Source organism: Cheilinus undulatus, linkage group 13 (assembly GCF_018320785.1).
Source record: "Cheilinus undulatus linkage group 13, ASM1832078v1, whole genome shotgun sequence".
NCBI classification, from domain to species: Eukaryota; Metazoa; Chordata; class Actinopteri; order Labriformes; family Labridae; genus Cheilinus; species Cheilinus undulatus.
The window spans coordinates 32,830,710-32,941,543 of record NC_054877.1 but is presented as its reverse complement, the minus strand read 5'-3'; the positions used below and the strand labels follow the sequence as shown (position 1 = coordinate 32,941,543).

The 110,834-nt window shown below is 38.8% G+C and overlaps 7 protein-coding genes across 10 annotated transcripts; 4 read left to right on the top strand and 3 right to left on the bottom strand.

Annotated features, from left to right (window-relative positions):
- The first annotated feature begins 2,329 nt into the window (after positions 1-2,329).
- On the top strand, positions 2,330-18,900 carry LOC121519744. The gene is made up of 12 exons (XM_041802612.1): positions 2,330-2,521; positions 4,279-4,382; positions 4,659-4,805; positions 5,721-5,814; positions 8,425-8,893; positions 9,017-9,089; positions 9,539-9,605; positions 12,539-12,686; positions 14,853-14,913; positions 15,044-15,174; positions 15,271-15,360; positions 18,553-18,900. The coding sequence occupies exons 1-12, from the start codon at positions 2,430-2,432 to the stop codon at positions 18,571-18,573; spliced, it is 1,497 nt and encodes a 498-aa protein (XP_041658546.1). The 5' UTR covers positions 2,330-2,429; the 3' UTR covers positions 18,574-18,900.
- Positions 18,901-20,697: 1,797 nt separating this feature from the next.
- Positions 20,698-40,892, bottom strand: znf644a (zinc finger protein 644a). Its single transcript, XM_041803209.1, has 6 exons — positions 40,694-40,892; positions 30,847-33,325; positions 29,686-30,273; positions 25,808-25,933; positions 24,828-24,930; positions 20,698-21,678 (listed from the first exon to the last, which is right to left on the bottom strand). Exons 2-6 carry the CDS (start codon positions 33,320-33,322, stop codon positions 21,492-21,494), a joined length of 3,480 nt encoding a protein of 1,159 aa, XP_041659143.1. The 5' UTR covers positions 33,323-33,325; positions 40,694-40,892; the 3' UTR covers positions 20,698-21,491.
- Positions 40,893-44,864: 3,972 nt separating this feature from the next.
- Positions 44,865-64,740, top strand: hfm1 (helicase for meiosis 1). The gene is made up of 39 exons (XM_041803208.1): positions 44,865-44,935; positions 45,027-45,136; positions 45,487-45,784; positions 46,049-46,389; positions 46,802-46,843; positions 46,940-47,010; positions 47,103-47,235; positions 47,338-47,489; positions 47,577-47,654; positions 49,537-49,692; positions 49,894-50,094; positions 50,201-50,289; positions 50,421-50,464; positions 50,581-50,682; positions 51,240-51,385; positions 52,881-52,975; positions 53,105-53,238; positions 53,341-53,388; positions 53,493-53,573; positions 53,713-53,804; positions 55,466-55,572; positions 55,651-55,698; positions 55,829-55,926; positions 56,005-56,139; positions 57,640-57,725; positions 58,822-58,905; positions 59,010-59,167; positions 59,310-59,413; positions 59,554-59,739; positions 59,852-59,911; positions 60,058-60,182; positions 61,823-61,905; positions 62,001-62,116; positions 62,215-62,295; positions 62,945-63,241; positions 63,392-63,476; positions 63,583-63,685; positions 64,443-64,588; positions 64,686-64,740. The coding sequence occupies exons 1-39, from the start codon at positions 44,865-44,867 to the stop codon at positions 64,738-64,740; spliced, it is 4,641 nt and encodes a 1,546-aa protein (XP_041659142.1).
- Positions 64,741-65,832: 1,092 nt separating this feature from the next.
- cdc7 (cell division cycle 7 homolog (S. cerevisiae)) lies at positions 65,833-75,911 on the top strand. Of its 3 annotated transcripts, none has more exons than XM_041802556.1 (12): positions 65,833-66,007; positions 66,297-66,384; positions 68,471-68,557; positions 68,702-68,837; positions 69,943-70,036; positions 70,129-70,271; positions 70,374-70,719; positions 70,911-71,018; positions 71,365-71,540; positions 72,347-72,429; positions 72,559-72,708; positions 74,127-75,911. In XM_041802556.1, exons 2-12 carry the CDS (start codon positions 66,297-66,299, stop codon positions 74,564-74,566), a joined length of 1,851 nt encoding a protein of 616 aa, XP_041658490.1. In that variant the 5' UTR covers positions 65,833-66,007; the 3' UTR covers positions 74,567-75,911. The 3 variants fall into 3 exon arrangements, with proteins under 3 accessions (XP_041658490.1, XP_041658491.1, XP_041658488.1); XM_041802557.1 differs by having other exon boundaries at positions 68,471-68,596; positions 70,374-70,437; XM_041802554.1 differs by having other exon boundaries at positions 68,471-68,596.
- Positions 75,912-76,688: 777 nt separating this feature from the next.
- Positions 76,689-86,665, bottom strand: glmna (glomulin, FKBP associated protein a). The gene is made up of 19 exons (XM_041802506.1): positions 86,575-86,665; positions 86,127-86,205; positions 83,801-83,926; positions 83,588-83,701; positions 83,307-83,415; positions 82,923-83,202; positions 82,739-82,838; positions 82,369-82,550; positions 82,175-82,228; positions 81,753-81,783; positions 80,092-80,181; positions 79,951-79,992; positions 79,680-79,753; positions 79,504-79,588; positions 79,257-79,366; positions 77,794-77,857; positions 77,545-77,680; positions 77,188-77,258; positions 76,689-77,103 (listed from the first exon to the last, which is right to left on the bottom strand). Exons 2-19 carry the CDS (start codon positions 86,163-86,165, stop codon positions 77,014-77,016), a joined length of 1,797 nt encoding a protein of 598 aa, XP_041658440.1. The 5' UTR covers positions 86,166-86,205; positions 86,575-86,665; the 3' UTR covers positions 76,689-77,013.
- A 34-nt stretch (positions 86,666-86,699) lies between these two features.
- Positions 86,700-105,105, top strand: rpap2 (RNA polymerase II associated protein 2). The gene is made up of 12 exons (XM_041804203.1): positions 86,700-86,785; positions 87,008-87,053; positions 87,191-87,305; positions 89,301-89,399; positions 89,498-89,563; positions 89,660-89,748; positions 89,851-89,886; positions 90,009-91,077; positions 91,182-91,276; positions 93,973-94,053; positions 96,216-96,284; positions 104,843-105,105. The coding sequence occupies exons 1-12, from the start codon at positions 86,731-86,733 to the stop codon at positions 104,985-104,987; spliced, it is 1,965 nt and encodes a 654-aa protein (XP_041660137.1). The 5' UTR covers positions 86,700-86,730; the 3' UTR covers positions 104,988-105,105.
- Positions 105,106-105,937: 832 nt separating this feature from the next.
- gfi1aa (growth factor independent 1A transcription repressor a) lies at positions 105,938-109,672 on the bottom strand. Of its 2 annotated transcripts, XM_041803919.1 has the most exons (7): positions 109,521-109,672; positions 108,171-108,356; positions 107,850-108,041; positions 107,006-107,412; positions 106,636-106,773; positions 106,348-106,513; positions 105,938-106,236 (listed from the first exon to the last, which is right to left on the bottom strand). In XM_041803919.1, the coding sequence occupies exons 2-7, from the start codon at positions 108,280-108,282 to the stop codon at positions 106,058-106,060; spliced, it is 1,194 nt and encodes a 397-aa protein (XP_041659853.1). In that variant the 5' UTR covers positions 108,283-108,356; positions 109,521-109,672; the 3' UTR covers positions 105,938-106,057. The 2 variants fall into 2 exon arrangements, with proteins under 2 accessions (XP_041659853.1, XP_041659854.1); XM_041803920.1 differs by lacking the exon at positions 109,521-109,672 and having other exon boundaries at positions 108,171-109,155.
- Positions 109,673-110,834: the final 1,162 nt, after the last annotated feature.

Below are 110,834 nucleotides of genomic sequence, written 5' to 3'. Positions count from 1 at the left end.
TCACCAGACGTCTAAGGGTAATATGATAAAGATAAATGTCTTGTGTTCTTCCCAGCGTGTAATCCTATGGAAGATATTTTTACTTATTCCATCCCTACAGTACAGGGGTTGGGAACTTGGCGATCCTATAAACCTCTAATATTGCTTATGTGAGGGAGTCCTGTTGATTTGGGAACAATACATTTACTGTTTCTGTGTGGATCTCTGCTATGTCATAGAGGTCATGTGTGTCATGCATGTGTATAGCCTTGTGTTCGGAGGTCTAATTGAAAACCTCACAGTACTTTTCTGAGTAATGAAACTTGTCTGAGAATGTACAAAATTATATCCCATCCTGGTTTTAAAGGGAAAGGTTCAAACTGCAGCTTATTGGTCAATCTTTAATTTGAAGAAACTCTTTTAATACAACCAAGCATGTATTTATTGTTATTTACCCAGGTTTCAAAAGCTGTAAATAGGAGCTTTTTATCAAAGTTAAACACATATTCTATACTGTTTATCATACTTGTACAAAGACAGGTAGTAATGTAGGAATACAATATCTGAGATAGCACAGATTAAATATGTTTTATCTCACAAACGAGCATGTTCAGCTAAGATTTAGATATGAGAGAACTGTGCACAGAAAACATTCACAAAGTGGAACGTTTTGGCACTTTTGGCTCACCATAAAGTCTCCTTTTAAAACATCAAAAACTGGCGTTTCTGAATAAGACACTGTGGAAATTTACATGTCAAAACAAAACACCATTTTGGACAGCGTTTAAAAATAAGACAGCCTTTCTTGTTTTACAAAGCCAGTGAATTCAAAGTTTCCACAACCAAATTAATGCATCCATAAAACAAATTAGTAATTAATCAACTGCAGAGCTGTATGGTTTCATGAATTGTACTATACCAGTGGTTCCCAACCTTTTTTTCTTAGGCCCCTCCCTACTTGCATCTAAGAAAGCTATGCCCCCTTTGACCCACTCAGAAAAAGTACACATCATTTGTAACTGTTTTCATTGACAAAATCCCAACATAACAGGCCTATATAGACTAAAGATCTATATCTAATCTAAGCTACATTACGACTGTTTATTAGGACCTCTCTAGGAAAAAAGAAATGCTAATTTCTTGAAAAAAAAAACTTGAAATTTTCAAGTTTTAAAAGTTAATTTAAGAGGAAAAAAAAACATTTTAATGACTTTATAAGCACAAATGTACCTGAACCCTGGATTTGAATTTTTGAGTTTATAAAGCGCAAAAGTCAAAATCTTACTATGGTTTTTCAGTTTGGTTTCTTGATTTGATTTTTAACTTTACACTGTAAAATTATGGTTTAAAAAACTTGAAATTTTGAAGTTCCTATGCCAAAATTAAAGATTTAATAAACTCAGGAGACATTTTTCCCCCTTGTTAATTACTGACTTTTGAAATCCTGTAATCTTTTAAATATAAGACATTATAATCTCAAATATTTGGATTTTTTCCCACCCAAATTTTGACCTTTTTGATCAGAGATCAACAGATTTTCCTCATATTTTAATCTTTTAGTTTGGTTTTACACCATGGTACATTATGTTTCAAATCATGATTTCTAAAAAAATAAAATAAATAATAACATCAACTGTTGACTATGTCAGAGCACCCCCCCCCCCCAGCTGTTTGGCGCCCCACTCAGGGGTCTCTGGAACCCAGGTTGGGAACCACTGTACTTTACGATGTATGATACTATGTTTGTTCATCTGGTATAACTACAATATTTGACAGAGGATATAACGTTTTAACATTGCAAATGAGCATGCATGTCTAAGATTTTGTATCAGAAATGTTTCCAAATGGAGACTGTATGGCCAGGTGTAGGTGCTTGCTTTTATTCATTCATTCATTTTATTCACCTGTGGCAAGAGGCAGATTGAAACACTGGAATTTAATAATTATCAGATGTGGACAAATATTTTTATCCGTCTATCAACCTACCGTCCTACCAAAGGAAAAACACAACTCTTGTCGACACCCCAACGTAGTAGATGGTGGTAATATTGAATGCGAACCAATGTAAAATGCAAAGAAGAAGAAAATCTTATCTTGTCACATACTGCCACCTGTCGGTTGAAGTACGGTTGATGGCCGTTCTACTACCTTATTGAGACAGGTTTAATGCGTAGAATTTAGGGTTGTTTTGTTCTATTTATTTATGTATTTTTATTGTTATTTTTAAATGTATTTATCATTATTTGAAGACGGGTAATTACTCTGGTCCACACTCCAACACAGTAGGTGGCGATAACGCACCTTTACGCTAGTTAGCACCCGCCAAAAAACAAAAGAAGAAGAAGTTGTTTGCATGTATTAGCATGCTGTACTGTATGTTGGTGGACTAGCTTCATTTATCGGAGCTCTTGCACGGGCTAACCTGTCTGTATCGATGAAACAACCTCATAATGAACCCGCGGGACCATAATCCCCCTTTCAAACGTCATGAAACACTTAAGGATTCGTCGAAAAACAGCGAGAAACCGCTGCAGATGAAAAGGTAACTTAAATCTCCCAGTCTTAACGATCTGTGTGATGTCAACTTGCATTATATAAAACGTTTTTCAACTTGGTTGTAGTGTTAATTCTTGACACCGATTTTAAATGAGTTGTATTTGGAGGATGGGTGTGATTACACTAACTGCTAGCTCAAATAATGTCAACAATGAACAGCTATTGGGTTAGCACAAGCAGAGCAGATAGCAGTAGCATTCATGTTTACGGGGTTCATAACTTGTCAAAAGAAACTTCTCCGTACAACGACAATACAGTAAACAAATAACACATCAGACATCAGATATCAGATACGATACTGTTAGATACAGGTTACCTTTAAGGAAAACATTTGAACAGATGCCTCTTTTAAATGTTAAAGAGCCTGTAAAGTAAAAATAAATCTGTATTTACGTTTGACATATGATAAATCACTGTGTTATGAACCCCCAGGTCAAATTTCAGTCAAATAAAGCATCTTCAAGTTTATAAAATTAAGCTTCAAATCATGAAAAATGAGGCAGTAAAATCTGCTCCAGGATGGTGTGGGCGTGTCTGTTGAATGAGCTGAAGCCACGCCCACTCAGGAAGAACACGATCCTCTCAGGTTTTAAGAATGGTACAATGTGAATGGAGGAAAGCACTCACGCCATTAGCCTGTCTCTTGACCTTTTGTCGACCTTAGAAGAAAAGACAAAGTCTGTTCAAATCTCTGCTATGATGCTTTGAATGATCCATAGAGCACTGTGACAACAGACAGTACTGAGATGGACTGCTCTGTGATTTTAGATTGTGACAAACTGTGATGAAGAGTGGCTCATAGTTAAGTTGGATGAGTTAAACAAGCCCTCACACAGTAAGCATGAGCAGCTATCTTGTAATTAGAGCTGTAAATAAAGACACATACAGGCAGCGTAGTCTGCAGCATTAACCCCCTCACTCATGGTGTCATACTTGGAAAAATACTTTCCCCTGAAAACATGAACCAATAAACAAAAAATGCATAACTGTAACTTTCCAATGAAACATGAACATAACATTACATTAGAACGGTACAAGAGTGAATTCCTTTGCACAAAATGAACCCAGAAGTCCCTGCTCCAGGTGACTGCTTCCTTCCACAATATTGTAGTGTTAGAGGGGCGGGGTCATTCCCAACTGTGAGCTCATGACATCGTGAGCCCACATATTGGCCCTGCCCACATGAAACCAAGCCAGGAAAGAGGTGAAATGGCCTAAATCCAGAATTCAGTCATATGTAGATCTCAGTGTTTTCACATGTTTACAGCAACCATATTCCATCATATCTAGGGTGTTAAGACAAAAACGTTGGATTTCACTTTACAGGGTCTTTAACTAAACACTTTTATAGGTTTTTGGACATTTACATAATTTGAATTATGAACTTCTATTGTTTCTTCATAAAAACATGTATGTATTGTGCTGTCCTTTATGTTGTATTGTCTTTTGTCTGCACCTCAAGTCCGTGGCAAAGTTTGAATTGAATTAAAGACATCAGAACAATACAACAACAAAGTCAAACAATACATGAGTATGGATACAACAATGGATGACCACACCTGAAGATGACAGAGAGCACATTAAAAAAAGCACAATACAGATGTTACACATGTATTTATTGGCAATCATATATCTGTGGGTGTTAACAGTCAGTAAACACCATTATGCTCACTTTCATGTCAAACAGCTGTTCACTTCCATTGCGATAAAGTTTTTTATTTATTTATTTTATTTGTCTTAAAGGGTACCATTTGGCTATAAAGAAGCAATGAATTTCATCCCAAGAAAGCTAGAAGGTTACACAAAGGGCTCAGCTGGTTACGTTCCTCGGTCCCAGAAAACTGAAGGTAAGTTTTATGGACTTCTAACCACATCTAACACCATAACATACTCTACACATAAAGGCATGCCATGTATTATTTATGTTGCACCTCATTTATTTTATTTATTATTTCATAGCCTGACCGATTGATCGGCCCACCGATCAATCGGTCAGGCTATAGTGTATCACAGATTAATCAACATCGGCCAATATGTAGCCAATATATTAACTTTTTTGCTGCGTGGGGATTCTGTCACTCTGCTCCTGTCACTCTGCTCCTGTGTGTCCCTGCTGAACTCAGCCCGAGTGCCTGGCCGCTCCACCTCACACACAAGCGAGCACAGCAGCAGCAGCAGCAGCTCTCCCCCACTCACTCACTCAGCTGCAGCAGAGAAGAGGACTAAGACCAGAGAAACGGCGAGAGAAACTGCATTGTTTTTACTTCATGGTAAGCTCTGACTTTATAAAAAAAATATAACACTACACTTTAGTGACCCATGACAATAATGTCCTCACGAAAACATGCTGTTAGGGCACATCAAGGAGAGCATGCTAGCTTTTTCACTTCAATTTTAGAGAGCGTAGTACGACGTTTTAACATCGTCCAAGTTGCATTATTGTAAAATAAACAATGATAAATGCAACTGTTAATTCCCATGTCCACCATTATCTAATATAAGACTATTTTACAGCATTTTAACGTTGTCTAAGTTCTTATCTCATATATCAGCCGATATATCTGTTATCGGCCAATATATTGGATATTGGCTGATATTTGGATATCGGCTTTTTTTTTAGCCCCAATATCAGTATCGGTTGGGCTCTAGTTCGTATGTTTCACCTGCTGCAATCTGAAAATTGCAATAGGACATATTTCTTAATTTCAGTTAATTGCCCAGCCTTTGTAGGAACACAGAACTGGCCCACACTTGGCTGCTTTACTCCTCACTAGTTTCAGCCCAAAGCCCGGAAGCTCTTCTTCCACACTTTTACACCTTTTAGGATTAAAAAAACATGATGGAAATTGTGGCTTTTGTATTTTTTGAAGCACAAAACACAATGCGGTAGTGTCAATTTATCAATTGACCACAAGATTATCTATGTGAAATGTTTAGGGAAAAACACATGTCGACATTGTGCAGCCTGCTGTTGAAATCATGTTCCTGTACCAAATCACAACTGTTTGTGTTGAATTGATTTCTTGATCCCCTAACAAAATGAAAAACAAACAGACACTGACCGAACACAACTTGCTACAGTTTTGTTACAGTTGTTGCGCAGGGTTATATTTACAACTATATTTGTGCATTAACTCTCTCAAAACTAATGTTTATTAATGTTATTTACCTTTTGTTTTATACAGGACCCACTGAGTTAAAATGGAAGTCTTCATTTAAACCGTTAGATGAAGCAGAAGAAAGCCCCTCTGAGGAAAAGAAAATAAGCACTCCGAAGAAGTAAACAACTAAGGGATTTTACATCCCACATCAGAACTTTTAACTTTGTCTTTTGGTGACTTAAATTGTTTAAATACTATGAAGATAAAGTCCTTTCATATTGTTCTATCTAGATGTTCTGTGGTCTAAGTGCAGGATTGAAGACAAAAGTACTGAGTCTCTCAGCCAGTTACATACTTTTAGAAAAAGTTGGATTTGTTTTGATCCGGCTGGACTTTTAAAATCCATGTAAACATGTCAATCTGACCAAAATTGTACGACTAGACTATGCAGTTCATGCCAATCCAGTCTGGACCAGCTATGGCACTGATCATCAACTGGCGCCCCGGGGGCCAAATCAGGCCCCCCAAAGCTTCCTGTCTGCCTCACAGAAGATCATTAAATTCATGAACAGGAAAAGAAAATGTTAGGGTTTTAAGAGTATCTTTTGGCTTTAAATGTCGGCAGCTGTTAAATCCACCCCAAAAGCATTTGGTAGTCAAATAGTTTTAGAATGGCTTAACATTTGATCTATTTTTACAGAAATTCACTTGTAAATATTTAAAAAATGTGTTAAAACTGGCAAAAATGGGCAGATAAAGTGGTGAAAAGGAAGAGTGGCAAAAATGGCTGATAAGTGGCCAAATGGGTTGTGGAGTGGCACAAAGGGACAAAAACTCAGGAAAAGTGGTGAAAGGAGGTTAAAATGTGGCAAACCATCAGATTAATAGGAAAACAGTGTCAAAAAGTATATCAAAAATGGGGTGAAAGTAGCAAAAATGGTGAAAAAAGTGATGAAAATTGGCAAAAATAGACAAAAAGTGGCAACAATGGATAATTGCATGACACAAATGGTAAGAAAAGCAAGAAAAGTGGTTTAAAGGAGTTAAAGAAAGGCAAACAATGGGTTAAAAAGACAAAAAAGGGCAAAAAGTATCAAAAATGGGTTAAAAGTGGCAAAATATTGCAAAAATAGCCAATAGCAAAGTAGTGAAAAGGCCCACAAAATTGGCTGGGCTCCTGCCTGTCTCCTTGTGGTCTATGGCATTGTAGATTGGGATAGATCTCACAGGTAATGCCTAAAAATGCCCTGCATTTTAAAGGAAAATACAAATACTAATAAAATAATGTGTTAATCAGAAAAAAATATTGATCGTATTTTTCTTTATTTGGAAGTCCGGCCCCCAAAGACTCTGCCAAGACTAAATCTGGCCCTTGTGCAATTGCAGTTGATGACCCCGAATTATGGGTTTTACCAGCTGTATTTAAGTTGTAATTTGAATATTCCACCTACTTCCTACAGGCGTAAAGTTCTGTGTGAAATACTGCTGTTGTGGTGATAGTTTTGGGATAACTCAGTGGATTTTACCGGCTATTTGGTGACAGTAGTGCATGCATTCCCCTGAGCAGTAACACCGTTTGTTTTCCATCTAAAAGTTGATTTCCACCATCCACAGTTGAATTATCTCGTTACTGATTATCAGTGTTAAGATTGTTATTTTTTACTTGCTCTAGGCTTTGGTAATCACCCATGCAAAATGCGTTATCATATTTTTCATACAATTTCAACGCTGTTGGATGATTAATGGCAGTTTGCAGGAGCTTTTTTCAGCCGTTAGTCTGTTTAGAGACAATAAGAATCAAGACATGGCACCCTGAAAAACACTTGGTTATGCATTTCATTGACTGGTTAAATCAAGTGAAAACGTCGAATCTTTTTAAAATTTTCAGTTAGTTTGGATGTGGTGCTCTACTAGTTAAGATCAGCCCAACCAAACAATGCTATGCTATGCTGTTAGGTTTGTCCATGTTTTTGTCATTTGAAATACAGCTGGTTAGCTTCTTGCTAACTTGTTGACAAGATCAACCTGAAGTAGGTCCAAAGTAACTAGCTGAAAGGGGCCATACTGCCACCTGCCATAGCAAAGTCCGACATGCTCCTGTCAATAAATTGTTTCTCCTGTTGTGCATGCATGCTGGGGAGTATTCAGGTTCTATATCCAAATCAAGCAATAGTCTGTAGCTCAACATTACTCCCCATGTAAATGTATTGACTTAGTGCCAGTCAGAGATGTACTGACTAATAACTTCACTTGCACATTTCAGAAATATGTGAACATTAAGCTTGAAACAAGGTTGTTAAAGTTAACTAAAACTAACTGAATAACTAAAACTAAAATTCAAAAATCATTTTAGTTATCTGAAACTAAATAAAAACTAAGCTTTACCAAAAAAAACTGAATCTGATTGGTTAAGACTACACATAGTGGTAGTTTTACATCTGGAGTTGTATTCAAACATAATTAGAACATAAAATGATAAGTGAAGAGTAGCCTGTTTTAATATGTTTTTAAAAATGTATGACACTCACTCAGCCCTGGCGTCTATCCGTAAAAAACTAAAACTAATACTAAAACTAATAAAAACTGAACTAAAACAAAGCATTTTTGCAAAATCTAAACTAAACTAACAAAACCAGCAGTGAAAACTAATAAAAACTAAACTGAAATCGAACACAGAAAGTGAAAAACTATTCAAAACTATAATAACCTTGATTTGAAATGCATGCTCACAGCTGATCTGTAAAAATCATTTCACAGACACACTAAAAGCCTCCTCTGTCTCCCTCAGGGATGAGCTCTACAATCCTTACGAGCCTGGTTCATCAGACTCTGAGCATGAGATGCCGGAGAGTCAAGACAACGCCGACAATGAACCAGTTCAGCAACAGGGAAGTCAGAGTCTGTCCCCACAAAGTAGCAGCAGTCAAAGCCGCTGGGACTCATCTGTACTGAGGCCAGGAAGCCGACCCCTCAGCAGGCTGGACTTTGGCTCGGTGACAATACCAAACAAGAGCCAGAGTCTCAGTCCAGTGCACAGACCTCCTGAAAAGCAGGCTTATAGTCCAGACACAGAATCCCTTGACCCACCGAGTTATGACCCTGGAAACAGACCTCTGGCCCACCGAGCCTGCAGCCCTGACAGGCTTATCCCTGCTTCCTCCACCCAAGTTTTCCCTGCTTACGGAGCACAGAGGACCAACGGGGAGGAGAGGATACCAATCCAAGAGTTCAGGAGAGATGTATCACCTGTGAGACAGGTAAAAGAGAAGAGGCAGAGAGCCTCTGTTTGTTGTAATGTTTATACTTATTGAACAGCCATTAGAGCTTGTATGTACATTGATGACTGTTATTTAGAGTTGATAATATTCTCTTCTCTGTAGATAACCACTGTTAGATTATCACCACCCAGGTTAAAGCGGGACTACCCCCAACAGTTGGCACCTGTTGAAACAGGTAAGTTAACATCTTAAAAAGAAGTAGTAGAGACATCATGGCATAAGATTGTATGGTTTGATTACTATCTAACTGGACTAACAGAATTGTAAAGGTTGATACAATTTTTGTTCAAATTAAACTACATTGCTAATGTGTCCACCATTATGTGACAAAAACAAGTCATAATATCCCAATATTGGACAGTTGCTTGCTTTTCTCACTAACAGATGTCCCAAAACATTGCAAAAATATTTGTGCAAAATAGAAAAAAGTATCTTGGGTACTTTAAATGCTATTAGTCATCAAAATAAGAGCCTATATTGTTTTAAAATGTGGTCGATTAAAGTATATATTTTGACACCACACAACTGTGAACTTGATATAAAGCAGTGGTTCCCATCCTTTGTCCAGACCCCAGGTTGGGAACCGATGATGTAAAGAATATTGTGTTTGTGTATTTTAAACAGATCTGGACCAAATCCCGCCCTCCAACAAGGTGACAAGACTTGGAAGCAAAAATGTTTTAATGGACAAGTAAGAACTAAAGCTTTTTATACACTTATATATGTTATATAATGAAGTCATATTGTTGATAGTTTAGTATAATATCTAAAGAAATTATGCTCTTTTAACATATCTGCTTGTGCACACAAAGCCAAACCAAAGTTAGGTATCTGTAAATAAAAATCCTGAGTTTATTTAATTATCAACTACAATATATAGCAAAGAAAGAGATTCAAATAATTTTAGTGAAATGAAACCGGTAAAGATGACGAGCTAGATGCTCAGACTGATAGCTGAGAACTCATTCAAATCCTTTTTGAGTAAATTAGTCTACATTTCTTTTTCCTCACTGTGGGAACTGTAAATCTATGTGAATTTTCTTTTTCCTGCTGTTACACATTATAAGTCAAACTAGACAGATTAGCAAATTTAGACATGTAGTCGGACATTGTTATTTATAAAGGCTAAAACAACATATTTGATAAATCAGTGCTGCTGTCCTAGCGTAGTACGTAATGCTTTCAGGCAGCAGGATGTGGAAGAATGTCTGGAGTTGTTTTGCCACTGACATCCTTCTTCTGACTTCTTTTGTCTTTTTAGTTGCAAATAAATCAAGAAGCTGTAAAATCATGACAATTTCTCTTTTCTGTAACTAACCACCTGAAATGCAGTTATCCAACACTGAATTGACCTTAGTAGATTAACATTATTGCCTTTTATTTGTAGAGAAAAGAATGAAATTATTAGCCTTTTTATTATTATTAGATTTTTTCACACAGCTTTTCCAAACATCCTAGTTTTATTATGGATACTTACATGATTTTACTTTGCACACAGAAACAAAATTATTGCACAACAACTACCAGGCTCTAAATTATTAGCTCCCCTGATGCTACTAGTCAGTTGTGTCTCCTTTTTGCTGGATAACAGCCTGCAGTCATTTCTTGTGGTTTTCAGCAAGTCTCAGTGTCTTCCTAGGAATCCCAGCCCATTCTTCTTTGGCCAAACTATCAAGCTCCTTTAGCCAGGGCTTTAAGCTGGCTGTCAATAACGTTCACTTTGTTCCTCTGGAGGTAGTTCTTCACCAGGAGTGACAGATGTCTTTGGTCGTTGTCGTGTTGGAAGACAAAGTCACAACCCAGACCCAGTTTTTCTGCAGACTGTTTTAGGTTTTCCTAGAAAATCTCCAGGTCCTTCTTTCTGCATGAGTCCTTCCACCTCTGTGAGATTCCCAGTTCCAGATCACAGAAGCATCCCCACAGCATAATACTCCCACTGCCGTGTTTCACTGTGGGGGTTATTTGCCTTTCCCTTTCAAACATAAGCAATGTCTCTATGGCCAAAGAGCTCTAGTTTGGTCTCATTTGACCAAAGGACACCCTTCCAGTATTCATAATCCCTCTCCGGGTTGTCCTTAGCATACTTATGTCTGATTTGAAGGTGTCTGCTGCCTTTGACTAAAAAACGTTATCACTTTTCAAATTTTCTATTTTCGCTCGAACTCTGCAACGTAACTTTGGAGTTACAGTAGCTGTAGCTTGGAGCTCAGATAAGTATCTGGTATTGGCCAGAAACGTGAAACTGTTTGGGACAGAATCCGGTCTCCGGACCAAGGTTGTTTCTGGCATCTGGGATCGGACAGAAACGAGAAACTGTCTGGGACAGAATCCGGTCTCCGGACCAAGGTTGTTTCTGGCATCTGGGATCGGACAGAAACGAGAAACTGTCTGGGACAGAATCCGGTCTTCAACCAAGGTTGTTTCTGGCATATATATAAAGGGATTGGCCAGAAACGTGCAACTTTCTGGGAAAGAAACCAGTCTATGGACCAAGGTTGTTTCTGACATATTAAAAACAAAAACAGAGAGGAACCCCGGTTTTAAACTTGCCTTGCTTTGCCTTGTCTCTTCTGCAGAAGTGGAGTTTTTCTTGATCTGATACTTTTCAGTCCATTCCTGTGCAAGGCTCTGGTGATCGTCTTCTTTGAGACTACACTTCCAGACTTGTCTAAGTCATTCACTAGTTTCTTAACAGTTGTTCAGGAGTCTTTAGACACATCTCTCACTAGTTTTCTTTCCAGAATCTGTGGAGTCTTTCTCTTCCTCCCAGGCTTGTTCTGGACTGTGTGGCTCTCTTGACTTTCTTGATAATACTTCTCACTCCAGTTCTTGACTCTTGGAAACTTTGTGATAACTTTGTATATCCTTCTACTGATTTGTAAGCATCAGCAATCTTTTTCTCAAATGTAACTGATTTTTTTTTTGGCATGATGCTAATCCAGTGACAGCTTAACCCTTACTAAAGTTTTTATACTGTTTGCAAATGGTAGATATTCCTCAGTTTTAACTTGATTTTACAAGCTTTGAGCATTACAACGGTAAATCAAATCCTTGCACAACAGTGGTTTCTGCTATGGCTCAACAAAAAAGGTTTTTTGTGAAATAATTTTGTTTCCATGTGCAAAGTAAAATAATGTAAGCATCTAAAACAGAACTTTGATGTTTTGTATGAAAAAAATCCTTGCTATGTTTAGCAGCACTTGGGAAAGGCTTTATAAAAATTAATTTTCATGGGGGGGGCTAATAACTTAATTCTCATCGGTATGTTGTACAAGGAAACACTAGAGTTCAACATTGTGGAAATGTAAGAAACAGATTCACATGTAAACTGCCTTTGTTTTGCAATGCACTCTAGGTAGTGATGTTAAATGTTTGCACCTGGTATAGTCAACACACATTGAAATGTAAGGTTCCCTTTCACCGCTTTTTAGCTTTCCACCTTGAATGTGGCACCATAGATATACCTTTAACCCAATTTTTTTTTTTGTTTTACTTCTCTATCATTTCTGAGTATTATGGTTGTAAGTTGGGTCTCAATATTAGTTTTGCTTGTATGAGAACTGTAGGCTGTCAGCAGTAAATATCAATATTTTGCACCTCTGATTGTCTTCACATTTATTTTAGGAACCCCATTGTCTGTGACCTCTGTGATGTGGAGTTGGGGAATGGTCTGGAGCTGGAGGATCACTTAGAGAGCAAGAGTCACTGGGACACCTTGGAGTACATCCAGCAGCACAATAATTATGATGATATTATAATAGCATTCTTACAGGTAAGATAATACACAGCATGGACCTCTTAAAGAGGGTTTTCTGAATCCCTGGTCTATAATGATCTTCTGATGGACTTCTTCACAACATTTTTTCAACTTGATGTGAGAATATTAGATGAGTAACAATGGAAGCCCAAAGCAGACATGCATTCATAAGATTTATTTTACACTGTATTCTGTAATTATGAGTAATTTCCATATTTTTCTCAAAATCTCAACTTATGTATGTTGATATCTTAAGATAATAGTGCTGTTTTTGGAGTGTTAGTGAATTAATTTCTGAAAACCTCAAGAAGGGATGCACAATATTATTGGTATGATATCAATACCTGCAGATATTTGCCTAAAAAGGCAATTATCGGTAGTAACAATTTTGAAACTTCTGCTGATAATTACAGCAGATAAATAGGATGTTAATATTGGCCTATATCTGCCCTATGTATGACTAAATGTTTGGAGTTTTAGGCAGGAGCAATGGACTTACGTCAACTATGGTTGTTTTCTTTTTATCCTCATTCCTTAAACTTTAGTGTGGGTTCAAAGGACTTAAATTTGTTTCATTTTCACTCTTAAGCTTCAAAGTATGTTTCAGGGGCTAAAGTTTTAGGTTTGGAGTACACATTTAAATATCGGTATTGATATTGGTATTGGCTAAAATGAATCTCTAAATATCAGCATATATGATACCAGCAAAAGCATGATATCGGGGGCACTGGTGTAGCTCAGTTGGAAGAGATAACCAGGCACCCACAAACAGAAGCTATAGTGTGCATGCTGTCCCCAATATGCACCCCTAAATTAAGTCATTATCAATGGAAAACAAGGGTTTTTTAAAACCTTGAGTTAAAAACTTAAACAAGTACAGATATAAATAAATAATTAATAAAATAAGTAATAAATAAGTAGTAAATTACTTATGGCAATTACAGAATAAAATAAAACTTTTAAACATCTTTTTTTGTTATGCCTAATTTTCATATGCATTTCAGCAAAAAAAAAAAAATCTTAATGATCTGTAACAGTGGTTTTCAACTTCTTTTGCCAAAGGCACACCTTAGATCAAGTGTCTAAAAAACATGTTAGACTAACTTTTGTTGTAGTTATTATGCATAGTTGTACAGATTCCCACGGCACACCTAAGTTTGCCTCAAGGCACACCAGAGTGCCTCACCACACCATTTGAGAACCACTGATTTAGAATCTCCTCCTAGGATTTCTGTAAATGGCATAGAGCTCTGTGAATCCAAAGAGAAACTCTGGTGCAATATAGCTCAGAAATTACAGTATTAAAGTATAAAAATGAAGAGAAGTTCAAACTTGAATTTTAAGTGTTTGAGATCTAAATGCAAAGATAACATGGATTTAAAAAAGACATGATGAAAAAAACAAAAGAGATCAGTAGTGTTGTACTCAAGACCACACTATCCGAGACCAAGACTTGTCCGAGACCAGGGTGCAACAAGACCGAGACTTTTGGGGGTCGAGACTGAGACAAGCCAAGACTGAGACAAGACCAAGACCATAAAAATCAGTTTTTAAAAAACATGACAAGGTTGAACAGTTAAAGGGCAGTCTCTCTTTAATTTTAGTTTTCTTTTTAAGAAATTTTGACAGATAAAAACAAAGTGACTCTTTCAAAGAACTACATGCAAAAATCTCAAATCTTAACAAATTTGCTCAACTAACTTCTTTTAAAAAATAAATCCTTGTATGTATTTATAAGCCACTGACAAGTAATTATTTTAAACAGATCTGAAAATGTGATGTCTATCTAGATTTGTCAGGTGAATGAGGCCTGAAGTAAGTCTTCAGAGGTATTTCTGACTAGAAATAAGATGGACTGATGTCCATGTTTTTGCAGGTGTAGCTATTTTTTGTTCTAGCAAGTGCTTCGCCATATTATCACATTAATGAAGTCGAAGAATAGCAGATCAGTGCTGGTCTCAACTGGTCTTGATGGACAATCCTGAGTCTTGCCAGCTCGAGACGGAGACAAGACAGAGTAAAAATGTTCTCGAGTCCTAGACAAGACCAAGACGTTCAAAATGTGGTCTCAAGACCAAGACCATTCTTAAGTACTACAACACTAGAGATCAGATCATGGAACATTAATGAATGTTAAGACTTTATGTGCAAGACTGGCGGTTAAGGATTTTCTTTCTACAGGACACAATGCTGTATAAAAGCCGTCAGTGCAGTCGAGCCATAGAGGGCTGTGCACTCCAAGGTAAATAAGCTTTAAGTTAAAAAAAAAAAAAAAAAGAAAAAGTTACAGACATCCACTGTTGTATCAGAGTCCCAGTATCTTCTCCTCCAGTCAGTGATAGCTTAGATTTACTGATTGTTTTCTCTGTCAGCTCTTCAGGAAAACAATCACATGACAAAGATGGAAGTCTTCCACTGTGCTGCCTGCAAAGTCTTTGTCTCCACATCGGCATCCTCAGTGCAGACTCACATCACCTCTAAGGAACACCTCAGTAACACACAGGTAATGCTGCTTTCACGTAACACAACATCAAACAGCAACAACACTGACCAGACGAGAAACAAGCTGTTGACCAGTTTATTGATTGATTTCTTGAAGGAGTTTGAAGCACGACAGAGACACGTTTGCCTGAGCAAAGCAGAATCCATGATGAAGGAGCTGGAACCTCAGTTTGAACTCTTCCTTCAGGTATGTAGAAAGAGTGAATATTTGAAACAGCTTCATGGTAGTTGAACTTTCCTGATCAGTACTTCACTGCATTACTGTTTACCCACTGTACCTATTTCTTTCTCGTCTTTGTATCGTATCCCAAATTATGTAATCAACATTGTTAAGAGGAAATGCAGCTGCTGCTGCTCTAACATGCAGAAAAATCAGCATTTCATATTGAGGCAACAGAATTGATTAATTTATCATTTGACTTTATTTGTACAAACAGAAAAGCAGGAGACTAGGCATGCCCTGACATCTTCGTTTCAGAAAGTATAAGACTGTAATTACACAGATGTTTAAATCAAAATTTTAGACATACAAGTTACAAAGAATTTGCTTTTGAAAAGACCAAAGCAATTTGCTCTACTCAAGAGGCTCTTTTTGTCTTGTTTGAGGATGTTTTTTCACCTTATAACGGAAACATTAAAACCATATGCTCTTATTTGTGTGTTAGGTACATCTCACAAAAGTAGAAAATTATGTAAAAGTTAGTGTTTTTCCCAGGATGTACATCAGAAAGTTAAACTTCCATGGATTTTAAGATTTATCTCAAACAAATTGAAATATTTCAAGACTTTTTGTGGTTTTCAATCTTGATGATTGTGGCACACAGCTCATGAAAATCAAAAATCCACTATCTTAATATATTAGAATATTGTGGTAAAGTCCAGTTTGCAAAGGTTTCCTAAACCTTCATTCTCTCACTCTGGTTCAGTCCACACAACCACAATCATGCAGAAGACTGCCGAGTTAACAAATGTACAGAAGACAATCACTGACATCCTCCACAAAGAGGGTTAGCCACAGTAGGTCACTGCTGAAAGAGCAGGCTGTTCTCAGGTTCTGTATCAAAACATATTCATGGAAAGTTGACTGGAGGAGGGAATTGTGGTAAGAAAAGGTGCACAAGCAACAGGGATGACCTCAGCCTTCAGAGGATTGTCAAACAAAGCAGATTCAGGAACTTATGGGAGCTTCACAAGGAGTGGACTGAGGCTGGAGTCTATGTGTGGTGGCTCCTGATCCACTGGCCGGTCCAGGAAATGTGCTACAAGTTTCGTGTTCTTGGTGTTGAGCCCCTCCTGTACTGCAAACAACGTTAAAGGCTCCTCATTTTGGCTAAGAACAAAAAGAACTGGACCATTGCTCAGTGTTCTCAAGTCCTGTTTTCAGATCAAAGTTAATTTTTTATTTAATTAAGGAATCAAGATCCAGGAGGCACAGAATCTAAGGTACTTGAAGTCCAGCTTGAAGCTCTCACAGTCAGTGATGATTTGGGATGTCATGTCATCTGCTGGTGTTGGTCCGCTGTGCTTTATCAAGTCCAGAGTCAGCCATCTACAAGGAGATTTTAATGCATTTCATGCTTCCATCTGCAGAGAAGCTTTATGGAGTTACTGATTTCCTTTTCCACTAGGACTTGGCACCTGCCCACAGTGAAGCCAAAATGAACAGAAATGGGTTAACTGACCGTGGTATTACAGTGCTTGATCGGCCTGACCTGAACCCCATAGAGAATCTCTGGAGAATGTCAAGAGGAAGATGAGAGACATCAGACTCAACAAAACAGACAAGCTGAAGGCTGCTATCAGAGCAACCTGGGCTTCATAACAACATAGCAGTGCCACGGACTGATTGGCTCCATGTCAATCGCATAGCTTAAGTAATTTGTGCGAAACGTGCTCTAACCAATTACTGAGTGCATAAATGAAAATATTTTCCAGAAGATAAACATTTCTGTTTTCAAAATATTTTTTTGGACTGATGTTATGTGATATTGTAATATTGTAAGATAGTAGGTTTTTTTTGTGAGCTGTAAGCTTTACCCATCAAAGATGTAAAAAAGTCTTGAGATATTTCACTTTGTAGGAGATGAATCTAGGATATATGGACATTTCACTTTTTGAATTAAATCATGTTATTTTAACTTTTTGAGATGCACCTGTAATTACCATTACAGCAGATGGTCTTGTCTTTATTAATCAAACTGGTACCTGAGAATCACACTGTCCACTAAAGCAACTGTCTATCTCTGGTTTCATCACAAACAGAAACATACAGATACATGTGCCAAAAAAATTGAATCTATTTTGCAGAAAATAAAAATTTACAGCAAAAATGAAAGAAAAAATTCATGTTGCTTGTTTAGCTGTGATACTAGTTTTTCCCTAAATAACATATTTACCACCGCCAAGGAGGTTATGTGATCCGCAGGGTTAGTTAGTTAGTTTGTTAGCAACACAACTCAAAAAGTTATGGACGGATTTTCATGAAATTTCCAGGAAAAGTCAGAAATGGCATAAGGAAGAACTGATTAGATTTTGGGACTGATCCGGATCACCGGATCCAGGAATTTTTTAAAGATTCTTTACTATTGGGAGATAGGGCTAATGGAGGAGGTCTGCGCTCTCTGAGTGCTTTTCTAGTTATCTGTTGTGTCCTAAGTTTTATTGCTATATTAATAATAGTAATAATACATTTTATTCATAAGCACCTTTCTGAACACTCAAGGTCACTTTACAGATGAAACCAAGCACAATAAAAACAATACATAAAAGCAAATAGTATAAAATATTCTTCTTTTTGATATATTGATATAAGGTGGTGCATGTGCACTGGATGTTAGCATGACTGATAATCTCTGGCATTCAGCCATTGTTTTGCTAACCTGCACGTCAAGCTCCAAACTGGAAGGACTTGGACCGAGAGCCACAACACCATCGTGCCTCTCTGGGATACACTTTTTATAAACAATCAAATTACTTACCTTTTGTCAACTAACATAATCTGTATCCCTAATTCAAAGTGCCATCTTAAGTTCAATAGTCAAGTCCCTTTGACATTTTGCCTTCACTATTGCTGTCATGGAGGTTTTATGGGGGAAGAAATAACCTTCTGCATTGGAAATGTAACAGGCGTAGACAAGACAGGATCAGTGTCCAACTTTTTGAGGTGTTACTGTGTTCAATCATACATAAAGTCTCAATGTTTTCAGACATCATGCATAAGACACGTGCTTGTTTTAATTTCTATTTTTCTGATATTATGTCCAAATGTGAAATAAGGTTGTAAGGCTGTTACCAAGTACTTGTAATTTCCTTTAAGTGGATGTAGATTGCTCTCTACAGATTTAGCTATCAGACGGCTTAACTGAATGTTTTCTTTCAGGGTGCCAGCCCGTTCGAATGACAGAAATCCGACTCTTGAAAGATTGTTACACTGAGATCCTGCTCTGCTTCTGATGAAGATCCACAGATCTGAACTGCTGACTTCAGTCAAAACTTCACATTAATGGGACCTTTTGTGTGCAGACAACCAACTGTGCCATACGTGATTTTTCTGTATTATTATGGAGCTCCATACATTAGCAGAGAAAGGTTTGGATTCCTTGGTCATTTTTTCCCAAATTCTACTTATAAAAACTAAAATTAAGCTAAAAAATCATGAAAGTTAAAGGTGCAATGTGTAAAACTGAATGTCAACATCTAGAAGTGGGTTCTAGATTGCATTTCTCTGCTGGAAACTGTGGCAACCAGTTGAATTTAATGTGTATCTGTAATGTGAATAGAATTCAATACAATACAGTAACTTTATTTATGCTTTTTCCTTTTTTCCTCTCTGTTACCATGGACATATGTAAAAATCCAAGATGGCAGCATCCATGGAGGGGACCCTCCCTATGTATGAATTAAAGGTTTATTCTGAGTTGTTTTTTCAAAATAGCTATTTTTGAATTTAGATGACTAAACACTTATTTAGACCATCTTAGAAATGTTTTTCTTTATTTTACCAAGTTTGTTCAGCTAAATGCTACTAGGCTAAATATTACACACTGCACCTTTAAGGCAATAAAATCTGCTCTAGGATTGTGTGGGTGTGGCTTCAGATGAATGAGCTGAAACCACGCCCACTCATGAAAAACACAATCCTCTCATTTTAAACAGAGGCAGTTGCCCGGCTCTGTGCCAAAGCAAAGAGACGGAATTTGGGGATTAAATGTACTGTTTTCTGGCACAAATCTCTCCATTTTTATACTTTTAATGACCTTGGCTGATAGATTTGGGAAGTTTGCCTCACAATGAACAAAAGATCAGCTAACAACAGACTAGTTAGATAAACTGTTGGTGATTTCATATCGCAGTATTGTGGGGGGGGGTGTTTCCCCATCAAGACTGGTGATGGCCTGCTCAAATAAAACCAAGCCAGGAAAGAGGTGAACAACTTTCTAAGGGTCTTAATCACAAATTCAATCACACTTAGATCTTAGTGTTTTCACGTTAACAGCGGCCTTATTTCAACAGATCTAGTGTGTTAAGACACAAAGTTTGCATTTCATTTTACTGGAACTTGAAATAAAAACACTACGCATAATTTTAAGAAACAGAAGCCCTGTTTGATATGATCATAAAATACTTGTTTACTAATTAGAAATTCCCAGAATTAAAAACTGAACAAACAAAAAAGCACAGATTTAGGTTAAATGCCACCCTTTTGTTACAGAATCAGTGTCATGGTTTTACTGGTGTTATACTTCATCAGGCCTTCTGCAGACATTAACCTTGCTAGGATAGAGTTTGCCTAGTCACAAACTACAGAGATGAATCTTATAAAGGAAAATGTAGGCAACTTTGCAGATACCTGATGCTAATTTTACTTTGACTCCTCAAATTCCTCCTATCAATGTTTACGTTTCTTGAGGCACTGCTTATTTTAGTTGGAAAGCAGGCAGCAAAGAAATGTTAGACAAAACAGTTTTCACAAGAAAATTCATTTCTCAGGTAAACTTGTGGAGGTAAGCACTTTGAGTCTTATGGATGTCTGAGGTTGTTTGTGGGCTCCGGGAGAATTTCAGGGTTAAAACTGGGCTGCAGTACTCTGAATTTTGGGAAAGGCTGGGCTAAGTAATGTGACCCATGCAGTAGCCCATGTGTTCATGTAGTTGCATGTTACATTTATATCTGAGACATTATGAAGGAAATATTACAATTCCAAAAAAGTTTTCCTTTAACTGAAGATCTGATATCCAGAGACTCTCAGGTATTAAAAAACAGCGATGGCACTTTACAGCCAGTTAAATGCCGTGACTGTCCTGGTACCGATCAGGTTAGAAGTTTGGAGTTAGTTAATATGATCTGTCAAGGTTCAAATAGAGCATCAGAAGACTGACTTGAAGCTCAAAGGACTAATCTTGCTTTGTGGTGCACCCCTCTGGTCGTCAGCCGTTATTGCCCTAGGAAGAAAGTTTTCAGTATGTTTTGTTTACTGATCAAATGTAAGTTTTTAAAATTGTGGGAAAAAAAAACATCACAAATGTCCACTTGTTTCTTTTTTATTTAGAACAACACAAATGTTTTAAGCATTGTATCTGTGTGATATAGTACATTTAAAATTAAATTATCTCAAAACAGTATATTTAAACATTAAATATAGGTGACATGTTGTATGAAGGGCATCCTCAGCACTGGTTGTGCCTGTTAGGTCTCTTTTTAAACCCCCTTTCAGTTCAGATTTTGTATTTGTATTAGAAACAATGCATTAAATGAAAAACTATAAAAACACTTTCTATGCATAACAAGTCTGAAGACATTTTTCTTTTTTGTTCTCGTATAGTAGCTCACTCTTTTCTCGTGATTCCTGTTGTTGTTACGAGCCGTCACTCAGAAACATTTGCCTCACTATGTGGCCTAAAAAAAGACTGTAGGTCTGGGTTTAAACATGATGCAGTACAAAAGAAAATTATTTTGTTTCATGTAAATGGGAAAATTGGTAAAGAAGAGAGGTGCTCCCGAATTATGACAGAAACTTACTTAAACCATGAGAAATCTGAGGTAAAAGTTGTCTTCATTAGAAATGGATTCCACACTACATTACTGCATAAAACAAGAATAAACAGTCCGTCCATTTGGAACCATGTAAAAACAGAAAAAGGTAACAATATCCAAAATAATTAATCTTATCCCCTTTCCAAACGTCTAATGTTACCTTCATCATTGAGCAATATTGTACTTTTGGCCAGTATTTCATTGACTTAAAAAAAAAGAAGTGAAACAACATCCAATGTACATACACATACAGTCTAGTGAAATCTAAAAAGGTCCCCGTTGGCTTCATGAGGCAGCGTTTGTGGCCGTCAGAGAGCTGTCTTGGTCAGTCTTGAAGGTCCTGGGCAGCGGGGTGACCTCTACCATGCTAAGCCCAGTGTGAGGGACACTAGTGTTCATTATGTGTCTCTGTAAATGTTTAATCCAGTCCTCCTGCACAGAGAGGGGGCCCTGGAAGACGAGGTCACAGAACCTGTAAACACAAGAAGAAGTTCATGAAAATATGTAAAAATTGATGATTTGGGTCACGCTAGTATTATGTCTAAAGGGCTGAAAGTAGGGTCAGTAGTCTCTATGGCAGGTTGGCATTTCTTATAGCCTTAGCTTGTAGGCACTTAAATGGGAACCAGATGGTTGCTAACCCCTACTGCTTGGGGCACCAGTCCCTGAGCAAACAAAGTGAAATATTTCTGCCCTTTTTTCTTCTAAACTTGATGTTTACAGCTCATGGAAATCAAAAATCTAGCATCTCAAAATATTAGAATATTACATAAGAGCAATCAATAAAAGGTTTATAATAGAGAAACCTAAATGCTCTGAAAAGTATGTCCATTCATGCGCTCAATACTCTGGCTCCTCTTGCATGAATGACTGCATCACACACTGTGGCATAGAGGCAATCAGCCTGTGGCACTGCTGAGCTGTTATGAAGCCCAGGTGTCTTTGATGGCAGCCTTCAGCTCTTCTCTCCTGTTGGCTCTGGTGTCTCTTATCTTCCTCTTGACGAATGGGTTCACAAAAATTGGCAATTCTAAATTAAAAATCATTTTATTGATTTGTCTTATATAATATTCTTGTATTTTGAGTTTCTGGATTTTTGATTTCCACTTTTCACTCTGAGTATAACAGGGTGGGCAACTAGCACCTGCCAGCAGCCAAATGCAGGTATTTTTGATCAGTGTCGGGTGTATTTGCTCAGCATACCAGCCACTGGGGCAGGTAACTAGATGAGTGATTTTGTGACGCTAAACAGCGCAAATTAAGTCAAAGTTTTCTGCTTGTTCCTCCCAACTTTATGATCAGAACTGAGCAGACCTACACGCTCACTGACCAGAGCCTCGCCGCCTCCTCTACATGTCAGAGCTGCTCTCAAATGTTTACAGCCAACTGTGTGCTGACTATATGAGTAGCACAGCAGCGAGGTGTATCTGCGAAAGGTGTCCAATGTTTCTTTCATCTTAAGTCCATGATAGTTAAACAAGACCTGAATTCTGACGTGAGACTGCACAAATCATAAACAAAAATCTAAATTTTTGCAAGCTGGGCATTCATAATCCAGGAAAATGCCACTGAAACATTTTACTTCACTGAATGTATATAATATATATATATATATATATATAATATATATTGTTTATTTTGAAAAAATGGTAGACCAAAAAAAAGTGAGTGGCAGGTAAATATTTGATTCTACGAGCCACAGGTAAGCAAAAGGTTGATTTTCACAATTATAGGAAAGTTTCTCTTTGTAAATTATAAAACTTTTTTAACATTCTGTATTCTACTTTTTTGAGATACAGAGAAGGAGGGGCCACGATGGTCTTTTCCCACCGTTTTGTCAAATTTTTTGCAATTTCTATCCCAGAAAGTAAATCCTGTTAATGATGTGTTTTAATGATTCATTAACCAGCCTGAATAAACTACTCTGCTGATTACTCTGCTGGTTAAGAAGATCCCAGTCCCACTCAAAAGTTTCAATAACAAAAACTACAGTGGTTTCATTCAAATTTAAACAAGGACTGTATTACCTGATCTTTCGATAAAAGGGTTTCTTAATTCTTTCAATGTTAACAACCTATTTTCAAGATTTGATCCTATAAAAATAGTATAAATAGTGTAGTGGTACCAGTATATCCGGTTCTGCCAGTTTGGGCCCCCCCAAAAAATAAAGCCAGGGCCAAATTTTCTTTACAGTGCAGCACTGATTGAGAAAGTGTCACCCAACACCATGCGTAGTGTTTTGGGGCTAAGAAGAGGGATACGCTATTATTTTTCCTTGAAACATGACACTGGCACACGCTATATGATATCTGAGCCGATTTTGTTCCCCCCTGCCAAACAAACTCAGTAAAGGCCTGTTTACAAGATGGTTCCAAAGATCATCTTTCATCTTCCTTTGGTGTTAAAGAATAACACCCCCCCCCAATCTGCTCGAAAGACGATCTGTGCCGCTCCAACCCAGGAATGTAAACATTAAACTTGTTCAATATTTACGAACAGAAATCCTCTTGTGTTGGGGGAACACTGAAGACAGCCGAAGAGGCAAGGCACAACTTTTTCATGGAACAGAGTAACAGCTAATCAGGAAGCAAGGTGATCAGACCAAAGCAAAAAGAAAAATAAACACAGCTATAGCAATGAAAGTAAACATTAAATATAAAGTTTAGATGGATGTAAAAAATGAAGGACTAGCTTTGTGATTTGTGCCAGCAACAAAAGTGTTTGGATGTGTCCTGCAAAACGTAACACAATTAAACTGATCAGACCAAAAATGCCACTGCTATGGATGTAGCAGGTAGCTAACAACTCATCATTAGTGTTAATTTCGACAGCTATTTTACTCAGTCTTAAGTCTTCAGATTAAATGTCTTTTAGTATTAGTCACATTTTAGTTACCTTTAATATTTTTAGTCAACAAAAACTCCAAAAATATTTTAGTCTAGTTTTGGTCTCTAAAAAGTCCTTACATTTTAGTCTTAACTTTTAGTCCAAACATTTATTCAGTTGCATTTAGGTCTTGTTTTAGTCATCTAAACAGAAAAAAAAATTACTAAGGCATTAAAGTCAAATTTTTGCTAGTCTTTCTAATGGAAAAAATGCTGTTGATGAACATTTCAGTCATAGTTTTAGTCCATGAAATTAACACAGCACATCACATTAACTAATTTACTCTAAAGCCACATTGACTGAATAAGATTCTGAGTTTTGAAAGTCGAGATTCCAGTAGTTGGTGTACAGAATCTGTTAGTGTGTAGTGTGACGTGTGGGTCATCTTGTTCAACACCACACGCCATCAGAGCAAAGCATTTAAATCTTACATTATGTGGTGCCATGTGTTGGCTCTCTCACATTAAAAATGGTTGAGAATAGGAACCATTGTGTGAGGCAGGCTTTATTTGAGTGTCTGTTGTGTAACATGAGAGTTATGAATCCATGCTACTTTTTTTAAACATTTTGACACTCATCATTAAATACAGTTTTCCAGTGTCTCTTAAAGTTTACGAAAAACAGCAGCCAACAGAAACATCTGGGCTATCTTTTTTTACTTTATGTGCTATTTTATGTGTACTGGGTTAACAGGGAGAATAATAACTTATACTCCTCAAGAATAAATAACAGTACCTGCAGGTGAGTCTGTACATTTCCTCTGGAGATTGTGGCAAGGGCTGCGTCTTCTTTTTTGGGCCTGGCCTTGAGCGTTGTCTTCTAATTTTGCATTCGAATGCTGAAAGACAGAAAACACCTTGTTAAAGCCAGACTTTTAAATTTAAATGGGTGACAAGTCTCAGAAAATTAAAATACTTGCTGTGATTCAGTAATGTTTCAAACTAAAAATAATTAAGTTACACAAAATTATTATTATTATTTTTTTAAAGATTTATTTTTGGGCATTTTTGTGCCTTTATTTGATAGAGGAGGACAGTGGATAGAGTCGAATACAGGGACAAGAGTGGGGGAGAGACATGTGGTAAAGGGCCTCAGGCCGGATTCGAACCCGGGCTGCATGGGATGCTGGTACATGCTACTGTTTCAGCTACAGATGTTGAACAACATAAGCTGAAAGCTCATAGTGCCCTATACTGGTTAAAGAAAAAAAAATACAGTATATATTTCTGCCAAATTAATTTAAATTGTACATATCTTTAATCAATTCTTGATTGTACTGCAAAGTATTGTTACGTCCAGACTACAGTAAGAATTAGAAGGGTTTTGATGCTGCAGCTTTCATGAGCCGCATGTACACAAAACTATAGAGTAAGTGAAACTTGCAAATATGATGTGCTCAATTGCTGTTGAAGCAGTTCTATCAAGCCAAATATTTAAAGCACTTTAATGAATCTTTTAAATCCATACACAAAGATTACCATGTGATACTTTTATATTTGCCCTTTTTGATTTTTGATTCAATGTAGAATCCAGAAGATAATTACTGCAGAATAAATGCTAACATGCTTTCACACACAAATGTGACTTTTTTTAAAGTGTCAATTGTTGATTTAAATTACTGCTTCTATGAAAATGTATACACTCGACAAATACTATAGACAGTGAAGTGGGTCCTTTCTGTGTGTCTATGTGAAGTGGTAGGTGACAGCACTTACTTGCACCCTCCCCTAAGGCATTCCTTTTTCGTTTTGCATATGCCCGCAGGTGATTAGACAAGCTAACACCGCTGTGGAAAGTTGCATTGCAATGGACACACACCTTTGTGTTGAATTCACCTTTCTCTGTAAAAAGACAAAAACAAACAAAAAGGTGAAAACTTGAATATGTTGACTGATATTTTTATGTGGTGCTGAGCCATTGTGGGATTTTTGATCTTTAAAAGTTAAAATTAAAGGACTGGGTTCAACATAAGCCTTTCTCATACATGTACTAGCATTCTAAATTGAAGTGTTAGCGGTTAATAGAAAGTGCAACAGAAGTGAGTAAAAGTGAGTCACTAAACTGACAACAACAAATATATTTTACACTATGAAAAGTAGCTTTGGTACTCTGAAATCATTCCTAAGTCTCAATACTACAGTCATAATAAACCATATCTTCTCTTAAGTGGTCACCTTTATACAAAACCGCCATTATCAGAGAACACACACATTGGTAGTATTTGGAACATGCTCCGTTGTGTGTTTATGGATATTTTTTTGCAACTCAGCACTTCAAAGCAATTTTGATTATGAATGAAGACAAAAAATAATTACCATCCACATTATTATGCACCTCTGTTTTTTGGCAATAAGTGATTATTCCTCGACAATGTCATCATACACCTTTATGCAGACGACACTTCAATCTGATGATTTGTGCTCTGATAAATCCTTAAGTAACATGTTTGTATACTTCTAGAACATGGTGTATTTACTGAAATGAGCATTTTGAGATCTAGTTATTATGCTCAACCTGACATGCCAGATAGACTGTATCATATTTCCAGCATATAAACTTAGCATGAAAAGTAAGGAAATTTGCATCAGTTCGATTTTGTCTTTCTTGTAACAATGCTTCATGGCCCTTTTAAACTGTGCCACATTGGAAAGGAACATGCATTTGTAGATGAACAGCAGAGCTGAGATGTGGGGTGCACCCATGAAAAATTCGACCAATTTTCTCTTCCAAAGCCAAACAGCTTATTTTGCTGTGATATTGACTGTTGTTTTGAGCTTCTGGTGCCCCCAGGTAATGACAATCTGGCACCTGACTGTGCTACAGTGGTCAGTAGGTTCTGCTCCAAGAATTGCAGTTGGATCACAGGGTCAAAGTGTGGAGAAGATGCTGAGAACGCTTTGCCCATTGCTGCACCGATGGATTAACATCCTTTAGTTGAGGCAGTGTGATCGTGTGGGGCAGCATTTCCCTCACTGGAAAAACGAGGCTTGTCATCATTGTAGGCAAATTCAATGCCGAGAGATATCAAGATAAGATTCATCCCATATCTCAGCCTGGGACTGAACTCTACCCTCCCAGATAACAACACTCAACACTACTGACCAGGGTTTATCAGAGACTACCTTGAGAATTTTGAAGTGGAGAGGATGGAATGGTCAGCCAGCAGTCCTGACCTCAACCCCATTGAATACTTGTGGGATCAGCTTGGGCGTGCTGTTTGTGCCAGTGACCAACATAACACCATTGGCTGAGCTATGACAAATGCTGGTTGAAGAATGGGTTGCCAGCCCACGACAGTGTGTGACCATGCTGAGGAGGAGGTGTCAGGCTGTTGAGGCTGTGTGTGGTTCTTCCACATATTACAGAGGCTCCTGTCTATTAAATGAATGAATTGTTAAATTGCCAATATGTCTTGTGTCTTCAGACTTCAATCATCCAATCCACCAAACAAGAGTCAATGGCAGGATAAGGTGTTTGGCAGTGGCAGAGAAGATATGGCCTATTTTTCATGGGCTGCTCATCCCAATGCATGTTCCTTACAAATGTGACAACATTTAAAGGGAAATAAACAGGCTCTGCAGCAGTATAAGATTCGTTGCCACAAAGCATTGTTACACTAAAGAAATAATCTACCAAACACAAATTTCCTTACTTTCTAAGTTCTGTCACAATCATTACAGGCCAATCAGAGTGACAAGACAAAATGAGGTAGTAGGCATGAGCAGCTCAAATTGTAAAATGACCTTGACAGGCAGGCACTGCTGTACTTAATGACAGGGGACATTTGGTGGTGGATAAAACTCATGCCAAGGCTGGTCAGGAGAAGTGTAAAAACATCTTCTATGCCAAGAGAACATTTCAGTGATGCCCTTTGCTCTGATTTAAAAAAAAAAGTCCAGCTCTGATGAAGCTGCCACTATACTACCGAGCTAAACCGACAGTAGCCGTTGCTACAGGTTTCTATTACAAATAAACCCCACCTGTAGCTACTGCCTCGCTCTCCTCAAATAATGCTGATTGGTCTGGTTGTTCTCAGACCTGGCATTATCGTTTTAGATTGGAGCTTTGCAAGATGGATGTGCCTGATGACAGACATGGAATCTGGCCAATCCATCTGCTTAGAAAGGTTATGTTAACATTTAGCTAGTACCCTCTTGGCACAAGTCAAATATCCATCCATTCATTATTTACACCACATAGGTTGTTTCCACCGAGCGGTCCGGCTCAGTTCGGTGCGGTATGGCACGCTTTTTTTGGCTTTTCCATAGAGAAAGGGTCCTAAAAAACCAACCCGTACCGTCCCACTTTTCGGCACCCTTCTGTAGGGGTGCCAATCTTACCTAACCATACCAAAAAGGTGGAGCTAGACACACAACAATAGGGGCTGCACTGACGTCAAGTCAGCGCGCGACTCAGCTGCTCGCCTCCGGGCTTCAAACACGGAAGTCTACGCTGTGAGAAGCGGGCGAAAACGGGAGAAAAATTGACTAATATCTGCCTAAATGGAAAATATTTGGATATTTAGATGGAGATCCAAACTGTTTCCTAGTCTGTGGATATTGGTATCTGGCCACAAATCAAGTTTCCTGATGTTTATCTGGATGATTTAAAGAACACAAAGCAGAGCCCAAAGGCTCACATCAGCCTGATCCATCCGCGATGGATGAAAAACTACATTAATGCAGAAGTTTTGTGAATACGAAACCTTAGAACAGTTCATTCTCATCTGTAACTAGTTATTAATCAACTGCTTACGTTAAATAACCTGTGAAAACATCGCTCTGCGGTTGTTGAATGGGCTCATAAAACTTAAGGCTGCAGACTATTTTACAACGAGATCAGCACACCCCGGATTCCTGACTTAATCTAGCTTGATTTTAACACCAGCTGAACTTTAACTTTATTTTTAATGCGGCGAGTTCTCATAGTACAGCTCTAAACTTTCATATTTTGTCGTATAAACTGTTCTAGACTAGATATATTCACATATTAACATAGTGTTACAACTCAATCCATCTCTGTACACGTATTCCATCAGCTGAGGATCTTTACTGACAGCGGTTAACATCATGAAGATGTAGTTATTTTTTAAAAAGCACTTTCAGCTGAAATAAAGCTGTTTACTGCTTATTCCCTACTGACTTCTGTCACTCATCCTTTCTATAACTCTGCTGCTGCAACAGCTGACTCGTGCTGTCTGTGATGTCACATTCATGCTATTACAGCCCTGCCCACCCAAGTGAGAGCATGGGTGTCTGTGGAAACGCAAACTATTTGGCGGTTTAGCGTACCAAACCATACCAAACCGAACTGAATCAAACAGGACCCCCTGATGGAAACACAGCTTTATACAGTTCCAGGTCTGGAGCCAATCCCAGTTGTGACTGGACATAAGGCGGGGTACACCCTGGACTGATCTCCAGCCAAACACAGGGCTGACATACAAAAGCAAACAACCAGGTACGCTCACACCTTTGTTGTATTAAGAGATCACAGGGTCTCTATAGTCTGAACCAATTTTATAAATACCTTTTAGTAGGCTTTAACTTCTACCCTCACCTATCTAAATAAAAAGGATAGGGAAGAAACCTACCGCATGTTGACTTTGGCAGTGATGATGCAACTCTTGACCCTGGACAGTGCTCACCATTTGAAGGAACTGCGCAACTGGTTTTTGACATCTGAGAGGACCCCTTTAGTCTACCGTCTTCCTGACACTTCCTCTTCTTCAGAATTCCTATCAAGGCAGTAGTGCCAGAGAGAGCATTTTTAACGTCCAGCTTAGTCTCTAGTTGTCCTTCATCAGAGTCCATTTCCTCTAAGGAAAATGTGTGGGTCCGTGGTCCAGTTTCAGTGCAAACACTGTGAATAGAATTTCTTTTTGGGAATCCAATGGGCCTATAACAATCAACACTGGACAGCTTTGGTGAGGCACCATATTGGAAATGGTTCCGTCTCTTTCCGAGAATTTGAAGTGCCCGCTGGAACTCCTTCTTGTCTCGCATCAGTTCCCGGAGTAAAAATAAGGGTGACTTGTTCTTTTTGGAAAAGGTTTTACCAAGCTTCTTGAGGTGGCCTCGTATGTGGTTGGATTGTCCAGTCCTGTTATCAAATGAGTCCCCACATAATGGACAAGAGTGAATGCTCTTGACAGCATCAGGATCCGATTCCATCTGTAATGCTGTAAAAAAAAAAAAAAAAAAAAGAGAGAGTTAAAGTCACAAAGTCATTATGAAGCATCAACATTGTATAGTGCGATTACAATATCATAAACTTTGTGTCATTGAAGAACAGTTACAGGGCATGTGCTAAAATCAGTGTTTGCATATGAAAGGCTTTGGTGAGACATCTGGTTTTGAGGTAGTTCATCAGTCTTGTGGCTACCTTATCAGCATATCAAAGTACTAAAAAGCTTCATAAAAACATGTTTCTAAGATGATGCAAACAGTAAGATCTCAGCAATGACAACCAATGACTAGTAATAAGCAGCCCTGGTGAGCCAATAGCCACTAAAATCGAAGTTGTTAAAATATTTGTTTAGGGGGCAACTGGACTTGGTTGAGGTTCTTGAAGAACTTGGTTGATCTTCAATAACCTCAACCATGTCCAGTTGCCCCCTTGCTGAAGATTAGGACAACCATGACCTGGAGAAAGGAGAACCTAGACACATTAAAAAAAAAAAAAAAAAAAAAAAAACGCTCTTATAAAACAGAGATTTCTTACAGTAAAGGGTGTTTAGTAAGCATATAAATACCTTTTTTCAACTTCCGTATTGCAGACATCTTCCGACGAATTCTTGGCCTTCTATCATGAGTAGCTACCTGCTCAGGAGACACTACATGGCGTGCATTGTAGCTCAGTCCAACCCTATGCAGATGCCCTCGGACATGGTTGGACAATGAAACGCCTGACTCAAAGACTGCTGGACAGTATGGACAGCTCTTCCGTTCCAAATCCAAGTCTGACACATCTTCTGAGAAAGATTCACTCAGCGGTATTTGGTGTTCCTCGAAGTTTTCTTGAAATACATCAGTTTCTATGCATTCTTCTTTGACTTCAAAGTCATCTTTGTCTTGCTCTTCTGTCTTTATTTTCTCAAACAGCTTTTTCGATGCTTGCAGGGCACCCCTCATAGACATTCTTCTGCTATATGTATAAATGATGTGTTTTTCTTTCTTGATATCTTTGTCGAAACGGTTGGAGACGACATCTGTGTCCCTAAATTTGAAAACGTCTTTGTCGTCAAAGTCTGACTCGTCATCTTCTTGGTTTGTTTTCTTGGGGCTTGGTTTTGGTAAGATGAAGCATGAGTCTTGGTCAGAGGTGTTTCGATATGGGGTTGACATTTTCCGTTTGGATGGCGACTTCTTGACTGTTGACTGATCTTCGTTCAAGTTGGGTACACTACTGCAGTTAAGATCATTTTTTGTCGGACTTGATGGCACTCTATTGCAGACTTGGGTTGAAGCTGGTTCTTCAACTTTTACAGCCAATGTTCCTGCACTCTCTTTGTCACTACTGGAGTTCTGAACAGATGTGGTGCAATTACTGCTTTCCTTCTTCTGTTCTGCGTTCTTCTTTCCGTTCCTTTGTCGGGACAGAAGAACACTGATAGACTTGTCAAGCTTTGACTCTGTTTGTTGGGACTTGAGACCTCTCTTTATCTTGCTATTTTTGAACAGGTCTGAAATGTCACTAGACTCGCTAGGAGAAGAAGTTCTTTTAGGGGAGATCTGATCTTTGATCAAGATTTTAGATGTAAACTCTGCATCTTCAACTGGAGTTTTACAAGTAGGCACATGCTGTTCCTTAGATGAGGATGCAGTTTTCTCACTACGTAGCACAGCTTCGTATTCCTCAAAAGTCTGTTGATGGCGCCGCAGAAGGTGATTCTTAAAAACTGTTTTGCTAGGTGCTCTATAAGAACAAACATTACAGGAGAACATTTCAGAGTCATCTTTTTCAATCTGCTTCTTAACGGTGATCACGGTGTGCTGCATAATGTTGTGTCTCCTCAGCTCATTCTCACTTAGAGACCTGAAGCTACATTTGTCACATCTAAACTTTCTCTTGTCCTTCTCGTGTGTCTTTGCATGTTGGACAAATGTGTTTGGGCAGTGTGTAACAAATGTGCACTGAGGGCAGAAAAGCTTTTTTCTCTCCTCTTTCTTTTTGTCGTTCATGCCTTTGATCTCTTCAGTGAGTCTCTTTCTCTTCTCCTGGTGGACAGCCATGTGCTCAATGAGCGAACCACTTTGTCTGAAGGACTGTCCACATTCGCGACATATGAAAGGCTTTGGCGAGACATCAGGAGGGTCAACTCGAACATGAGACTTCATGTGACGACGTAAATGATGCTCTTTCTTGAAAATGAGCTTACATTTTGAGCAAGGGTAATGTGTTGGCTTCTCCTCTAAATGGGAATTTATTGTTAGACTTCTTTTCAGTGGTGAAACCCCGTGACTTACACTGTTATTGTGTGAATTTCTTGCAGGTCCATTGTAGAGAATGCCTTTGATAGACTTCACAGTTCCATTGGGATACCTGGAAACCTTTTCTGTTGACAACTGTGACTTTGAGAACTTCCTTGACCTTTGGACTTTGTTGACAGGAATGGAATCTTCTTGGCCAGTGTCAGATTCCTCAGATGACTTGGGGCTCAGATCAGGATAAAGGTCTTCTGAGGGATCCACCATGACAACCATGTCCATTTTCCGTTTCCTTCTTCGTCGGTTATTGGCAGCAGAGACTTCGTCTTTAGACTCCTCACCAGGAGAATCACCATGGCTTTCCCAGAGAAACTGCATGAGCTCTTTGTGAGGGTCCCAATGAAGGTCACTGGCACCACTGAAATTATCCAACGAGTTCTCAGGTGAGTCTTCGTCAAAACCCCAAATCCCTGCAGTGTCAATTTCCTGCACAGTTTTAAGTGGAGTGATGCTTTTTGTCTCTTCTTTCTCTGCGGAGATGCTGTTAAGTTCATGAGCTTGTGTAGCCTGATGGGAAGAAGGCCCATTTCCCAGGCCGACAGGAGACAGCATGTCCGTGTTTGACAGAACATCCAGGACACTGTTTTGTTTCAAAGAAGGCTTGCCGAAAGAATCGATGCAAGAGGCAGCTTCCTGCGCCATTCTCACTGGCTCTTGCAGGAGTGTGAAGGCATTGATCTCAGCTTCTGCATCTTTGTCATCTTCATCAACACCTGTCAGACATGACATTTCAGCTGCCATGACCTGAAAAAAGAAAAGTACAGCCTTCTTAGATATTCCTCAATCAGAAGTGCTTTTACGCAAAATCCACCACTATGTTAGGCAGAAGGTACTATACTTTTGTACAGTAAGACACATCTGATTTTGTAATATTGGCATTTTATCTCTGTGGGATGTTGTTTCAGGATAGCTTGGTAATTTTGAAGTGGGGTTGTATGAGGTATTTATCAATAGATGGTATGCTATCTGCAGGAGATGCAGCAGGAGTGTCAACACAGAAGCTGAGCTTTACTTCACTGCAGAGTGGGCCATCGGTACCACTACATACTTAAATGGACCAAGGGAAAACTTCTTCAGATTTAAACTCAACAGGTCCTAACAAGGAGTAACCCTTTATGGAAACTGGAGCATTTCACGAATGCCTAAGGCTGCATCATCTACCCTTCACAGTTCCCTGCAATGCTGAAAAATATTCTTTCCTGGACCTTCTTCAGAATTTTACAAAAGAGATTTGAAAAGTAGAAGAGCCTCATGGAAAGTGAGTTGTTGGCTCATGTTTGTGTATTGCCTAATGATACACCTGAATGATACAACTGTACGGTATAATCAAATGGACATTGCAAATACTCGATTCAACACTTGCTTGCAAGTATTCAACCATGATTCTAGGAAGAAGAACCAACAGACTCAATTTCTCAGAGCTGCCCTTTTGTTCATGGACAGAACAACTGAAAATGACCCAGTGGTACCCTTGGTAGGGCAACTGAAAACACAAATTTTTGTATCCACCGACCTTGACATTAAACAGCCTTAAGTTGTCAAGTCAGTTAAAAGCATAGACTGCAGGAACTATTGGACAAACCCTGGGTGGTTTCAGCCATTCGGGGCTATGAAGGACAATCTGTGGACATCATATTGAAAATGTCATTTCAAACCAACTTTAGATCAACCAAGGCTTTAAACCTTGATCAACTAAACAGATAAAGATGAGGAACTGAGGCTGCTCTTCAGCCTCCTGACAACAGCAACACTGTGGTAGCTTGCAGTCATATCAGCCATGCCACTGTGGCCCAGTTGGTAGACAGTTGACTTGACCGGATGGTTGGGGGTTTGATCTCCAGCTGCTACAGTCACACGTTGATCTGTTCTCATGCAAGAAACTTATTCCCAGTTTGTACAGCTGATATACAGTAGTACTGTGCAGAAATTTTAGGCATGTTTGAGTCAAAAACTGAGTCTGAAGTAAGGTGTAGATATGGCGAGTAAGCCGGCCTTAGGGCACCACCCCTGTTGTGCTCTGGACGTCCTTGCATATTACCAGGGGCATGGGAAAATAATCTTTTGAACAAATGACAAAGTCCAGGTGTTGGATGTGGTGAGCAAGCTTGGCCTAAGGTACTGCCAAGGCAGGTACACAGATTGCCATGAGCCCCTGATCATCCCTTGGATGTCCCAAGGGCCCGAGAACTGCAGTTGGTCACCAGATATTTTAGCAGAGGTGAAAAACACTGGACAAAAGAGATGCTGTTGAGCTTGACCTTGGCTGCCAAGTGGCACACAGGATTAAGGCATGTTAGTCTGACTAAAACTGGTGTTCTGTGGATGCTCCACAGTTTCTATGTGGAGCTTTGACTTGGAAGTTCATGAGCTATTACTAGAAGCTGCTACTGACCCAAGGTATGGGCACTTTCTGTAGTTTCAATACTTGAATACTCTCTTACCTTATGGACAAATAACTGATTTTTCTCAAGTACACTATATTGCCAAAAATATTCACTCACCCATCTAAATAATTGAATCAGGTGTTCCAATCACTTCCATGGCCACAGGTGTATAAAATCAATCACCTAGGCATGCAGACTGTTTACATTTGTGAAAGAATGGGTCACTCTCAGGAGCTCAGTGAATACCAGCGTGGTACTGTGATAGGATGCCACCTGTGCAACAAGTCCAGTTGTGAAATTTCCACACACCTAAACATTCCACAGTCAACTGTCAGTGGTATTATAACAAAGTGGAACTGATTGGGAATGATGAAGTGGTAGGCCATGTAAAATGACGGAGCTGGGTCAGCAGATGCTGAGGCACATAGTGCACAGAGGTCGCCAACTTTCTGCAGAGTCAATCGCCGCAGACCTCCAAACTTCATGAGGCCTTCAGATTAGCTCAAGAACAGTGCCTAGAGAGCTTCATGAGGCCTTCAGATTAGCTCAAGAACAGTGCCTAGAGAGCTTCATGGAATGGGTTTCCATGGCCAAGCAGCTGCATCCAAGCCATACATCACCAAGTGCAATGCAAAGCGTCAGATGCAGTGGTGTAAAGCACACTGCCACTGGACTCTAGAGCAGTGGAGACACGTTCTCTGGAGTGACAAATCGCGCTTCTTCATCTGGTAATCTGATGGACGAGTCTGGGTTTGGTGGTTGCCAGGAGAACGGTACTTGTCTGACTGCATTGTGCCAAGTGTAAAGTTTGGTGGAGGGGGGATTATGGTGTGGGCTTGTTTTTCAGGAGCTGGGCTTGGCCCCTTAGTTCCAATGAAAGGAACTCTGAATGCTTCAGCATACCAAGAGATTTTGGACAATTCCATGCTCCCAACTTTGTGGGAACAGTTTGGGGATGACCGCTTCCTGTTCCAACATGACTGTGCACCAGTGCACAAAGCAAGGTCCATAAAGACATGGATGAGAGAGTTTGGTGTGGATGAACTTGACTGGCCTGCACAGGGTTCTGACCTCAACCCGCTAGAGCATCTTTGGGATGAATTAGAGCAGAATGAGAGCCAGGCCTTCTTGTCCAAAATCAGTGTGTGACCTCACAAATGGGCTTCTGAAAGAATGGTCAAAAATTCCCACAAACACACTCCTAAACCTTGTGGAAAGCCTTCCCAGAAGAGGTGAAGCTGTTATAGCTGCAAAGGGTGGACAGACGTCATATTAACCCTATGGATTAAGAATGGGATTTTGTTTAAGTTCATATGTGAATCAAGGCAGGTGAGTGAATACTTTGGATAATATAGTGTATGTCAAGGGGACTAATCACTTCAGCAGTCAGTAATAACAACCATAGTCATTACTGTCTTCATTAGCAGACTAATGTTAGTATAACAGCTTAGTTTTCAAACAGGGCTAGCAAATGGTGATCTGTAGGACTGCCTATTTTTTCTGCTAGTTTCTTATTCTTTAGTCACATTTGGTAAAGTGTCAAACTAATATTTCTGATATGCAGGTTTGACACTATCTAACACTGCACATTATCGTTATCTTTATGGTCAGTGCACTTCCAAACAGCCTTTTTCTGGTCACGGCTGCCGTGGTGTATGTAATGCTAACTGAGATGAACTATTGTAACCTAAAGGCTTATTAATACCTTATATCTGAAATGCAAGCAAATAGGTTATGCCCAAAACGTTGTAATACCACCAGTAATCTAGGGCGCAGTGTTGAGCAATGTAGCCAACAGTTCAAGCCAGAGCAGAACAAAACAAAGGAAAAATATTCTTAAAAAGCTGCAGCCTGTTGCACCAGCTATGCGTTAGTTCTGTCTTAAGGTATGGCATAAAGTCCACCCTAAACCCTATGCTTAAACTAGTTAAGATATAACTTAAGTTGTGTCACTGATCGGTTGACAGAAATGTAAGGTTGATCTTAACTAGTAGATTTACGTCCAAACGAAGCAAAATATTGTTGCAGATAAGCCATTTTCTCTTACTTTAAAACCAATCACTGAAAAGCATTTTTTTAACTCAGTGTTTGCTACGGATGCTAACAGGGTAGGGTTAGTAAAAATAATAAATAAATAAATAAATAATAATTTATGCTAACTGACGTTAATCCTAAAACAGCACCCAGAGTGGATGAAAAATATGACAAGGCATTTTGCATATATGCGTTTTGAAGCCTACAGCCTAAAACTAGAGTTAGTATAAACTAGTAACACAGACATCCAGTGGTGAAACCGCTAATAACACAAGATAATTTAACAGTGGACAGCGGAAATGATCACCACTCATAGAAATCAACAATGCCACTTATCAAAGAGAACGCAGTGCTTACACCAAAGTGCCAGTAAAATCCTCAATTCCTCGTCATCCTCCAGGTTATCCCCTCTCTCAGAACTATCACTATGACAACCATATTCCACAGAGGACTTTACACCAAGTAGGTCAGTGTAAGGTTTAAGTTATAACTTATGTCAGTGTTGAAACTATCACAGCTGGTGAAGCACCTTAAATGTTAGGAGAGCGTAAAATACATTTTAAGAACTTGCGTTCAAACTAGGCAACACTGGAACTTGCACACAGCTGGTGCAACCCATAGCAGGACTTTAAATTTCTGAGTCAAATTGATAGATATTGTGTGGGCTGTTAGAATTTACTAATATATATTTGATGTTAGCTCACACCAGCAGAACTGCTAGACGTGGGGCAATTAGAGGAGCAACGAAAAAGCATAAGACAGTGTACTCTAGCGGATAGCAGATGCGTGAGTATGTGGATAGTGACCATTGACTGTAGAAAGAATTGGAAAAACCTGTGTGACGTCAGCTGTCTGCTTACAATAGGCAGACTCAAACAGGTCTTGAAGCCAATCCGCAGAGGCTTCCATATTGAAATCGCGGTCTCACCCGAACCTTGGATCTACCTAACGGCCAGCCCACTAAGTGTGACTTGTCAGCTAGCTAGCTAGCATTCTGGTTGACAGAAACTTAGCCTCTGCCTGTCGAGCTATCTGTCAGTCAAATGAGACGTGCCAATCAGCGCAAAGTGAGGTTTATCCTAAATATAATCTTAAAGGGATACTTCAACATTTTGGCAAATTCGCCCATTGCCATAATTCCTATAGTCTTAGTAATAGGTTTCTTACCGGACCTGCTGTGCCAACTCAATGTAAGCAGACAGTATTCTGGCTTTCCCTCATCAAACTCATCAAATACACAATCCAACAACTCCAAAACGCTCTCGTAGACAAGTTGTGACCTGTAAATTCACCAGGATATGAAATAATCATGGAACATTATGAGACGGAGAGGTTTTAAAGCTAAATGCAAAGCCGGAACTACACTCCAGACATGGCTGCTGCACTGTGTCACTCCGCCCAGTGGTTTACTCAAGAAATAGTTCCGAGTATTTGCTTCATGTGTCGTAATGTTACATAAGTATACGTTATTAATTCATAGCGTGGTGAATGTACAGGTTACAACTTGTCCACGAGAGCATTTTGGAGTTGTTGGATTGTGTATTTGATGAGTTTGATGAGGGAAAGCCGGAATATCGTCTGCTTTCACTGAATTGGCACAGCAGGTCCGAACTCGGCAGTGGCGATCTAAAAATAGCTTGCACCGACAACTGGAGATAAGAAACCTATTACTAAGACTGTAGGAATTATGGCAATGGGCAAATTTGTCAAAATGTTTAAGTATCCCTTTAAGATTACATTTAGGATAAACCTCACTGCGCAATGATTCGCACGTCTCATTTGATTGACAGATGGCTAAGAGGCTAAGTTTCTGTCAACCAGAATGCTAGCTAGCTAGCTGACAAGTTGCGCTTAGTGGGCTGGCCGTTAGGTTGATCCAAAGTTCGGCTGAGACATCTAGACACTAGCTAACTAGACACGTTTGGTATTTTGAACCAGGCTGTAACCCAGTTTATTTCTACTGTAAAAACCGGCTGTTTAACAGGTGTCCAGACGGGACATCCGGTGTTCCTGGAGCCAGCCTCAAGTGGACACTCCCGGTATTGCAATTTTCTGCACTTCCGCATTGGCTTCATTTTTCAGGACCGGAGGTTGCCGCTTGGATCCACCTAACGGCCCGCCCACTGAGCTCAACTTCCTGTCAGCTCAGCTAGCACTACAGCTGTCCTTCTGGAGGTAGCATCTGCCTGTCAAGCTATCTGTCAATCATATTAGACGTGCCAATCAGTGTGCAGTGAGGTTTTTTCTAAATATAATCTTAACGATTGTGGTACAAAGAAAGTCACCTCCCCGTACAGTGAGAGGACATTAGCTAAAGAGACACATTTCATTTTTTGAACCAGGCTGTAAACCAGTTTATTTCTACAGTAAAAAACAGCCTTTAAACATGTGTTCAGATGGGACTTCCGCTGTTCCTGCAGCCAGCCTCAAGTGGACACTCGCCATATCGCAATTTTCTGCACTTCCGCATTGGCTTCATTTTTCAGTACCAAAGGTTGCCGCTTGGTAGGGACAGTTGTGTTGTTTAAAATGCGCTGATCTGTTTTCCTATGTAATGGGAACACAAATTTGCCTTAAGACAATACGTATGCAGGTGTGTGAGTTGTGAAAGTCAAATAAATTTACAACAGTGACAAGCAGTCGAGATCTTGGGTAAAGTAGCTAGCCCTAACGCACGCTGGAAAATTTAGGTTTAGCGTACTACACGGATAGCTCTGAAAAGATATGTAGAGTGACATACAAATTAAGTTATTTTTTACACTTTTTGGACATTGTGTTGACCAAGCTGTTGAGAAAACATTTTGATTTGTCAAATAATTGTTGAAATCATTATGATTTGCAGTCATATTGTAGTTTAAATAAGGCACGGTTTAGATTGCTTTAACCATCTGGTTACAGTGATGATTACTGGCAGTTTTAGCATGTTTTACTAAATGTCAAAAATAGAGCAGGGACATCAGCCAAATACCTGTCTTTCACATGTCTATTATTGAGATTTACCCATGTTTTATTAGCTAGATTTTGACACAGGTAGTTCCTGTTTATCAGAATGAGCTTGCTGGATGTTAAAGTTAGCAGTTTAGTTACTTAGACTGCCACCAGAGTTGCATTCTTGGCTCCATCTACATTAACAGTGTAAGATTAAGTGTAGTTTAACATAATTCATACCTCAGACTTTGCTGAAAAGATTAATTGAAGCTATTTATAACGCTACAAGGTCGCCGGAGTGAGAGGTCCTGGATTTGAAGGGCAATAAAAGTGTCATACCAAGTGAATACTGCTATGGCAGTAAAGGCTGTTTTTACCTTAATATTCAAACACAGAATCTGCTAAGGGATGGACCCCCGTACATGGCTTTTGATGAGCAGTTGTGGATTTGGTGTGAGGCTAAAACTTTCAGCATAGGAGTTCGGTTATCTGCCAACTAACAATAGTTGGAATACGTTTACAAAGATGCGGAAATACAGATAAACTACACCATTTATACTTGGTTTCGTCCGTGTTTAGTTGCTTTCCGATGGCGTTTATATCACGCTGTGTTGTTGGATGCTGCTTGCAGGAGCTGCAGACCATTCCATTAAGGCTGTTCCATACCAAAACCTATTCCTCGGGCTAAACTACAGCTTTTGACGATCGACCCTGGCTGTATACCATTTACACATCAAGAAAATGACCATAAACAAAGAAACGTTACCTCCGAGTTGTGTAGATGGGGCCAGGGCGAAAATTAAACGCTGCATTGAATAATTTCTTACTTTCGTCTTCCATCTATTTCACAGTCGCCATTTTCCGTGGTGGTCTGGTGTGGGACAGATCATTTCTTTTGTACGGGTAAGAGTCCATACATTCGGCTTTGGCGTAAAACACAAAATAAAAACTCCAATATTAACGACACATAATGTAACGTTCTATCAAAATAACTACGTTTCGGCTGTTACTCAAGTCGTGTCTGCTAATATTTCGGCATGTAATGTTTTAGCGCCGGCGCCATGTTCCCCCGAAAGATTTGTAATGGTTCATTCCAGATGGGAGGCATAAAAAACCTGAGTTAATGACCATCTCCTTTGGGTAGCAGATTTTTTTTCAGGGTGATGGCGGTTAATCACCGTATTAATTGATAAAATAAGTGAATACTCCACTTGTCCCTTTTTAATTTTTAATGATAACATTTATTCTAGAAATTTTAAGTTATCACTGAAGTGCGACCCATTAAAGAGCTGTATGCCCACATAGGAGAGATTCAACCACTATCCCCCCATGGTTGCGGTCTCACCGGTCTTTGTTGCCTTTGTATCAGGTGATTAGCCGGTTCATTTATTCTCAGCCAGTGGGTTTAAAGAAAAATTTCACTGTCTAAACACATAATAATAAAGTAAAAAGCATATAAGAGGATAACCATCTTATGTTGCTGGACTTTTTAAAATTTAGATGAGGAAGTATGGCCACAGCTAACATTTTTTTTGACAAAGAATAGCTAGCTTTTAAAGTGTTACTTTGAATGGGTATATGCCAGTTATAAAGTTTAAGCTGTTTGAATCGCGTGCAACCTTTAGAAAGAGGCGCTAGCATAAACCAATGTAAGTAACCCCTAACCTTTCATATATATGTTCAACGTTTAAGGAGAAAATTTGCTGATAGAGAAGGATTGGAAACTTAAAAACCGTAAAATATTACGTAACTATAAAACTGAATGATAGCTAATTAAACTGTGTCACCAATGAAATAGCTTAAAAACGCTTTTTATGTTGCTAGCTCATAGCACAAGCTAAAATTGGCCTCTACTTCGACAAGTAGAAATAGTTCAGAATAGTTCCGTTTTAACCATTACAGTTTTATCTATATTTTGATTTTAAGGCCTTTTCAAGAGCTATGAGTTATTTCCTATAAATTGGTGTCAAACATTAATCTTAATTTGTAGGGATTTTTCTGAGGAATGTTATGAATATTTCGCCATACAATTCAAATGAAATATAAATAAAAGGACCAGTCAAACAACCTTTGTGACAAAGAAAACAAAGCGATACTGATTTATTGTTTATGTAATGTGTTAGATATTATAGCCTAAGTATTTTGATGAGGACAAATGCATGTTTATCAGTAATGTGCTGTCAGTTGATTAAAAAAATAATCAGATTATTGATCGACTCTGTTTTTAATTGCTTATGTCGATAGTTTGAGAAAGATTGCATCACTGGTAGACTTAATAGTAAAAGTGGCAAAACAATGAGAAAAAAGAATATTAATAAGTGGCAATAATACTTTGTATAAGCTCGTGAAACAAGAATGATACCAAGGACAGATTGTCCACTTACTAGTCAATTTAAGATGGTGTTAATCTGTGGTGCCTGGGGTTTATCCACCATTTAATTTAAAAAAAATAGGAGCACAGTTTTTTATGTGTTCATGTTACAAAGGAAGTTACAAAGCTACTTTATGCAGTTGTTTGATGGCATCAGTGAGATTAATAAGCATATATTTTGTTATCACATTTTTCACCCCCTGTGATTAATTCATTGAAATAAATTGAAAATATTCACAGTAATAGTAACTATACAACCTAAATTTAGTTTATATAGAAAACATATATTTCGCCTGCGGTTGTCAGAGATTTTTAAAGATAGTTTTAGTATTTATTCAGAAATTGACCTCAATCTCATTGTATAATAACTAGAAAATATTTAAGCTACATATTGTAATTTAATATCTTTCCATGAGCCCAGTATCATGATATGTGTGGTGCATCATAACATTCCTATTTGTAAGTGGTGCACAATATTATTGGTATGATCAGTATCAGCATATATTGGCCTTTAAAGTGAATTATTGGTATCGGCAGATGTGAAAATTTTTTCCAATATTTAAAACTGATATTTTGACTAAATAAATCTGCCTAAATCAGCTGTAGATATTGGCTGTATGAACAAATAAGTAAATGAGTTTAGGGCTGCTGCACTAAGAGATCTTTGTCAGCTTAAATCTTTTTCTTTATTAGGAGTATTTCAATATCAGTGTTGACCAAAATTAATTTGTAAATATTGGCATATCAAATATTGGCAAATATCCAATATCTTGCATGCCTACTATTTCTAACTGTATTAAAGCAAAATGTTTCATTTTTGTGGCCAAATGGCTTACGATTTTTTTAATTTCACATCTGCAAACAGTTTAAAGGTACAGTGTGTAATATTTAGCCTAGTAGCATTTAGCAAAACAAGCTTGGTTAAAATGAAACATAACATTTATAAGTAGATTGATCTAAATTAGTGTTAACATCCGATAACACATTTTTTAAATTTATGTTTTAAATTAACTCAGAATATGCCTTTTATTCATACATAGGGAGGGTCCCCTCCAAGGACGCTGCCATCTTGGATTTTTGCATTTTGCCTGTTTCTAAGGCACCATAGAAGGAAGCAAATAACAGTTAAGCATGTATTGATTTTTAAACTTCACTGGTTCCCACAGTTATCACCAGAGAAATGAGCATCACACTCCAGAATTGACTGTTAGATGTTGATAGTCCCAATTTTACACACTGCACCTGATTTTTCATAAAACAAAGGTGTACTTTTCCTTTTTTAAGAAATATGTCATGAGACTTAATTGAACTGTTTCTCATAAATGTTTTGTTAGCACACATCAAAACAAGTCCTGTAAAGCAATAGTTCTCAACTAGTCCAACGTGAGGACCCATCACCATCTTCTTAACAACAAATTGTGACTCAGATTTTGTACTGGTCACAATCACAACCAAATGTTTTTTTTTTTTTTATAAAGAAACAATGCGGTTTGACTTTAGATGGAACAAAAGATATTATGGGGTAACGGACTGGAAAACTACAATCAAAACTAAAAAAAAACACTTGGAGAGTGCAGACCTCCGCCATTAGCCCTATCTCCCAATAGTGAAGAATCCTTTAAAAGTCCTGGATCCATCCCCATGTGCTCCCCACCATGGCATTCGCCAATTACTCTCTCCCCGGTTGGGTGGAAATACAGTGAGATAGAGCTTTGGCTTTGCTACGGGTGGACTGTCATGGTGGACGCATTGCCAGCTGGTGCAAACAGATGCACTGACAGACTCACCCATGGTCTCACTGGACGACTGGAAGTCATGGCAGAGGGTTAATATTCCTCTGTTCCCCCCAGCATTGTGAGTGTTCTCGCTACAGTTTGCTGTCTTTCTCTCTGTTACTCTTCCACTCGTCTCCTCGACCAGGTGTGTATTTCAAACTCTATAAACTCCACAACTTTGAATGGAAACACACCTAAAGTGCTGCTGGGATTGAAATTACTCATGTCTGCCATCTCCTGGTGTAAAGTGGTAACAGCACAGAGCTCCGCCATTAGCCCTATCTCCCAATAGTACAGAATCCCTAAAAAAATTCCTGGATCCAGATCCAGATCACTCCCAAAATCTAATCAGTTCTTCCTTATGCCATTTCTGGCATTTCCTGAAAATTTCATCAAAATCCATCCTCAACTTTTTGAGTTATGTTGCTAACCAACTAACAAACAAACTAACTAACAAACGAACAATCCCACCCAATCCCATAACCTCTTTGGCGGGTAATAAAAGCACATTATAGATTTTGTTGCCACATATTTTTTCCAGGCACACGTCTGCGAGCCACTGAAAATGGCTTTACGACCCACTTTTGGGTATAAAGTGTCTTAAGACTTGTAGTGATGTGTCTTTCCTTTAACTAAGCCCCTTTTTTTTGAAGAAAACAAAAACAAAATTGTATACATTTGTTCCTTCTCTGTTTTTCTTTGAGCCGTGAATCCTAAACCAAGACCCACAATGATTGTTTGAAACTACCCCCATTGCTTTTGATGTTTGTGCCCACTCCTGACTTGTCGTGATGTTGGACTCTGGTGACTGCGTGCTGTCCTTGGACAGTCTGTTTTTTGAGAAACCAACTGTCCTTAAAGTGTAAGTGCAAAGATATTTTCAGATATCCTCTTTTTCTCTATTTCTCTCTCACCTAAATTAAATCTTTTCTTCACTGGGCTGTGTTCCACAGAAAGCCACTGCATCAGGAGATCAGTCCATGGCAACTTGAAGCATCTCTATCACTTTCTCAGATTCCAGCTACTCAAGATATGCAGGAGGAGGCAAAGTCTACACTATACAGTATGTTGTGCTCTGGATGAGGGTGAATTCCTTTTCACTTGACTTGAGTTAACTGCTCGGAATCTGGCCTATTGGAGTCCTGCTAAATTTAACTGTATGACTCACGGACATCATAGCATGAATAGGCTTAAAAGCATTCCCAATTTTCTGGGGATTTTGTTAACAAATTTGGATCTTGGTCTTATGATAGATTTTAATAATATTTTGACAAGGATGTTAAAATTCCTGCTTTCAATTATAAACAGCGAAATAAACACCAAAACACCCTCTTTTGCTTTTGTGAATCATACTCATTAAATTATATCTATCGACAACTTGGTTTGATGAAAAATCCTCTTGCTCTCTCACAGGTTTCTCTCAGACACCCAGGAAATTCCTTCCTCCCTTCAAAGGATCAGCTGGCCTGAAGGTCTTACCATCAAAAATAAACAGCCCCTTTGGTTACACAGATGATGAGAAAGAGATTGAAAGTCAGGTGGCCGGCAGCAGCACTGGAAGATGTGATGGTCTTTGGGAAGGCAAAGATTTCAGGGATTACTGTCAGGGTGCCTGTGTGAAAAGCATAGTTGGAGTGGAAATGCCACAGGCCACTGGTCATGCAGTTGTCAGCAGGAGATGTTTGTCTCTGGACCCACCTGTACGGAGAAGGCAAGTGTCAATAACTAATAAAAATGAGGTTTGTGTGATTGCATGCACATTTTTTAAGGACTATACTCAGAGAGAAAGAAGTAGATTTTCTGTTACTGGAGGAGGAAGAGGAGGCACTGGGAGCATGAAAAGATGCTAAAGAAGCATTTAAAATGCATTTAGGTCTTGTTGAGAAAGATCTCTAAGCCTAACAATAGTTCTTTTCACCCTCACTGCTTTATTAATTCTTATTCCCTGCATATCCTCGCTTCCCTCCTACAACAGCTTGTTCAAGGTTCAGGTGTTAAACAATGGAGGTGACTCGTCGAACACAGATGACCTCAGTGGCAGCAGCCAGACAGCATCCAGACCTCAAACTTTTCTCAGTCAGGTTACCATGGCGACTGCACCTCCTCCTCCCCCTCCTCCTCTTCAGCTGCCACGGGCGACAGTTAGCCAAGGAGCTCCTCCTTTCAACCCCCAGCCCCCCTTCTCACCCCCTCCTGTGGGCTCATCTGCAGCGAGTGGCCGACCCCCGCTGCAGGCAGCACATGCTGAGATGCAGGACAAGGGCACAAAGAAAGCCTTCGTCCCGCCCATGACGCCTCAGCCGCTCTGCATACAAGGTTGCTGCACAGAACACACAGATAGACACTCTGCTCACAGCCTATGACTGGTTTACAAAATAACACCCATGTAGCTTTTGTACGTGTTGCTGCTAATGAGCATGCACGTGTCTGGCCATGGCAGCATCTGCCACAAAGTGTTTGGGTGTGATGAGGTGAAACGAGGTGAGCTCCCCCCATTGACCGCTCTATTGTAATGAAACGGGTCAGTCACTAGGGGGTGGATAATAAAAAGCAGAAATAAAATAAACTAAAACAACACTCTGAAACCAAATGTATTTTGCAACAATTACTGTAGTTTCATCTTATGTTTAATACAGAACAGAATCTCTAAAAATTGCTGCATTCAACATGTTTACTGAAAATGATATGGTGAAGTACTGATATTTTAATGTTTTTGTGGACATTTCAGGGTCTTCTGAGTCTGGAGTATTGAGACCAGTTTCTGAAATCCGTATCCTTTTTTTGTGATACATTTTAAGTATATGAACCCTGTGCACTGCAGTCACATTAGCAATGTGGTCTGATTTCCTCAACCAAGCTTACACAGCAGCTAAATTCAGATCCGTCTTCTGTGACTTCCCCTATTTCAACTACATTCAGTCCAAAGCACTGGATGATGTAAGCATAAATTAAAAGCAAGAAGAGTCCACTGTCTTGTTTTAACCCGAGAGAAGTGAATGACTGTCATTTTTTGTTCGGTTTGTTCCTAGGTTCTTTACACAGATAAGAACTTTGTGGCATGTGCTCCGACTGGATCCGGTAAAACTGTGCTGTTTGAGCTGGCCATCATTCGTCTGCTAATGGAAATGTCAGAGCCTTGGAGAGATGTCAAAGCTGTCTACAGTAGGCATCTTATTGTGCATTAGTATAACAGCAAAGCTCTTGCATAAGTTCATTTTGCCTTGAGCAAATTTAATATTCTCAAAATATCTTTGTTGCCGCCAGTGGCCCCGATCAAAGCTCTGTGTAGTCAGTGCTTTGAAAGCTGGACGAAGAAGTTTGGCCCTTTGGGGCTGAGTTGTAAGGAGCTAACGGGTGACACAGAGATCGATGATTTCTTTGAGATCCAGGACTCCCACATCATCCTGACCACCCCTGTGTGTGAAACTGCACTTACTGCAAAAGAAATAGCAAAATGAGTGGAAGTTTTGCTGTAATGCACAAAGAATTTTTTTGTTTCTCAGGAAAAATGGGACAGCATGACAAGAAAATGGAAGGACAACTGTCTGTTACAGCTGGTCAGGCTCTTTCTTATTGATGAGGTAACTGTGTTTTAGTGTATTCACACAGACACAAAACAAATTAAAATGTTCTGAATTTTTCAGCATGAGCTTTATGTGTGAAGACAAACGGCCAAAGTTCTAACCCTGATTTTACCCAGCTGATGTGAGAATGCAGCAGGAGTATTTAGGAAAATTCCCCTCCAATGAGTGGCAGTGAGTGGGTGATTAAGGCAAAATAGGGCTTATTATGCATTTAATGAAGCTTCTTCTTACTCTTCTCTGTCTGTGAGTTCCTTACCATTTATTGCTTAACAGTAATTATGTATCCACTGCCGAGCAGCGTTGGTATATAGTAGGGGTGTCTTAACTTTTTCCACTGAGGGCCACATACAGAAATATTTAAAGATGTTGGGGCAACTTTAATATCCACGAGGTGAGGTATAAGGAAGTTTGTAAAAACAATTTAATGTAAATTAAGATATACTTAGTGGCTGAGTATGCCTAAATGACTTGTTCATCCAGGAAACACTATATTTATTTATTAGCAGTTATTGATTAGCACTTATTTGTTATTTATGTTTGCCAGTGTGGCTGTTCTGGGATCCCCTTGCCCTTCTATGAGCCTTCATGGAAAGTATAAAGTAGGAACAGCACACACCCCTGCTATTTCTATGCCGATAAGGAGAGCCTAGGGCAGGGAGAGAAGCAGCAAAAAAAAAAAAAAAAAAAAACAGAGCAGAGCAGGCATCAGTGACAAGTGAATGACATTGACTAAGTCAGAAACAGAATGAAGGAGGAGCTGGGGTGGAGGGGGCTTGCAAGAGCAGCTTGCAGAAAGAGTGGGAGAGTGTGGCCAGGCAAGATCAGTTTAAATAAGGCAGCATGACAGTGATTGGCAAAAGCGTGCTTAGAGCAGATCCAGCAGGCCATCAGCTGATGGGGGCTTGCATTAGATCAGCTGATCTGGGCAGAGCTTGACTCCACGGACTGCCTGAACTAATGCTAAACGCTCGATTTAATGACTGACAAGACAAAGACAATCGTTTCCAGGTTCAGCCCCTGGAATATTATTGGTACTGCTTTTTGTTGCCGAAACTCATCAGGGAGTTAGAAAACAAGATATTTTGATTGCAAGTATTTTTACTTTGTGCAGTGTTGTCTCAGTTTAGTCTGTTTTTTTACATACTTAGCATGGTAGCTCTGTCTTGTGCTGAAACTATGAGGTTCAATACAGTCAAGTGCAAGCTTTACGTTCAAATGTGGGTTATATTTCATTTTATTTCTAGAATTTGCTGTGGGCCAATCAAAATTGGACTGCGGGCTGCATTTGGCCCCCAGGCCATAGTTTGGACACCCCTGGTTTAAATGCATAAAACTGTCCTAACAGTGTCTGATATCAATGCCTCTTAGACCATATCTGTGCCATCATCCTTTTCATGTCATGCCCTGCCTCATGAGACACCCCCCCCCCTTTTCTATCTGTCTGTGGAAGTCCCCTGCTGTGAGGTGCATATGTGAACTGGCAAAACAGGAGTCAACCTGTCCCAAAATTTTCTAGAATGCATGTTTGAAAAGGCTTTTGAAAGAATTTTGTCTCATAGCCACCTTTTTTTTTCGAGTGTAATAACCTACATTATGCCTGCCTAAATTGTGCTTAATTGTGCCACATTATCTGATGAAACATCATTATTCTCCACCCTCTGTACTTTATTTCACTTGAAGTGAGCAGTTAAAAGAGTACATCGTGTTCTTTGTATTTTGAGGCTGTGTACTTACCTGTCTAATTCTGCCGGATTGAGATTCACCATCCAGTTTTAGTAAAAGACCAAAGTAATTGGCTGTTTAATTCAGCTTTACCGAAAGATCAACCTCTCTATAGTTTGTCAAGCCAAATGCAAGAAAACACATTTTGTGGTTCCAGGTTCATGTGGTGAAGGATGCAACACGTGGTGCCACTCTGGAGGTGGTGGTGAGCAGGATGAAGGCTGTCCATACCTACAGGACAGCACAGAACCCAGAGAAAGACCTCTCTATGAGGTTTGTGGCTGTATCAGCCACCATACCCAACATCTCTGATGTAAGCAGCTAAAAAAACAGCAATTATGTTTTCAAGCAATATGGGTAATCTTATATATTGAGATTAATCTGTATGTGTGAGACCTTTGTGTTGAAAAAGAAAATAATCTTAGAATAAGAAGGGTTTTACTGTTTGTCCTGTGTCTCTAATCAGGATCAGTAAGCAGTGGGAGATAATCAATTTGTCACCTGTGTTTTTTAGATAGCAGACTGGCTTTCTAATGAGAGTGGTCCAGCCACATATTTGGACGTGGACGAGAGCCATCGTCCTGTGAAGCTGAGAAAGGTGGTGCTGGGATTCCCCTGTAGCCCCAACCAAACAGAGTTCAAGTTTGACCTGTCGCTCAACTACAAGATGGCCAATGTCATTCAAACATACTCTGACCAGAAGCCTGCATTAGTGGTGGGTTGAGGAAAGCCATAGAGTCTTTTATTCTGCTTATGTCTCAGAGTTTTCTGCGTGGTGGTATCAGATTACTTCATGATTTGATAACTATCTTCCTTTTTAGTTTTGCTCTACAAGGAAAGGAGTCCAACAGTCAGCTACTGTTTTGGCTAAAGATGCTCGTTTCATTATGAGCATTGAACACAAGCAGAGGTTAGTTTGTTTTTTTTTTAACTCATCTAGGCTTATCCATGTTCTCATGTCTCTATAAACTAATGATCACCAAACCCTTGCTGTTCAGTTAACTTCACTAAAAAGGATCTTTTGTTTTGTTTGCCATACAGATTGATGAAATATGCTAACTCTATACTGGACTCAAAACTAAGAGGTGAGTTCCTTGTTTGAGACTGTGCAGATGTTTAAACCCATTTCCTTCCCAACCTAGAGGGTGAATTTTCATATATAAACTGTTTACCATTATTTTGTGTTTCTTCTGTGGTCCAGATCTGGTGATGTTAGGTGTGGGTTTCCATCATGCAGGAGTTGATATGGGTGACAGGAAGTTGATAGAACAGGCCTTCACTCTGGGCGACCTGCCTGTCCTCTGTGAGATTCGGCCTCTAACAGTTTTATCATGTGCTGTAAATGGATATCTAACTGTTTCAGCGTGCAACATGATCTGTGTTTTCTTTGTAGAACTAAAGAAAAGAGAGACAGGTGTAACAGATTAAAACAAATGAGTCCTCTAATATTTCATTTGTATTGAGTTGAAACAGGGTAAGACATCAGCCCAAGTTTTACATTTACAGGGCTGAGTCAAAAATGTGTGCAAATGGCTTCTTTAATTGTTAAAAGTTATTAAAAAAAAGTAAAAAGGACATTTTTTCCTACCCATACAGAACGATCTGACATTAGCTATTTATGATTACTGTGTTAAAAAAATTGGAGAGGCAATAAGATTGCAAAATGTAAACATTTATTCAAAGTTCTCCATCCACTGAGACTCAATTGTGCATCTCTAAAAAAATATGCATGCGAATTTTGTTTTTAAAAAATTGTAAAAGCAGAATCTTTAACTAAATGCCTATTCAATTTTGGATCAGTATTATTTTTCAATCTTATTTATTTCTGCTTGACTGTGGCTTGACTGCTTTGTGTATTAGTTACTACCAGGACTCTGGCTATGGGCGTGAACCTTCCTGCTCATCTTGTAGTCATCAAGTCCACTATGCAGTACGTGTCTGGCTCCTGTGAGGAGTACAGTGAGGCCGACCTGCTTCAGATGATAGGAAGAGCTGGACGACCACAGGTAATGGCAGAAAAACATGAATTTCACTTTGTAAAAAAGTTATGTAAACAGAGTGGCTGTAGGATAGGATGGATCTTGAAATTAAGTTGTTTAAAAAAAAAAAAGGATGATGAAATGAGAGATCAGGTGATTTAGTCTTCAATTTTATAGGGATAAAACCTCCGGTTTGTGTTGTTTAGGCATTTTAAGCAGGATCGTGAACACTGTGAGTGAAAAAACCACAGAATTATCCTGATCTCAAAAAAGGACTGGATTCAGACTGGATCACAGAAACATTTTTTTAATGAAACTTTAAGCCAAACATTTTTAAAATGATGCTGATAATTCTGACTTCTTACAAATATTTTGTTCCTGGACACTGTTTCACTAAAGTTTGTTTCCAAAAAAGAGTGAACATCATAAAAATAAATGATTAAATATGAAGTATCTGACAGGAAGTTTCAGTTTGGGTAGATTTTTTTTTGCACTTTGTGAACAAGGCATGAAGTCCTATTCAAAACACTGGTAATTAGAATTTTTTAATCCTTAATAGTCTTTATCTGGGTCATGTTGATCTTATCTAGTTTTTCAATGAAAACTTGCCTCAGAAGATTGCATCAGCTTGCAGCTGTGTAATGGGCTTTAATGAGAAATATCTTAAAAGGCAATTGCACCGAGTACGTGTATTAAGTCTACTTACGGGGCTTGTTTGCGAAACTGGAAGGCTCAGATTTTAACAGTCAAACAGCAAAACAGACAGGATTGTGCCGCTGCAAGATCTTTTTATTAACGTAATGTCCTTTTTCATCCTGACATCACTGTTAGTATTGCTCATTCTTAAAATCTACCTGGCTGTACAGATGAAAAAGTTATATTACTGTGTAGAATACCCAAGTTTCAATCAATTTCACTAGATAGTTATTGGGTTGTTGCATTCTGTCCAAGAGTGGTCCCAACCTTTCTCTGTGGAGCTGCCCTCCACTTTTCTATCTTAGAAAAGTCAGGACCCAGACAAAATATAGCAATGCAGTGTTATCAAAAAATAAGCTAAATTTTTGTCTTCATTGCCAAGAGCCAAACAGAATACTAGTTTTATAAACACTTGTTTTTACCAAAATATCCTTGAGTAAGCTATCCAGCAAGTGTGCTACTTTGTGTTTTTATTAAAGACAAGAGACATCCACCCCTAAAATATTTGTCAGCCCTCTAGGTGCTGGACCCCAGGTCTGGAACCAATGACTGAAAACAAGCCAATCAAAAATTAAGCAACACATTTTTTGAGTTAGCTGCAGACCAGCATGTAACATTTTCTGTAAGCGCAATTTCTAAATTAAAAAGGTTCTGTTATTCTAACACAAGGATCTCTTTCTGAAGTTAACTTTTCAAATCTTATATCAGAAACTTTTTGAGTAGAGCGAAAAGTAAGCTTTTTAAGTAGACCTCCACTGTTCTATGACATCTTCAAGTTGCACTGGTTGAAATACAGTTGTCTAATTTTGGGATTTTCTTCCTCTAGTTTGACACATCAGCGACTGCAGTGATCATGACCAAGATGCAAACCAAAGACAAATACACAAAACTGATGAATGGTGTGGAAATCATCGAGAGCAGGTATAACAGCTTAGTCTGATGTTTTCCCTTCATTTTCCCCTCTTCTTCTGTCAGTTTGTCTTATTGTTCTTGCACAGGTGTGGTATTAAATCATATTGAAGGAGGTAATAACAGAATATTTTTCTCCAGCTTACACAGTCACCTGGTGGAGCACCTGAATGCTGAGATTGTCCTCCAAACCATCAGTGATGTCAACATGGCTCTGGACTGGATACGCTCTACCTTCCTCTACATCAGAGCTCTGAAGAACCCCACACACTACGGTCAGGACTCAAAGCACACTAATATGCACAGAAATTATATCAAAGTTTGTCTAACTTCTTTGTCATCATTGTTGGTGCAGTAAGGTTTATCTCATATTTCAGGTTTCTCTGCTGACTTAGACAGAAATGGAATTGAAGCAAAATTACAAGGTGAGCCACAGATACTGAGGACTTATTACCTTTTGTTGTTAATCATGCACATTACAAACTCTGTAGTGGTTTAAGATGACTGATTTTTTCCTGTCGTATCATAGAACTGTGTCTGAGGAATCTAAATGCTCTGTCTTCCCTCGATCTCATTACCATGGACGACGATATCAACATCAAGCCAACAGGTGGAGAGAACATCCTTCCTTTAGTCTGCACATTGTTTAACATTCACCTCTTTTGTTGAGTTGTGTAGACTCTTTTTTTAGCTCAGCAAAACATTCAAGTGATTAAACTGTTTTGAAATTAGCTTTTTGGTCTTTGCAGAGGTTGGCAAGTTGATGGCGAGGTACTGTGTTGCCTTTGACACCATGAAGCAGTTCAGCAAAGTGGCCGGCACTGAGAACCTGTCTGACCTGGTGAGCTAACTGACAAACAAGCTGTATTAAAATATTTGATTTTAAACGAAGATATCCACCTTAGGCCTCTATGATACCTTGTCTGAATTCTTGGCGTGACTTCTGTTGCCTTCTGTCACTGAATACAGAGCTGGGGTTTTCCATAGTAGCGAGACGTTAATCCTGATTATTAGAGCGACTCAAAGATTAAAATGTGTGCACGTCATCTGTTACAACTCAAACAGGATAATGAGATTATTCCACTGCCTTTGATGGAAGGACAATGTGAAGAAATGGTCTCAGATAGTGTACACTAGTGTTAATTATGGCAGCTATTTTAGATTTAGTCTTCATCTTTAGATTATTTCTTTAATGAGTTTCAGTCACATTCTAGTCATTTGTAACACTGTAAAGTTTTACTTGATCAAAGTCTCATATTTTGTAACACTGTAAAGTTTTACTTGATCAAAGTCTCATATTTTAGTCTTTGCTTTCAGTCACAATGTTTATCTTCCTCACACCAATTCAATCAGCAAAATTTTTGTATTAATATAAATGCAAACATTCATATTAAGGAACCATCAATACTTTGATTTATTTTAAATGTACTGGTCAAAACACTGACATCTCTTACATGCACAGTTGAGAAATATCATGGATTTTGAACATACAACAGTCAAGCACTAATCTTTCAACCTGTTGTATTGTCTTTGACAAAAACTAAACTTTTTAAACTCAGAACACACGGGGATAAAAGAGCACAGTTAACTAATCAAAAAAAAAAAGAAACAGGAAACATGAAAAGCACACAGAATTCACAATGGACAGGAAAACAGCAACTCAGAAACTGAACAAATCAAAAACTGGATCATGACATCTTATAGTATACTATAAAGCTGATGCAAAGCCCAGTCAGAGCCGTAACTTCTCATACCACTACTACCACACTTGGGTTTAGTATCATTGTAATTTGCTGTGTAGTAAGTCAGTGGTTAACAGTGCATCATACTCCGATGTACATGCACAACCTGCTAGGAAAAAAGAAAAACAAGCAGCACTAGCATGGCTTAATTTCGTCTATTTCAAAAATGCTTGACATAATTATTAGCATTAATATTTATGTCTGTGGATGTTCTGTTATGCTATTAAAATCTGTTTTTGCTGATATCCATGATTTGCAGCCAGGGTCATCTCAGGTCTGCAAATCAGGATGTCTGCATTATTTTAGGAGAAATCAAAATCTCTGATGCAGTCAGCAAGGGAACAGCATGTTAAAACAGTTGAAGCCACAAACTTAGGTTTGTCTGGTTTTTGTACAGCTAAGAAGAGTATATCGTGTACCAGAACTCTGTAAGGACATTTCAGAAAAGTTACAGTTCATAATACAATTTAGTTGAACATCTGATTCAAGAAATGATGCAGTGTTTGCTAAATGGAGGGTGAATTCCTTTCAGAACAGCCATTGTTGGTTGTTAGCCTCCTTGTTTAGCCCTCAAAGAAACAGATTTCTTCTTCTTCTGCTTAATCATCAGAAGTTCCTCTAACAATCATATCTACAGAAGAGCCCACAGGAATATATAATTAGCGAAAGTTTGTGTTGTTAAACTGTATTCCTGCAGAAGATAATACATTAAGGCACTGAATAAAACGTTTATTTAGATGAAAAGTGTCTGTGTTTACAGATCGAGTTAGTGTCAAAGAGCAAAGAGTTCAGCGACATTCAGTTAAGAATGAATGAGAAGAAGCCTTTAAACACTTTGAACAGGGACAAGAACAGAATCACAATCAGGTCAGACACATTTAACAGAATCATAGCCTCTTCTGCTTTTACTTTCAGATAAGATCTCATATTCATGTGTTTCTCCAGATTTCCACTGGAGGGAAAGATCAGAACTAGTGAGATGAAAGTAAACTGGTAGGTTTTCACGTATTTCTCCTTTTGTAAAGCAATGTTGAATAACAGTAAAGAAATAGCTGTTTACAAAATAATATGATGGATGTCTGATATACCAGTAATTGTCCTGTGTTTGCTGCCATGTCTTCAGCTTGATCCAAGCTCACTTAGGCTCCATCTCAGTCCCAGAGTTTGGACTCACACAGGACACAGCAAAGATCTTTAGGAATGGGATGCGCATCAGCAGATGTATGTTGGATAAATTACTCTCAACAGCCAAACATGTTCTCTCTCAATAGTATTTTCTCTTATTTTGATCCTGATCAGGCCTCTCAGAGTTCCTGGCTCAGACATCCAAGAAGGCTTTCTCTGTTCTGCTCAACTCCCTGATCCTGGCCAAATGCTTCAAAGCCAAACTTTGGGAAAACTCGCCTTTTGTTTCCAAACAGCTTGAGAAGATAGGTGAGTACTTTGCTGAGTCAGTATGCTCTTTACATAAAGTAACAGCAATGCATAGGCTTTTTTGTCAAAACAAAGTTAGTTATCAAAAGAGATGTTTGTTTTTGTGTTTGAATATTTTCATTAAGGAAAACAGGATCCTCACATAGCATCCCCTAAAACATTTTGCTTTTTTCTTTAAACAAATAATTGGTAACCATAGGCAAATTATCTAATCCTTATCAGCAGGCAAACGTCTTTTCATCTGAGTACAGAGTGACAACAGAACAGGAACAAAACAATCCCAACCCATCTTCAGTCCACCTTAGGAGTGCTATCTGAACATATGTGTAAAGTTTAATTGATTATTTAGCTCTGCAGAAAGGAGATCAGTGGGTGCCAAATCTTCTCAGATTTATCCATTGGTTTTTAAGAATAATTCTTCAACTCAGTTCACCACAGTTTAATAGTAGGTGCTTCTCTTGTCTTTCAAAACAGAAGTAGCTTCTTAGCAGTGAGAAGCCCATAAGATAGGAGATGTTGCTGAGCAGCATCCAAACTTTTACGCTTTCTTGCTGTTCCAACGATAATTGATAGTTGATCAAGTTTAATCTCAACCCCCAGAATCTTTGAAAAAATATTAAAGACTACAGTCCAGAAATTCTGCAGACTGGGGAACAAGGCATAGTTGTGTGTCAAGGTTGTTTCTGTTAAATTGCATTTATCACTGTGTAGTGAGATGTTGGGGAATATTTGTGTAATTTCAACTTTGAGTAGTGCAGTCTTCACACTATTTTGAATTGTATTACATAATGGTGCGTGTTTTCGTATGTACATATTTCAACCTTTTGTCCCAGTTATCCTCTGATAACTGTTCACCCAGCTCTTCCTCCCAGACTGCCTTAAGGGTGTCTGTGATTTTGGAGGTTATATTCTGACTGTACAGGCAGAAAATTATATTTCAGTCCCAGAGCCAATCAGACGTTTTAGACAGTTATCCAATTTGTCAGGCGCTTTGCTTTCAAAGTCAGGCAGCTATGATCTCACATAGCTCCTCACCTGTAAGATATGCAGAGTAATCCTGATGTGGTGGGGCATATTTTTTGCTTTAACTGCTGGAATGATGCAAAGACCCCCTCCAAGTAAAAATCTCCAACATTGTATATTCCCGCTATTCTCCATGAAAGGCACCCTCTAAATTGAAGGAGCAAAACAGGGATTAGCTGCTGTGGGGAATAAGAAGGACAGCGCCCTCATCTTAAAATGTTTGGTTATTTATTTCCAAATTCTAATAGCATTCTGAATGACTGGATTACTACTGTAACCAGGTTTGCTTAATGGTATGGGTGACAAGATAATTTCACTGATGGTGAAAGGTAAGCAGTCCTCCCTTTCCATCTCTAACCCACTGCTTTGAACTGCAGTATCATTAAGTCAATAGGCAAGAGTTTTGTTTTTATTCATTGTTTTTAAACCAGGCATACTTTCCATCAGAGCCATAAAACTAAATATTATTTGTTTCAGGCCAGACCCTATCTACTGCCATGGTGAATGCTGGACTCACTACTTTCAGCAAAATAGAGGAAATCAATCCCAGAGAACTTGAGCTGGTCAGTAGAAGAAAACACTTTTGTTAGTAAATTATGCAAGTGATGTGATGTTACCAGGAGTTGATTAATCTATTATTATTGCTGAATCAGAGTGGATGGAGGCCAGGCTGCCTCAAATGTGATCACCAAATGTCACCGTTATAAACAGATGCCTCAAAACATTAACGTTGAAATTACCCTTAAAAGGGACATATTTTACCCCTGTAAGAGAAGTTTATACTGGTCTCAGAGGTCCCCAAAACATGCCTGGGAAGTTTGTTGCTGAAAAAACACTCCAGTATAGGATTTTTGTATTTCAAACAAAAACCCCCTGTTTCAGTCCTGCTCAGAACAAGCTGTTTCTGTGTCTGTGCCTATAAATGTTACTGAGCTGTCTGACTCCACCCCTGACCACGCCCATCTCAGGAATGTGTGGAGAGGAGGTTGGAACTTTCTTCCAAAGTGGGGAGGGCCAACTGCACCTGGGGGCGTTGCTAACTCCCCGTATGACATCATGAGGGGAAAATCTGAGAAGAGCTTGTTTCAGCACACATTTTCTAGAAGGTGGGGGGGGGGGGATCTAAAGGGATTGTGGACAGACCAGGGGCACATATTTTTTGTTAGAAAACCCTGAAAAAGGGGGTTTTTGCATATGTTCCCTTTAAAAGTAAATGTGTAAAGAAAAATGTTAGATGCCGTGCCTACTATGGAGCAGGGTCAGGCCCAAGAAAGAAAAAATGACAGGAGAAATATTTCTTTCATTGTTTACTTTGACAAAAGTTAAGCAATCCAGGGAAAAACTCACAAGGTCAAAAATAGTGTTAAAATACAGTGTCAGACTTCACTCTGTTTTTGTAATTTTGATTTTTTTCTCAATATTTTTTCTCTCCTCATTTCAAGCTTCTCTCTCTTTGTTGCAGCTTTTCTCCTCGTCATTTTGACTTTTTTCTTTTCTGAAGTGCATAATGAAGAATATAAATCTTCCTTGTCACAAATCTGTTGACACATGTGCCTGATACTCTTCCATGGTTCTTTGCAAAACAAATTATTTTTCCAAGAACTTACAGAGTGAAGTATTTTTTAAATAATTTTATTTATTATTATTAAATCTATTTAGATTCTCAACAGACATCCCCCATTTGGCAATCAGATCAGAGAGTCTGTCACACATCTCCCAAAGTATGAAGTCACTCTGGAGCAGGTAAAGATTATTCAAATTTCATAAAGAAGCCTTTTATTTTTTGTGTGTTTTTATTTGAGAGCTCTGTTGCTTTTTTTCTTTCATGCTGTTGCTGTATTTTTCAGCTCCCAAGGTACAGCTGTACCATGGCTGAAGTAGTGATGAAGGTGAACCTTAAAAACCAAGCCCAGCTCCTGTCCAGGAGAACTGCTCCTGACCATCACTATGTCACTCTGATTATTGGGAACTCTGATAACGCCGTGGTCTTCCTGCAGAGAATCACGTAAGAAAATGAACAGGCTAAATAAACAGACTTCCTCTAGTTTAATGCTACTTACTCAACACAGACTTTTCACTCTTGTGTAAAAAATGGTTTGAGAATCAATAGTGCTTTGATTTTTTCATCAGGCATTCTCCTCTTGCAGGGACACGGTGCTGTTGAAATGTGGCAGCTGGTCGAAGAAGATTGAGGTAACAAAGGCATCGAAAGGAGAGGAAATCAGCGTCAACCTCATCAGCTCAGAATATGGTAACCATGGAAATATCTTTGGAAATGAATCCATAATATCTATGAATATCCTTGTTTTAGGATCCTGAACCTCACTTTGTATCAGTACTATAATGAGGAAGTTCATTCACTTTACATTTGAGCTGTTTCCTCCTCTACAGTGGGTCTGGACATCCAGCACAAATTCAACGTGTACTACTCCAAAGCCAGGAGGTTTAAAACTGATAATGTGTATGACACATCATATGATCCTACTGAACAGAGCTCGCAGTCCTCTGCACTGAATCCACAGCCTCCGGTTCAGGCTGCAGCTCAGAAGGAAAACCTCATATCTGCCACAGACTCAGGTACTTTAGCTTTGTCAATGCCTATTTAGTGAGTACAAAAAGATCAGATTGGTATCAATGTTTTTAATGGTTGATCATTTTTCTCTGTTTAAAATGCAACAAATTAACCCAGGCAACAAAAGACATTGCAACCATCTCTGCAAGAAGAAGGATCTCTGTGCGCACGACTGCTGTGAGTGTGACCCTGTTTTGAATCGTGGGTCTTCATGTGCACTTAAGTACCAACTTGTGCTTTAATTTTCTATTCCTGATAGTAAATATAGTAAAGATTCTCTCACCTTATTGTGGATAAAAGCTCAAATGTGTCACCCCTTGAAGGTAAAGTAGGTGTAACTGTTGCACGGAAGAGGCCATCAAATCAAGAATCCAGTTTTTCTTCCTATTTGGATGACCTGAAGAGTAGGAGCAACACGCTTGCACAGACTCCTGTCAAACGACTCAAGGTGAGGCAGAGGACAGATTACATTTCTGGAGTCTGTCCAAACCTGCATATTTTACTTTTTGCAGTGATTGCGTTATTACAAAGAAGATAACTAAATAGTTGTACAGCTTTGATTTATCACCATTCAATTTGTCTTTGATTGAAATGACATACAAACAAGAGGTTAGACCACTCTAAACATAACAGAACATTATTCAAAATGCGCTTATGCAATATTTTGCTGAGAAAAAAAACACCTGCCTTGCCTTTCCCTCACGTTGAGTCTGCAGAGGAAGCTGATGAGTCACTGCCAAGTCACGACCAGTTAAGATCATATTAAAGAAATGTCAGCGATAGAGGAGCTGAATTTCTGCATGAATAAAAAATACAGGCATATTCCATGTCCATAAAAAAGCACAAAAATCATAAGAAACAGCTAAATTTATCTCATCAACAATACCATTGGTACTTAACTGTATACTGTTAAGTAGTATGTGCATCTGTTAAATGCAATCCAAAAGTATATTTGCTTTGCCTATATATGCAGTTTTAAAATTTGATTCAGATTGGGTTTACATGTGGTGCGGAAAGCCAACTGGTTAGGTCAAACCCCAGGCACAGAGGCTTTAGTCCTCAGAGTAGACACCGGGGTTCAAGTCCAGCTTGTGACATGTCATTCCTCACTCTGCCCAGTTTGCTCCTCCATCCACTGTCCTATCCAAACAAAGGCAAGATGCCAAAAAAAATCTTAAAAAAGAATTAAAAGGCATAGTTTACACATGAGAATATGTTTAAAAAATGAAATGTGTGAGTTTTCTAAGATTCTTTTGTCAAAAATTCTCACGTTTGTAACATTTTGGACAAAAATATGCAAGCTGCATGCATACTGTTGTGTATTTTTCTAAATAAATGACACTGTCAGGATGGAAATGCATGCTAAATCTTTTTAAATAAAATTGGATGAACTTCTGTTTAGAGTTAGGGTACGTGTTAGGATACCAAAATTAAAAGTTAAAACCTGACTTGCAAACCTGATAACAAAATGCTTAATAAAGCTGGGTAAACAGTCTGTGCACAGGAAAAAAGCTTGTCCTCCATGAACACAACAAGCGTAGCTTATGCAGCTTCGATAACTGCATAAGCTATGTAGCTAAAGTCGGTACACAGCTAAAGCTAATCTCACAAAGCAGCTACGTAAGCTACTTAGTTACATTTCACAACTATTGTATATTAGCTTTTGTTATGTTTGCTAAGTATGACACCGCTAAATCTAACTATGAAGTAACTACTTCTAAAACAGAACTGTACATAATTTATCCTCAGGTTAGACCTCTGACCTTTTTCTCTGTTTAATTTATGAAGTGTTGCTTAGTCTATAATATTTACAGTGTGGTTATTTCATGAATGTTCCTTCCAGACTTGGTTTATGGATAAAGTTGAATAAAGATACAAAAAATCTAAAACTGAGATACGTTGTACCAGCAAATGGCACTTATGACGGTGATGGCATTTCAGATGAACGGTCTGTGAGAGTGGGTATCAGGGATGAGGGCCTGCAGCCAGACTGTATTTGAGGGGAAGAGAGAGTGGTAAAGTTCTGCAAAAATATGTTTGTATATTTAAATTAAGCCAAGTATGTGTGTTTCATTCTTTGTTTTACAGATAAGAATGAACCAGGAGTCTAGGTCCATCAACATCCAAGAGTTTTCTTACAAACCCAAAGAGAGACTACCTCCTGTTTCCAGGTATTCAGGGAGAAATATTTTACTTTATTTATTTTTTAAGTTCAAATATGACCATGGTACCCCAACAATTGCTGAAAATATTTGATTTGATAAAGTTATGGAAGAAGTTTGTATGAAGCTTCAGTTACACCTCAGTCTGAGACTGTTGACCTGATTAGAGACGACTTCCCTCAACTGCCAGAGACAGTTTATCTCGACGATGCTGACCGCGGTAAATATGTGACATAAGCAACATACTCCCAAACAAAGAAAATTAAACACTTATGTGATCTTTGATTGTATTTTTCTGTTTTCTGTCATATATTTTAGATTATACTGACTACCTGTTGGACATGACCGAGATGGAGGGACCTCTCCTAACACCTGCAGTGTCTCACACTCACCATCAAAGTAACACAAATCAACTAACTTTCACTGTGTAGACCATACTACTGCAGCTAATTATCTGTAATCCTACTTAACATTCTGTCAGTTGTTAAGCTCCATTAGCTCATGTCAGTAAATACCTGTATACTGGCAAATAACGTTTACTGATCACAGCACAGGGCATCCAGAAGCTATAGACACACCCAGAAAAACAACAGTGAAGTTAAATGGTGTTGTTTGCAAAGTCATTAAAAATGTGCTCTTTGTATACAGAAGCATTAAGATCATTTAACTCTGTTTCCTTGTGGTAACAAGTAAATTACTGTTGTTTTGAAAAAAAAAACTTGTCACAGGGAAATTGATGTTCTCCTGTGCAAAACACAAGTTGTGATCTCAAGTATTTTTTTTAATTGTGGAAGGCAGATTTCTATGAATGTGCCAAAAAAAGACAGCAACATTGCATGATTGACACACAAAATAAAAGTAGTATAATTGTTTATATTAGCAATTGAGGGAAAATCAACCCTAAAAAATGAGAAGAAAAAGCAGAAGGCCATAGAAAGTGCTTAGTGTAACTGGTAGTATGGTCACCTTTCTTTTTGTCATCCCAATAACTGGAAAGTAACCAATCCTACTTTCACAACCACAGTCTTGTTTCTTTTTCTGTTCTCAGGTTCCTCAGTCTTGATGAACAGAGAACGTCAGACCCACAGGCACCTTCCAAACCAGATCAATACAACAAGCTCGTCTTACTCAAAGAGGTCATCTGCCATGTCAAACCAGTGTGCTCCCCGTGAAAACACATCAAACTCACACATACCCACTGTGAGCTTTGACCTTGGAAATGAATGGGACGACTGGGGCGACTTTGATGACGAGAACTTGGTGCATGCCAGTGAGACATCCATCGTCTCACATGCTACTAATGCTGAACCTCCAATCCAGAAGTCTGTTGGCTATAGCACACCAGGTAGAGTGAAGTTAAGGTCACAGTTAATATCGGGGTATACTGTAACTGCGAAACATAAATGATCATACATTTAATTCATACATAATTCTAATGGAATCAATGTCAACCAGTGTGGTGATTTTTACAAGTGCACTTATTTTTTATTTTCAGGTTTCACAGCTGGATCGACACCAGGTTTCCACAATTATTCACAAACCAAACAGTCTGCTGTCATCTCTCCCAGAACACCCTTGGGGTAAGGCCTCAAAATTGTGCACCCAATCGCATCAATTTAGTCTAGTAGAGCACTGAGGTTTTATATTGTGGCCAAGAAAAAAAAATGTCCAATTGTTCTTTTTCAGGTCAATTTCACCCATTTTAAATCCTAAAATCAGAAGACCAGGACCCTCACCAGGAGTCACATTTAGACCACAGAAGAGGATCACACTTGACAGGAATAAGCAGGTGCTTACATAATTATGTTTTTGCAGATTAGGGTTGTTAAAATGCATCTTTTCTATGATGCATTTTGATTTAGACATGGATGATTTTTCATTGATACAGTGACAAAAAATTCATTAATAACTACCTTTGGGCATTACTTGTAGATCTTTTATCCACAGCTGAACCTATACAGTTTATTTGTATTGATTTACTTAGAGACATTTATGTTGACACTGATTTCTAAATCACTGTGATCAGTCAAATTTAGTCAATATTTATCTGGCTGCTTTTCTCCTTCGAGTCATCAAAGTATCCATGTGCAGTTATATAGAAAATTGAGAATACAATCCATCATGATATTGCATCAAGTTTAAACAATGACAGAATAAGTGGATTCAAATCAAGCCTAGAGACCAGTATAGATGTACAGCCCTAGTGCATTTCCTTTTTGCCTTTGTATGTAAGAAGAGTTTATGGTTAATTTGATGGACTTATTTTCCAACTATTAAATACAGTTAATCATGTGCTGTTGATTAATGAAAGACACCAGATTATGGATTGTGGATATCAAAGAAAAATCATACAAGAAAAATCCCCTTTTAGTACTTATCTGAATGAATGGAAATGTGCAAGTTTATGAGTAGCAAAACTGACTCTGACTCTTCTTAAACTTCACAAAAAGTGCCTGTTTACAGCTTTCTAAAATCTTTTCTGGTCTATCATGAGATGCTGGGATACTACAGGCATGTGACATTTAACCATCTTCCCTCTCTTGCAGAGACACGTCTTCAGTGAAGAGATCACTATGAAAACACCAGAAAATCCCCCCAAATGGAGCAAGACTCATTGGGCCCCACTCGCCAGGTTTGATTTCTTCTCATCAATAAGTGACCAAGCTGACACCAGTTCGTCTGTCAATGGAAGGTAGAGAAAAATACAATAACAAACCATTTTAAAAAAATGAGTACCTTTTTTTCTTTTGAACACAAGACGGTACCCTTTTTTTCCACGTATGTTTCAGTACCAACAACAAGGAAGAGGAAGCATTCATTGGAATATTTGATGGCATATTTTAAAAATGCTTGTTGACTTAATCAAAACTTCATTGCCACCTTTTCTTGAAGTTTGTGTTCATGTTGTTAAACTGTCTGCTTTACATCTGATGTTGCTCCATGTGCTGTTGAAGGTGAAAATTAAACATATGTTTACATTGATAGTTATAAGGGTAATTAATGTTATTTATGCATGTATTTATTTGTTTAATAAAGAATGGTTGATGGTTGTATGGTTCATCATCATTTTTGGTAGTTTATCACCCATAACTTACTTTAAAATGCTTCCTTTTTTTGTTGACTTGAAGGATGTACAGTCATGGACGGAAGTATTGGCACCCCTAGAATTTTTCCAGAAAATACACCATGTCTCCCAGAAATTGTTGCAATTACAAATGATTTTGGTATACACTTGTTTATTTACTTTATGTGCATTGGAACAACACAAGAAAAGCAAAAATGGGCCAGACAAAATTGTTCTAAGTGAAGCCAGTTAGAATGTATAAAAGTTCAGGTGTGATTTCTATATTGCCAGCGCCTGTGACTTGCCACAAGTGAGTTTAAATGAGAATCACATGCCTGAAATAAAATGGTTTACCCACAGTTTTAAAAGGTTGCCAATAATTTTGTCCGGCCCATTTTTTTGAGTAATGTGTAAAATTCTGTCAATTTTGGCTTTTTTCTTCTGTGTTTTTTGTGTTGTTCCAATGCACATAAAGGAAATGAACATGTGTATACCTTAATTAGCTTTAATTGCAACAATTTCTGGGAGAAATGGTGTATTTTCTAGAAAAATTCCAGGGTTGCCATTACTTTCGTCCATGACTGTATTTGGCTTTATGCTTGTCAAAATAAAGTTAGACTAGAAAGGAACAAAAACATTGTGATCTGTAGCTTATACTCCACAATAATCACTTAAGAAGTATGGGAGAATAACCTAAAGCTTTCTGTGCTTAAAGTTCGACGAGGACACCGACGTCACGGATTCAGGAATGACTCGTAGAATGGCAGTGGGCAAAACTGGCTTCATCCAGCTTACTCCTTTGTGAGGCGTGGTATCGCGTGATTTGTGCTCAGGCAACGCGAGATGTCTCTGACGTCACTTTAAGCGCGGAGTTTGTTGTTGGCGGAAAAGCTTCATCCTGGAAGTTTAATCGAATCCTTTTCTTTATTCCCACACTGATTAAGATTAATATACCTGATTTACCGATGAGGCATAGTCTCACGACTCCTCGGCGTGCTCATGAACGTAAATTTTAGAGACTATTTCACTTAACGACCAACGAAAACGGTACGTGGCTTCCTTGTTTAAGTTATAGTTAGCCTGACTGTATCTCATTGTAGCATGCTAGTTGTGTCTTACTGATTTAGATAATTAGACAATAATTTACTGGGCTTTACCTTTGTCTTTTTCCTCTTCTAGCAGCTTAGCTGTATGATTTTTGAAGGGCTAATTTTTTTATTAAATGACAATGCTGTTCTATTTAAAGCCCAAACAGCACTTCTATACTTTACGTTATAAAGAAAGTGCCAGTTTGAGTCATTAAAATGTATATTGTTCCAATATCTGTCTTTTTTAGATGGAGTTGTCCCCAGTCTGTTCTGAAGAAAACAGCAATAATGGAAGTATTAAATTTGACCGAAATTACAGGAAGAGCAAAATCCCAAGTAAGTATAATATACAGTGGAGAAACATAAACCAGCATATTTATTAAATGTACTACGCAATATCAATCAAATAGCTTATTCACCACATCAGTGAAATGAAAATAAAGTCCATCATGATAATTCATAAAAACTCGTTTTTAAAATGGAACTTGGGGCCCAGACGTGATAATACAAGTTACAATAACATGCAAAGTACATAATATACAAAGTTATGAATAGAATTGAACCAGCATTCCTAGTATTATTTCAAGACTCTAAAATAGTCTAGAATTTACTCAAAAAATCCTCAATGCTTGTGACACTAATACAGTACATGTAGACAATGGCACTTAGAAAATTGTAATATAAATCAACTGAAGTAGCCTTTATATTTAGAATCGATCAGACCCCCAGCAACATGAAGTTTTGACTTGAATATATTTTAGTAGCGTTTGTTGTCTCAAGCTCTTTTTGAAGACAGACAAACATAGATACATTCTATTGTGCTTTCAAGCTTTTCTAGATTTGAGGGCCTCTGCAGGCCTCTCTAATAATATTTTTACATTTCAGCATGCATTTGTTGGCTATTAGAAGTTGTTTATTCCTTGTATTATGAGCATGAAAGAGATTGGAATAACATCACTTAAGCTACGTTCACACTGCAGGCCTTAATGCTAAATTCTGATCTTTTGCCCAGATCAGATTTTTTTTGGCTGTTCACACTGTTGATGAATTACAGAAGATCAGATATTAATCTGATTAATTTAGTATCACAAACGAAAGTGACTTGAATTTGATATGTCAGTGTGAGTTGTGCTGTTCACACTGTCAGAGAAAAATCTGATTTGAGTCACATAAGACCAAAAAATAAAACAAACAGATTTGGGTCACTTTCAACTGCAGTATGAATGTAGCCATAGTCTATTATTTAAGCTCTATTCTACATTACAGAAGCATTTTGAAAAATTTTACATTCAGTAGGCTTCAAAAGTTTGAGGTTATAAAAAAAGATGGTCAGAGCAAGCGTTCAACTTAGACCATTATAGTTCAGCTCTCTTTTGCAGGATTTGTAGCTTCTTAACATAACCATGATATGTATGTCACCATATGACATAGTAATTGTTTGAGTATGGCTCATACAAAGTCAAATATTTTAGCTTGAAAAACAGGTCTACATATTTAGATTATTTTCTATGATATTTGGTAGAAGATGTAATTTAGAAGATAATGCATTAGATGTAATAGTCATGCATTTGGTAAAATGAGTATGTCTTTTGTCTATTTCTACTTAAGTGCAATTCCCTTTGAATGAGTGTAACATTCACATTTATAGTTTATATATCACAAAGTACTGGGACTCTGTTGGAGTTACAGAGAAAAAGGTAGAAGGAGACTTTTATGGAAATCCAGAAAAAGTTATGTCCACACCAAAGAGCTGTCTTTGTGATTTTTAGTGAAGCCATTTCAAAGGGATTAAACGCCACAGAATGCAGCAGCAATCTGCAGAGTCTGACAAAAAACAGACACACAAGAAGGAGGGGTGCATATTTATACAGATAAGCCAAACACTCCAAGGTAACAGTGGGAGGCCAGACATGATGTGATCTGTAGCATTGACACGGAGACAGAGAAAATAACCTTGTGATTTCCACAAGGACAGATAATCGTAAAGTACATAATATAACATGAGGACAGACATTCCCTGTGGGTTCCATCATACACTTGCAAAGAATTGAATGAGTTGCAACTCAAATTTCTATCGTAAGACAAACAGAGAAACAACAACAAATTAAATGGATTTATAGCTTCACTGCCAGAAGTGCAGTATAATGTGCAGTATTAGCTGTAGGTACAAATCATGGCAACTTACTGATCAGTCAAATACAAATAATGACAATCTATGGAGAGGAATGATAAATAAAGCGATTTGGAATGATAACAGATGAAAGACTATTACCACCGGCCTGTAAAGATTTTAATTGTTGTATCATTTTTTGCTGTACAGTCAGTAACACTGATTATCTGCTCATCGGAATGACTGAGTAAATATATGTGTTATTTTAGATCATGTAGTGCATCTTTGATGAAAGTATTTTTATGATTTCAGGGGATGTGGAGATGGACATTGAGTCCCTCTACAAAGCTGTTCCTCAGCTGGCTAAGGTTTTCCGCATCATAGACAAAATCGGAGAAGGTATTCACTTTGCAAAACTTCACCCACACATAATTCAAGGTTGCCAACTGTTTGTTTTTATAAAATTTATTTTAAATGGAAATAATTGTAGGTTATTGGAGCAGAAAAGGTAATGTGCTCATCCTGTGTATTTCTGTGGATCAGGAACTTTCAGCTCGGTGTATCTGGGTGAGGCTCAGATGAGGGATGGGAGGAGAGAGATGTTTGCGCTGAAGCACCTCATCCCAACTAGCCACCCTACACGCATTGCTGCTGAGCTTCAGTGTCTCACTATTGCTGGGTAGGTTCAATACTGTTGAGTTTTTTCTAAAGTGGTATGTATTAAACATTTTGCTGTGTCCCCTTGGGCTGTCATTGTATCAGATTAATAGATTTTGATTTTATGGTAAACAGAACCAACATTTTAAATATGTGTTTTGATATTGAGGCAATAAAAGTAGATTTCCTAGGCACTTGGATTTTGTTTATTAAAAAATTGCATACTCCTGTACATACTCCTGCTCTAGTAATACACTGGCAAAGTATTTGTGCAACTTTCAAAGTGCTATCTCTTTTGCTTGCTCCAGCTTGTGGTTAAAATATGACTGAAAATCTCTACTTTTCTCTAAAGCTTTGGAAGTTTTATGTTGTGTTGTACAAAAACTGTGTTGTTATAATTGGCTTCTGGCGTTTAATCCAATAAGTTTATTTTGGTAGTTCAGAATTTCACTGTTCATGTTTGTGCTATTCGGTTTTAATGTTAATTTCGTCGACTAAAACTATGACTAAAAATGTTCATCAGCAGCCTTTTTTTCCATGACAAACACTAGACTCAGACTAAAAAAATGGATCTGTGATGACTAAAACTAACAAAAAACTAAGTTTAGTTTTCATCAAGATGTCTAAAACTAGACTAAAATGTAATGTGATTTTCGTTGGACATTGAAAAATCCGTGATATTTCTCTACTGGTGGTAAATCTGTCAAAAAACAATCCAGCTATAGCTATTCTGCCTCAGCAGGGACCCCAGGTTTGGCAGAGCATAGAACACACTACCATGACTTGGTACCAGATTTAGAAAAGAAAATAAATGCTTGGACTTAAAGTAAATACTAAAATGTGAAGACATTTTAAGGACTAAAACTAGACTAAAATGTTTTGCGGTTTTGTCTACTAAAACTAGACTAAAACTAATAAAGATATAAATGACTAAAATGTGACTAAAACTAAAATACATTTCATTTAAAGACTAAAATTAGGACTAAAATTAAGACTAGCTGCCAAAATTAACACTGTCCGGTTGTTTAAGTGTCTTACAAACCTCCTGTCTGTGCTGCAGTTAGTGATTCATCCTTTTTGTTCTTCTGTCTCTGCTATTTTTTCCTTTTTTTTCTCTAAACTTTTAGAGGCAGAGAGAATGTGATGGGGGTGACGTACTGCTTCAGGAAGGAAGACCATGTTGTGATTATTATGCCTTATATGGAGCATCAGCCTATTGTGGTATGTACATTTTTGCACACGACGTTAGCAGTGTTTTACCCTAAACATGCATAAATCAGTGGAATAATTTCCCATCTTAAATGAATAAACAGGAAATCATCGGCTCACTAAGCTTTGAAGAGGTGCGTCTGTACATCTTCCACCTGCTGAAGGCTCTGAGACACATCCACCAGTTTGGTATCATTCATCGGGACATCAAACCAAACAATTTCCTCTACAACAGAAGCAGCAAAATGTGAGTAAATGTAACATTGTTTAAACAGACCATCTCATTTGGCATCTTTTCTTTTTTTTGTAATTACTTCTCCCCTTTTCCATTTGTAATATGTATTTTTAGGTATGCACTGGTGGACTTTGGCCTGGCCCAGGGCACTGCTGACACCCAGATAGAGCTACTGAAGGTGGTGAGGCAGAGGCCTTCACAAAAAGGTGGAGGGTCCACAGGGAAACAGGATGCCACACAACGAAGCAAAGCCCAAACTAAACTCCCTCCAAAAACCACAGTCACAGCTTCAACCTCACTACCTCCACCTCCACAGCAGACCACTGCTCTGCCTCCTTCCCCCTCCTCCTCCTCCACCACCAACACTTCTTCCTCAGCCTCTCAGAGGGCACTGGTTAAAAAAGCACGCTCTGTCTCCACTACCGTCACCACTTCTACCACCCGCACAAAGCACACAAAGGTGCCCAACTCTGCTTTGAGAAAATGCTTTATTTTTTATGTGAAAGGATAAACAGTTAGATTGAAGTTTAATGGGAAACACACTTAAAACTGGACATCTATTCTATGCATCTACACCAATATTTGTGCACTTTATGCACTGAAGTGTTGGTTTTGTCTAAATTCTGGCATGCATGCTTGTTTGTTTTTAAGGATTTGACAGGACTACGTAAAGTGCCCCGGCCTGTGTTTGGAGAGAGGAGCCTGAACAGCTGCACTCCAGCTGCATCCACAACCAAACAGACTGCCATGAAGACTGAGGTGAGCAAGTGGAGGGAAGAGCATGAAAAGTTGTGATATTACTGTATATTGACCAATGTTTGACCTGCGTGGAAACATACCAGTTTTTTTTATTCAAGGGCAGTCATTTTTCCCTCCAGTTTTATTGTAATGGTAAATAATGATAATGTGGGAATCTGAAAGTTAAAACAATACTGTATAATTAAGTAATCAACAGTTTTTCAAACACTTAGTATCTCAGAAACATTGAAATTACAGGAAATAAAAATGTTACGCCATCTGGCAGGGTTCTATTTCATTTGCTTCAGTGGGCATTTATTTATTCACCTTAGTTATTTATTTTTCTTATTTTAAATCTTTTAATCAGCTAATAAAGTCTGCAAAAGCAGAGGACCCAGCCAACCGAAGACTATCTGCAGCCAGCCGGGGCCCGCAGCCTGTCCGGACTCAGAGCAGCAGTCAGAAACCTCAGAGGAGCGTACAGCAGAGCCTCACCTGTAACTGTCACCTGACTGACCGTGTATGCAATATCTGCATGTCCAGGTAAGCACAGAGTCCTTTTTTGGAACCATTAAGACAACGTGTGAAATAAAGTTCTTCATTTGGGCTGTGGCTTAAGAATGTTTTGATTAATGTCACTCTGCTTATTACTCTAAAGATTAATAAATGGGTTTCCACATGTCCTTGACATCCTTGGAAAATAGTTGACCAACATGGAAAATGGGAGAAAAGCTAACAGCCCTGAAAAATCTTGAGTTGTCCTGCAAATTACTTGGACATTCTCATTAATTCATGTCATAGTTTCCCATGGTGTTATGGATCACATAGAGTAGGGATGCTCAGATACCGATACCAGTATCTGGTATTGGTGCCAGTACCAAGCCTAAGTACTCATACTGCTTTCATAGCTAGAGACTGCACCCTTTAAATCATTCAACAGAAAGGATGGGCACTTTTCATTCCTGTCAGACCAGCAAAACTATTTCAGAAAAAGTCCTGTAAAATAATTTTTAGCAAAAAGTAAGAACACTGTATCAAGAAGGAGTATGTCTTAAACATTTCCTAGAGCCAGCAATGATAATTACAGATTATGTCTTAAACAAACTGACATCCCAAAAGCCAAAGAGCTTTTTATTCACTTCTAAAATGAAAAGAAGAAATGCTGCTGGTCCTAACATATTTTCAGCTAGGACCAGCAATTTAAGATTTTCCTTAATAATGAACTGTTTCCTTTACAGAGTTAACCATTTCTGTTTGATAGATTGATGTACCTCAAATTTATTATTATTTTTTGCTATTCTCTTTATGTTTTTCTTTCCCTGCCTCATTTGGCTTTATACGATGCAAAGGAAGCAGCAGGTTGCTCCTAGGGCTGGAACCCCCGGCTTCAGAGCACCAGAAGTCCTCACAAAGTGTCCCAACCAAGGAACAGGTGAGGTACACTAATTATGACAGCTGTGCAAAGACTTTTGGACTTTTAAAATCAGAACTGGACTCTTGTTTTCCATGTCACTCATACTAATTCACTGCTCCACCTCTCCATGTCTGTTTTTGACTGCAGCGATAGACGTGTGGTCAGCTGGTGTGATCCTGCTCTCTCTGCTCAGTGGGCGTTACCCATTCTTCAAAGCCAGCGATGACCTGATCGCCCTCACTCAAATCATGACCATACGGGGCTCTAGAGAGACCATCAAGGCTGCAAAAGCATTTGGTGTGTATTTATTCATCTTTACACTCTTTTTTTAATCTTAATTAAATGATTTGATGGTTAATTCAAATTAAGACCTGTGTCCACAGACGCTGCTTTTTATGCCCACAGTGCGTGTTTTAGAGTGCTTTTTGCTAGTGCTGGAAATTGATTGATTTTCAATTTCAATCACAATTTTGGATTCCAACAATCAAAAAAACAAATTGATCATGATTAAACATTATTAAGCAGCATGCCTTGTGCTTGTTTTGTTCATGGGTATTGTCTTGTGTAGTAAATGTTTCAGTGTTTCTTTTTGTAATTTTGCAACAAGGGGACATCACCTATACTTAAAAATATGGTTAATTTATTTTTATTACTTCATTAATCAGCTGTGAATTAGATATCAGTTGGTTTTATTGTATGAACTGAATAAAAAATGGGTAACAGGGTCAGCGAACTTTGGTGTGTCATTTGGTGACGTCCAGTTCTCTGATCTGGACTTGACTGATGATGCTGTGATCCTCGGGAGACCGGAGATGTCCTTGTTGGGGTTTTAACTTGCTGAGTGAGGAGGCTGAAGCATTGAGGATGCACATCTCCTCAGCCAAAACAAAGATCCAGGCATTTGGGGATGCCTTGGATGCTGCCATTGAATCTGTTTTCACTGTGAAAGTTGTACAGTGGGGATCCATTGATCTGCTGACTGCAAGGCTGAGATCAACCACAGACTTAGACTCCAGCATGGGGTGGTGCTCCCTGTATCTGAGCATACAGAAAAAATTAAGTGTTTTTTGGTCTTTGGTCCTTCTGGTCTTTCTATTCTTTTGTGAGGCCTGGATGTTGACTGATGGCCAGAGGCGCAGCTGGACTCCTTTACTTCTCTTCAGCGTGTCTTTGGGCATTGTTGTAAGACCGTGTGTCTAATGCTGATGCTGATGGATCTGATCCAGCTCACTGTATACTGGGTACCCTGGACCAGGAAAGCTGGACCAGATGCCAGGGGTGACTGCATGCATGGTGGAGGGGGCAGCTGAGAGGATACCTGGAGACATAGGGGCATGGGCCTAGAGGATGGCCATCAGGAGGCCAGAGCAGCACAGGACCAAGGCTGCTGCAGCAAAGTACCTGTCTTAAAAGGATGAGAAAGTTTGACTTTACCTCCACTATAGCTGTTATCAAAACTGATATCAGAAGTCTCACTCCTTTTATATTTTGATCGGCCAGTAAGGGAGAATTGGAAATGATGAGCATGCATGTTTCCAAAAGTTAAACTATTCTCGACTGAGAGTGCTGAGACAACAACAGCTGACACTGAGGGTGTTTTAGTGCTTAGGATGCACTTTGAAAAATGCTGGACTATAAATTGGTTTTGTACTGAAAATGAGCACTCACCTCGATGTGTAGTCTTTGTTGATGACAAGCCCGTGTTTTTGTTACAGGTAAGGCGGTGGTTTGCAGTCGGGAGTTGCCTCGACAGGATCTCAGGACACTGTGTGAGACGCTGCGAGGACGTAGGCCGTCTCCAGATGATGAGGTCACACCACTTCCTGAAGCAAACACAGACTCAGCCGCCACCCATCGTCACAAGATCCACGAAGAAACACCAACACATCGTCCTGCTGAGAAAACATCAAAGCAACACATAGACGGAGCAGGAGAAACTCTTCCTCACACCCAGAAACAGTCACAGAGCCCAGGAATAGCTCACCTCGCTAAACAAAGCTCAGCAATGGACTGTAAGGTGGAGGACGATGAGCGGGGCTGGGATAAGGTTCCTGATGAGGCCTACGACCTGCTGGACCGGCTCCTGGACCTGAACCCTGCCACCAGGATCACAGCCGCTCAGGCCTTGCAGCACCCTCTGTTCATAGACCTGTGAGACCACAGACCTGGGAGTTCAGGCTGAATAAACCGCGTGGTTCAGCGATATAAAGGGTTTTGTGGATTTACAAACTGTCACTCACTAGAGTAAAAAGTCCGCCCCTTATAAAAATACAGTTGCTGCTTTTCACAGCATCTTTAAAGGGATATTTCTGTATTTTTTATGTTTTCTATATGAAATACATGGCAGAAGTAGTGGAAATAGCCTCCAGTGATTTCAGTGTGTGTTGTCCCTTTAAGCAGGTTGTGCTGGGAGCATCGGCCAGGAAGCTAAGCTATACAGTGCTACAGACGGATACAGTTGATCTGCCTAAGTAAGCAAGTTTTAGGTAAAAATGGGCTGAAAAACAAAATACAAAGTATATCCAAAGTTTTTGAAGCGTTTTATTTTCATCCAAAAGCCTGTGTTTGACACTATCTTGCAATGCAAGCTTTGACTACTGACTACATGCTCTTCATGTCAGAGGCAACAAAAACTCAACCAAAGCTAAGTGCCTAAACAGGTAGTGCTCACTGAAATCACAAGAAGGTAATGCCACTACTATTTCCAAGTAGCTCATACAACCCAGCTTCAAAAATGCCAGAATATCCCTTTAAGCAGAGTTGAGACCTTTGTGTACCAGCATTTAAAACATTGATATGATGCGAGGGAAAATCGAACAATTTTGGACCAAGATGATGACTCAAGAGCTGACTTTTTTAAACTTTGGTACTAAGGTAGATTACATTGTTTAAAACTCTTCAACATCAGTAAGTAAAACATTTTTGAAAATACTGATTAGTCTAATTTAGAGACACCTCTTAAACAACACATGGCTAAACACGTGCTGCATAGGTTTTAATATCCACCCAATACAGGTTTGACTTGAAGTTTCACAGCCCTGTGTGCATAAGTAAATATTTTTCATGGCAGCTGTTGTACAACTAATTTAAAAGGGCTGTAAATGTGCACTGTTAGTAAAAGTGACAGATTAAGGTGTTAACAACTTCCCGTTGTGTCAGAATTTGCTTTAATACAACTTTGAATGAGATATGTCAGGTCAATTTTGGTCTTGTCAAAAAAGAGGGAAAATAATACCAGAATAAATCAGGTATTTTAAAGCAGTATATTCTCTTTAGACGAAAGGAAGTTTGTTTCAGAGGAAACATTTTTAAACCCTTAGTTGTCACAGATTCAGTAAAACGTTGTTGCCATATGGATGTTTTAAAGTATTACATGCATTTATTTTGAAAGTTTGTGGATTCTATCTGTACTTTATAAATGTGAAAGTAAATGCTGCTGTAAATGTTTTAGTTGTGTTAAATTATAATGCTGAGATGGGTACTCTACTGTGGATTTTCTAATAAAGGGAAAAAACAAAGCATGGTGTGAAGTCTTCTGTTTAATAAGCCTTATGTTGCACAAACTGAAAATAGGATAAAATAACCCAATTTTAATTTATGATTAATCTCCAAATGTAATTTATCAACATTAATCTCCTCTTTTTGTCACATTTAAAACAGTTTTGGTTTATTTTTTTTAAGTATCTTAAACTAAGGGTGATTGGCTTCCTGTTTGGATACAGACCTGCTTTTATTCTAGAAGAAAATAAGGAACTTTGGGCTGATCAAAAAAACTGACATCAATTTAACTACAGAAAAAAGGAGCTTGTTATGGATTGAAACCAAAAATAAGGTGACAGGTGAAAATGTTAAATAACACAAGGTGTAGATGACTTGTCCACTGAGCTGTCTGATAGATTTTAAACAGTATTGAGCATTAAGGAGATGTTTTGTACCATTTTTTATCACTATGGCTGTAGGGAGAGGCTTCAGCGCTTAACCAAAGTGTGTGGAAGAGGAAAATGAAGCATGCGATTAATGCAATTTAAAAAATTACACAAATTGTGGACCTTATTCACATTGTGATTGATGCATTAATGCTGACAAACCTTATCTAAAATAATCCAGTGACCGAAAAGAGACAGGAAATATGGCATCAGGAAAGCGATTCAAAGCGGTGACCAGTGCATCAAAGACTGAAACCTCTATGAACTGAGGCCTGCTTCATATAAACAAGTTTGCATTGTAGGTTTTATTTAAGTGGAGGCACCTAATAAAAGAAACTAAGCATTTAAGAACTGCAATTTTTATTCATTGCCATAGAAAATATCACAGTCAATAGCATAGCAGTACATCTCTTTGTAACTTGTGTATACAAAAGTTTCAAAAGGCAAACTTTCAAAATATGTTGATATTTTATATACGCCTAACAAGCATTTAAAAGTCTGACTTGTTCCTAAAATGCTCAGCAGAGCTGCTGAAACCTTGAAATATTGGAGAAAAACAAGCAGTGTGCAGTTCAACAGGTGCAGCTTATTCTCTTTACACAAGAACTGTAAAAGTTCAAAGACTAGAAGGCTTCTATTTGTTCATTGACCCCTGAGACAATGAAAATCTCTCAGACTAAAGATTGTCCTGCACCTCGGTGAGTTCTTCTATTCGCACCAACACGCTCTCGATCATGTCGAATGTGTGCAGAGCTGAGTGCAGAGCCTGAGAGGACACATTGAACGTTGAGTCAGATCAAATTCACAATCAGGTGCTGTCTGTATTTTTAAGTGTTAAAGAGTCGCTGACCTGAATCTGGGACTCTGTGGTCATGTTGGGCAGCTTCTCATCACCAACGGACACAGAGATCATTGGGTTTTCTGGAAAATCCACATAAAAACTGTCAGAGAGCTGCATAAAAACAAGGCTATCACAGAGATTTAACTACTCTTCATCTCTATTCATCATTCATTCATATTCATTTGCTATTTTCACTAATTGAACTATCAAAAATCTGCTCTACAAATGGCATTTAATGCTGCGCAGTATTCTCCAGTAACACTCTTATTTGAGTTTTTATTTTAACAGAAGAGGTCACGATTCCTTTGATGGAGAAGAAATTGAAATTGAGTCATGTCAGTTCAGATAAGTGAGCGTTAGTCTGACCTCTAGCCTTGTTCTTCTTGGTTTCCATGGTGTTCTGCAGCTCCTTCTCATAGTGAGCTCTCGACATGTTCACTCCGACACGTAGCGGCTTCATGAAAGTATCTTCTATTTTATACAGCTCTGTCCAGATCCCTGTCTGATAGGTCCATACAGAAACACCTGATGAGACTCTGATTCACTCAGACAGAAATCCATTTTTGTCTTTTGGCAGAAGAGCTGCTTTATTTTTTATGGATCTCAGTCACTCACCTGGTTCTCTGTGACTTTGTCTCTGATGACCAGATAACGTAGGAGGTTCAGAGACTCCATAATTCTGTTTAAAACAGTACAAGAAAAAAAAGTAAAACAAAACCCAGGATCGAGTTCCAGCTTGCTTTTATCTGATTAAGACATTCACTCACCAATCACTTTATTTGGTACGCATGTTCAACTGCTCATTAATGCAAATCAACCAATCACATGGCAGCAACCAACACATTTAAGCATGTAGGCACAGCCAAGACAATCGCTTGAAATTCAAACTGAGCAGCAGAATGGAGGAAAGGGAATTTTAGCAACTTTGATGGTCATGGTTGCTGACAATACAATTCAAATGTCACAGCAGAAAATGAGACTCCTCTATTGTCCCAGACTTGGCCGAGCCTGGCAAATTTATAGATTTGCCTAGATCAGGATGTCCTCACAAACTGAGCGGCCGTGCAAGAAGAAATAAGGACTAGTGAGAGAGACCACCAAGACACCTATGACTATGGGGGAGTTACAAGCTTCAGCAGCTGAGATGAGAGAGACTCTGCTTTTTCACCAGTCTGAAGAAGGCAAGCTACATTTGGATTCTAATGTTGAAATTTTTAAATCAGGCCAATTTTAAACCTCTTTTGCTCCAATTTTCCATCCATATTTACCATTTTTTCATTTTGTACCATTTTTTTCACCACTTTTAACACCTTTTTGCCACTTACTGCAAATTTTAACCCTTTCCACTACCTTTTGCCACTTGTAAACTATTTTTGTGACTATTTGCCACTTTTAGCCACTTTTAACCCATAATTGCCACTCTTATCCCATTTTTACCACTTTTCCGCCAGTTTCTTTGTGGCTTCGCAATTATTTCATAATTTTTCCACTAATGTAGTCTCATTTTTTTTTTTTTTTCTGGCATCCTGACTTCTGACACAAGTGGTTTAGTCAGTGTGTTCAACCACATTGCAAACATTACCGATAAAAAGGTTATTCTGTTTTAAGAAAAGGGGTTTACATTGTGAAAAAGGCTTTATAGTACTGCAGTAATAAAATTCATTTTTGTTGCTTAGCTAAGAGTGATTTTTATTCAGGTTGAACATAAAATAAAAGAGAGTAGGGGAGAGACATGTAGGAAATGGCCACAGGCCAGATTTGAACCTGGGCCGCACGCGTAAATGAGGCGTGTCTTAAACCACTGGGCCATCTGCACTTCATGGGCCCCCCCATTTGACTGGGCCCCTTAAAGCTCTCCCCTTTATCCCCCTCACGAATGAACTTGATTACAGCTAAATGAAAAATATGAAGCAAAATCGCTGTCCATTTAAAGAAAAATGATTTTCACTTGTTCTAAACTAAACAAGCCGTTAGCTTACATTTTTATGTGCACGTTGGGATATTTTCAAGTTGAACACCCCCCTATGAAAGATAATGGATTCAAACAACAGCTCTTGAGATGTTTAGAGTGTGCTCACCTGTCCAGGTACTGCAGGAGGTCGGTCTCAGGGCCATCTGGTAGAATGAGAACTTTACGCAACAAAGGCAGCAGGTGAGCTCCCTCAAACCAGGTGTTACTGTTACCTGGCTGAAGACAGAAAAAGTCATATTTACAACACATGTTTTGCACTCACACTGCCATTTAACTGTCAGCTACTCCATCAAACCCAGTGGGAAAGAGCAACTAAAGAGTGGCTTGTTGAAGAATTTCAAGTGTCCTCTCACCTTTAACGCAATGTCGATCTGGTTCCTGATGTTTTTGATGATGTAGCCTTCAACTCCAGAGTGATTACTTGTTTTCAGCATGTACCTGAAACAAGGCAATGAGTTAAGGCTCATATGCTGAAGAGAAGACTGGAGAAGAATTTCTGATGACCTCTAGGGGAAAATTTGGAGCTTACTGAAAGAAATTGTACTTGGCTTTAGTGTCAAACTTGTCAATGCTCATCTGCAGAACCTTCAGCCCCCTGGTCCTCTGTTGACAAAGAAACAAATGTGTAAATGTGTTGTTTCAAATAGTTTCCACCCTGAGAATAAAAGATAAATTAAAGATGTTAACAAAATAAGAACCAAAAAGGGGATTTACAGTAAAGTCTACATAAATACACAAAACATAGCGGATGTAATTATTTGCATTAAAAACTGTAAGAATGTGTTGAAATGCCATCTTACCAAATCATGCCTCTGACACAGTGTCATGACCTTCACCAAATTCTAAAATTTTAAAAAGGTAAAAGTTGGTTGGAGGATCCCATGAGAGGCACATCAATGAAGCATCAAATACAGTTAAAAAGCTGAAGAATCACTATTAACCTCAGGGACTGTGAGGAAAGTTTTGATCTCCAGCAGATCCGCAGGCAGACAACCATCGTCCACACGCACCAGACTCTTCTCATACAGCTCCTGTGTGGTGGAAAATACACCGAACATCACAGATGTGATGATCCTTGTAATCTCAGACAGGGCGAGCATAAACAAGTCAATAAGCTGATGGAAAAAAGACTCTAAAATTTACCCAAGCATTTCTGCAAAAAGATTATCAAAAATCTGGTGGATTTCACAAATATGTGTACACGTACTTTTGACTAAATAACTAAGAACATTTCAATGCTCAGCAACAAACTCAATCACACACACACACACATATATATATATATTTATGTTCTTCTCTGGTCTTTTGTCGATGAGGTAATTGTGTTGAACTACATGCCTGACTGATACAAGGACAAAATTTGTCATCATAGTGTAGTGTAGTGTAGATTTCTTTTTGTACAATATTCTCAATCAGTTGATAGGTTTTTCAATCCATCATCCTTGGTATAATACCCAGAGGTGGGAAGAGTACAAGACTACTGTAAAAGTGCAGTGTTTGGCGAAAATGTATTTAAGTAAAAGTAAAAGTACTGCTTTATAAAACCACTCAAGTAAAAGTGAAAAGTATTCCATTTAAATTTCCATTTATGCTTGTGTTTGTTGAAAAATAAATAAGAATAGGAACATGAAAAATAATCACATATCAAATTGTGTACGCAACAGTAGGGGGAAAACATAAGAATTAGATACATCCATCCATTTTCAATACCGCTTATCCCATTGGGGTTATTTTTGGGGGGGGAGCATGCTCACATTCACACCTACAACCATTAGAGTGCTCAGTTAACCTGAAGAGCATGTTTTTGGTGGTGGGAGGAAGCCAGAGTAACCAGGGGAGAACCGGCTTCCTCCTACCACGCATGCACGGGGAGAATATGCAGACTGCACACAGAAAGGCCCTGACCGGTAAGTGAACCAGGAACTGTCTTGCTGTGAGGCAACAGCGCTAACCTCTGCACCACCATGCAGCCCTCAGAAATAGATTATTTTCCCAAATAGTTCAGCCCTAGTAAGTAAAGTATGATCTTTTCTTATCGGCAATAACAATGAGAAAATATGGACCCTGAACTAGAATCTTAAGGTAAAGTCATACCTTTATAATGAAGTAAAATACAACAGTTGTTGTGGGATGTGATGTGGAATCATCCTCTTGGTATGTGCTACTGTGTAGTCACCAGAGGTGTAAAAAGTACAAGAGTACTATATTCAAGTAAAAGTACAGATACTCTGGTTAAAACTTACTTAAATAGAAGTGAAAGTGCTGATACTTAATCGCATGAACTTGAATAATTGTAGTTAGTTACTTTCCACCTTTGATAATACCATAATAAGTGTTTTCTGAATCCTCTACACCTGTCGTTTTTTTACAAAGAAGGTGGGTCCAGATCATACTCTTTGTTTTATTACAGACCCAGCATAAATCTATGAGCACAGCAAAGTTTAACAACATTTAGCAAAGTTACAGCCCTGTCGCCCTATCTCCTGCAGATGTCCTAAAAACACCTGCACGACTAACAACTAAGCCAGGAAATTTTTATGTATCTGCCTGAGATTTGGAGACATTTTCAGCAGTGTATATGCGTTAACAGCTTCCAACTCACCAGTCCTTTCTGAATCCTGGACTCATCAGTTCTGTCAGTGAAAAATAAATCAGGTCAGTTTGGCTAAAATACAAACAAATTCCAAATGTGAACATTCAAACCAAGTCAATATTTGTTTAGTGATATGATGTGACAGTAATGGCTGGTGAAAAACTCTTCATGTTTATTTTTCTGTTAATTTCAGAATGTGGTTTCTCTAGAATGATGTGATGTAAAATGGAAACTGTAAGAAAAAGGCTATTTATAATGTTTTTAATTGAAAGTTTTTGTTTTCATTCAATATAAGTGATTAAAAGTACATCTTTTCTCTCAATTACACAAATGCAGTGTTTTCCGTTTGTATGTATTGCTTTGTCTGCTGTTATCTGAGATGGTCAATACAGGAGATATAATGATAATAACAAATGTCAAAATGAGTTTACCTGGATAAAAGGAGGCTTATGTGCTCCATGTTTGAGCGCAGACTGAACACAGGACTGTGAACAGAGTTTAACATTTATTGTTTTTAAACAGGAGGAATCACATTCAGTATTTTATAGTGCTTTTTACAAGCCACATTTAGAGGGCACAGTTTATTATTGTTTTTTTTTTGGATAAAAGTTGTATTTCTTACTACCTGAAAACACTGGGGAATGTATCAGCAGTGAGGTGATGGACAAACACCAGATGAGCCAGGCTGGCCAAGGACTCTCTAGGATAACGCACCTCCTCTTCCAGGAAGCCTTGAACCTGTTTTCTCTTCAACAGAGGCTGATACACGAGATCAGGGAGGGACTCCCCGATAGCACGGAGAGTTTTCTGTACAAAACACATTAAGAAACTCACCATTACAACATGTTTTACAGGGAGGGAAATATGACTACATATAAGTCTTCCATTAACTGGCGTAGATGAAAAAGTGAAAAATTTGAACTATAACATTTTTAGAATCAGTAAGTGGTCGTAAAAAAGACAAAGATGGTTTCTAGACTTTAGATTTCCCATACCAAAACCTCTGTGGCAAAATTTCTGAGAGGAGACATGGCCAGAGTGTCAGGATCTTTGAGTTGAACCTCCAACAGAGGGTGGCTCAATGTCTTCATACAGCTGTAGAACCAAAGAAAACATCCTTATGGGCAAACATTTTATGTGCAAGTCATGTCAATGAAACATTTCAAGTTTCTCACTCACTACTTCAGCAGCTCTGTCCGCAGCTCATCCTCTTTCACCCCCTCCGGTTCTTCCCTTATCTTGATTCTTCTCTCATCACAGCTCAGGGTGTTCAGCCTGGCCTCGTGGACAAACGGCCTGACAAAGTCTGTCAAGTCTGTGCAGCAGCGACAAAGCGAGAAGACATCATCCTCCTCCTGCTCCTTGGTGTGAGGTAGAGGCAGTTTGGCCACCTGGTCCAGCACAGAGGACAGGGTCATGCCCAGAGAGGATGCCTTACGTACACCCAGGGACAGCAGCACTGGGGGGAGGGGGCATGGAAATGTTTGTTTGTTTGTCTGTTTGAAATGTCAAAGCTATTACGTTTCAATGTTAGGAGGCATAAGCTTAAAAAGTGTTTGTTACCTTTCTGTAGGGGGTTCAACAACAGGTGGATGCTCTCTGCTATCACGACAGGGTCATCCTGCTCCAGCTGCTCTAGCAGGCCAATCAGCAACTCTTTGGGCCTGCAGGTCTGAAAAAGAAAAAAACAGTCTTGTAAGGACATTCTCAGCCTTGTGATCAACTGGTAGTTTAACTGCTGGTTTATACATTTATAAATGACTGATTTATTTCCAATCATTTGACCAAAACAGAGTATCAGATCAATGCACTCCTTATACTGTGTGTTGAGCAGATGAACTGACCTTTAGCAGATGGTTGAAGATGGCCAGGCATTGAGGAAGATTCTTGTCTTCCTTTTTCAGCAGAACCTGGATCAGAGGAGGCAGCAGGTTCCAACCCATACATCTCACAATGTCCTACAGAGTGAGGAAGCAGAGGATTGTTATGCCAAAAATATTATTACATGCCATAAAAGTGAACCTTTGAGCTGAAAAAAGTCAGCTTTGAGTTTTTACCTGGTTCTTTTCATCCAGGATGATACTAAGGACCTGTGCGCTGTGGCCCTCCTCAATGCAGGCACGCCCTGCAATCGTGAAGACGTCATGATTCTCGGTGGTGTAGCTGTCATCTGGAAGAGCTTGCTGCATAGATGGTGGTGCACAATTAATCGAATCACAATCACAAAAGCGATGTCAGGCAATTACGTAAATGCATAAAATGACGCAGTTATTTTTGCATTTAGAAGTGCTTGAAAGGTTTACAAAAATGTCTGCGGAAATGCCCATAAGTTTCGAATAGTTGTACTGCTGCACTTTACAGAAGTACCTTGTTATCAAAAAGGAAAAACAAAATCATTTTACGGAAAATACTAGGTTATTTTGAAAACGGCACTGTAAAAACTTCATGTTTTGTAAGTTTTACATTTTTTATAGTTCTTAATATTTGTATTTTTAGTGAAAGAATTACACATTTCAAGGCAATCATTATTCTCTGCATTTTCTTTGATAACCAAGCAAATAGACTCATAATACCATTTGTGTATTATATTGTCATTGCAATTGCAAATCACAATATTCTCCAAAGGTCCCTCTTTGAGGAAAAAAGCCTGTAGACATAGGGCATACAGACATAAACACTGCCACCAGTGCCCCTAGTCAACCATTTCAATTTCTAATGACATCATTCCATTGGAAACAAAAGCTTATGTTCAGCTGTTAATGTGGAGAATGTTGCGTTTTTTTGGTAAATTGATGCATTTAGGGCTTCGACTTATTCATTAGACATACATAAGCAAACCATTTACACAAACTTTTTCTGTTTATAGATTTACGTAAATGAAAACAATTGGCTTGTTAAACTTTAATTCAGTAGTCATAATTTGTATCTTCAGGACTTTTCAATCAGTTTGAAATATATTTTAAGTTTTTCTCATAAGAATCAAGCAAAGGCATGTACAGGCACTGGTCTATAAGAATTTCTATTTAAATTTCTGACAATCTGTATACAGGTGCAGCTAAAAAAATAGATCTAAAATCCACTATCTCAAAATATTAGAATATTGTGGAAAAGTTTAATTTGCAAAGGTTTCCTTCGCATTCATTCTGGTTCAGTACACACAACTGCAATAATGGGGAAGACTGCTGACTTGACTATAGTCCAGAGGACAGTCATTGACACCCTTCACAAGGAGGGTAAGCCACAGAAGGTCACTGCTGAAAGGGCAGGTTTTCCTTCGAGTCACATGGAGTGGACTGAGAGTGGATCAAGAGCCATCACACCCAAACCAGTCCAGGAAATGGGCTACCAGTGTCATGTTCTTAGTGCCAAGCCACTCCTGAACCAAAGAACTTATAAGCTTCTCATCTGGGCTAAGGAGAAAAAGAACTGGACTGTTGCTCAGTGGTCCAAGTCCCGTTTTCAGATTAAAGTACATTTTGAATTTAATTTGTAAACCAAGGCCCAAACGTCTGTAGGAAGATCAGAGAGGCACAAAATCCAAGGTGCTTGAAGTCCAGTATGATTAGTTCAGTCAGTGATGGTTTGGGGTGCCATGTCATCTGCTGCTGCTGTTGGTCTATGAGGTTTTATCAAGTCCAGAGTCAACACTTTCAGCTGTCTACCAGGAGATTTTAGGGCACTCCATGCTTTCATCTGCTGAGAAGCTTTATGGAGATACTGATTTCCTCTTCCAGCAGGGCTTGGGATCTGCCCACAATAAAGCCAAAACTACCAGAAACTGGTTTGCTGACTGGCCAAACAACTGGCCTGACCTGAACCCCATACAGAATCTCTGGAGAAATGCAAAGAGGAAGAAAAGAGACACCAGGCTGAACCATTCAGACAAACTGAAGGCTACTATCAGAGCAACCTAGGCTTCATAACCCCCCAGCAGTGCCATAGACTGATGGCTCCACGCCATGCTGCATAGATGCAATAATTCTTGCAAAAGGAGCTTAACCCAATTACTAAGAGCATAAATGAGTACACATCTCTAGAAGGTGAACATTTCTGTATTATAAATCATTTTTGGACTCGTGTTTTGTGATGTAAGGTTTTGAGATAGTGAATTTTTTATTTGTGGGAGTTATATGCCATAATCACCAACATTAAAAGAAAAAGTTTTGAAATTTTTCACTTTGTATGATATTTATCTAGAACACATGGAAGTCTAAACTTAGTCCTAAATAAATGCATATTGTTTTTAATCAAATCATTTAACTGGATGGCATGACTGTGGGGAACCCAGATATGATTGTGAACTGATGGGTAAAAGGTTTAGACTCATGTAGTATATAAAGTGCTGGTGTGATAAAACCCCATCCAGTCTCCTGAAAAACTCACACATCTCTGGACCACATCACTGAGCTGCTCCAGAGCCATCCCTGCTGTCTTCAGGTGGGTTTATCTTCACACAGCAAACCTCCAAAATAAACAGGACACCTTGTTTAAAAATGACGCACATCACAACACATGAAAATGAATCAGTTCCTTATTTAACAGTATCTCATCGTAGAGCTTACAGACTGTACATTAATATGCCATCATCTATAAGCAAGGGCATAACATACACATTCAGATTAAGGCCAAACAAGCCTTTAAAACTTGACTGTGATCCGCAAACAGAATGCAGAAGAATTAATGCTAGTTAGTAATAACGAATTAGCTTAGCAGTTGAGCTGAAAATAAACATTTTCTTGTACAATGCTAGCTTTAAAAAACAGCCACACATACTAAGACGCTTTTCTCTATATAAAATGATAAAGACATCTATAGGAAAGTAAATACACACCTCAGCAAACGACATGCCCCATACAAACCTCCCGGTAAAAACTACCACGCTAACTGACGAGGATGCTAGCGGCAGGATGACTCAATTGTCCACTCTGGCTTGCCGTAGTATTATAAACGTCACAGGTCAAATGTGAAAACGTAGAAAACAGACAGCATGGAGACCGAGCGAAGGGGATTGAGTGCAGGCACTGCCAAAACATCGAAAAAAGGCTTGTTTTCATTACTTTTTCATTGTCTTTTGTTAATGTATAGCTTCATGGGAATACCCAGAGCCGCACAGACAGCAGTAAAGCGATTAAACTAGTTTCAAATAACTGCCTTGGGAAGTTCCTATCGACGTCAGTGTCGACTAACCGTTTCACTTCTTTAATTTGATATAATATAAAGTCATGACAACACTTTAAACATGTTTATCTGCTTTTGTGTGACAGGTGGGAAAAAAGTAAGAGCACTGACCGCCGAAGAAGAAGCCAGAAGGTGTGCAAGTGCATCTTTGCATTGCTGGAGTTGTAATAAACACTGCAGCCTGCTTTTGTTATAACCATGTTGCTTCAGAGAGTCGTGGTCTTGTATGTCAGTATGTAAAAGCCCACTCAAAATGTGTGTTGTGACAGGAGAGAGCTGGTGAAGGAGAAGCTGAGGGAGAAATTGGAGTTGGAGAAAAGAGCCCTGAAGGTGGTGGAGCGTCTGTTGGAGGACAGTGTGGCTGAAGACTTCCTGGTTGACTGTGTACGTGTGCTTCTAGATCACTTTATAGCAGAGAAACAGGAGCATGAACACCTAGCTTGCACATAAAACCACATGGAAAAGCTACTTAACTCAACACAAGCTTTGATCCATTAGAATAAGACCGACGGTTATTTCTCGTTGACGTATCCTGGTGGCAGAGGTGGGAAGAGTACAAGACTATTGTACTTAAGTAAAAGTACAGTTACTTTAGTTAAAATTTACCTAAGTAAAAGTACTGTTCTGTAAATCTACTCAAGTAAAAGTAAAAAGCAATTCATTTAAAGTAGGAATGTGCAATATTTAATTTGCCAGTATCCAGTATGTCGATATTTACAAAATAATCTTGTACCAGTATGGATATTAAGATGTAGTTCATACCTAAAACTTAATTCCTTAAAGCACAAAATTCAAAGTTTGCGGATGAACAAATCTAAAAATTAGAACACACTTTAAAGTGTTAGGAATGATGATGAACAAAGAAAAAGACTTGAGCGGACAGAGGTCTGTTTCAGTGTTGGAATTAAACTTTTTTGTCTATTAACCACCGGTGGATCAAAAAGTCTACCTGCCACAAACGTTTTTTTTTGCAGTCACATTGTTTTAAGCTAATTCTAACCAGAAAATCTGTACTTTTACTTGAATATAATACTTTTGTACTTTTTACACCTCTGTTGACTACACAGTAGCACATAGCGAGAGAGTTATTCCACAACACATCCCAAATCAACCGTTCAAAGCAAAAACTGGAGTGTTGATATCTCAGGGTTAAACACTTCACAGTTGATTTAAACTCCCAAGTTGTGATTGTAACTCAATTCTGAGTGAAATGATCTTCAGTGTTGGGTTTATTGGACAGTGCCGATTCATCAGTGTCAGTTCAACTCTATAAAGATCGATCTAAGCTCTGCCCACTGCCATTTCAAATCTGGGGTGATGTGTGGACAGAGTTCCCCATCATACCCTTGGGAAGAGTGTTTACATGTTATACTTGTGTATTTGTTTTTGGATGTTGCATGTTATACAGTGATCCCTGCTGGGTTTCTTTTGGTTTTGTTTATAGTGGATTGTTGTTGTTTTAGTTGGACACATTTGCACTATGAGTGAAGTTATCCACTGAGTTAGAATTCTCACCTGTGCCTTTAGATCCTCCTAAAGCAGTGTTTCCCAAACATTTTTCCTTGGAGCCTCCCCTCCTACATGTACCTAAGAAAAGTGCCCCCCCCGTATCCAAGAGAGAAGAAAAAGTTGCCATCAAAAATCAACAAACTCAAAAAACTTTGTATAAATTACTTAACAACTGCTTTATCATGGTTTTGGTCAATATTTGCAAATCTAATTCTGACAGCCTCGGAGCACACAAAGTCCCCCCCACCCTCACCCACTCCCAGGGGGTCCCAGACCCCAGGTTGGAAACCAATGTCCCAAAGGACACAGTGTGTATGCTTCATCAGTATGCAATAAGATTGACTCTCTGCTTTGTTCTTGCCAGAGGAGACCCTTTGCTCTCTCTCTCTATATATATATATTTGACTTTATTGTAGAGGAGTGACTTCACCTTAACAATCTGGTCAGAGAGCTATCATCTTGTTGTTCTTTCCACTTAGGAAAGATCATATTTGACTGTACAACTCCTATGTATTATGTTATATTATATATATATATATATATATATATATATATATATATATATATATATATATATATATATATGAAATTGAATATTTTTTCTTGTAGATTTATATACCTCATTTTAAAGTGGCCTTTAAAAATTCTTAAAAAGTCTCAAAATGTAACCTTGGGAATCATGGGGTAGCCTGAAGCAAGACTTTCTTACAGATCTCTTCAAACGTTTTCTTTTTGAAACATAGTGGGGAACAGTTGAGTAAAGTGGAATGAATACACTGAGAACTCATTTGTGGAGTTTCAACCACTGTTCAGGTTTTTCTTTTTTACCAAACTAACTCGATTGGCAACGTGTTTCTGTTTTCTCTACAGGCAAGACTCATTGCTCCGGCTAATTATAAAGATGTCGTGGAGGAGAGATCCATCGCTAAACTATGCGGATATCCCATATGTCCAAATAAACTGGGCAAGGTAAGAGACTAAACATCACTCTTCAGAGCCCTGGTTAAGTAGCAAATCTGCTTGTATCTCAAGTGCTATGCTTCTTTTTTATCTTAATACTTTTATAGGTCCCATCTCAGCAGTTCAAAATTTGTACCAAAACTAACAAGGTTTATGACATCACAGAACGCAAGGTTAGTGCCGTAATTTATGGCTTCAGAAAATTAACTTAATATGTGTTGAAGATAGATAAAAATTAACTGTGTTTGTGCTCCTTCCCTGCTGATCAGTGTTTTTGCAGTAACTTCTGCTACAAAGCATCAAAAGAGTTTGAGCTACAAATATCAAAAACACCCCTTTGGCTCAGGCAGCATGAGAGGTATGTGCGCCATTCCTATTGTCGTTCTGAATGAAAAGTACTAAATGAATGTGAGCTTTTATAACATATTCAATCTGGGTTTATTTTCTCCCTCAATGTTAGTCCTGCAGAGATTAAGTTGATGAAGAAAGGAGATAGGTATGTATCATTTTTTAATTTAAAAAGCAAAGTACCTTTTTGCATTTCATGGATGTTCCAAATGGGATATGCAGAAGATTTTTAGGAAATCGGCTCATGCAGTGTAACCTGTGTCCATGCAGTGGGAGTTCTGGTGAGGAGGTGCTGCTGTCAGAGCGGCCTCTACAAGAGGCAGACATCGAGAACCCGCAGGCGGCTCAACCTGAGAATCATCCCAGCTCTCAGCAGCGTCCCAATGCTGACAGCCTAAACCACAGTGAGAGCAGTGACACTGAGCAGGAGCAGGACTTTGTTTCCAGTGTTGTTTCCCAACGGCAGGGACCCAGAGTGCACTGGGGCGACCTGCCAAAACGTAATGATAAGGATACAAAAGGAGAAAGAGGAAAGTTGGGGAGGCAAAGGAAACAAAAGAAGACAGAGGATGAAGCAGAGACGGAGAGTAAGAATGCAGAAAGGGTGAAACAGCCACATTTATTAGACAGAGACAAATTGAGTGAAAACCAGGAGGAAAAATTGCAAGTGGATGCTAAGGTGGAGGAAGCCACAAATAAGATGAGTTCATGCAGTGTATCTGACTCAGCCCCTCACACTGCTCCCTTGACTGTTGACTCAAAAGTTGCGCATGCAGAAAACCCACCTCTCCTCAATTCTGCAGCAAGTATTGAGTTAAACCAACCACCAGAAAGCAAAAATTCTCCTTCTCTTAGTCTAAATGGCACAAATTCAAACAACCAAAGCACTGCACTGACAGAACAACCAGGCCTAAACATCACTCAGGTTGGCATGAGTAAAAGAGGAGCAGCAGGGCTAAGAGATCTGCTCACCGCTGAAGCCAAACCTGAATCCATCCGCCTGAACCTCCTGGAGTGTCTGAAGAGAACACTGAAGGAGTGGAGCACTGATGAGACCCTGAAATTTCTATACGGTGATGATCATTCACTGGGTCCTCCTTTCTTTGATGTTAAAGACAAAGAAGAAGATGAGGAGGAGCTAGATGAAGATGATCTAGATGATGAGGTGACCAGAGAAGATGTAGGAGTCGATCCTGAGGAGCAGAAGAGACCATCTGCTGCTGCTCCGGATTATAAGACACTGAGGAAGGAGAGTCAGCAGATGGTGCTGAGAGTCAGGGAATTTTATAAGGGGACCTGGATCCTGCCTGAGGAGGAAAATAAGCCAGACAGAGACAAGGTGAGAGAGAAAAAAATCTAGGGGTATTAACAGATTTAAATAAGACAGATCTAATCAATAACAGTTTCTCTGCGACACTCATGCATAATGTTTGTACCCCTCAGGACCAGAGCAGGAAGGATCCAGCTCTGCCACTTGTTGACTCACGGGCTCAGCACCTCATCCAGAAAAAAATCACAGTAGAGAAACTGAACAGCTGGTGGGTGTTATTGTTTTTATTTGTGTGTTTTGGTATGTTTTATTACTGCATTGACATTGAATAAAACAGGCGTGTTTTCCTTCCGACCTAAAAAGTTTAAACACCAGACTTAAATGTCTTTGGCAGTCATTACCTTTCATATACTACACCTGATATAAAAAAGAGCTGCCTAAATGTTTCCCAACTCTTCTCTTTTTGTCTGTTTGAACCTGCTTACATTTACCATCTAAGATGTATAAACTTGGCAAGGCAAGTTTATTTGTGTAGGATATTTTAGCGACAAGGCAATACAAATTACTTCACACAGGACATCAAAACTCAATGAGAAGAGGAAAAGGAAACACAACAGAAAGTTTGAAAAATTAAAAAAATGATTAAAGCAGCCAATAAAACCCGCCAAAATAAAAACAAAGACCACAACATGATGTCCTTGGTAGGTCTCTCTGCTCCTTACTGCTACGTGACTCCATCTCTGTTCATGGTTCAGGATTTGTGAGGTTTAATTATTCTCTTGAAACATCTTTCACAGAGACTTGCTTTTGTTCCCAGGCAATGAAAGCCTAGTCTCATATTAATATTAACAACATTAACTGGTAGACAGCCTGCTCATGAGTACTTGTTCCAAATTATATCTGTGGTTTGCTATGCCAGTAAATAACGTAAACTCAAATGAATGTAGCTGGAACTGGTCAAAGGTTAAAATGACAAAAGGAATGCTGTAAAGAAAAATAAATCTATTAAATAATTAGAAATAAAATGTAATTATCAGTGCTGTCAGCAGTTAAGGTCCATAATTATTGCATTATTTTTAAATCACTCAAATCACATGCTCTTTTCTCCCTTTACTACAGTGATGTAAAATACGGTGCCTGTAAAAAGTATTCACCCGCTTGGATGTTTTACTCTTTTAATGATTTTATAAATCAGTCATCGTCAATATAGTTATGCTTAAAAAAATAACAAATTCAAAGCTAAAAAATTTTTGCAAAGTAATGTCAATTGGAAAAAATATTTTGTTGTAAAAAGCTCAGATAGCTCAGTGGACTTGTCAACAGTCATCTGCACCTTGTGAAATCAAACATTTACCTTTTTACTGTTCCTTTATTTTCCTTGCAGTCCATGACAAGCTCCTTTTTCTGTTGTTGAAATAAGGAACTTTGGGTAGATGGAAGATTATGACATTAACTTCTTTTCTAGCGGGAAGTCAGTTAGTTGTAGGGCTGGGCAGTTAATCGCAAATGAGATTAAATCGCAATATGGTCTGCTGCAATTTCCAAATTGCAGGTGGTGCACTATTTCTTTAACCTGAAATTTGTGTCAAAATACCAGTTTAAAAGTTTTTTTGCAGCAGAAATGTTATACATTACATTTCATGCAATCATTTAAGTGGCATATTTTTAGAATCGTGTACAAAAAAAATCAAATTTTCTTCATGGATTTGTATGTTTTTAATGTCAAATATGAGAATTATAATAAAAATCATCACTCCCTTTAATACAGCATCCATATCCAATTTGCAGAATGAGTCAAAATCATCACAATTAGATTTTTTTTCAAAATTGTCTACCCCTAGTTTAATCTAATATTGTGTTGGTTATAATATAGAATGAATTATTGCTTGTTTTTGTTGGAAAATCATGAGATGAGGAACTTAAGAAACAATCACATATTAAATCACAATATTGGGTAAAAAAAAATCAAAATTAGATTATTTTCCCAAATTGTTGACCGTAGTTAGTTGTACCAAAACCCAAATCAAACCAAAAAAGCAGTTTTAAGTGAAAATTGGTAGAATTTCAAGATGTGGCTAAAAGGAGATTAATTTTGCTAAAATGTAGAAAAGTCTATGATTAATGATGATTTAAATAATTCCAGACCTGTTTAACTGCTCATAAGCATAAACCTCTAATCAGCCAATCACAGGGCAGCCACCAGTGAATTTTGGCATGTAGACATGGTCAAAATAACCTGCTAAAGTTCAAATTGAGCATCAGAATGTAAATGAAAGGTGCTGAAATGACTATGAACCTGACATGTATGTTGGTGGTCTAGCCTGTTTATTACACCCCATTCCAACCCTACCATTCAAATGTTGTAACAGAAATCAAGACTCAACAGATCAGACAAGGTTTTTCTAGTTTCCTTTAGCCTCAGTTTCCAGTTGTTAGCTGACAGAAGTGGCATCCAGTGTGGTCCTCTGCTGCTGCAGCTCGTCTGCTTCAAGGTTTGATTTGTTGTGCGTTCAGGGATGCTGTGTATCTCAGTCAGCTTGAACCAGTTTGGTCATTCTTCTTTAGCCTCTGCCATCAATAAGACATTTTATCCCAAGGGCTGTCAGCATCTGGATATTTCCTCTTTACCAGACTGTTCTCAGTAAACACTACTGACGGTTGTGTGTGAAAATCCAAGCAGATAAGTTTGTGAAATTTGAAACTAGCCCGTCTGACACCAACAACCATGGCAGGTTCAAAATCCCTTTTCTTTCACAGTGGATGCTCTTTTTGAACATCAGCTCGTGCGTTGATTACTGCCATGTGATCAGCTGCTTAGAAACTTGTGTTATGACCAGCTGAACAGCTGTACCTGATGAAGTGGTCGATGTGCCTATATGTATGTTATTTAACACACAGATCAATTATAATGGGTTTGAAGTTTGTGTATTCTCCCTCTCATTTTTGTGTCTTTGTGTTGTGCAGTCTGAAAAACATTGTTGGTCCGTTGCATCTCACCATGAGTGACATCTCCACTGACCTGAACAACCTGGTCAGAACATTTAGGTCAGTGCTGCACACAAACACCCACACAGCCTCCTCCCCACAGGTCTCCTCTGAGAGGAGGTCACACACATGTTGTTTTGCATTTTTAAATTTAGCTCTCCAACAACCTAAAATGTGTCACAAACAGGATTTCTAGCTTTTAAGAAGGAAGAATTGTTCTAGAGTCAATAGTTACACCTGATTTTTGTAAAACACAGTGAAGTTCTGCTGCATCACTGCTGCAGTGTGTTGAAACATCCTGTTTGAGAGAAAGATATGAAGCTCAACTGTGTGGTTAAAATAAAAAAGGTGCACCCAGGCACTGCTATTTGTTGTTTTTTGAGTTACCTTCAAAGATTTTTATCATATAAGACATATATCGACTTCTATCGATATATCGAGGTAAATTGTGTAAGTAATTAACTACTCCATGTTTTTTGGTTCTTAAATTTAATTAAAGTGCATGCATCTATTCCCGAATAAGATTATTATTTTCTTCGGTTAGAACCTGGGAAAGGCAACTGAGAGTTTATCCTTTGAGTTCAGTTAATGCAGAACTTGAGATATAACAAACTTAACAGATTGCTCCAATACAGCAAAGGTTGCTTAAATCTTATACCTACAATCAATGAATGAGTTTTGTTTACTTCTTCAGCAACACTGTGAAGATTTCATGGGCTTTGGGGCCCCCCTGCTGGCCAGAATGAAACCTAGGCGTAATGTATAATATTTGTCAGCTACAGACTTTTATTTGACAGACATTATAACAACTTCTGCAATCAAATTACCCACTTTGTACTGGACACTTGTTTTTTTTAATGTAATAGGAAACGTTGTTGCTCCTCCCTGCAATTAAAAGTGAAATATCTGCTGTAAAAGAGGCAGATTTGCTTAAATTTTAACATAGATGCAATGGACATATTTTACTGTGTTTTTATCAAGTCTTGCCATAGTATTTGTGCCCTTTGAGGACAATTAAATCGTAAAGATGTTGAAGTATTTCCATCTTTTTACTCTGTTTTTGCACCATACATTTTTCAGCTCTTGACTTTTCTGAAGCTTCTTTACTCCAACAAAGATGTTCCCACTTCAGACTGACTGGGTGAAGCTGGGATTAAAGACAGGAGGAGCTGACAGAAATAAATAACATCCAGTTTTTAAAAAGCAAACATTTTTATAGCAGGTGTTCTTAGAATAACATTATCAATTGATCTGTCTTGTTCAAATTACAAAGAACCAACCTGCAAAAAGTTTTCCCGTTATGGATATTTGAATGAATCTTCCGCCAGCTAATTTGATGAACAAATTGAACCATTTAACAGCGTGCATCCCAAGAAACAAGATAAGGGGTAACGTGGAAAATCAAAGATCAATGTTTTCCCCCTTACTCACACAAAAAACACTCGAACACAAATTTCCTTTTTTAAACCCCCAAAGCGAAGAATAGCCATTTGATGGTTTTGACTTTATTAACTGGACTGACCAACAAACATCCTGCCTGTATAGCCTCCCAGACCAGCTGATTAGAAACAGCCATCAGCTGTGAGCAGTCATCGCAGATGCACAAAGTTTTCCCTGACAAACAGGGCGAGTTGTGAACAGGTTATGTGGGGAAATCTTCCCAACATCCTGACACATTCAGCTATCCATAACAGTACCCACATTTGGAGTGACAGTAAACACCTTGAATCTGAATCTTGAATCATGAATGATTGCTTTTTTTCTCAGTAGCAGTCAGTGTAGCTTTCAATGTAAAAATCCTTCAAACTTGTACCAAATTGTACATTTCCTGCCACATTAAAACCCTTTATGTTCTCATTAGCTGGTTAGGATGTTTCCAGTAGCTTTGCTATTCAGTCACTGTGTGGTGAGTAACACGTCTGCAGTTCTGCTTCCAGGAATTGTCTTTGTTCTGTCAGAGCACTCACTGGCATGTGTGAAGTATTGAACTAAAGAACATACACAACGCTGTCACACACTCATACATCACTGCCCGATTACCCTAAGTGTTTATGGAAGCTGTTCTGACCTCTGACTTACTTGTTTTACCTCAAATACTTATCAGAAGAATCAGGTGATTATTCACTTTTGCATGAGTGTGACGATTATGATTCAGACCTCACTGTAAAATGAAGGAAAATCTCATCTTAAGGTCTGAGGTTTTGTTTTTCTTTCTTTGACAGGTTCACCAACACAAATATCATTCACAAAACTCCGATGTGGACCCTCATCGCTGTTGTGCTCCTCCATCTGTAAGTTTCTAACGTGCGTGTCTGTGTATGACTGTAGCACTTCATCTTTAAAATGATGCTCAGTAAGAGTCAGTGGAGTGAGAGAAAGAAAAACTACAGAGGAATTAAAGAGCATTGTTTCCCAGGAAATAAACTGTGTCAGCAAACCAAAAACCCACTGTTCTTCACTGTTTGGGTGTGTGCAACTGTCTGTATGTGAAAATATGAGAGTGTGATTTTTTTTCTTTTCATTTCATTTGCAAATTGTAACATAAAGCAGAATTAAACAGTAGACAACAATGTTATTTATGCAAGTTATGCTCCTCAAAGGTATCAGTCATTGACACAACTGGTATATGTATGTGCATTTTTTCCAGAGTATATAAACAAAAATATATTTTTCTAAACAGCAACTAAAGAACAAGGAAACAAACATAATACATACACATAAACATGTCAGGCCTGCAAGATATGAGAAACACATGGTGTAATAAACGTGTTCAAAATCACGACAATAGCATGGAGCCTGATAAACAACGATCATGTATCAAGGGTAATTTGTATTTTTCTTTTAATAGTTTTTTTAAATCTACAAGATGAGATGAAGTGAAAAAAATCCATTGATGAAAACTGGTACTTGAATTGGCTTTACTGTTAGAGATATGCTTACATTTTTGTACTCATTGAAATTAAGAGTACCTGGATGCAGCCGAGGACCTCCACTTCACACCGGAAGTCGGAAAATCACTGGCAGTCGCTCAAGAAGTTACTTAAACTAAACGTCTTCTTCATTGTTTTCTCCATGTGTCACCACCATATTAATAGAGGCAAGTCAGCCACATAAAGAAATACAAGTAGACGAAAAAAATGTGAGTTTTCGGGTTAACAAGCAAAACGATCTGGTATGAAGTGGAGGTCCTCCAGGTCCCTCTCAATAAAATGAACACAACAGCTGTGTGCATTTTATGCCTTCACAGACACTGTTTTTTCAGGTTGTCTGTCTACACATAATCCAAGAGCTCTTTGAGGGATTTTTTTTTTTTTTTTCAAACTTTGCACAAAATCCACCCTGACTTAACCCTACATGCCAGATAAATTCACATATCCCACCATGGGATATTCACTATATGGACAGAAGAATTTGGTCACACCTGTTGATTATTGAATTTAGGTGTTTTAATCAGACCTGTTTGCCACAGGTGTTTAAAATCAAGCACCTAGCCATGCAGTCTCCATTTGCAAACATTTGTGATTCAAAATGAGTTGTTATGAAGAGAAATCTAAGCACAAAAACAATGTGGTGGGATCTTCATGGAATGGGTTTCCATGGCTGAACAGCTACATACAAGCCTCACATCACCAAATCCAATACCAAGCATATTATGGAGTGTTGTAAAGCATATCAAAACTGGACTAAAGAAAAAATTAAGAGTGACTAGCCCGTAGCTAACTCCACTTTCTCCACTCAAACCACCCCAGCCCATCTTGTTCCACCACTGTACTTTCACTGCCTAAGAATTTTAGGCTACACTGAAGCATGGAGACATCAGGCAGTAGTTCTAATTCACAATTATCCTGTTTGTTATGATGGGGGGGGGGGTCGTCACCAAGACCTTCCCTGTGATTGGAGCTGACTTTTGCCATCATGGTGCGTTTGAAAAGAGAAGATTTTGTGTGGGATTGTTTTTGCTAAATGCCATATGGTGTACGTGTGTGTTTGTGTGTTGCTAGCTGTTCATGGGCAGTTCCGTGCTGCTCCCGTCTGAGTACACAGAGACACCTCATGGTCTTATCTCCACCTGATTACCTCCCTCCAGATCCGTGATGCAGACATATAAAAAGCCTTGTACACTTCATACACACACACAACTACACACAGCTCAACTCCTGTGTAAACTTCCAAGCAAAAACAACACTTTAAATTGCCCCGGCTGGGAAAACTTTCACCTGATCCTTGACTGTTTCAGATTTATGACTCTCTCTGTGGCCTCTGGCCTGTTTGTAACAATATCACCATTTTCATTGTGAGCACACTTCAACTTGACAAAAAGTACAATAAGTGTTTAGCAGCTTAAGGTGAAGTAGGTGACACAAATCTATAACTCTTTAAGCAACTGAGATCTTTTGACTGCAAACATCTACACATAAAACACACAACTGCATTAAGTTCAAATTTTCAAAGCCGACAGACTTTTCCTCTGCAATACTGTCGCTTCTCACAGCACCAACTTCATCACTTTTCTTTTGTTTTGCTGTTTGGTTTGTTTGTAGGCTGCTTCTTTGAATCATGGACCTAAAACAACATCTCATCAGTTTAAAGACACCTTTAAACAGCTGGTTAAGCCCTTGTAATAAGAGTTGCTGAGGTGCTGGGCTAAAGACAAACTGTCTTAAGAACAGTTCATATTGAAGCCCCAGACAGGCCGGCGAAGATGCTGTACAAAGCAAGCACTCGCTTCATGTTGCTGTTATTACAGTCAGTGGCACCACCAGGAGGACAATTTGGCATATGTGAGAGAGAGAGGGAGACTAATGCTGCAAGTACTGCACCAAAACTCAAATTAACCACACTAGCCAGAAAGCTCCCTAAAACAGCAGTCAGCTGCTAAATGTTGAAAGCAATGTGCTGGGCCTCCAGGGGAGTGTGAAGTAAAATTCAGTAAGCTAAGCAGGGAATTATTTAGTTATTTGGAAACATTATTTTTTGAGCAGCTAGAGTTAGAAGAGAAATCGCATCAGTTATAACAAGCTTATTCGTCAATATAAGCAATGAAAAGGTGGGGAAAAAATTAACAGCTTTCCTACCTAAAAGAAGATAATCAGTCTTCCTGTTGTGTCAAACTCTTGAAGAACAGCCTCTGTGTCTACAGTATGTCAATACCCTTATGAATGTCCATCCGTACCAGTTCACTCAGATATTTGTCTGTCATCGTTGTCCTTAGATATGCTTTTGACCAACGTAAGCAGCTGAAGGAGCGCTCAGCACTTGCACTACAAGTTACGCTGCACTAATCATATGCCTTGCTTCAAATGTATATGTGTCATGATGTTTTTGAGAGGACGCAGCACAGAGTGCAACTCAAAAACAGGAAGAGGAGAGAAATTGTAGTGAATAAAACTACCATCAGCTGTTTTTATGGTTTTATTTTCATTAAAGATATGTATACTGGCCAAAAAAATGCATGCACAGTGCATACAGGATTACGGCTGGTGGCGCCACTGTTTACAGTTATGAAACTCTTGGAGGAGAGAACACACCATTTACCTTAGTATTGTGCTTTGCATTAATCACATGGATACAAATGGGTGACATTTAGCTGGTTATCTGGCTGCTCTTTGGTGGTGGAGTGACACGTTGTGATGACTGGACTCTTGAGCGGTTGTCTGTCACATTACGCCTACATCAGCATCACTAAGTCTCAGGTGTGCACCCCGCTCAACACAAATATTTAAACTGGGGATGACAATGTTAAAAAAAAAATACATTTTTTACTGGTGGCAGTATTGAAACTGGTTTACCACCCTTACCATGCCATACCAGAGAAAAGCACAAAAACATTTGAATTTGTGTGTTGTTCCTAGAGTTAGCTTTTGTAAGCATAGAAGTTGGAAAAGCATAAAAAGGATAGAAGAGCAGATTGGTTAAATTAAAAGATCCATGGTTTTTAAAAATATAAAAGGAGTCATTGTTTCAGGTGTCTTTTCTTGTACTTGGAGGTGTTTTTTAATATCTGTTTTTGCACATAAAAATGTTTTTTTTACATTTGATCATGTCCCTTTTATCAGTTATCTTTTACTTGATCAGTCTTTGATGGTCAGCCTCTTCTGGAAACACTTACTCCCTCAGTCACATGTCCCTCTGCTGCTCTATGATTTCATTTAACTTCAAGCTCCTCCGTCCTTCCATTCCTCCATCATGAATAATTTGTTGCGCTGTCGTATCTGTCTGCTGCACGGCAGCTGCAGAGCTACGCTGGCCTCTATTGTTCAGGCTGGCTGAATAATGCATGCCCCCCCTGCAATACTAGACCCCGAGGTGAACCTGAGATTAAGCAGCAGTGCACCTCCACACAGGTGGGGGGGGGGGGGGGGGGGCTGGACTGGACTGTTGCAGAGACTGTGAACTTAGAGCAGGGTATTAATGCTGATTTAATAGATTATAACACATTTATGTACAACTAACACATGTAAATGATCCTTTGGAAGCCCAAAGTGGACCTGCATCCTTACACTCTCTTTACCCTTATTTTTCAATGATAATGAGTCATTTTATTTTTTTCTGTTGTGTTGATCTCATAACCTCTTAACACAGTTGTTCTTAGAGCTTTTTTTAGCTTATTTAAATGATCTTCTCATGATACATCTGCTTTTCCTCTGATAACGGGATTACTTTTGGGCAATTAAGAGACCAAATCACTATTTTGGTCACTGTGATGACATTCCTTGCTGTTTGTTTTCCTCTGTAATGAGACATTACGCATTTTTCTGTATCTGATTTGCAACTCTCAAAGTTGAAATACCAAGAAGACAACAGGAAACTACTCATTATCAGGGAGCAACAGAGTAAATAAAATGTAATGATGCATGCATTGTAGAAACTGTTAAATCCTTCTTTACAAAAACAAAGAGCAACTATAACACTGCATTGATTTTCAAGTTGAACCAAGACCCCTCTACAGCACAGTAAACTGACCATATTAACCTGTATTTATTCTGCTTTTTTTTGGTAGTTTCAATGATTAAAGCTTAGAGTGTATGTTATGTTAATAACTGATTGACCTAAGCTTAAACAGCCATACATTTTTATTTGACCTAATTTTCTTTTGGTAACCAGTACATTTCAGTTGTTTTCTGGAGATTCTTGGCTTATTTTTGAAATAAAAAATTATGAATGGATTTAAAGTGTACTCAGAAAGGACCCTCTATGTTGCAGTTATGTTGCAGCCTGATGCTACAATCATTTAATTTTATTTCAATTCATTGTGTAATCCTATGCAAACCTGATATCTTTCCTTTTACCTTCTGTCATTCTGTAAAAGCCTAACTAGGGACAGGAGATGGAAACTAGTAAAATCTATAATCTCTATATGTGAAACATCAGTTACTTTTAACTTGAAGTTGCACTGTGTCATGTGCATTGTCCCTATCAAATAAATTTAATGAATAAAAAATACTTTTTTCTCTCATTAACCTACACTCAATACCCCATAATGACAAAGTGAAACAGAATTTTAGACATTTTTGCAGATTTATTAAGAAAAAAACTGAAACATCACACTGACAAAGTATTTAGACCCTTTACTCGGTGCTTATTGAAGCACATTTGGCAACGATTACCGCCTCAAATCTTTTTGTATATGATGCAACAAGCTTTGCACACCTGGACTGGTGGATTTTCTGCCATTCTTCCAGGCAAATCCTCTCTTTTTTAAAATACTTTATTGCAATGGTTAAAATTAATTTTAGAAGACAGCTGTTCATTGAGAGCCCCCCCCCCCCCAGGATAGCTAAAGGGGGTAGGTGCCATTTTATTACACATCTTCGGATACATTTATATCATTGTACCTAGTCTGTTTTCTGGATAAATCTTATTCATTTTTGCAAGGTCTTGCTATTTTAAATGTAAGTTTTTTAACATCTAAAGTTTGTTCTACTGTGGCAAACCAAATATTGATTTTGGGTGAATTTTGTTGCAAATCCTCTCAAGCTCAGTCAGGTTGAATGTGGACTGTCAGTGGACAGCCATTTTCAGGTCTCTCCAGAGATGTTTGATAGTCAGGGCTCTGGTTGGGCCTCTCTAGGACATTCATAGAGTTGTCCCCGAGCCACTCCTGTGTTGTCTGGGCTGTGTGCTTAGGGTATTTGACTTCTTGAAAAGTGAACCTTCAGCCAAATATGAGGTCCTGTGCGGTGAGGAGCAGGTTTTCATTGATTTCTTTGTACTTCAGCTCCGTTCAGCTTTCCCTCTACCCGTTCTCTCAGTCCATGCTGCTGAAAAACACTCCCACAGCATGATGCTGCCCCACCATGCTTCACTTTTGGGATGGTACTGGGCAGGTGATGAGTGGCGGTTTCCTTCAGACATAACATTTAGAATTGAGGCCAGACAGTTCAATCTTGGTTTCATCCGACCAGAGATTTGGTAGCTACATGCTTCTTTGAGGTTTACGATTATCAGACAGTGAAAGTACAGAGATGGGTCAAAGGGGATGGGGTGGTTTCTGTGGTGGGGTGCTTCCTTGACATCTGACAAGCAAGGGATGAACACGAGACCCAGTGATCTTGACCTCCTAAATGTAACCAGGTCATCCTTGAGTCAAAGTATACATTTTTGCAGAGTTTGAAGAAAATCTCTCAAAGGGCTTCAAAGATATGTTGACAAGGATGACCCAGACAGATGGATATAAAACAAAACACCTTAATGCTTGTCTCTGTCTGAAGTTCAGATGTAGGTCATGAGCAGTTTTACTGGGTGATCTAGATTAGTGCTCTGACTCAGAACTAGAACCCCTAATGGGATTTTTGTAAAACTTTATTTGTATTTTAGTCAAAATTTTCTGTATGACTCAGTCATGCAGCTTCATTAGAAATGATTCAACTTGTAAGGGAAAAAACATCTCAATTGTAGAAGTTACTGTCTCCAAATTAGAAATAAGAAAATTAACTTCATCAATCAGTCAATTAGTTTTAATTGTATAGCACTTAACAAAAAGAGGTCTTAACTGTACGTACTCTCTGTTTTACTACCTTAAAGATTATATCCACAGGGCCTTACATGATTTGAATCCTTCGTTTGTCATTGAATGCCATGCATTTTATACATTTTTCAGTAAAACATTTGGATGTTTTCCCCTTTATTGATTTTGTAAATCAATTATGGTCAATATGATTTGACTTCTTTGATTAAAAAAAAAACTTTTAATGGCCAAGTGAAAATCAATTTCCACAGAGTAATATAAATTAAATAAAAGTATGTAATTTAAAATAAGTGACTGCATAAATTTTCATCCAACCGATATTCATTCCAGCCAACAGGTGCTAGTAGTCTCCAGCTAGTGAAGTGGGGATCACCTGAGTGCAGTGAATGTGTCTCAAGTGGTTGTAGTAAAAGGACACCTATGTCTTAAAGGTCCAGTCACTACTTAATCAGTATTCCTGGCTACCATTACACCATGAAGACAAAAAAACACTCCAAGCAACTTGGAGAAAAGACAAGTTAGTCAATGGCTGCAAAAAGAAATCCAAGGCACTCAACATCCCCCACAGTTCAATTTAATCCATTATCAAGAAGTGGAAGGAATATGGCACATGTGTAAATCTGCCTAGATCAGGCCGACCTCATAAACTGAGTGACTGTGCAAGAAGGAGATTAGTGAGAGAGGCCACCAAGACACCTGTGACTACTCTGGAGGAGTTTAGCAGAGATGGGAGAGACTCTGCATACAACAACTGTTGCCCGGGTTCTTCCCCAGTCAAAACTTTAAGCACAGTTGTGGCAGCATCATGCTATGGGGATGTTTCTCGGCAGCTGGCCCTGGAAGGCTCGTAAAGGTTGAGGGTAAAATGAATGCAGCAAAATAGAGGAAATTCCTGGAGGACAGTCTTATTCAGTCTACAAGAGAACTGTGGCTTGGAAGAAAAATTATTTTTCAGCAAGACAATAACTGGAAGCATACAGTGAAAGCCAAAAGCCAAAGCACAGACCTCAGTCTAGTAGAGAATTTGCAGCTGGTCTTAAAAGGCATGTTCACACTGGATCCCCTCCCCATACAACCTGACAGAGCCTGAGAAGTTTTGCAAAGAAGAATAGAGAAAAATAGTAGTGTCAATATGTGCAAGCCTGAGTGACGTATCCACACAGACTTCAGTGCTGTGATTGCAGCCAAAGGTGCATCTACTAAATATTGACTTGGGGGTGATTTATGCAGTCACTAATTTAGCACTACATATTTTTATTTAATTGCCATTACTTTGTAGGAATATGTTTTCACTTTGACATTAAAGCGGGTTTATTTTTTTAATTTCTTTAGTCAAAGAAGCCAAATTATTTGACCATGATTTGGTTAAAAACATCAATAAATAGTAAAACATCCCAGAGGGTGAAACCTTTTTATATTAACTGACAATCCCAAACCAAACTCTCATATCTTCCACTGCCTCTCACTGCTCTGAGGATTCTGATGAGACTGCTTGTAGTTTTGTAACTTCTGAACAGCCTCTCCCTGGATCTAAGGTGACAAATTCTTTGGAATTTTTGAAAATAGAAACCAAAACATTTTAATTTCAATTCAGTTTAATTATACTTTTTCTTAACATGATCCTTTTGTTGTTGTTTTTTATGATTTTTTGTTGGATTGCTTTCCATTGTCATTTAATGTTCAAGATTTTTTTCCTGTTTAAAAGGTTTAAAATCTTTTTGCAAAGCACTTTCGGATGTATCTGTGCATGTAAAGTGGCACAAAAACCTCAACTGAACAGGCAGAGGCAGGCTGTACTAGGATCAGAAATCAATCAGGGTATCAATGTATCATGATGTGATTACAAAAATCTGCATCACGTTTTCTATTTCTGTGTTTCAGGTTGTGTGAGGTGTCTGTGGTGGTGCGTGAAGCATTAAAGAAGCCAGCATCCGTTGACTATCTGAACACGCTGATGGAAGAGCTCGGCCTTCAGAAGCAGGACCTCCTGGACTTAGTCCGAATGTTTAAAACCCCTGCACACTGACACATATAAACATTCAAAAATGGGCATTTAAACAACAAACACTCAGGATCTCAGACTGAGTTCAACAAACCTGACTATTTTTGTTTCCCACAAATAAAACCAGTAAGTTAAACAGAAATCTCATGTCCTTGTGTGTTTTATCTTATCCAGGATCCAGAAGTGGATTCTGCAGGTTTCTCTTGCAGCAGCATGTCTTCATGAACACAATCTGTGTGTGCAAAATCAGATCCTTTAAGTTTTAGAGCCCTGAATGTTTAACTTCTGCAGGGCCAAATAAATCACACCCAGCTTTTCCCTCTGTGTAAACACCATGTGGACACGCTGCTGCTGCTGCTGCTGTCATAAAAGTGATGCTATTTCTTCAGACTTCCTTCACACTGAGCTTTATGGCACCATAATGGCATTTGTTATATGGGTATGTTAACAGCGCATGAGTCTGAAAATATTTGGTTTTGACCAGGTGGCGCATGCAACAAAACGTTTTTCTCTTTAATGGTGGAGATAGAGAAACTCAGAGCTGTCATGCAGGACAGGGGTTGTGATTGATGGCCTACAGAGCTCAGCACAGCTTCTGGTTCTTTACAATGCTGGGGGTTAAGCTTTTCGAAACGTGCATTAGAGTTTTAATCTATTAAGGGATTTAATTTTTGCAAAAAAGAAAAAAGTAAACATTGAGAACTGTTTTTCTATGATTTTAAGTAATCAGATGTAGGTTTATAAATTCCCAAAAGAAAATAAATTGAAAAGTGAGCTCTAAAAGTTGATATTTAATCTGGCTACATTAAAAAACAGAGTTTAACTGTCACAAAGCAGAGTTTTTGCAGGAAAAGGGGGCTAATGCATAGCAGAAATAACTTAAAATGTAATGTTACAGCCTCTTTCATGAGATTTTTCACCCATACAATGAAGCTCAAACATACTTGATAAATAACGTTTATTTCCATAAAATCAGAATATCTCAGACTAAATAATACAATTCAATAAAAGAAAGAATTGCAATTCGACATTAAATAGAATAGCATAAAACACAGTAGAGATAGTTAAAGTGCAGGGTTTCACGCTGAGTCTGCTCATTTGAGTCCGTGCTGCGTCTCCTTGTGTCTCCTCAGGTCCACTTTCCTCTGAAATCCCTTCCCACACAGGTCACAGCCGAAAGGTTTGAAGCCTGTGTGTTTCCTGCTGTGTGTGATCAGATTGGAGCTCTGACTGAAGGCCTTCCCGCACACCTGGCACTTGTGCGGTTTCTCACCTAGAGCAGGAAAGAGATCACGCAGCTGGATGAGACATTTTACGCGTGACGCACGACGTGGCATTGATTATTATTGATTTTCTTTGAAACGATGACCGTTCAGCGTCTCACCTGTGTGGATGAATGTGTGCTTTTTCATGTCGGACTTCTGGTGAAACCTCTTCCCGCAGTACTGGCACGGATAAGGCCGCGTGTCCGAGTGGATGAGAAGGTGCGTGGAGAGCGTGGAGGAGCGCTTGAAGCTTTTGCCGCAGATTTTACAGCTGAAGCTTCTCTCCTGCAAGGAATTTTTTGGGGGTAAGATTTAATTCCAGGAGACCCAGAAGTGATGTAAACAATCGAAAAATACGGAAGGCCGCGAGGGGGGAAAAAAGCCTCGGAGTTGAATTGGAAGCCTACCTGCGAGTGGACCGCTCTGTGCTGATCCAGGCTCACTGCGTGTCCGAACGTTTTCCCGCAGATGCCGCACTCAAACGGCCGCGTGCCGCTGTGGGAGCGCCGCACATGAACCTCCAGCCCGTGAGGCGTGGAGAAGACCTGTGTGGAAAAATAGACGGATTGGTACTTTTAAGTTTAAGTAGTTCGTGCTTTCTTTTACGCACCAATGTTTCTTAGCACGTCACTTTTGTGTGAAATCACACTTGAATTCAGGCTAAATTTGCTCCTTATGTCCAACAAAAAATCACATATGATATGTAAAATATCTGCAAATTTATCGTAAAAATATCTGATTAGTTGTGAGAGAACGCCTCAGTAAACTCTGACTTACCTTACAACACTTTATACACTTATAGGATCCGCCTGATTCAAGATTAGAGCAAATAAAGTCGCTTTCAGACTTGATTTCGATCCCAAGGGCCTTCTGCTTCACATCCAGATACAGTTCCTCTCTGTCCCGCATCCTGAAGATCTGTTGTCCCACCGAAGAAAAGTCCTGGTAGCATCCGGGCGCACTGCCCCGTTGTGCGTAAAGCTGCTCGCTGCCGCCGTCCTCTGCGCCGTAGACTGGCGAGTGAGACTCCCTGTGGCCCTGCAGGTGATGATGATGATGGTGATGAGGCCCCTGAACCATTTGCCTGAGCTCAGAGCTGGAACAGCCCGTCCAGGAGTAAGGAAAGAGCGGGATGTTGAAGTGTTGGCCTTCCTCCGCCGAAGGAGTGGAGCACTTCTCTGAATCTGGAAGAGAATTTGGATTTAGTTTAAGCGGACAGGATGGCGAGAATCAGCCTAACTGGTTAAAATCTGGAATCTGTGATATGGGTGGTGGAATTTCAGAAGTAACAGTAAACGTCAAACTCCACGTATGAAGATTTTATACCACGTAAACAGAATAGATTTCCGCACAAAATTTGACGTTCTTTCTCAATGATTTTAAGTACACAAGGCATTAAAAATCGCGACTTTTTGAGTATTACATCCTATTTATGCGAATCTCTTTTGTCCCAAATCAGTAAATTACTGTGTGAAATTCATTCACTCAAAAAAAATCGGAGGTCACTTTTAGAAATCTTCTTCTATCGTACAAAAATCAACTCAACACAGACCCACTTGCTGTGATTTTTTCATTCTTTAGGACGTCTTTAAAAACATTTTAAAGGGATTTGTAATCGGACCTGGTGATGAGGAAGGAGACGGAGGCCGCCAGAAATCACAGTCCGAGGTTCGGTCACTCACGCTGCCTCCACAGCTCAGTGGGGAGTTGGAGGACAGAGACCCCGGGGACAGCAGCGTTGACCCGGGGATCAGTCCGTCATCTCCGGCGCTTACATCCTCCTGCGTCTCCAGGTCCGCCTGACACTTGCTCTCTATGACAGAAGAGTAAAGACATGTCACATACAGATGTGCAACTGGTGCCTGTTTGTAGAAGAATTAGTCAAGTCAATAAAATGCTCCTACAATCATTACCGTGCGTAATTACGCACAGATGAACCTACCTGCGCACACATGAGCCAGGATAGTTTCCAGTCTGCTGTAGTCATCGTCCGGGTACCGGGGCAGGTGGTAGCTGTGGGCCCTTTTGCTCTTCACAAGGAAAGACCTCGGCATGTTTGTTATCCTGTCTGTTCAGGTCTGAAATCTTCCACTCCAATCCTCTGCTCTCCGCTGCTCGGACTTTATCTCTGGACAGATTGGAACACTATTGGTTGACAGGCGAGACGGCGTTGGGATTTTTGGCAGACTATTACGCATGCGCAAGGAGGCCGTATCGTTTACCAGGTGTCACTGGGCAGGTGGCCAGAGGCTGATGACCCCTCTATACATAAAGGGTCCCGGAAGAAAAAGAAATGGGATTGGAGAGGTCGTATTTTATGTCCTTAACTTACAATTGTGACGTAGGTTAAATCAACGAACACAAACAGGGCTCTTTTATACTTCTTACAGTTTACTTACGGCATGTAAAGTACATCTTAAATCTAGTTTGACCTGACAGAAAGTTTATATAATTAGTTTTACATTGAAAAGTGAAATCACCATTCTCTAAACCTGCTGTTTCTTATATTTGGTTACACTGGTGTTTAAATAATTAAGGATAGTTTGGTACCAAGCTTGGAAAAGCTGTAAAAGCATAAGCACATTTCATAATAAATGAAACCTGAGATTGGATTTTGGATTTTCTCAGTCTGCAGAAATGCTAATAAATGTGTGTAACAATTCTTACTCTGTAAATTTACGCACAATAATTGAATAAAACCTTTGATTTTTGGAGAATCAGCCAGCCCAAACGGAACAGTAAGAATATTATTACATCGCTTTCAGAACTAAACTTTGTGTTTTTGATGGTTCCATGCAGTCTGGGATGGATAATGACCTGTTTTGTTTGACTGGTTGTAAGGTGATCCAGTTAATGAGACGCGCGCGGCCGCTCTGCACAACAGCCTGCTGGTGGGGAGCCGAGGTTTCACTTTACAGTGACACTGCTTCAGCCTGATTGTTTTACACGATTAAACCCCCCCCACCGACCCCCACCCCCCCCTCTCTGACCATGCACGAGGCGCAGTTAGGATGTCCACTCAAGGAAATGCAAGGTATTTCACATACAAGATCAGATCAATTAAATCACAGAGGGAAAAGTGTTCCTTGTTGACATCTGCCAGGCTCAAATCATAGCGAAGATTTTCTTTCTTTGCTTCGTTCAAGGTCAGACCAAAGCAAAGCGGCAGGATATCGATCTGTGTCCGCTGTGGGAACAGACTCTGTTTGATGCAGCTGCAACAAGTGGGAGACCTGCAAGCAGAGCGCAGATAGCCGAGGCATTAGGCTAAAAACACATGTGCCATACTCACACATCATCAGCAGCAGCATTGACACAGTCTTCAACTAGGTCCACAGTCAGTCTGAATTTCAAACTATCAGTCACAGGCTGCTGCAGAGAGACACCGCAAAACCCCTCTGTTCATACATACTGACACACACTTTGTTTCTTTTTTACGCACACAGCCTCTTTCAGTCTTCCCCTCCCTCTCTGTCATACTCTCTGACAAGTGCTCATGTTACTCAGCCATGACAGTTAAACAAAAACACTGATTCATGTTGTGATAATGGACTCCACAATCTTTCGAAATTTGCATTGTGCAAAAATAATCTGGTTTGAGAAGATTTCTTTAAATAAATTAAAGGTTTAATCCAAACTGATGCCTGACTCTTAAAATGACGGTTCTATGTGGAACTTAATGTACGGTGAATTCAGAAAGTATTTAGACACCCTTCACTTTTTTCACTTTAATCTTGCAGCCTGATGCTACAATCATTTAAATACATCCTCATGAATCCACCCTCAGTGCTTCATAATGACAAAATGAAAACAGATTTTTAGATTCTTTTGCAAATTTAATAAAAAGAAAAACAGAATGATCACATTTACATAAGTATTCAGACCCTTTTCAAAAGCATTTGAATGTAACTCGGATGCCTCCCATTTCTTTGACTTGTTTCGGAGGCATTTCTACACCTTGATTGGAGTCCACCTGTGGTAAATTGATTGGACATGATGTGGAAAGGCGTACTCCTCTATAGAAGGCCTCACAGCTAACAATCTACATCAGAGCAAAAAAAACAAGCTATGAGGTCAAAGGAGCAGTCTGCCAGGCTCAGAGGCAGGATTGTTGCAAGGCACAGATCTGAGGAAGGCACCAAAAAATCCTGATGCTCTCCAAGAGTCCAGTGGCCTCCATAATTCTCAAATGGCAGAAGTCTGGCACCAGGACTCTTCGAGAGCTGGTCGCTTGGCCAAACTGAGCAATTGAGAGAGAAGGGTCTTAGTAAGAGAGGTGACCAAGAAGCCGATGGTCACTCTGACAGAGCTCCAGAGATCCTGTGTGGAGATGGGACAATGTTCCAGAAGGATAACCACCACAGCAGCCATCCACTAATCTGGGTTTTACAACAGAGTGGCTCAACAGCAAAACACATGAAACCCTCCTTGGAGCTTGCAAAAAAAAAAAAGAAAAAAAAAAAAGCACCTGATGGACTCCCAGACTGTGAGAAGCAAGATACTCTGGTCTGATGAAACCAAGATTGAATGGTTTGGCCTCAATTCTTAACACTAACAAACAAGACTGTGGCTCAGCAGGTGGAGTGTGTTGTCATGAGATCGGAAG

What these genes read in the sequence shown, in the direction of transcription:
- LOC121519744 (XM_041802612.1), top strand. Translation starts at nt 2,430, where the DNA reads ATGAACCCGCGGGACCATAATCCCCCTTTCAAACGTCATGAAACACTT. An exon ending in AAAATAAGCACTCCGAAGAA is followed by an intron (nt 5,815 to 8,424) that starts GTAAACAACTAA and finishes TGTCTCCCTCAG; the next exon opens with GGATGAGCTCTACAATCCTT. An exon ending in AGAGGGCTGTGCACTCCAAG is followed by an intron (nt 14,914 to 15,043) that starts GTAAATAAGCTT and finishes TTTCTCTGTCAG; the next exon opens with CTCTTCAGGAAAACAATCAC.
- znf644a (XM_041803209.1), bottom strand. Translation starts at nt 33,322, where the DNA reads ATGGCAGCTGAAATGTCATGTCTGACAGGTGTTGATGAAGATGACAAA. An exon ending in TGCCTTAGGGGAGGGTGCAA is followed by an intron (nt 24,931 to 25,807) that starts GTAAGTGCTGTC and finishes TCTGTCTTTCAG; the next exon opens with CATTCGAATGCAAAATTAGA. An exon ending in ATGTACAGACTCACCTGCAG is followed by an intron (nt 21,679 to 24,827) that starts GTACTGTTATTT and finishes TTGTGTTTACAG; the next exon opens with GTTCTGTGACCTCGTCTTCC.
- hfm1 (XM_041803208.1), top strand. Translation starts at nt 44,865, where the DNA reads ATGTTGGACTCTGGTGACTGCGTGCTGTCCTTGGACAGTCTGTTTTTT. An exon ending in AAGAACAGAATCACAATCAG is followed by an intron (nt 55,573 to 55,650) that starts GTCAGACACATT and finishes GTGTTTCTCCAG; the next exon opens with ATTTCCACTGGAGGGAAAGA. An exon ending in GTCTTCCTGCAGAGAATCAC is followed by an intron (nt 59,168 to 59,309) that starts GTAAGAAAATGA and finishes CTCCTCTTGCAG; the next exon opens with GGACACGGTGCTGTTGAAAT.
- cdc7 (XM_041802554.1), top strand. Translation starts at nt 66,297, where the DNA reads ATGGAGTTGTCCCCAGTCTGTTCTGAAGAAAACAGCAATAATGGAAGT. An exon ending in TGCAATATCTGCATGTCCAG is followed by an intron (nt 71,541 to 72,346) that starts GTAAGCACAGAG and finishes TACGATGCAAAG; the next exon opens with GAAGCAGCAGGTTGCTCCTA. An exon ending in CAAGGCTGCAAAAGCATTTG is followed by an intron (nt 72,709 to 74,126) that starts GTGTGTATTTAT and finishes TTTTTGTTACAG; the next exon opens with GTAAGGCGGTGGTTTGCAGT.
- glmna (XM_041802506.1), bottom strand. Translation starts at nt 86,165, where the DNA reads ATGGCTCTGGAGCAGCTCAGTGATGTGGTCCAGAGATGT. An exon ending in ATTTTGCCACAGAGGTTTTG is followed by an intron (nt 82,551 to 82,738) that starts GTATGGGAAATC and finishes TGTTTTGTACAG; the next exon opens with AAAACTCTCCGTGCTATCGG. An exon ending in ACATTCCCCAGTGTTTTCAG is followed by an intron (nt 82,229 to 82,368) that starts GTAGTAAGAAAT and finishes CTCTGTTCACAG; the next exon opens with TCCTGTGTTCAGTCTGCGCT.
- rpap2 (XM_041804203.1), top strand. Translation starts at nt 86,731, where the DNA reads ATGGAGACCGAGCGAAGGGGATTGAGTGCAGGCACTGCCAAAACATCG. An exon ending in TGCCAAAACATCGAAAAAAG is followed by an intron (nt 86,786 to 87,007) that starts GCTTGTTTTCAT and finishes TTTGTGTGACAG; the next exon opens with GTGGGAAAAAAGTAAGAGCA. An exon ending in AAGACTTCCTGGTTGACTGT is followed by an intron (nt 87,306 to 89,300) that starts GTACGTGTGCTT and finishes TTTTCTCTACAG; the next exon opens with GCAAGACTCATTGCTCCGGC.
- gfi1aa (XM_041803919.1), bottom strand. Translation starts at nt 108,282, where the DNA reads ATGCCGAGGTCTTTCCTTGTGAAGAGCAAAAGGGCCCACAGCTACCAC. An exon ending in CCTGGCTCATGTGTGCGCAG is followed by an intron (nt 108,042 to 108,170) that starts GTAGGTTCATCT and finishes CTTCTGTCATAG; the next exon opens with AGAGCAAGTGTCAGGCGGAC. An exon ending in GTCTCCTTCCTCATCACCAG is followed by an intron (nt 107,413 to 107,849) that starts GTCCGATTACAA and finishes ATTCTCTTCCAG; the next exon opens with ATTCAGAGAAGTGCTCCACT.